Consider the following 144,179-nt stretch of genomic DNA (forward strand, 5'->3'; position numbering starts at 1 on the left):
TAGAATGCTGCAGCACGTGTTCTAACAAAAACTAAGAAAAGGGATCATATTACGCCTGTATTAGCTTCTCTGCACTGGCTCCCTGTTAAATCAAGAATAGAATTTAAAATTCTTCTCCTCACCTACAAAGCTCTAATTGGCCAGGCACCGTCTTATCTAAAGGAACATATAGTTCCATATTACCCAACTAGAGAGCTGTGCTCCCTCAATGCAGGGTTACTTGTGGTTCCTAGAGTATCTAAAAGTAGGATGAGAGCCAGAGCCTTCACTTATCAAGCTCCTCTTCTGTGGAAGCAGCTTCCAGTTTAGTCCGGGGGGCAGACAAACTCACCACTTTGAAGACCTTCCTTTTTGTTAGCGTTTATAGTTAGGGCTTGCTCAGGTTTGCCTTGGTTCAGCCCCTAGATATGCTGCTATAGGCCTAGACTGCCGTGGGACTACCTAGACTGCCGGGGGACTACTTAGGATACACTGAGCTCCTCACTCCTCTTCTCTCCCTCCATCTTTATGTATTCATGTCCTATCTATGCACATTACTGACTTTGCTTCTTCCGCGGAGTCCTTGTGCTTTCTCGCCTCGCAGGTTTCAATGAATCGTGGGTAAATCTGGACCGTGGCCGTGCCTCCTGCTGTGGCCCTGCTGACACCAATGGCTACTACCATTATTATTATTAGTCACATTACTATTACTATTCCCTATATCATTATTATAATTCTACTATATCCATTGCAGCTGTTAGTATAAGTGGTCTTAATTGTTTCCTTCCTTACTCTGCTTAATACTCTTATTATATGAATCATTTACGTCATATACATTGAATGTGTTGTAACTCTGTTATGTTCATTCTGTACACATGACATCTATTGCATTTCTGTCCATCCTGGGAGAAGGATCCGTCCTCTGTCGCTCTCCAGAGTTTTTCCTGTGCCAATGTAAGGGTTCCGGGACAGAGGATGTCGCATGTGTACAGATTGTAAAGCCCTCTGAGACAATTTGTAATTTGTGACTTTGGGCTATAGAAAATAAATTTAATTGAAAAAATAAGTGATTTCTATCTAGTCACAGACGCTAATCAGCAGATTTACCAATTTCAGATACTTTTTATGAATACCTGTAATTGAAAGTGGCTTGAAATTGGAAATACTGCTGTTTAGAGCTAGTATCTTCATCTGAATCCTATGAACTATATATTTTTTCAAATAATCTAGATTTGGGTCTCTGTCCTGCAGAAATGTGTTTTGGGAGCTTTAAAGTGAGAATCAGAAGCTTTTGGGGGTATAGTGGTGATCAATACAGTTTTGCATGCTAGTGACTTGAAATTGGAAATACTTGTATTTAGAACTAATATCTTGATCTGAACCATAGGAACTGTGAATTAATTCACATTATCCAGATATGAGTCTCTATCCTGCAGAAATGTGTTTTGGGAGCTTAAAAGTGAGAATCAGCAGCTTTTGTCACATAGTGGTGTTAACTACAGTTTTATATGAAAGTGACTTGAGATATATAAAATATTGCTTTGTAGAGCTGGTATCTTGATCTGAATAATATGAACTGTGAATTCTTTCACATTATCGGAATTTGAGTCTCTATCCTGCAGAAATGTGTTTTGGAGCTGAGAAGTGAGAATCAGCAGCTTTTGGCACGACAGAGGTTTTAAAGTGATAAATAGTATTTGGTAGTAATGTGGTGTTGACTACAGTTTCACATGAAAATGAACTGTAATTGCAAATACGAGCCAGTTTCTTCATGGAAATCGTGTAAACTATGTATTATTGAACATTATACAAATTTCAGTCACTATGCTGCAGAAATGTGTTTTGGGACCTTTAAATTGATAAATAGCAGCTTTTGGCCGTAATGTGGCGTCAACTACAGTTTTACATGAAAATGACCTGAAATTGCAAATACTGCTGTTTCGAGCCGTTTCTTCATGGAAATCATCTAAACTATGTATTATTGAACATTATCCAAATTTCAGTCACATTATCCAAACTTCAGTCACTATGCTGCAGAAATGTGTTTTGGGAGCTTTAAAGTGATAAATGGCAGCTTTTGGCAGTAATGTGGGGTTGACTACAGTTTTACATGAAAATGACCTGAAATTGCAAATACTGCTGTTTAGAGCCTGTTTCTGTTGTTTTCCATCCATGCTTTGCGCATTTGAGTGGTTTAATGTTGGAAAAAAAGTGCAACCAATCAGATATTTTTCTCTACGTGTCTCTGGGTAGAATATCATCCATCCAGGGTGTTCTATTTCCTCGATAGAATGCCCTGACAATGGAACGTAATGAGAGCGTACGTTTGGATTGACAATTTGATCAACCAATCATATTTGGATTTCTAGCCAATGGGCGTATTCTCTCAGAATGTTCCCGGCTCCAGGGTATTCTAGAACACCTGCTCACAAAACCTAGCTTAGTGCTAATTAGCGATTGATAGCCGACTCTGAAAGTGGCAACTGGTTGCATTTTCTTTCCACACACTTGAATGATTGTTGTTCATAAAGTGACTGCCGTCGTGACGTCCGACAGCGCGCGTGTGCATAACTAGAACAACATCTTTTGAAGATGGAGCAGTAACATTATGTTTTGCATATAACATAAAAGCGGCCAGGGACGACCATATTTCTAGTTAGTATTTTTTTTATTTGTAGGGAGGTATAGAAGGGCCCGTTCTGATGGTTACGATTCGCCACTGGGGGAAAGAAGGATGGATCAACTGGACAATAAAAAGGGAAGACTCGGAGCATCGGGAGGGGATTTTGCTTGGGACAATGACTGGCACACAGCTGAGGACATCGACCGGGACAAGCATCAGAGGACTTCAGCTCTGCTCAAGAGTACACCGATTGCAAGCGGGAATTGGCTGACGGAGATTTCTCACTTCCCCCCTGCATGAACAGGAGAAGAAAGACACTGTTTTCTGTGACTTTGTAAGGAGTCAAGAGGATCGCAGTTTAAAGGAACTTCTTCATCCTGGCAGGAGCCGTCGGGCGCTTCGCCATGCATGCGAATCACCCCCTTCTACACCGCAAAGGATTAATTCATCAAAAGAGGACTTCCACCTAGCCTCGTCTCAGTAGGAAATTAAACGGAATGATTGGACTGTAATGAAATTAAGTAAATAAGTATTTGAGCTGTTGCTTCGCCCCTGCTAAAATATCCTGCAATAAATATCTAATCTGCAATTTAAAGTACAATGTCTTGAGAGTTCATTGAAGAGTACTTGTGGTAGTAAAAAGTTAAGTATTGTGTGCCTGACAACAATAGAGTTCTTAATGGTTATTTTGGTTCCAAGTCCACTAAAACAGACCCTCAGGGCTAATTCCTAGCCTTTAAAGACTATACTGGCACCTACCAAGAGCCTAGGTCCATTAGAGGAAAGCTGCCATTAACTGACGTGACTGATAGCTGAGCACGGCCAAAGGGGCCTCTCTGCTGTGTGCAGTTGTCGGTGGAAGCAGGGTAGACGTCAGGAGCGACGGCAGTTATTAGCCAGGCGAGTTTCCTCGAACACCAGCTTAAACAAGTCTCCAAGTGTCCTTAATACGGGCTTGGAGCTTCGGACCCTTTAAACGGAGAGCTGGTTCAGTATATTGTCCTGTATTGGGCTTTATCACCCGGATCTAACACGTGGTGTCCAACGTGGGGCTCGACAGAAAAGGAGTAGCCCAAGAAGAACCGTTACCCTGTGTGTAACGATTGTACTTAGGACCCACGACCAGTTTGACAGACACGAGGAATTGTTGGGAAGAGGTTTTAATTCAGGATTGAACAAACAGAAGGAAACCGGGCATGAGCAGACTCACAGGTAACTCCAGCCGGTAATACAGGTAGAACTCAAGGTCGGGGGACAGAAGGCTGATGCGTTTACCGGGGCAGAGACGAGGCAGAGGGTCCGAGGCAGGCGAGGCTGGTACCAGGGGATCAGTCCGAAGATGACTGCGTGAAAGTCTGGCATAGTGCGGAGAACGATCTGGCAACAAGTGAGTGAGTGACTGGGGTTTAACTACTGAGGTGAGTAGGTGCAGCAGAGTGGGCAGGTGAGAGTGATTGAGTTGATGAGGTGGGTGTGGCTGACAGGTGCACTGATTAGGTGAGTGAGAGATAGAGGGTACATCCCAAGTTTCTTAAATTGCCTCCTCCCGATTCTCTCTTGCGTCGTTTCCTTGTGTCTTAGTCCCGCCCACCAGGGATGCATGGAGAGATGCAAGGAAACCATCCGAGGAGAGATGAAACAAATAAATGTGTTTTAAGAGACATGCGACGTCCTTTCCTCTGAAGCGTCACTTGAAGCGACGTCTGTTTCTGATGAACGTCTGTTTTTTTCTGAACGGCGGCCGCTGATCACAGCTGGATCAGCTGTCAGTCGGCTTTAACAGCTGGAGAGACTTTTGATTTTGTGTCTGCACACATGATCACTGTACTAATATTAATGACACAAAGTAATCATCATTGTACTAATATTAATAATGAAACAAAGTAATCATCACTGTACTAATATTAATAATGACACAAAGTAATCGTCACTGCCAGAGTAGAAATGTATTTCTCTCTGTAGCCTGTTACCTGTTTAACAAACTGCACTGAGTATTTATACTGTGTTCTGTGTCCTGCTCATAAGCGCAGGACCGATTTCTACCGGTGGAATGCGTTTGTCTTGTTTATTAATTATTAACGTCTGTATGTTTTGAAATTCGGATTGTGATTTCATTATTAAACAATCCAGAATATGATTATGGTTTCTCCTAAACACTGGAATTAATTTATTAGGCTCAATGTTTCGGGGTGAATTGGAATTACATAACTCATCAAACCTACACTCAGGAATTATCAGCCTCACAGGACTGAATGGAAATGACAAGAAATTATGTATAAAGTGTTTCTACTAACAAACAGACTCCAACTGCAACTCTTTATCTCTCTCTGACTTTTCAATCTGTTCGATCTGTGATCTGTCATCACTCTGGTATAAAAACTCCAGTGATGATGAGCTATATCAGATCAATACGATCGGCTGAAGTGTCCAATCAAATAACTGATGAACGATGAGGGGACGTGTCGGCCCTCACAACACTTCCTGGAAGGATGATCTCGTGCCTCCTTGCTCATCGATGCCGAAATAAGAGCTTTGGGACGTCAATATGGCGGCGCAGAACAACTTCCGGTTCAAGCGAGGACAAATAAGAGACTTGGGCCGTTTCTCAATATGTGAACTTCTCTGTACTTGTGTCCTCCTGAACTTGTGAAACGTCATCTAGCGCGGCCCAAGTACTGTTCCAATACACAAGTTCGCATTCAGCCAAGTACGGTCCAAATACCCGGAAGTGTCCTTGCTCCGCCCGTTATATCGGGGATGCATCGGAGGAGACTTGTGTGGACTTTGGACAGCCAAGTCTCCCAGAATGCATTTCACCAGCAAACAAGAGACGACAATGTCAGTTATCATTGTCTAAATACTGCTGTTGTTGTGTAACGGAATTTAGTTTTAAGATGTTTTTAAGCGAGAATGTAGTTGTTAAGACTTAAAATATGCGGTCAATTTATCAAGATAGAGCCTGTTTGAAAAAAGCGCCGACGTTTGTCGGAGATGAGAGGACCAGAGAGGAGACCGGGCGGTGATGCTCATGTAGCCCGCTGACAGCAGCCTGATCTCGGCAAGGCCTCTCCAGATGTGCCGCTGGCTCCGGTGTCTCTGTGGTTGTGGTTGCAGATGTAACACAAAATATATACATATTAATATTTTAATATTTTCTAAATGAAAACGAAAAAAGGCAGGGTTGTGTTTTATATCATATTTCGTTTTATTGTCAATATATATGACTGAAGATAACCGGAGTAGGCGGGACCGACGAGTTGAGTTGGTGACGTCGGTGACGTCATCAAGTTCGCTGCTGTTCCAATTGCAAAATGACCGTACTGCGTCCTCCCATCCTCGGGAGTTTGTACTCCCGAGTCGAACTATCCAAGTCTTAACTTGCAAGTTTGCAAGTCCACACTTGACCATACTTGGTATTGAGAAACGGCCTTGGGATGTACCCAGAGTGGCAGGGGAGAAGGGGCAGAGCTGTGACAGGCTGGTGAGGTGGGAGTGGCTGAGAGGTGAGTGTGAGGCAGGATGACAGAGAGTGGCTTCAAAAAGTTTCTCTCTTTTTAGTCATGCACTGTCCAAAAGTCTGGACATCACCAATCAGCATTACTCCCTCCAGCTGCTGTTAGAAAGAATGACATCACTCACCGTTTGACTCATGTACAGTTTTATTGTTCTGCCATGTACACACTGCAGCTGCTATGCCTTGTTAGCGTTTCAGGTTTGTTTTTTTAGTCATAATTTGATAAAGTCATACATGCCCGCATAGATATTTGCACTGTTAATATGTATATATTCTTATTACCATGGAAACAAGATGCTAATTTATCAAATCAGTGGTCTCTTTTTATTCTTCCATCGGATCACACACAAAGTAAAAGGGCAATGTGAGGATCGTATTGTCACATAGATAAAGTCTCGACTGTAGATGAACATACTTCATCAGCCTGTACACAATTCAACCAGCGTTCAAATCCAATCCTCTTTATCTTTGATCGCAAACAAAAAATCTTTATTTGTTTTTACGTTTAGCTTCAGAACACATTCAAACACACACCCAAACATACACACCACTCTCAACTTCATCTACTGGATCTAGACTGGACTATACAGGGATCACAAATGGACGTCAATAAATAAATAAGGAAGTAGAAGTAGGCTATGTGAAGACTGATGTCAGTGGAAGTCAGACTTTACTTTGATTTTAAGTAGATGTGTGAATCCTTTGATAGCAGTGATAACAAGAAAAAGTCAAAGCAACAACAGCAATTAAAGCAAAGCATCTCCATGTTATGCGTCTCGTGTATTCCATATTTTATTATTGTCAACAAACCCCATTAAAAGATCAAAACCAACAATGTGTTAGTCTGTGTCTCAGTACTCAGTACTATCAGTGCCTCTCAGCCCCAAACCCATTGGCTTACAAATATATAGTTTTATTATTTTAAAGGAATCAGTAATATCCTGCTGGTCACTGTATTTACTCAAACAGGAGGAAATAGGGCATTTGTTAGGGACTATTTTCAGCCTGCTGATTTCAGACCACATTTGGTGCTCTGGACAGCAGGATGGTGTCTATGGATTGACTTGTATTGAATGACAGCACTCATGCTAGCTCCTTTAATTGCATTCATTACTAAATACCAAAGAAACAGTTTTGTGAAACAGGATGTCCTCCCTCCCTAGCGTGGTTCCTTGGTTCATTGTAGAAAAATATGATTACGATGAGAAAGCATCATAATTTGCAGACTTAATTAAGTAGCCCAAATGGATAAAGGGGGAAACTTTAAATTATGTAATTTAAGCACATGGTGATTTATTTGCAGCATCACACATGATAACAGATACATTTAAATAGATAAATAATTAAAATGTGGTAATTGTTGAAAAACAACAGGCAGAAAGACAAGCTAGAATCTTGTAAATAAAGACTCTTATTCTCTCTTATAACCTCCAAAACACTGCTACATCTCCCATAATGCATTATTTCATTAGACCCTGCCTGATGAGCACCAACATTGTTCAAACACATATCCATCTTGTAACGCAGGCTTTCAGTTAAAGATTTTTGTAGCCTCTAAGGAGACCACCCTGATGACATCACTATGACATCATTGGGGTTACAATCTCAGACTGGACAGAACTCCTCTAGAGCCACAAAGGACATTATACAACTGTTTTAAAGGCTGAGTAGCACTTACAGGTAACATTATAGTCTGACTTTGTCATGGAATGTTCACCTAAAACATGTCCACTAATTTCAACTGTACTGCAAGGAACATCTGATCCTGTGCAAGGATCACTGATGTGTTTTTGAACAATGGAGCTCTATGGCACAGAGGAAGAAGATATATCAAGCTTTGGTTCAAACACAATTGCTGTTAGTATGCCAATTCATTGTTGGTCTGGCTCTGCACGTGGGATTTGTTGACAAGAAGAAAATCAAAGCCGGCCGTTTTCTTTAAAAGGCTTGATGGACGACAGTTACATGAGCACCGCTGCAGTATGAAGTGAGGAGAATGTGAAGGTGGCGGGTGACACACGGGCGACAGGAGCTACGTGCATCAAAACATCACTCATCTCTACTTTCTTTCTCAGTAGACACACACACTGTATATACACACACACATACAGAGAAGGGGCAGCTCTGTGACGGATAAATGTGAATGCACAACACACATTAGAAAGACAAAAACAAAAGAAAGGTCAGAGGGAAGACAAAAGGTGTGATCACAGAGCCTTTGTAAACAGATCAGCAGGGTGATGTTTGGCTGTATGAAGAGTCCATGGTGATACACACATTTACTCCTCCCAAATGATTCTCTCTGTAACATTAATGTCGTCTGTACGGTGGCCATTCTCCAGCTGAATCGGTGCATGTACAGCAGGTTTAGGTAGGCGAATCTATTAAATGCTTTGAATTTCTTGACTTTTTTTTACCCAGTCCAAGCATGATTTTTTCATCTCCTCTATGTACAAATGTTTCTTCAAGAAGAGGCCTGTGCGTGGGGCCAAACGTCCAAGATGCCCCCTTTTTACTTTGATCCACCTTTGGTGTGCAAACCATTATCACACCACAGCAGCCAAAAAGGTAAAAACAAAAAATGATCATCCGACAAAAATGCAGGGTTCCATCTTTGGTCACAAAAAGAGCAAATGAAACACAATGTGAACGAAAGAAGGAAGAGTGTCACAGCACAAAAAAGACTTCCATTTTTAAACAACAAACATCGTAGGGCATCTTGATCAGAGGAAGCGTGCGTCACCAAGGGCTTCAGGGGAAGATCTAGAAGGAAGGTCAGTGGAAGCAGCAGCTTAGTCAAAGCTCTTCTCCTCCTCCTCCTCCTCCTCCTCCTCCTCCTCCTCCTCCTCCTGGTCGTCCTCACAGTAGCGTTGGAGTAGGTGGTGCAGGTGCTGCTGCAGTGCGTCGGGCTGCAGGGCGTCTGGGTTGTCGTCCAGTCGCTCCAGGTGCACGTGCTTCCCCTGGCCATCCCTCACCACAGTCCTCTTCTGGGTTCGCGACTTACGCATCTGGCTTCTGCAAGAACAAGAAAGAAAAGTCACGCCACATCCAAGCTAACTCTGATGGACATGTTTACAGACATGGACGGACCAGATACTGTTCAAATCAAAACTTCAGGGTTAAATGGGCCACATTTCAGTAGTCACTATCTCTGACTGTAGAAACACAGGGCGGCCAATATAAAATTATATTATTAAATACAATTACCATTACATTTTCCTTTCCTGTCCACTAAAATGTAAATAGATTGTCGAATTACATGGTTATATAAGATAATTACAGCTGGAGTGAAAGTGATCCTTACCACTCCGGGAAAATTAGCCTAAAACGCCTATCCGAGGCATACCCAAAGTAAATTGAAAGCTGTTCTTGAACCATTTGGAGTACATGCATGGTTTTGGTCTCTTTTGAAAGGTAACACTCTGAAGTTTTTCAGAATCACTCTAAGTGCTACTGGCATTGAGTAATAGAAGTTTGAACACACTGAAGTAGAAGGTTTTTATTTCCGCCAGAAAAATAGACTGTAGCTGAGACTTATGAGCTGGAAAACACAATGGGACCACAGCATGAAGCCTTACCTAGTCCCAGTTCAAATTTGATAACAATACCACAGAAAATGAATATTTTACACATGTTTTTCTAAGGGTATGTCTAGGCGTTCCCAAAAAAGGCCATTTGTAGACTCCAAAGGACCCTTGGTAACCATGGTCACTTACCTAGGCTAAAAAGGCTACTAGTATCATCATTTTGGGCTCTAATGAAAGGTGACACAGAGGTATCCTATCCCATATCCAGATTCACTATCAGTATTGCTGACACAGAGTAACTGAAGCATAAACAGATTATAGTACTTTACGCCTTTTACGCACGGACACACACAGAGCTGGCAGCAGCTGTTGGCGTTTACGCACGGGCTTCCTCGTTGTGGCTTTAAAATATACCACTGAAGCGGCACATCGTTGTTTTCGAAATTTCATTGGCTATACGAAGCGTCAATCATCAGAGCAATCGGTTGCCATTGGCTCGGTCTTTACACGCAAGAAGAGGGGCTGGCCCTTTCCTTCAACTCGTTGGCTATTGTCGGCTGTAGATTGGACATGGAAGCTCGTAATGGGTCAAATGAGGTGTCAATCGAAAGGTCAGAGTGCAGCGGCCATCTTGATAGTGAGATTTCTGCAATGTTTACATGCGAACGAGCGTTATTACGGAAACTACATAAACAATTAGGCATATCTGCCGGCTAATTTGAAATGATGCAACAGCAGTCCGTGGGTATTTATTGATGTAATAATGTGTTTTGAACTAAATACTTTACTGGATTGGATCGTCTGGACCTTTGCCAATGTAACAAGGATTATTTTGAGGGATTTATTTTCAAAGTTCTGGCCAGTTATTAGTAATGAGAAGATTGCATTTGCCAAGTTTTTGATAAAGACATTGTGAAGCAGCAACATTCATCCAGATCTCAGCAAAAATCTGGTGAGTTAAATTAAAACTAAGTATAATGGCCAAAACAATAATACCCTGGTTGTAAAAAGGACTTCTTATTGCCACTTACTCTGCTATGTATAAGTCAAAATCAAAGTTTGGTCTGTAAAGTTAAAGGTGAGTAGATAGAGTGCAATCACACCATGCTTCCAAAGTTAAGCTCTCTAATTGCACACCAGTCTCTTTTTGGTTATTCTACACATTCCCATGCTGCTGTCCGACCTTTTAACCACAGAACCGTCGTCCTGCACAACCTCTTTCTCTACTACATGAGGCAGGAGCACTTTCCCAAAGCCTCCAGCATAAGTCAAAGCCTGGCGGGGAAAAAACGAGGAAGATGAGAGGGAATAAAGAGGAGAGACACTCGAAATCTGGCATAAAGATCGGCTCAACAGTAATTACTGACAAGCTATTAGAAAACTTAGTAGCACTATCTTTGCAAGTAATCACTTGCAAAGATACTGTGATTCTGGTATCATGAACAGCTGCACCTCCACATTTTTTTTTATCTCCTGTCATGGCCATTAGATAATCTCCAAAACACCTGGTAAGTGTTTTATATCAACTCTTCATAGAAATCATATTTTTTTAATTTGAGACACACTGACCTTCTCAAAGTCCTGTCTGGCTGAGGGGAGATCTGCAGCCAGTGAGGGGTCTCCCGTCTGCTTCTCCATCCTCTCGCCTCTCACCACTGTTGTCTTGACAACCTTGCTGACCTTTCGACCTTGCACTGGCTCCACCTCAAACTCTGATGCTGTGGCGGCTCCCAGGGCCAGGGGCTCCGAGAAGGTCAACTAGAGAGAAGACAAAAGAGAAGATGTCAAAGCACCAAGGGCTATGTATAAGTACTTTTATGTTTAATCAAGTGTTGTCATTTGGGCAATACTACAATCTACTTTTATGGCTAGATACCAGCAATACTATTTCTATTTCAATCAGCCACAAGTGTGCTTTGTAATAGCACTCATTAGCTAATGTTAGCATACTAACACTGGGGTGACTGTGGCTCAGTGGTAGAGCAGGGTCGTCATTCAATCAGAGAATCAGCGGTTCAGTACCCAGCTCCGCTAGTCCATGTCTATGTGCCCTTGAGCAAGACACTTAACCCAAAATTGCTGCTGTAGGCTGTGCCATCGTAGTATAAATGGCTTTGAATGATTAGTTAGAGTCCTGATGGGCAGCTGAATGGGTGTGAATTGGTGAATGATGACATGAAGCGTTAAAGCGCTTTGAGTGCTCGGAAGACAAGAAAAGCGCTATTCAAGTACAGTCCATTTAACACACCGATTATGATGTTGACATATTAACCTGATAAATATCTGCATGTAAGCATTGCAATTGAGAGGATTTTAACATTCTGATGTAAGCATTTAGCTCAAAGCACCGTTGTGTCAACAGTGCAACCTCACAAATTATATATGTTTGCAATCCTAGTCTCTTTAAATTATACACAGACTCAAGTACCTGAATAAAGATGGGAAATTCATTTATTTGCAGCATTTCAGTTAAATATAGAAATGTTAGCTACTATTTTGTGAGGAAGAGAGCATCAAATGTTCTCAAAGCAATGTTACTATTTACCTTTATGTAATACTTACCAGACGCAGGTATTTCTAAACTTCATGCAACTCTTTAATACAGAAAGAGATGTAAAAATACTAGATGCAGTCTCAAAGATGCAGGATGAGATTACTACCACACTTTCAAGGATTATTAGCAATAAATGAATTTCATAGACTACATTTAAATATTTTTTACTAATGGTAACCATGTAGTTATGATTAAAGTGGTGCTGATATGAAACCATATGAAAGTAGATGCAAGTAGAAAGAAGATGAGCCTAACCTCTTTTTGATCTCCCTCACTGTGAAGCACGGTTCTTTTCACCACCCTGGAGACAGTGTCTCCTTCCTCAATCTGCACTGTCTCCTGGTGTGAGCCCTCAATGGTCACTTCCTGTGTCTCCATGCCATCTGCTGACACATATTTACGAATCACCTTCCGTGTGATCTGGTAGACGAAACAGGGAGAGAATAACTTTGCTGTAAAATCTGTAAACTGTTTAATATCTTTCATCATGCAAGCCAAGGAATAGCACTGTGATTTTAAGTGTGAATGCTGGATATAATGCTGGATATCTTTGGATGAAACCTTACCTTCTTAACTACCATGTTGCCATGCTCATCTGTGTACTTCTCCTCTGTAACAGTGTGTGGTGGGATATCAGGTAGGTTATCTGCCTGTAACGAGACAAAACATATACCATCAGTTTACATGTTAGTGTGCAGAGGGGCAGAGACAGCAACATGTTACTTGCCTCAGAAAAAGTATTTTTAAACAATATGTGATATAATGCAGGCATACACGACCAACACCACAAGATCTGTATAACTTTGATGCAACTATAAAGTCGGTCAAATCATTCTGATGGCATAATTTCCTTTTCGTTTTTTTGGTTAAAGAAAATATTGAAAAAATGTTTTTGCAGAATTTTTGCGGCAAGCAAGTAAGGCAAATTCTGCATAATATGATTATTCCGGTAAATCAAGGAAAGAAAAAAAAAAAAACAAGGAGCACTAAACCGCTGCTACCCACAAACCCTGCACCGATCCATAATGCACTGGGCTGCATAGCTACTGCAGCTTGTTTACCTGGATGATAACTCTGCGTCGGACCACCCTGGTGGTCAGCACCTCCTCCTCTGAGCTATCAGAAGACAGCAAACCTAGCTCCTCCGCTATCTCCTGGGAGAGCGCACACAACCAGCATGGGTCAATGTATCAGGTCTAAACAGTGTTCCAACAGCACACTCCAGCCGACAGCAGCTGTTCCTTCTTTTCTCTGAACCTCACTTTTTATGATTCGCTTGCCAAAAAGGTTCATGTACAGATAAATGGAATGAAAAAATGTATGGCTGTACACAATAGTGATGTGAGAGGAAGAGAAGGCACAGTTTTACAAAAAACTTTCAACTGACATAAACGTGCAAGGATGGGAACCAGTGTGCGAAATACAGGAGGCCTCAGACCCCTTGAGAAACACATAACCCCCCCGAAAATGTCTAAATTAAATTGGGTGATAATTATTTCATCTTGATCTATACTGTGAAGGTTGTTTGCATTTTAAAACATTAACAAGATGCACATCTTGATTGTGTCATTTCAAATCCATTGTGGTTGTGTACAGACCCAAAATGATGAAAATTGTGTCAATGTCCAAATATTTATGGACCTGACTGTATATAGTATATCTGATTGTGGGTCAGGTCGCAAGTTTAAATTTATTGTTTTTTATTTATAAGATAATTGAGGGTAACGGATTGGTTCCAGCTCTCTCCAACTATCTCTACAATGGAGTTGGCAAGTGCAAAGCTAGCATGACCTATAGAGTCACAGCTCTAAAATGTATGGGAAATAACCAGGTACATATATACTGTTATTTTCCTTTCCTTTATACTTTTAATTATGTGTGGCTGAAGTACACCCGCCCTGCCTTCGCCCATTGACTGCTAAGATCGGCTCCAGCACCCCTGCAACCCTTAACTGGATAAGCATGTTACGGAAAATGAATGAATGAATGAATGCATGAAGTACACCTCCTCTATTTTTCAAATATCACCGCACTGGATCCTCCAAATTGTCAAATAGTATTTTTGCACACTGATGGGACAACGACAAGCAGAAATCATAGGATGCAAACAGGTGCAAGTGTGAACAAACATTTATATATTAGAAAATAAGTTCTGAACAGAAGCTTGTAAATATCTAACTTAAAAATCAGGAACTGCAAATACATCACACCAACAATGGCAACAGCTTTTTCACCCAATGATGACACAGCAAATCATCACAATGTTAATTCTTTGTTATTTCCTTGAAAGTTTAGGCACTCATGCACACAAAAGCACCCATCTACCTAAATAAGGTTACGTAGTTTATCTTTTGAGTCTTGAGTGCACTACCATGGCAACATCTCTGGCCAGGCTAAAGAAAAAACAGTGCAGCACTCTGCTCATGCTCCAACCCAAGGCCTTACCCTTCCCAGGAAGTCATCATCATCATCATAATACTCGGCCTGATCTCTGGAAGGCAGTTCCTCACACAAAGGGAGGTTGCCCTCTGTTTGACACTCCAGTGAACCCTCTGAATCACAAGCAAAATCACTGAGACTTCCACTGCCAGAAGAGAAGCGCTTGTAATCTTCCACTTGGAGAAAAGGGTGAGCAATGTACTGAAAGCTCCCTTTCAGGAAGCCACCATCAGGGCTATTCCCAGGCATTGGGGACAGGGGTTCAGAAACATGATAGGCAATATCATGTTCCAGTTTGACTTCTTCTGGTTCAGAGAAGTCAGAGAAGGTCTGTCTGCACTCGAAGAATTCCACATCTGAGTCAGAGTGCTGTGAAGATTCCAATCCTTTACTTAATTCCTTTGGTAGGACAGTTGGATACTCAAATTCAGAGACCGTTTTCTCAAATTCTGAGAGGACTCTGTTAAAGTCTGGTGAAAATTCTATGTCTTCAGCATTTTCAGACTCTTTCTTGTCGGTGACATCAGTCACAACTTGAGCTGAAATTGAGTCACTGAACACTGGAGACACTGGACTCAAATCATTCAAAGAGGCTTGGCTGCAATGAGAAACTCTCAGGGTTTGGTGTCCTGAAAATACAGCCTCATAATCTGGTGGTACCAAAAAATGAGTTGACATGGGTGAAAAAAGCTCACTGGACTGTGACTTGTCAGGGGAGAACTCCAACTCTGGGTGTTCCTGTGATAAGCCGAACTTTAAACATGTTGTATTCTCATATGCAGGTAGAATTGGAGTAACAGTTCTGTGAGTTGTATATGAATGAAACTGTGTTTCCCCTGGTGTCTGAAGAGGAGCCTGTAAGTGAATATCAACATGATCTAAATAAGATTACAAACATAAAAATCAGTGTACAGGTTGGTATGTACTATTAAAATTACCGGATCATTTAACCAGGTTAGCATCACTTTGCAATGATTATTTTCCATACAGCAAGTGTCTCATTTAGGTTTAGAACAATATTGTAATGCCATGACATGCAACTTTATAAGAAGATTAGGGTTAGACGAATCAATAAGAACTGAAGGAAAAGCAACACAAATTCCTATTTTCCTGAAACATTTCGTCCGAATTCCAGACACATTTGATGCAGCTGCACTCCATTTTGTTATTAGTTCATCAAGGCAGTTATTTGCTCCATCCAAGTGACATGTTAAAGTCCAAAACAAAAGTGAGTGTTTGCTTGCTTGCCATGCTCTGATCTTACCCTTTGTGAGGCTCTCTTCTTCTTTAATTCTCTAGAACTGATGGTCTGGATCTTTGTCTCCTTTCTTTTTGCATCTTGAACTGGAGATGGTTTCCCAAGAAAGTCTTTCTGGAAGTCTTCCTCACAAACAGTGGTTTGTAAAGTAGCAATACTTTCAGCTTCGTATCCATGCTGCATCCATTTGTATGACAAAACTTCTGATTGTAGTTCTGTCATTTTTTGACAGTCAAGATTGACATGTCCTTTCTTAGACTTTGTTTCACAAGTTTGAATTAGTAATGATGACTCAGCCAATGGCCCTTTGTTAGGTAATGACGAAGACTGACCAGGTAATAAAGGAGGCGTCACATGACTCAAAAGTTCAGTACCCTCACAACAAAAGCCTAAGTCCTCCTCTGACTCCACAGTTTGAGGGCTCAGTGCCCTTGGGCTATCATCAATCCAACAATCAATAGGTAGAGCAACAAACTCAGAGTCTGATGACAGAGACACTGGTGAAGATGATCTATCAACATGGCTAGCATCCATGAAATAAGAAGACAATACTCTCATAAAATCAGGAACTGTTGAGTCCGGCAATAGTTGTCTGAACTCATTGACAGATGAAATAGATTCACATGAAGATGGTCTGTCAGTCTCAGCATCTCTTGATGATGTGACCATAAGTTCGCACTCTGAACCTGAATCCAGTGATTCTGGTGACGATGATCTATTTGTAGGCTTGTACTCCAAATATACTGTAAACTGAGGGATGGGAGAGTCTGGGGAAAGTGACCTGTTCTCATTGAACTCAGGCATTGATTCTGGAGATGATGCTCTATTGTCAGCCATATCCATGGCTGATTTAAGCAACACGGGGTTGTATTCAGGCGGTAAATAAAAAAGTAATTCTTCCTTATCTGATTCAAAAGACTCTGGTGATGATGACCTTTCTTCTGCACCAAACAGGTCTAAAGAATGTGACAAATCATCTGAACCTGAAAATTCAGTGGGTGACATGTCTCTTACAGTCATTATATTTTTTACAAATGTCTTTGTAAAATCAGGTATTGGCGAGTCAGATGGCAGGGGTTTACATTCATCATCTGAGCTCTCTGAAAGAGGTGACACTGGTCTCATTTCAGTGACTTCTGACCCGTATGAAGTCAAGGCATATTCCAAATCTGACAATATTGAATCTAGGGACGAACGCCTAGTGTGTGTTACTTCTGATGTAGTCTCGAGAACATTTTGTGTAAACCAAGGAAGAGGTGAGTCTGGAGACAACCTCTTGTGTTCATCAAGTGATTGGGTAAATTCTGGAGACACTGATCGTATGTTTCCGAGTACCGTCAATGCCACACAAGACAAAGGTGTGTATTCTGGTATGGATTCCACTGATAGTGCCCTCTCTTCTATTTTTGATCCGACTGATTTGGGAGAATCTGGTCTATCATCTACACCATAAGCCATAGACATTAAAACCTCACTTAAAGTGTACTCAGTATCTGAATCAGAGGATTCAGGGGAGGATGATCTATAGCCAGCACTCCCAATAACATGGTCAGGCACTACCGGCCTGTATTCAGGTATGGGTGAGTCTGGTGGCAGAGCGTGGTATTCATCTCCAGAGGCCCCTGAGTCAGGTGAAGAGGGTCTCTTGTCATAAACTAATGATCCAATGCTTAAAACAATGTATTCTACATCTGAACAGGTAGATTTTGGGGATGTTGACCGATGTCCACAAATAGTTTCAGTTAATCCAAACATTGGTTGAATAAAGTCAGGTAGAGGGGAATCAGGTGAAAGCCTGATTGATGCTCGAGATTCAATAGAAGCAGGTCTGTTTTCCAAGAAAGTCGGGAAACATAATTCTATATCCAAATCTGACAATAATGATTCAGGTGAACAAGAGTTCAAGTCCGTATGTGATATGGCGTACTCTTGTGGTGCCTGTGTAAACTCAGGAATGGGTGAGTCTGGCGAAAGAGGTCGAAATTCATCGTTGGATGCAGGTGAACCAGGAGATGCTGCTCTGTCCTCAAAAAGCCAAGGGATAAACAAATCTTTTTCTAAATCCTCATCTGAATATACTGATTCAGGTGACGTGGATCTGTAGCTTATTGCCAACATATTGGATGCACTCAGGGTGTACTGGGGTAGGGGAGAGTCAGGAGACAAACATCTGAGATCAGAGTCAGACACTCCTGATTGACAGGATTCTGCTCTGTCCTCAAAATCAAACATCTGTGAAATTAAAGGAGAATATTCTACTCCTGAAGCCTCTGATTCAGGTGACCATGTCCTGTAAGCATTAAACTCTGTCTCAGTCTCTAGCAAAGCCTGACTAAAGTCAGGTACTGGGGAATCAGGAGAAAGTCGTCTGTGTTTACTCAGAGATGCCAAGGACTCAGGAGAAGATCGGTCATCTAGGACAATTGGGAGCAATAACTCAATTTCCTCATCCAAGTCGGACAACACTGATTCAGGTGAACAAGACCTTAAGTCCGTATGTGATATGGCGTACTCTTGTGGTGCCTGTGTAAACTCAGGAATGGGTGAGTCTGGCGAAAGAGGTCGAAATTCATCGTTGGATGCAGGTGAACCAGGAGATGCTGCTCTGTCCTCGAAAAGCCAAGGGATAGACAAATCTTTTTCTAAATCCTCATCTGAATATACTGATTCAGGTGACGTGGATCTGTAGCTTATTGCCAACATATTGGATGCACTCAGGGTATACTGGGGTAGGGGAGAGTCAGGAGACAAACATCTGAGATCAGAGTCAGACACTCCTGATTGACAGGATTCTGCTCTGTCCTCAAAATCAAACATCTGTGAAATTAAAGGAGAATATTCTAGTTCTGAAGCCTCTGATTCAGGTGACCATGTCCTGTAAGCATTAAACTCTGTCTCAGTCTCTAGCAAAGCCTGACTAAAGTCAGGTACAGGGGAATCAGGAGAAAGTCGTCTGTGTTTACTCAGAGATGCCAAGGACTCAGGAGAAGATCGGTCATCTAGGACAATTGGGAGCAATAACTCAATTTCCTCATCCAAGTCGGACAACACTGATTCAGGTGAACAAGACCTTAAGTCCGTATGTGATATGGCGTACTCTTGTGGTGCCTGTGTAAACTCAGGAATGGGTGAGTCTGGCGAAAGAGGTCGAAATTCATCGTTGGATGCAGGTGAACCAGGAGATGCTGCTCTGTCCTCGAAAAGCCAAGGGATAGACAAATCTTTTTCTAAATCCTCATCTGAATATACTGATTCAGGTGACGTGGATCTGTAGCTTATTGCCAACATATTGGATGCACTCAGGGTGTACTGGGGTAGGGGAGAGTCAGGAGACAAACATCTGAGATCAGAGTCAGACACTCCTGATTGACAGGATTCTGCTCTGTCCTCAAAATCAAACATCTGTGAAATTAAAGGAGAATATTCTACTCCTGAAGCCTCTGATTCAGGTGACCATGTCCTGTAAGCATTAAACTCTGTCTCAGTCTCTAGCAAAGCCTGACTAAAGTCAGGTACAGGGGAATCAGGAGAAAGTCTTCTGTGTTTACTCAGAGATGCCAAGGACTCAGGAGAAGATCGGTCATCTAGGACAATTGGGAGCAATAACTCAATTTCCTCATCCAAGTCGGACAACACTGATTCAGGTGAACAAGACCTTAAGTCCGTATGTGATATGGCGTACTCTTGTGGTGCCTGTGTAAACTCAGGAATGGGTGAGTCTGGCGAAAGAGGTCGAAATTCATCGTTGGATGCAGGTGAACCAGGAGATGCTGCTCTGTCCTCGAAAAGCCAAGGGATAGACAAATCTTTTTCTAAATCCTCATCTGAATATACTGATTCAGGTGACGTGGATCTGTAGCTTATTGCCAACATATTGGATGCACTCAGGGTGTACTGGGGTAGGGGAGAGTCAGGAGACAAACATCTGAGATCAGAGTCAGACACTCCTGATTGACAGGATTCTGCTCTGTCCTCAAAATCAAACATCTGTGAAATTAAAGGAGAATATTCTAGTTCTGAAGCCTCTGATTCAGGTGACCATGTCCTGTAAGCATTAAACTCTGTCTCAGTCTCTAGCAAAGCCTGACTAAAGTCAGGTACAGGGGAATCAGGAGAAAGTCGTCTGTGTTTACTCAGAGATGCCAAGGACTCAGGAGAAGATCGGTCATCTAGGACAATTGGGAGCAATAACTCAATTTCCTCATCCAAGTCGGACAACACTGATTCAGGTGAACAAGACCTTAAGTCCGTATGTGATATGGCGTACTCTTGTGGTGCCTGTGTAAACTCAGGAATGGGTGAGTCTGGCGAAAGAGGTCGAAATTCATCGTTGGATGCAGGTGAACCAGGAGATGCTGCTCTGTCCTCGAAAAGCCAAGGGATAGACAAATCTTTTTCTAAATCCTCATCTGAATATACTGATTCAGGTGACGTGGATCTGTAGCTTATTGCCAACATATTGGATGCACTCAGGGTGTACTGGGGTAGGGGAGAGTCAGGAGACAAACATCTGAGATCAGAGTCAGACACTCCTGATTGACAGGATTCTGCTCTGTCCTCAAAATCAAACATCTGTGAAATTAAAGGAGAATATTCTACTCCTGAAGCCTCTGATTCAGGTGACCATGTCCTGTAAGCATTAAACTCTGTCTCAGTCTCTAGCAAAGCCTGACTAAAGTCAGGTACAGGGGAATCAGGAGAAAGTCTTCTGTGTTTACTCAGAGATGCCAAGGACTCAGGAGAAGATCGGTCATCTAGGACAATTGGGAGCAATAACTCAATTTCCTCATCCAAGTCGGACAACACTGATTCAGGTGAACAAGACCTTAAGTCCGTATGTGATATGGCGTACTCTTGTGGTGCCTGTGTAAACTCAGGAATGGGTGAGTCTGGCGAAAGAGGTCGAAATTCATCGTTGGATGCAGGTGAACCAGGAGATGCTGCTCTGTCCTCGAAAAGCCAAGGGATAGACAAATCTTTTTCTAAATCCTCATCTGAATATACTGATTCAGGTGACGTGGATCTGTAGCTTATTGCCAACATATTGGATGCACTCAGGGTGTACTGGGGTAGGGGAGAGTCAGGAGACAAACATCTGAGATCAGAGTCAGACACTCCTGATTGACAGGATTCTGCTCTGTCCTCAAAATCAAACATCTGTGAAATTAAAGGAGAATATTCTAGTTCTGAAGCCTCTGATTCAGGTGACCATGTCCTGTAAGCATTGAACTCTGTCTCAGTCTCTAGCAAAGCCTGACTAAAGTCAGGTACAGGGGAATCAGGAGAAAGTCTTCTGTGTTTACTCAGAGATGCCAAGGACTCAGGAGAAGATCGGTCATCTAGGACAATTGGGAGCAATAACTCAATTTCCTCATCCAAGTCGGACAACACTGATTCAGGTGAACAAGACCTTAAGTCCGTATGTGATATGGCGTACTCTTGTGGTGCCTGTGTAAACTCAGGAATGGGTGAGTCTGGCGAAAGAGGTCGAAATTCATCGTTGGATGCAGGTGAACCAGGAGATGCTGCTCTGTCCTCGAAAAGCCAAGGGATAGACAAATCTTTTTCTAAATCCTCATCTGAATATACTGATTCAGGTGACGTGGATCTGTAGCTTATTGCCAACATATTGGATGCACTCAGGGTGTACTGGGGTAGGGGAGAGTCAGGAGACAAACATCTGAGATCAGAGTCAGACACTCCTGATTGACAGGATTCTGCTCTGTCCTCAAAATCAAACATCTGTGAAATTAAAGGAGAATATTCTAGTTCTGAAGCCTCTGATTCAGGTGACCATGTCCTGTAAGCATTGAACTCTGTCTCAGTCTCTAGCAAAGCCTGACTAAAGTCAGGTACAGGGGAATCAGGAGAAAGTCGTCTGTGTTTACTCAGAGATGCCAAGGACTCAGGAGAAGATCGGTCATCTAGGACAATTGGGAGCAATAACTCAATTTCCTCATCCAAGTCGGACAACACTGATTCAGGTGAACAAGACCTTAAGTCCGTATGTGATATGGCGTACTCTTGTGGTGCCTGTGTAAACTCAGGAATGGGTGAGTCTGGCGAAAGAGGTCGAAATTCATCGTTGGATGCAGGTGAACCAGGAGATGCTGCTCTGTCCTCGAAAAGCCAAGGGATAGACAAATCTTTTTCTAAATCCTCATCTGAATATACTGATTCAGGTGACGTGGATCTGTAGCTTATTGCCAACATATTGGATGCACTCAGGGTATACTGGGGTAGGGGAGAGTCAGGAGACAAACATCTGAGATCAGAGTCAGACACCCCTGATTGACAGGATTCTGCTCTGTCCTCAAAATCAAACATCTGTGAAATTAAAGGAGAATATTCTAGTTCTGAAGCCTCTGATTCAGGTGACCATGTCCTGTAAGCATTAAACTCTGTCTCAGTCTCTAGCAAAGCCTGACTAAAGTCAGGTACTGGTGAGTCAGGTGAGAGAGGCCTTTGTTTGCTCAGTAATCGTTTGGATTTAGGAGATGATGACCTAAACTCAGTAGTTAAAGCATCAACATCACATTTCTTATGTTCTGAATCTGACATAGGTTTGGTAGACGGTACCCCGTGATTTTTCACTGGAGAATCAAGAAGTGAGACAGAAAGTTTGGGAATCAGTGAATCTGGACACAAAAGTCTGTGCTCATCCACAGAGGTTACTCTCCCCTGCAAATCTGAGCTCAGAACAGTCGGTAACTTCAGGGCCTCAGGGGAAGGAGATCTATATTCTGCCCCAGGATCAGATGACATTAGCCAACATGTCTCTCCTGTATGTAAATCAAGGTGAATGCAATCTTTACTTGTCTCCTCATATACAAACACTCTACTTGCAAAGGCTTCTCCTACATAATGGGGGTCATACAGTTGACATATCAGCTGGTTTGCTCTAATTGTTACACCAGCCTTTGCCGATTGCTTTTTTTCAAGCATGGAAACAGTTGATTCAGTTATCAGTGACCCAGGTGATAAAGGCCTGTAGTCTGACACTGGGCTCCCTTCCCTCTCATTCTTTGTTTGCATTGCTTGTAGAACATCTGCATCAGATGAATCTGCAATGTCCAACTTATTATCACCCTCTAACCCGCCCTCTTTCACACCTGAATCATCCAGTACATACTCAATTCTTTTTCCAGCATACTCAAAAACACCGGTTTTACTGCAAAAAGTCTCCCCAACATAGTGAGGATCATGTATTTGAGAAATAAGCTTCCAAAGTTCAGCATCATGAACAAGTCTATACACTGGTACCTTTATTGCCTTAAGAGGTAAGGTGTGACGACTACCACCCAATGGTCTCTCTGTGGTCTCCAATACTTGTGATGCCGGTGAGTCAGGTCTCTGCTCGCATACACTTATGTCAATCCCTGATTGTGTATATTCAACTTCTGTAATGACTGACTCAGGAGAAGATGATCTATGATCAATGACTGAAATGGATTCTGTTTTGATTTCTGGTATTGACGAGTCAACTCTATAGTCATCTCCAGAAACTACTGGATCAGGTGATGATTGTCTAATTTCAGAGCACAGTTGTGACAGATACATAGCCCCATACTCTAAATCTGAACAAACTGAAAAAGGTGATGAGGATCTTGCCAGTGGGGTCCCACTAACAAATCCTGGTAAACCCTGTGTAAGCACAGGAACTGGTGACTCAGGCGATAGCGCCCTGTATATGTTAACAGCATGATGCACAGACGGCGTACATTGTGGTATGGGACAATCTGGGGACATACACTCATTGAATGTCTCTGATTCAGTAGATGATGCTGTAATGTGTAACATTGCTGAGCGTGGAGACATTGGTCTGTTGCCTGGCACTGACTCAGATGAAATTGGTTTTCCCTCAATATCAGACATAGATAACATGACCCAATCATCATCATCCTTAAATACTGATTCCACCAGTGTTGGTGGTTTGTTCTGGGTATCCGATACCAATGTTTCAGGTGAGTTTCTTTCAGCGATCTCTGCAAATTTAATTAATTCAGAGAGTGACCTATGACTAACAACAGGCAAAACAGATTCAGATTCATCTTCACATGCAGCTGCAGAAGCTGATGAAGCTCTATCTTCATCATAAACTAAGACTGGAGACATGGAGCCATGTTCTATATCCGGGTCCGACCAGTTGAGACTGAATCCAGGTATGGGTAAATCAGGTGACAATGCTTTATATTCATTTAAAGATCCTACAGATTCTGGGGATGATGGCCTCCTTTCAAAAGGCTTTGTTAAAAAATGTGTTGTTTCAAATTCCAAATCTGATGACACCAACTCAGGTGATGATGATCTACAGTTACATGTGGTAAAAGACTCTGAGACTTCCGCTGGAAGCCAACAATGTCGATTGATACACCCACTAGATTCAGGAGATGATGGTCTCATTTCATGGATATAAGGAAACGATGTCACATGCTCAGAGGATTTAAAAAAACACGGCATTGTTTCCAAAATGACTGACTCAGGTGAAGTTGCTCTGTCATCTATGTCAAAAATTAATGATTGAGGTGAGATGGATCTCTCACCACTACAATCGCTGCCTAGTGATACTGGCCTTCCAAATGGTCTTTTGTTTGAAACCATTGGTGTCAAAGGCCTTTCCTCTGCTTCTGATGTAAAGAGCATATAAGTATTTGGCAGACTCAGTAATGGTTGCACTGGGGCAGAAGCCCCAAAATCACCACTTTCCCATGGACAAATAGGCGGCGGTAGGGGAGACAAGGGCCTAAACTGAGGTATTAGAGAATCGGGTGCAAAAATATTCAGCTCATTTACTGACAATGCTGATTCAGGTGATGTGTTCCTACTCTCTGTCAGTAATGTTGCTGCATCAGTCACACATTCAGGTGAAGGCGATCTATTATAAACCAAGCTATGAATCTCACAAATGGTCTCACATGTGACTTCTGGTAAACAGGATCTGGATTCTTTAATCTCAGGTGAAGACTTTACGGAGAACACAAACTCATTTTCATTCCGTCTGAACGATAGTATTTCCTCAAAGCTGTATTTTGCTCCTGGCATAGCATTATCTACTGAATGAACATCTATCTGTTCAAAATTTGAGTCATGTGACACCTGAATAAAGCCAGTTGAGCTTAAGAGCTCTGGTTTTTGTGACATTAAATCTGGAATGGTACAACTTACATCAGAGGGACCTGCTAATGCCTGAGTGGCAGTGTCAATTTGATTCATGCCATTAAGGGATCTGACATTAAGGTTGCGTGAAATTGAGACTTGGGAAACATCAATCTCAAGCAAAGTGTTTGAAACATCTTCATCAATATTTGTGTGTTTAGCAGCCCCCTCAACCCCATCTTTGCTGTCTCCAGTCTGAATTGCTTCTTCAGAGGATGTATCCATAGGCACCACAGACACATCCTCACTATTTGAATCCATCAATTCAAAATCATATCCATACAGGACTTTATAGAGTCGATGTGAAACTTCATCCATGTGTCTTCTGGACATTTGTTTGGTCATCATGGATTCTTCCATAGCATTAGTGGAACCAGAAGGAGGCAGATCAGTTGGCTGAGTAGGCAGTTGTTCACTTGTAGGATGTTGTGTTAAGCAAATCTTCTCATGGACCTCATCGCTTCCCGTAAGCTCCATAGACAGTTTCCTGAAGTCTTGCTCAGCTTGATCACACTCAACCAAGCTATCCCCAAAATCCGTCATAGACAATGGTCGACTCTCACATACACTTGTTCGGGAACTATTGGATGACTCTCGCCGCGGTGACAAATAATGAGCATTGTGTTCAGAATGGGTGGTCTGTAGACACTCCAAGCTCCACTCCTCTCCCCCCTCTGCCCCCTCATATCCAGCAGCCCCCTTATCATCACATGGTTCAATAGTGGGGTAAGGCGGTGGGATAATCTGGGCGCCTAAAATGGGTCCCCCTTTGAACACAGGGTCTAGGACATGGGAACTGTGGTCGTATGGAGAGGTGCGGGACAATGTGAAGAAAGGACTTACTTGTGTAAAACTGCCTGTGTGTACCGTGTCTGTCAATTCCTCATATACTCTATGTGATGAGCTGTGAAAAAAAATGCAATATTCATTCACAAGATAGCTGATCAATTGATAAATGATAAATCTAGTCAGTATTATTTATATTGTCATAATGTATAAATACATATTCCACCAAATAGCAACTTAAGTCACATAACGCCTAACTGAATCTAACAACTCAGCCCTTTTTTCAAATTATCATAAATGTTAATTAATTGCAAGGAAGAAAAACGGTCTTTTGAGAAAAAACAGAAATACTTCTTTTGAATAAGAACCACAGTATCCAGATTATCCAAACTGACACATGCTAGTAGGTTTTTGAGCTGCAGTATGTGTTACAGTGGATTAACAGAATAGCTATAGCCTGCAAACTGAAGTCAGCACTTTTCTCTTGTGGATGTTTGTTTGGTAGCTCATTCAATATAGCTGTGGTCACATGAATTAAACTGTCCGGGTAACTTACTATGTTGTATCCATCTCCTTTTGTAGTTTCTCTTTCTGGGCATTTCTTAGGAGGCCAGTTGATGTGGAATCAGTTTCTGGTCGTCCCATTGTCTCGTGAAGTGATGACAAACTGAAGGACAGGTCCTCTGCTGACACCATGGGTACCTCTTGTCCTGAGCCTGGACTCCTACGTGCAGCCTCTGTACGCCTGCCTGGCCTGGGGCTGTCAAAGTCTTCATGAAGGGCAGAGAAACCTGACAAAGGATACAGTGCAGGAATACATAAACAGTTGATTGAACTGTTTGGTAAAAAAATTCATGAAGAATGTTCTACATAGACTAAATCACAACCTAATCATCAGTCTGCTTTAAGTTAACATTGGCTTGTGTACCTTCACTATGATCCAATGCTATGGTCCGCTCTATTTCTGCATATGTGTGTGATGATGTCTCCTCCTGAGTTGACTTCATTATCTTGGTTTCAATGAGGTGAACAATGTCCATTCGGTTGATCTTTGTCAGTCTTTTGATTAGTGTTGCTTCTGTTGAAACAGAAAACAGACTTCAAAGTTTCACTGTAAATTCTATCAAGACTTTCTATTTTGTTCAATAGTTATATGAAAATATTAACCGAAACCTGTCACTAACCTGTTGAATGCCTTCCCTCTCTCTCTGCCCAGATTTTCAAAAGTGCATGGCTTTGGTCTTGCAGTGAGTTCGGGTTTTCAATCCTTATCAGGTTGATCCTCTCCTCACTGAAGTCCAGTTCTCGTGCCAACTCTGTCAAGAAAAACATTATAATAGTGATAATGATGGAAATGTTTAAAATTATGTTTCTTTTGGCCTGCAAAAAGTGCACCAATACTGTATATCTGATGTATGTTTGATCGCTTGATCACTGCTACTAAGGTGTGACTCACCAGTCCAGCTGAAGCCCAGGTGGTCGGCTATAATGGCCAACCGTTGCTCTTTTCTCTCTGCCTCATCCTGTGGATCTACTGCAAATACCACCAGACAGCCATGAGCGGTCAGAGCCGCAAGATATACCAAATCAAGTCACATTCACAAATGGTATCCGAAAAAATCTTTTCTGGCTTTCTTGATCTTGTAGACCTTACAGTTTGTTTAACCTTGAACAATTACATTATATGGCTGTAAAGAATGTTTTTTGATATATCTTGTAGTAGGACTACGATTAAGAAACATTAATTTCAATCATTAGAAAATAAATGACATTACATGTGATTGTTTAAATAATTAATTACTCTTTAATGTTTTAAAACGTTTTAGTCACTAAGTTGTTTTCACAAGTTCCATAAAGCCTTTAAGTCAATCTTGAGATTTTCAGCACACATAGAGGGAAAGAGAGACACCACAACGCACGCAAACACAGCTCAAAAGACACAGCCACATGAATTCTTCAACTACAATGGGACTTAACTACAAGAGACAGAGATGCAGCACCTTTACAGCTACAGTGGACTAATAAGGCACAAGAGATAGATAATAGCCCCTTAAACTGGGGAGATACCTTGACTTTGGACTTTATCATCTGGGATTCGCTGGATCTGTGTCTCAACAGGGTCGTCCCACAGTGGTCTAATGGGAAAGACGTCTCCTGAGGGTGGGAACTGCATCTCAGGGAAAGGTTCTCTTTCTATGATTGATGGATCGATGAGACTGCTTTCATCATCTGAGTTGGCGGCTGCAACCTCATGTTCTTTCTCTATCTCTGCCTGTGCCAATCTTGCCACAAGTTTTGCTGCTTCATCGCTTATCTCTTCGAAGAACTCAATGGACTGTTTGTTTGGCTCACTTTTCTCTTTAGGGAGTGTTGATGAATGAGATGACTGACCACTTTTACCCCGGACTGGCAATCTGGACTGGAAGCCTTTAGATTTTGCTGATTCAGCACTCAATGGGCGACCTTTTTCTTTTTTAGCAGATGGCCTGGTAGACTCCTCCTCACAGAAGCTCTTGGCTTTGGAAGATGGTGTCTTTGATTTGATATCCACAGAGGGACCTGTGTCTGTCTCAGATTTTCTCCTTGAATCCTTTTTCACAGGTACCTTGAGCTTTTTGTCTAAGGTAGATTCAGCATGTTTGACAATAGTTTGGTGCTTAGGAGTGCTAGCCTTGATTGGAATTCTAGATTTAGATTCAGAAATGAAGGATGCCTCTTTTTTAAGAGTGGTTGAGGAGGAAGTTGCTTGAGATTGAGAGGGAATTGTGTATTTGCCCCGACCTTGTTGAGCAGACTTAGCTTGTGTTTTGACTGGAGTTTTTTTCACACTAGTGGGAGCACTTTCTTTGGACTTGCCTGTTGGTGTGGGTGCTTCTATCACTGACTGTGGTTCTTCTGGAGATGAATCAGAGGACTCCTGGCCCTGCTCAGAGTAAACAGATCTAGTGACTGTAGTTTCGGCTGTTTGTACAGTTGTAATCATTTGGTCAGGGTCATTTTTATCTAAATCTAAGCATCCTTCGTTCACATTTTTGTCTAGACCTTCAGGGGATGTCTGATCTTTCTTTGTAGGCTTGGCTGAAGCGGAAATGCCCATTTTAGGAATTTTAGATTTGGAGGCATCAGCTTTAGAGGTTTGCTGATCACCTTCGGTTGGGGAGTGAAGCCGAGAATCAGTTGCTTCTTTTGATTTCTCAGTCTCCTCAGTCTTAACCTCTAGTGTTAGATTGAGGCCAACTTCAGGTTCCGCTGCGAATCTCCTACTTTCTTGCCTGGCCTCTTCTAAGAGAGGCTCATCTAAAGGCTGTTCACCTATCTGGAAAAAGGCAAATCCACCCCCCTCTTCCTCATAGCTCCTCTTAGTCATGTCAATAGCACCGCTTCGGGTCATCTCAAAAAGCTTCCCTTCTTGGAATAGAAAAGGGTTGGGCTCACTGGTAGGAGTGCTCTCTTCTGTTGGTGTTCTACCAGGTGTTGTGTCCGGAGTTGCTTGCAGAGACTGGCGATCCACCACCAGATTCAGTATCTTCTGTTCCTCCTCTTTTACACGAGCTGCAAAAGCGGCATCATCCTCCCTCATGGCAGACCATGAGTCAGTGTCTACCCTTGCAGTGACACCTTTTGACTCAGTTCTGGGGAGCTCCGGTGCCTCATCATCCTCCTCTGTGTCATCATATATGCAGACCTCCTGTTTGAATATTTCCCTTGTTTGACCAGTGGCATTAGCTGCACTGCACCCAGCCTCTGGTGCTCTTGTAGGCTCTTTTTGATCACCTTTCACTTCATCTGTTACATTGCTACTTTGCTTTAGCCTAACACTTAATTCTTGAGCATCCTTATCATCTCCTCTGTTGTCTTTTGAGTTCCTTAAACTCTCCTCCTTTTGCTCATCAGTCCTGTTTTCAGTGTATGTTGTTACAAGAGCCTTTTTGGCAGTACTGTCTTCATCAGTTTTTACAGATGGCGGGACTCTTTGATCCTGTGTAGTTTCCGGTTTGGATTGTGAATGATGATGGGCTGAGACAGAGTGAGGCCCCTCTGAACTGACAGTGGCTGTTCTTGTTGTGCTCTTGACCTCTTTGCTGTGGGGTCCATCATGCAAACCTGCTGAAAAAGGAGAGGGAGGTTGTACTTTAATAAGGGGATCAACAAAAAGAGCTAACTCTGAATCTTCAGTGGGTCCATCGAGCCCACATTCACTTTTCAAAAGCTTCTCACTTGAGTTCTCTATAGTTTCATAGCTGTCATCCCCTAGTTTGGCATTTGCTGTGGGAAACGAATCTTTTCTAGAGTTCTTTTTGCTTCTCGCGTCTTGTTCCATTTCATCAAATGTTTTTATTTTGGCTGCCATCTTAAACATCTCCTCCTCTGGAGTAATTTTTCTTTTAGCTTCATAGCTGTCTGATGTATCCTCTTCTTGGTCTTCAGGGATGACAGCCGGTTTGGAAGGAACAGAAGGGAATGTATAGTCAGGGGGTTTGGGGTTTACCTCATAACTTACCTCGTCCGAACTGGGAGTATCAGGGGAGAGGGGACTCTTACCAGAACTTGTCATCTGAGATGTCTGCTCACAACTGTCATCATCAGCACTAGCCTCATGGTCTCGTAGCAGCCTACCACGCAAAGCATCTTGGGGGAAGTCTGTAGCTTTGGAGGGATCTGGATGGCTTGAGGATTTACTAGATGGACCTAGAGTTGATTGGAAGGATGGGTGGCTTTTTTGCTCTACGGGACTGCTCTCTAAAGAGTCATGAGGGGGTGATTCCTCAGTTGGGCTAGGTTCAATGGAATCTGGGGACTTATGGGAGGAGTTTTCTTCCATTAGAGGACTACCCTCTAGAGAGTCTCTGTGGCTTATTGTCAAAGACTCATCAGCTAATGGACTGAGAGCATCTGAGTCTTGTTTTAAAGGCAGCTCTAAGCTTTCATGATCCCGAGAAGAGGATCTAGAGGCTGGAGACCCAACAAAAGACAATTCTTGCTGATGAGCAGGGCTCTCGTCATCGCTAAGAAAAGTTTCTACAGTTTCTGAAATTTTCTTTGTTAGCTTTTGAGGTTTAGATGGCTTACACTCACTCTCCCTAACATATATGAACTCACTTGTAGTGCGATCATCTGCAGCCTCGCTGGAAGAAACAGGGAGAGTCAATTCTGTATACTGTTGGTCACCAGTGGTCCCTACACCAGAGTCTCCAGACTTCTCTGTATCTATAAATTCTTTTTTGACTGTTGTGCCAGTTGCTACCAAAGTTGTAGAGGTCTGCTGTCCAGTTTGGGGAGAAAGACTCTCTGGGCTTGTGCCCGGAGTGGCAAGACCCTCATGTTTGTCACTGTCCTCAGAGCTCAAATGTGGGGTACCATCTCCAGAGCTGCCACTTGGAGATTCTGCCACACCCTCATGTTTTAAGCTGTCAGAGCTATCATCAAGACCACCATTTCCAAAGTCTGCAGTTTCAGTTATCTCTGAATGAGCGGAAGCATCTGACTTTCTTTCTATCTCTATGTCTTGCTGAGTGGTCTCTTTCATGCAAGGTCTGGAATCCAAAGATACTTCTCGTTCTGGAGAGACACGTGAGGTGTTTGCTTTGGTCATGGACTTTGGCTGGATGGTGTCTGATCTTGTGGTTTTCTCTGATCTTGACATAGAGGATGTTTTGAGCTCAAATAGCCCAGACTTTCTCTTTGAGGGGTCCTGTCCTGTTTGGAATGCTTGCATCAGCTCTTTAACTGACATAGTCTCCTCAAGTTTCTCAGATTCAGTTTTGGGGGATTTCGGGGGAACCCGTTTAGAGTTAGGGCTTTCTTTGTCTTTTGGAGAGGATTTGCTTATAACAGGCAATTGTGAGGCCTTGTGTCCAGTGACCGTTTTGCTCTTTTGCTCTGCCTCTACTTTCTGTTGTAAGGCTTTGACTTTGTCCTTTATTGACCCAATGGGAGTTTCTTCAACAACTGGGGATACAGGTGAAGCTGGGGCAAGAGCTGTAGGCAAACTTAGAAGAGCACCCGTCTCTGTTGTTTCCTCTGCCTGCCCCTGGTCTTTCCCCTTCCTTTTGACTGGCTTAGCAGCAGTTTTGTCATGCACCTTGGTTGGGGTAGTTGGCTTTGCACTTTTACGTAGTACAACATCTGTGAACTTTTCTTGGACAGCTGGCTCTTTTTTCACTTTAATTTTGGAGCTTACTGGTGCATCCAGGAGGTACTCTTTAAGGTCACCACTGTCTTTTATTGCTTTAGGTCTGGGAGCCCTGTTAGCTCTGCTTTCACGTAACACAGGCTCTTGAGTTTCTAAGGCTGCCATCTTTTTGGCCACCTCTATCTCATTGTCCGAGAGGAGAACCCACTCCTCGACCATTCTAGCTGCTTTTGGTGCCTCCTCTGCTGCCTCATCCTCATATGTTCCACTCCTCAGTATCTCACTGACTTTCTCTAGGTCCTCTTTTACTTTCTCTAAGTCCTTCTCCATTATTTCTAATGGCTCTCCAGAAACATCCTCAGTTCCTTTCTCTAGACCAGACCTTCCTAAGGAAGGGGATTTCTCTGTTGAGTCTGCAGTCAAGATGGCAGTCATTTTGATCAAATCTTGTTTCATCTCTGACACGTCGGACAGAAGGTCTGGTTCTCGAATCAGCTCTGATTTCAGCACTGATGTAGACGTCTCTTCATCTTCCATATGGAAGAACAAGTAAGGAATAAAGAAAATCAAAAATTCAAATGAAAGGAGACAGACATTGGAGAATGTGATCAGGACAAGATTGGAGCACACTGCAGGGATCATAGGACAACAAATTCACAAAGGGTTCTACATCAGGGTATCAGAGGAATTTGGCTTATACTTTCATATGTCTTTTGGGAACTGTGGAAAAGCAAGGGCTAAATATTTCCGATGGAAAAGGATATGAGCAGGAAATAACTTGCATATACACTCAGCAAACCCACACTCACAAGACAAAACTATGGCAAAAAACAAAAATACATAAAAAAAAAACGTTAACAACCATGAAACCAAGAAACTAACCAATCCAATGGAAAAAGGGACAACAAAGGAAACAAAGAAAAAACACCAAGTCATCTCAAGATTGCTCGGATGTATGACAAATGTCAATTTGATATGAGGCAAAACGACTTGAAAACAACTTAGACTTCTAGTGTCGGTCTATCAAAGAAAGCCAGTTATACAAAATATGATGCTTTGCCATGCTTTTCATTGTACGCAAAGCAGGATCTCTGGAATACTTGAACAATCTTGGCTAGAGAGGGATATTATTTTAATTTAATTTGCCCTCCATTCAGTCTTATGTTTAGCTAAACATTTGAAATAACTATAATGCTTTATCATAGAAACTGAAAAATAACTGCACAAAACCATATACAAATTGTGTTGTAAGGTAACATTCCAAAATCAGCATACCAGCAAAAGATGAAATTAACTCTCAGAAACACGACAAAGAATACATACATAGAATCATACAGACATACAAGCGCACACATACACATTTATGTAAGGCAAGTTATTTCCATGCAAAGCAAAGGGAAGTGCTGATGGAAAGGTCTTGATGAAGAGTAAATGGAGTAAGTGTATGTTCAGTGTACTGATTGAATTAGTAGATGAGAGGCGCTCATGATCAAGGGCTGCTTGGTAATATGTCTTCATTAAGTAATGTGGTGAGATATTGTGTATCCATATCATCTATATAAAATAATTATAATGCCTATATTACACATATATACAAGGAATTTTAATCAGTAGCATGTTATCCATGTATGTTCAGTATGTTATATTTATAACACCGGTGGTTTTATTATAACATTAATTTAAATGCTCAAGTATATAGTATTTGCCTGTTTCTATTTTAGTATTTTTCTCATTACTATATGAACAAGGCAAGCAGGGTAGAAGGGGAAGATTCAAAATGGGTTTAGAGGTTTACTGCTCTTATCTTAACTACAGGACTACAACTAGAGCAATACTAGTAGTCTGGCCTCTAATCTCCTGGAACTTGGTGCTGTCGCTATCACTAGCACCCGGTTTCAGGAACTCAGAGCCCAAGCGCACATGTGAATGAGCAATTCATTTTTGGAATTTGGATGACCAGAGGTACTAGCACAACCCTGACACAGCATGGCGCAAGAGAGGTAGCAGCGTTATGGACCCATTAGGAGGAGGAGGAAGGCTGTATCAGCAACTGGAGTTCAGGGGTCTGTACTATGAAGCAGGATTTGGGGTTAGAGCGGTTACTTCAGGGTATACAGACTGGATATACAGTCCTACAAAGGTGGTTAAATTCTTAATAGGGAAGATCTCCATGGTAATGAATGCTGCACACCTAATATGCTCTGGAGCAGGTTATGTTTGAAATAAGAGATCAACTCTTATTAAGTCTTATAAAGGGTTATGATATCACTGACCCATCTAGAGCACACAAAAATAGTATTATTACAGGGGTCTATTCCAATTTATTGATCTGTTGCAGATGTATTCTTATAGCGTGTATGACAATATTTTAGCCTTATTCTTTCAGCTACAACCCCGGTGGTTTAAAACAGGCTTGGTTTAAAATAGGCTATAATTATTTTGTATTACTTTATTCATAACATGAGCATTCCAATTTGATAACAAATCAGGCTACACTAATATTTTTAGGATTATACTATTATAAAATTAGATCACAATGGTGGCTGTGTATAGGGTCACATGTTTTTTTCAATAACTCCATATTTTTGTTAAGTTCAAAGGTCAACATTTATGAAAAAAGATAGATGTATCAAATTTCCAAAATTCCCAATTGAATTTTATCTGATGGAATATATTGCTTCAGTCCAGAATTCATGATGCTTATCTCTCATAACCAACAACACTTTACTGTGTTGCTACAGCACAAAAAAATATTGTCATACGCACCCTAAATGCCTAAAGGGAAATGGGGTGTGTATGTGAATAAGGTATCTTCTATGCCATAATAATACACCTAAGTAACACATTAACTAATTAAGGGAATACACAAACCTAATTATGATCAGATCAACTCGTGCTCTAGATTGGACAGTTATATGTCCGTTATTCACAGTCTGTGAATTTTTTTGTCAACTGTCTTTCCTGCATTTGGCAGCTACAACTGTGTTGCGCTGGCTTGGATTATGTGTTTAACTTATTTGTATTTATCTAATTTTATACTTTCCTTTGTTTGTATGTTACATTACTGACAGCAGAGTTGACCATGTTTGTGATTGGTCCTATGCCTCAAACAACGCCCCATTTATAGACAGTTTTAGAAACCCTGAGATGCTAACCACCATCGCGTGACTGTTTAGGGGGATTGTTGGGCTTAGTTAAACCTGATAACCAAAATATATCCTAGGTGTGTTGAACTCGCTTCTTAGTACAGTCCCCCGGTGTGCTTCAGTTGATGACCAATCACCCTCCACTCAACTCTTTAAAAAGCTGCTATCATTCCCTTCTTGCTGTCTTAACCAACTGCAACCGATTGGAAGTCACACATCCCGTTGATTTGTATATTTACTGTGCATTCACTGTTGCCATTAATAATCTTCTACGGGTTGTTTTTTTGGAGAGGTCTGATTTCGTATTTAACTACAAAAAAAATTGTTTCTTGTGGTCTGTGCAGGTAAAAATGACAAAACAATCAGCCAAATAGGATTGCTCTCCCTGAGCGGCATAAACACAACCCAAGTTGTGTCAATCCACCAACCTCCAGACAAGCTTGTTTGCTTGGAGCCATTAAAGACCAAACAGGCGCAATAAACAGAACATTGGCACAACAAAAATGTCATTGTGACTGCGTTAGCCAGCAAAACATTAGAGGCCATTGTCAAATAAACTTCACCACAGTATGAAAGCATTTAATTTTCATGTACATAGATGGCACTAAGTAAAGAGTTAAAATGAGTTAAATTGAAGACAATCAGGCAGGTGTAAAACTTAAAAGAAAATGAAAATAAAGAGTGAAGTTAAGCCTCAGGAGAAACATAACTCTGTCATGGAAAGTTTGTGTGACAAGAGAAAAATACATGAAGCTTAAAGGGTTTAGAAAAGATATATATGGTGAGCTAAGGGCTACGCTGGGGGTCAGTGTATCAGTTTGGTTATTCTACACACTACTTCTGTCCAATCACCTACACAATATCAGTATTATTGTCATATTAGTTTGATAAATAAAGGCATGCAGTATTATTATAGATATCACCTATTTTATTACACATTATAGAATACAATGAAATGAGAAAAAATATCTTACATTTCTGTAGCGTTTTGCTGGTCTGGAAAATAACATGGAAAATTGACCACAGTTAGTCTTGTTTCATACACTCATATGCGCCAAATATTCTCAAAACTACTACTTCTATTACAACTTCTACTTTAGAAAAAGAACACAAAGGACACACAAAACACAACAGCAAAAATGAGCTATGCCACTGAAAAATCACAATCTAATATACTACAATGAACACAATAGATCTAAAATATAATATTTGACTACTTGTGAACATGTCCACTGTCCTGATAACAATACTGTGAACAGGATAGCTCAGCAGAGCTAGTTAGTAGAAGAGGGAGGGGGAAGCAGTGGCTGCTTTTACCTCTTCCTCTTGCTCTTGGTCTGAATCGGACTCCTTTTTAGAGCAAGAAGCAGCGTGAAGCAGAAAGATGTGCACATAGAAACAACAGCCACATTAAAAGGGAGAAAAAAGACAGTGGGCAATGTATGGTTACCAAAGCGACAGCGACAACCGGTCAGTGTGATTTCAGGGAAAGCTAGAGAGGCCTTTAAAGCTGGATTACAGAAATATGTTAGATGTAAAAACAGAATAATCTAGTAAACCTAAATTACACTTTGATCGTTTTTTTGTCTCTTGGCGCTTCAGCATGAAGCATCTATGACTTGCCATCACATTGCATAACATCTGGGATTTAAGGTAAATTTATTTCGTTTTCTTCTTATCTGATTATGTTATGTTGCCTAGTACAGCCTTGAAAATGGTTCACTGGGTAGCTCTTAGAATTAGCAGTTAACTACATGTGATATCAAACATTTATAAATTAAATAAGAAAGTGTAGTTAGGAATATTGAATTGGAAAATAATTGCAGTTGTGTTTTTGAATAATGTAGTAATTGATAAGGTGGAAATTAGTTTGTATTACAGTGTAACAGGGAAAATAGGATCAAGATAACAGTATAATCCAGTTTACAAACAAATAGAGTATGAAACTAAAGTGCTTTTTGTGAATTTACAAGATATGCAACACAAAGCATCTTCTTTTGAGTCAAACATCTGTGTAGTGCCCTTACCTTGCAGTATGATGGGAGGGTGATGTTGAGGTTGCATATGGCATTTTGGGTGAGTGACCTGTAGTTCCTGGGTTCTTTCATAAAGGACAGACGGCCACACGGCTCCTGAGTGTTGTCTCTGATCTGCAACATCCAAGCAGTCCACCATTACTCAGTCAACTAGTCATTAAATCTTCTCTGATTACAGTGTTATATGCAATTAGAAAAAAAAATCTATATCATTGTACTATTATTAACACTTGCTTAAAACCTTGGTGGTTGTTTCTATGTTTCAAAAACATAATAGCGCTCACTTTGATGAAGAGTGCTAGTCGGTTCTCCTTAAACGCAAAGAAGCTGAAGAGATGGTGCTGGCCACTTTTGGTGAGTGGAACAAGGTTTCCAAAGCAGTCTGCATAGATAGGTTTGCCTTCAAGGACCTGAGAAATATAACAACTAGACGTATTAACAGCATACAACAATTTTCCTCCATGCAGTAGGGTACCCATTTCGCGAGAAAACCATTGAACATAGCCTTTAAGAACATTTTTATTTTAAAAGTCAAAGTTTCCCAAAAAGTATTTTTCTGAAGGTTGATATCTTTTATGAATAACCATGATATATAGGGAAAGAGGTTTCTATTCATTTCATGGCACTAAAGCTGGACAATCTTAGCCTAGCATTTGATACTGCTGATCATGCACATTTGGTTAAAATGTGTTACTTCATATTGGTTTAAATCACATTAATTAAACAAAACTTTTTTAGTAGTGGTCTGAGGTCCCTTCATTCTTGTGTCCCATGATCTGAGGGGTTCCCCAAGGCATCATGTCCGGCCCCTTTTTGTTCACAGTATACATGCATCCACAAGGACAACTATCCACAAGCACAACTACCAATGTAATGCAGATGACACACAGATCGTTGCCCTGGTTAAAATCAGTTAAGAAGGCAACTGTCATCTTTTTTTTTTTTTAGAAATCAAAAATTTGATGTTGCAAAACCTTATCACAATTCAAGCAAATCAGATCATTGTTTTTGGTCCTTCCCGAAGCTAATTTCCATTCTACAGAACAGTGTGTGTTCATATACCAAACCTACAGACATTTTAAACATAATCTTTGACAGTAATCTCTTGATTGCCAAACAGGTCACAAGAGTCGTCCAATAATGTTTCTTCCAACTGTCAACTGTCATCAATCATTTTTTGGGGGGTTTTAATACTGGTATTTAGCTGGTACAAAATGCAGCGGAGTGAACTACACCTCCATCAGCTGCCATTGGGGAGATATTCCTCCCCCACTCTCCTTTCTCACCTCGACATCTCGGCTTCGGGCCACCTCGGTGAAGTTTTCCTGCTGCTCCAGGGTTTTGTCAATCTTGTCGTCTGTCATACAGAAGCACCGCAGTCGGGCCTCAATGGGATCGTGGGTCTTGGCAAAGATGACAAACTTGGCCATGTAAGGGACACAGATAATGTCTCGGTAGATTTGAGTGGAGAAATTGACAGATTCCTGGACTTGCCGACAGTCTATCAGCCAGAATCTAGAAAGCAGAAGGCGATCGGAAAGAAACAGTGAAGTTAGATCTGCAGCTCTTTTAATCAGTAATATAGTATTTAGAACAAATATTGTTTTGTGTAACCTTGCAGACACGTTGGTGGTGAAGGAGACACAGTCATTGATAAATGTTAACGGAGTGGTTCCTGTTATGTCCTCCCATTGAGCAGGCGTCGTTCCACCTGCACATGGACACAAACCCAAGATTTGCATAATTGAATGTGAGCGTTTGAACGGTTGGTCTATTCACAGCTTTGTGTTTGTATTTGCGCGTTTTCTCTAACCTGTGATACTACAGAGCAGTCGTAGGGTGGGGGTGTCTCCTCCAAAGCCATTGAGGACCAGGTCTGAGTTGCTCTTGGGGACAGGGATGGTCATGGTTATGGGTTTATGGAACTTCCTCCTGCGAGGCTCCAGGGTGACGATGGGGCTAAACGTGGCCTTGTTCCCCAAGATCTTCCTCACTACATCCACACTCACTGGCTGGGACTAGGATAGAAGACAGAGTATACAATGACCTTACATTTTGTTGTCAATAAACCCTACAAATGGGTAATACTTGAGCTAAGGCCAAGTACTAAGGGTTATCTCTTGACTGAAATGTTTGCTGCAGGGAAATATGAACTAGGGTTGTCAAGTGACTGAATACAAGCTATGACATTCAACACCCATCCATCTTACCTTTTGAGCAAGGGCATTTTCATACACATGGTATGTCATACAATAGTATGGATCATCTCCACCTTGACAAACAGAAATCTTCCTATGGTTCTCAGACACTAGCCGTGTGGCTATAGGGATAATAATGTTGCTTGGTTGTCAGCTGGTTGATCCACAACCATGGTCAAGATCGACATTTTCTACAAATCTCCATCATCCTAAGAGTATGAATCCCAAGGATTTTGCTGATCTTTTGACTTTTTATCTAATGCCGATATTTGACCTGTTCAACTTTTGTTTTTCATCTACTTTTTTATATTGGGATGTTTGACATCTAAGCTTGTTTGACATCTAAGCTTGTATCCTCTGCTATGATTAGACAAATACAACAAAACAATTTTACAGTTAATATCAAAGGGGTCCATAGACTTTACTGATGCTTTGTCAATTACCTGTAGTCCGACCCTGATACGCTTGGTTAGGGCGCCCTCAGGAAAAACTGCCTGTACTTGGGGCACAACAGTGCTGCTCAGTACGCCTCCTTCAGGACCAATCAGATTATTATCTTGCTTGATGCGGGACACCACTGCAAAGTATTGTGGGAAATCTCTTGTGATTATTCGGCAAACGCGCTTCCTCTCCAGCTCCTCTGGTGTGTCCAGTTCTGGAGGAGGGGTCAGAGTGGGACATGTGTCAGGGACAATAAAGTAAGTAGATTTTTAAATCTGCTTTTCCAAAGTCATGGTGTAGTCTACTGTTTAATCATCAGAGACTGACCTTCGTCCATGCCGTTGAGTATCTGGTTGAGTTCCTCTTGGGTGTGTTCACAGTGATGCTCCTTCCAGCTTTCTCCGGTCTCACTCCTCAGAATCACCAGCTCCCTCTCTTTCCCCCGGAGGGCAGCAAAGTGGGGGATCTCCACAATCACAGGACTGGAGAGGTGGAGGCCAGGTAGTGTGAGTAAGTATAGAATGTCATGGATGTTAACAGTGTGTACAAGTGCCACTGGGAATGGTCCAATTTACTTTTTAATTTACTTAATTTAAAATTCTTAGTCAAGATCTTAGACCTTAGACTGATAAGTCCTACAATGGTTAGCTTTGTTTCTATTTCCTTCAGTACTACACACAATAGTTTGGATGTAATTACAGTTCTATGAAGTTTGGATTTCCATCGTCAACATAGTCACAGGTGTAACTATGTAAGCAACTTGATAGGAGCCTGACATCCAGCACTCTTTATCGTCATGCCTTTCTGTGCAATTTATGATACAGCAAGATTTAACTTTTTGCTGCTTATGTCAATAGCCTCGTAACAAATTGCTTGGAGCAACATGTCAATTCCCCAGAGGCTACAAGGCTGGTGTTCACTTTAGAACACCTTTCATAACTCATTTGATCTTTAATAAAACAAGATAAACAAGACTGTGTATTGACTATTTGGTCTGACTTCAGCATTGCTTAAGTGCTCGTGTTGCATCAGCCATGCAAGTGAACTATCCAGGTGGATTAATTTGTTCACCTTGTAGAATTAGCTAATTCTACTGATTACTAGTCTACTTCTAGGCAACTTTCCAGACTTCTACTGCTGCACAGTGAGCTGCTTTTCTTGGTTGCTTACCACAATGTAAAATGCTAGTTGTGAGTAACAAATTAAAACGGGTAACAAACAACTACAAACAAGAAGTGCATTTGGTCATATGTGAGTGAGTGTTTTAAACTTATCCTACTCGACAACAGAAAAGTGGATTATGCTGCGGCAGTAGTTTGAGAAGGTGGTGATTATCTGCTTTAAAAACGATATTAACGATTGTAACCACAACCCACAAGGGATGAGAAAAATGTTTTTGTAGATTGACTTTATTCAATATTTAAGTATTGAACTTTAATACTTACCTGATATGCATAATCACGACAAACTAGCTACAACACATATCTATAACAGGCATGCTACAAGTACAATCCAACATTAGACGAACACAGCTATAAAGCCTAACTGCTGATATTTTCATGTGATATTTTGAGGGTTCTTTGGCCTGACAGTAGATGATCTGATGTTTTCAAATGTTGCCGTTTGTATGCTAATTTAAAGCTAGCACTTGCCAGCTTTGCACTTTGGTTGCCCCAAGTGGTGGCAGGACATAACTTCTTTATTTATTTAAAGTTCTGGCTCAAATGGTGAAAAGGTAGCTAAGCATTCAACTTATTTAAGCTTTGTGGTTGGCTTTTAAGATTTGTAATTTCGTGCTAAAAAGGAAAATGCTTAAAGGAAAAAGGCCAAAAAACATTAGCATGCTATCTAAGTTACACTAATATTTGGGAAATTAGCCTGTTGGTTAACTTAACATTTACATGAAAAACGTAAAAAAAACAGAGCCAATCACATCATATTGTCAAATTTCACCATGTGCCATAGCTACTCACAGGCCACACAACCATTTAAATTTCACAAAAAAATAATAACCAAAAAAATCTTCTAACCCACATTTGTTAAGAAAAAAGGAAGAAAGAACACATTAAAACAAAAATGGAGAAGGCTAAGCAAAGATGCTGATTAAAAAAATAAAAACAGCAAGGTAAGGTCGCAGCTATGACATATATGGAGGGTCATAAGTAGCAGATGAGGTGGGTACAAGACCAGCGCAAAAACAACAACACAATAACTTATGGACAGAATTACATCAAATGGAAGGGTTTGAAGGTAAAACACTGAGACTGGCATCCATAGATTGTTTCATATGCAAAAATGTTTCTTCCACCATACCCAAGGAATTTTGTCCCCGGCGGACCAAGCTGGAGGATTCTGCTAACCAAACTCTCTCCCTCATTAAGAGGTGGAGGGGCAGTAGGGAGGTGGAGTTTACTGTGTGATCGACCAAGCGTCCATACGCAGCAGTGAGGAAGAAAGAGCACACAATGTTTTGGTTGGGTGCAAAATAGAAACCTTGGGGACTGATTTTCAACACTTTTTAACACTGTGGTAATTTTTAACTGTATGTCTAATTAAACACTTTTTAGCCTATTTTTCTCCTGCTTTATTTCATTATTACAGTCAGTTTTATTGAGTTCCAGCTGTTTTTATTTCAAAATAACAATAAACTAATCCGCAATAATCTTTTTCATAATGCCACTTTTAATCGCAAAGTCTGTCAATCAAGACAAACAGGCAGTGACAAGTCCATAACAATTTTATTTTTATTTTTTTAATAAAACAGCTGGAATCTAATTTAAGATATTTTTGCAGTTTCAAATGTTAAACAAAACTTGATTATTCACATTCATAATGGGATGAATCACCTTAGGGTAGAGGGAGGCAGGTTTTACTGCAGAGCGCAATACTCACACATTTAAATATATTCATTTAAACAAATAAGAAAAACCTATTTCAGTAGTTTTAGTTTCAGGCAGAACCTTCATCATGTGAGCAGTGGATAGTTAATGGATCATTTATATAATTATTTTATTCTAATTATTACTTCACTTATACTATTATTATTATTAATACACGGTCATAATCATATAATAAATGCTTCTATGTATTTTTTCAAACATTACCAGCTGAGGGCAGTATTTGAGGCCACATATCAAACCAATCATGGTGCAATATATTGGAGGTGGGGTTAATAAGAAAGGCTTTATCATTAAGGGTTAAGGGGAAAGTTAAAACGAGTTGGACTGCAGCTGTTATGAAAGAAATCAGGGCATGCTGAAGAGCAAGGATTAAGATTTCCCTGGTGCTGGGAGAAAGCAAGAGCAGATACAGAAACAGCTTTAGTAATGCAGAGGCAGAGGTTAAATAAATTTGAAATAAAAACGCAGTGTTGTGAGATTGCAATTAAAAAGGATACAAATCAGTGCCATTAGCCTGAATGTAGAGACAGTTTACTACAGGTCTGACCTATTCTTCCTGTTTTACATGATTTTGTTCATCCCACTCATCTTCCCTCTTACATTAGAGATGCATGCATGAGATAAACACTTTGTAAATTCTATTATCCTAATTCATTTCAAAAGGTCATTGACATAGAACATCAAAACCTGTGTTAAAATAATGTAAAAACTGTAAAAGTACACTGATTTTTCAATGCTACCACTTACTAGAAATGAAAAAATACTACATCGTATCAATTCATTGAACTGCTGATTACTGCTACCTCTCTATCTTCCTTCTCTCTTAATCCTGCACATTCAACAATTCCATCATCCATCCCTGCGGCCTTACCCAAGGAACTGGGCTCCAGAGGGCCCCACCTCGATGAGCCTGCTGGCCAGGCCCTCGCCCTCAACCATCGGGGGCATGGTGGCCAGACGGTGCCTCTTCACCAGACGGCACGTCACCCGCGTGGGCGCACTGCACTTCCTCGGCGGGATGATGATGCGTAGGCCGTTGTGCCGGCAACCACGCATGGCCCCGCCCCTGGCGTCCACCATGAAGCTGACCAAGAAGCTGTGGCAGAACAGGAGATAATTCCATAAATTAAAGACATATCTCATTGAACCCATTAAATGAGGAGAATATAGACACCAAAGCTACGTGGTAGATTGTTTGCCCAAGTGATAATACTAGCAGTACCTGAAAGGTAGAGAATCAAGAAGTAGTTGCTACCTAAAGTGGCTACTTATCCAAAAATAAAGATCACATACTGCTAATGTGGATGTCACGAGTTGTCAAGTTGGAAGACAGTTGTCCCTTTGCCTGCTTGTTCTGGAGCTTTTGACCAAATAATACAGTCTTCATTAAACAGCGGCTGAGCAGGGATTGTTTTGTCAACTGCTTCTTTTAAAACAGGGTCTCAGTAAACAGCAGCCACTGTGAGCACAAGTTTACAGAATAATAGTAAGCACTAATTGGTGTTTTTTTTCTTTCAAAAGATTTAATGTAAAAAAGATGTAATTTTCTCTTGCATATTAACAGGTATATTGACAAACAAAACTTGTTGTAAAAAGTCTCTGCTCACTGTATCATATATTTGTAAGAGCAGTCATGCAGACTGCGGGGTCATTTCGCTCACTTTGGTGTCTCTTTTCTCAACACTGAATGGTCACCACGATCAACTGCTCCATCTCTGTGACTCCTGTCAAGTTGTAACAAACAGTTTGACTTCATAGCTTAAGACTCCTTGACCTCGCTCCTCATGCAAAGTGTCAAATACTGAATGCACATGGATCACACATCACCTGGAAAATGTATGGGTGTAATGAAGTGACGTTAAAATTCTATTTTTTCCACGGTCATTACCCAAACAGACAACACAAGTGTTTAACAAGAGCACAAAGACATAAAAACATCCATTTTAAAAAAATTCCAATTTACGACCAGAATAGAGAAGACGAAGGTTTATGTCCTTCATTGCTGGAAAGTACCTCAGTGGTATAGTTCAATGTGTCAGAAAATAAGGCTTTTCTGATTAACAGACAGTATATGAAAGTATTATTCTGCTTAAGGAGACCGAAGCTCAAAATAATACTTGTTTTATATAATAAGACTTGTGCCAATGTATTTGTGAGGTTGATAGGTGTGTTAGTAGAAATTCACAATAAACGAGACATTGTATGAAATCCACAAACATGTCCTCAACTTTCACCGTCTCTTTTTGTCCAGATATCACAATTAAAGATTAATTTTTTTCTATCACACAATCTCTCCATGTGGAGTCATCAAATCTGGGATTTAGAGTGTGGAAATTTAAATCAGATTAAAATGATTGGACACGTTGTAAACCCACAACCAGGTCTGTGAGGCAATGTCTGTTGAGGACAGTGACACATACACCTCTCCACCAGGAGAGCACACTGTGAGGGGAGGAAGAGCATGATGATGAGGAGGAGAATGATTTAACCAAGGTGCAGAAGGTCACCTGCTGTGGTCTCCATGATCAGGGCACGGAGAGGAATGGCTGAAAACAATTACCACATCAGACAGAAAGGAATCAAAAGTCAAGCAGAAACAATTCAGAGAAACCCAGAGAGAAAAAGCAGAGCGGACACGAGACAGTCAAAATAAGGAAAAAGAGACAGAGTAGTTACATAGATCTTTTAAAACACATTCAACAAGTGCTGACATAATCACTTACATCTCAATACTGCCTATGTACTGTAGGAGAGTAGTGACGATTCAAATAAGTATTTACAGTACTTTCACCAAATATGTATAGCAAGAAAAAAAACATAATTGCAAAATGTGTCATTGATGTCGCTTTTATAATGTCAATTTCTTTAACATGGACAATATACTACGCTTCCCTTTGTTGCATGAAGGAATAGTTCAACACTTATGTCCGTGTGTTAAGTACATAGCTGTAGTCAGGACATTGCTAGCCTAGCTTAGCTCAGAGACGGGAAACAGTTAGCCTGGCTTTGTCTAAAGTAAAAAAATAAACAGTCTAATTTATATATTTTACAAGCCATTTCTTAAAAAAACATTCATCCACATTTACCACACCTATGTTCAATATGTAAAAGTTTAAAATGTGTATTATTTTGCCCTAGTCTGACAGAACCTACCCAGAGTGAATGGGGCTAGAGGATAAAGCCACATTGTCGAGGTTCTCGGTGCCCCAACTCAGACGATACGAATCCCTCTCACACTCCCTGGCAAGTGACGAAACCTGGATTCAAACAAAGAACCTCTTATCAGACAAATACCAGCAATTACTTTATTTAGCATTATGAACTGAAGATAATACATATATTATTATACTTTGCTTGCCATTCATCAAAGTTCAATACTAAATCACCAAAGTTAACCTTAACTGTAATCAATATAGAGTAGTTAACATCGCCAGGAGGATCAAGAGAACAGTTGTGTGTGTTAGCGTGTGTGTGTGGGTGAGTGAATGAGTCAAGTCGCGGTTGAACCTACTCCAATAATCCATTACCAGAAATAAATTGGTAAGGTACTGCACTATTTGCAACCAATATGCTCAAATGCTCAAAACTAAAAAAACATTATGTAGTATGGCCCCTATCAGTGTTATTAGTTCATATTTTGATATTATTGCATCATAAATGATGCACTAACATGTAGTAGAACTTCATATACTGTTTAGTAGTTAGATCTAAAATAGTAGATGGTATTTATTTGTTTTTAAATAAAAATCCTAATCTCCAGACTATTGCAGTCAAATAAATGAAGTATATTATAAAGTATATAGTTCCCGCTGAACTGTAGTGGAGTAGAAGTATAAAGTAATTTGAATTACTGTACTTGTGTTAATGTACTTTCCATTGCTTATACAAACAACATCATATCAGAGATGACTGTTAAAGCTAGAGGTGTATTTCACCTGTGATGACTGTGACTATAATTGACCATGTACTTTACCTGATGACCGGTGAGCATCTCGTCCATGATGCCTTCATGCTTAGGGGAGTAGTAACTGTGGTGGGTTGGTGTGAAGGACCTGTCTGAGCTATAGCAGAGAAGAAGAAAATCATTGAAGCCAGTGAAGCTCAGTGGTCAGGACAATTGCATAGAGCACAATGGGTGGGAAATTAATGAGAACTACAGGAAATACACTTTCGTTTCAATTCCACAAACAGGGATACCTGTTCATAGGAGAATCTGTCAAAATCTGTTGATGTGGTAATTTAATACCCTGTAGCTCATAACTTGTATGAATGTCATTCAGGGAAAATACTCCTATTAAATCAATAGACAACTATGTTTTGCATCATTGTTGTCTTACCAAAAACAATTAAAAAAATAAGAATATTAACAGCATCTAGGCTAGCATTGTCTCACACACTTTTACCATTTGACTAGCTTAAAAGGAAGAATAACATTGAATAACTGCTTTAAGGTTGTACAGTAGTGCTTCAAACAAAACTAAACACAAGCATGCTAACATGCTCACACTGGCAATGCTAACAGCTTATTGTAGGCATAATGTTGACCATTTAAGTGTGTTAGCATGCTCATGTTTGCAAATTAGCAGTAAACATAAACTTTAGCTGAAGCTGATGGGAATGCTATCAATTTTGCAGGTTTTGGTCGTAAACGAAAGTCAAGAAGTTTCAATGTAGCAGATAGAAAACAAACATGGGGACCACCAAAGTAATCAGTATTCATCCTCTGGGGACCATGGATGTCTGGGCCAAAGTGGTGGACAGAATACCAACCAACACTTAGAAAAACACAAAGTCTAAATTCACTCAGACTCACTTTCTCAAAAAACAACAAAAGTGCAATACCCAGCTAAAGGGAGACAGTTAAACAGGTTATGTCAGCAGTGATGAAGATGTAAAAGACCAGCGTCAGCACATACCTTTGCATTCGACTATGTAGGCATGATAAGGAGGACCAACGATGAAGTATGAGCAGGGGAGGTTGACACACACACACACACACACACACACACACACACACACACACACACACACACACACACACACACAGTTAGTGAGTTTTTTATCCTCAAGAGGAATGGTGATAATAAAGTTAGAACAACCATACACAGCAACATCAATAGTTAGGTTAGATTAGGGTGAGATTCACATTTCATAAAATGGATGTTAACATGGGAACAACCACTTCATTTGCTGCTTTTAAAAGTGTTTATGGATGCCATGGAACAAATGTTTGCTCCATGGAGCAGATAAGCATTAGTTGGTGCATGAAGCAGATGAGGGTAAACATTTGCTTCATTTGGTCAGATGAAACCCATGCAAAAAAAAAAAAAATCCTAATTTCCAGGAATAGTTTTAGTCAGTTGGTTCACGAAAGCGACTGAGCCCTAATCAAATCTTTTCAGCTACTTGATCAGTAAACATGTAATAGAGTTTGATTTACCTGTCAGTGCGCCCCCCCTCCAAGCTGAAGCGGAGGTAGTTCATTCCGTCCAGGTACTGTCCTGGCAGGGAGTCGTCTCCCAGCTCCCTGAGGTCCTCGGCCCTCAGATACTCCCCTCCGTCACCAGTCATAGTGTCATCACCTTGGGAGAGAAAAAAGAAGGTGGATGTGAATAAAAACAAAACAAACAGATTTAAGCAACACCCCAGTTTTTTGAGTCAGGTTATCATTGAGTGCCATGAACATAGACATTAAAATGAGAGCTTATAGGCAATTAGTGTGAACAAAAATAGAGGAAAAATATGTTTTATTTTTGGCCTGTGCAGTTACAGATTAAAAAAAATATTAAATAAACATATGTATTGTACTGTATATTCTGTAGGGTGCTCATCACTTTAGGCATAAACACATTTGCTTCCTCTGGAAACTCGCAGAACAAAGCATGTAAGTTAATTTTTAACCTAAAAAGCAGCTAAAGCTGAAAGCCAACTAATGTTTCCGAGGTCAAGATGGAACTTTAGAAAATTTGATAAAGATGTTGTACTTCCTTCAATTCATCTCTCTCTTTCAAAATCTACTCATCTTTCCTACAGCCTCGTTTTTTTTGAGAATATATATTCCATAATTATGCCCTTCATTTGGGCATACAACACCCACCGTATTTCAAACTTTCACCAACAAAAACTCAGAGAGGGGGGCGGCCTGGGGCTCACAGTATTTCGTTATTATTAGTCAATGATTGTATGGCAACTGGGCTCCTTGTTAGAACTAGACGTGAGTGCTGTATTCCCAAATTGGCTTGTGATTGAGGACAAAAGTCTGTAGATTTTATAAATTCATCCTTGTCTGCTATCATCTTTTCAAAACCTGACTTGGCACAAAAATGTAAGATGAATGATTTTGTCCTGAATAACTCACTTAGAAATCTCAGGCAAAGGAAGAGGGTGCTGGATTCGCAGGTTTCCATAAATCGTTGTGGTACCTGGACCGTGGCCGTGCCTCCTGCTGTGACCCGGCTGACACCCACTGCTACTTCAATTATTATTATTAATCACATTACTATTACTATTCCCTATATCATTATTATAATTCTACTATATAATTTTTTCCTTCGTTACTCGGCTTACTACTGTGATTATATGATCATTTATGTCATATACATAGAATGTGTTGAATGTTGTTCATTCTGTACACATGACATCTATTGCATTCTGTCCATCCTGGGAGGAGGATCCCTCCTCTGTTGCTCTTCCAGAGGTTACTTCCTTTTTTCTCCCTGTTAAAGGTTTTTTTAGGGGAGTTTTTCCTGTGAGGGTTCCGGGACAGAGGATGTCGCATGTGTTCATATTGTAAAGCCCTCTGAGGCAGATTTGTAATTTGTGATTTTGGGCTATACAAAATAAATTTAATTGGATGTCATAGATACATCGATACACATGCAAATTTTGCAATAATCAAAATTTCATAACCAGTCAATCCGTTCATTTCCATAGGTGGAGAGAGAAGGACCTGTCGAAAATTAAAGGTGTTTATGATGACAATAATCGTACCTGTTTTAGCCAGATAAAAGATAAAGTCAGTCTCTCTCATAGTCACTTTTTTACACTACAGGCAAGACATTTTGTAAGTAAGGGTTAAATCCAGTCAGACACCCAAATGGCAGGTAACACACTTTGGCCCTGGTCTAGCAGAGAGCATCATACTTGGCCATAACAAGTTAAAAACATACTGTAGTTAGACAGAGATGTTCTCGTGACATTATTATACTGGCTACATGGAGTGGGTAGAGTGTAAGAAGGAGATAAAGCCATTTTCAAATGAAAAATATATCTACATTTTCACCAGTCCTGATATGCATGTCAAATTTGGTGAGTTTTTGAGCATGATAAAGCCCTCAAAAAGGCAATTAATTTGGCAAAAGAATAATAATAATAATAAACATTACAGTTTCAAGAGGGCCTTCGCCGCCCAACGTTGTCGGCGCTCGGGCCCTAATAAGAAACATTTGAAGAACAATAGGTCCTACGCTCTGACTACGTCAGTGCTAACCTATTATAATAATAATAATAATAATAATAATAATAATAATAATTTGAAGAACAAATGACTATGTCAATAATAATAATAATAATAAACATTTGAAGAACAATAGGTCCTATGCTCTGACTACGTCAGTGCTCGGGCCCTAATAATAATAATAATAATAATAATAATAATAATTTGAAGAACAATAGGTCCTACGCTCTGACTATGTCAGTGCTCGGGCCCTAGTAATAATAATAATAATAAACATTTGAAGAACAATAGGTCCTACACTCTGACTACGTCAGTGCTCGGCCCTAATAATAATAATAATAATAATAATAATAATAATAATAAAATAAGAAGAAGAAGAAGAAGAAGAAGAAGAAGAAGAAGAAGAAGAAACATTACAGTTTCAAAAGGGCGTTCGCAAACCGACGATGTCGGTGCTCGGGCCTTAATTACATCAACTGAATATTAATACCACTTGAGAAGCTAATAGAACAAAGCCTGCGTTGAGATGGGGATTGTTATAGCAGCATTCCAGGGAGTCAGTATTTGTTAATGTATCATTGTGGGGTTGGATATAAGCTTTGAGGGAAAGTATTTTCAGTCTCTTTGCTATGAACTTCCATTACTTCTCTAGAGGACAAACATTTTCAGCCCAATTCTGAAAAGGAACATATTGGGAAATAAAGTTGATTGGCTTTCCTCTAGAAAGGGAGGCAAAAAATAGATACCACTTTCATAATTGTACATCATGTGCTGCGCAGGAGTTAAAAAGCAATTAGTCTAGCTTAGCATTAGGACCGGCGAATACAGACAGCCTGGCTCTCTTCATGTAGTGTAACTCCCCTTAAAACCACAAATTGCTGTGTTTTTACATTTCTGTTTATACATATAGTCAGCACGGTTGTGCAGTTGTTAGCACTGTCTCCCTGCGTTGGTTTGGGGGTATTTCTCTGGGTGCTCCGGTCACCTCCCACAGTCCAAACACATGCAGGTTAAGAAGTGGCCCTAAAAAGGAACTGGCTGTTGGTGTGAATGTTTTTCTGACAACCTATCAACCCTCTGTGTTTGTTAGAATTAGTGTTAAGAATATCAGAGTCAGCCAATCAGAGGCAGAGTTGGGCCTCAGTCTCACTGGTATCCATCCAGGTACCACACTAGAGTTAGTGTTGTAGGATTTAACCAGACAGCAGGTGGTTCAGGCTCATTCACCGTGCATTGCACACTACCCCACTCCTCACACAAAGAACCGTGCTGAGTACCTTCCTCTTCCATGGGGTCGTCTGACATAACATCATCATCAATGGTTTTCAATGCTGTGGGTTGACAGCACAGTCACTCACTACTTCCTAAAACCTAAAACCTGACCTCTGAACTGAAATGAACAACGCAATGTCTCAAAAATAATTGAGCTAAGATTTCTGTGACTTTTTAAGTCTGATACCAATGCCAATAGCAAATATTCAGTCTTGACTATTTTCCTGCTAAAATCATATGAAATTAAGGGTTTGAAGATGGAAATGAGAACGGTTAAAGGTCTTGTTTCTCAGTCTACATTATGAGCTAAGCTGTGAACACACTAGGTGATACATGTACACTGTTTAAAGGCCACCTGCATATCCAATATTTACTGGGAAAGGTTCAGACTGGGAAATTTGACCAATGAACCAATGAAAAGAAGCAATTGGTAATTTTACAGATGTTTAAAGTTCCCTACTGACAGTAACAGAAACGTATTCAATAGCAGGAAAACCAAGCACTAACCAGTAAGCTCATTTGGGTTCAAGCACAAAGTCAAGCACAAACAAAACGTTGTTGTGGAACAAACAGTAGATGTAGTTCACTGACTAATCCACAGTCGGACTACCACTGAGGGATCTCTATCCTTTAGAGGGCTCCACTGTGGGTTGATGTTGACAGGCTCTAATGTACAACATGACTCACCCTCTTCATCTGAGACATCCAGCACTTCAGTCATGGTCTCTGGCACGTTCAGCTTGTGTTTCTCCGTCACCGTCTGGCAGCATGGGAGGAAGGGGATCCCATTAACTCTATTTCACACCATACACACAGTTGCCTGTTTGCTTGGAAGTATCCCTAGCTAAAACCAGTGTAGTGAATCACAACAGCCCTGCAATCAATCCTCCCTTTGTTGACGGTTTCAATATTCAGCATTTGTTGAAACTGTTTCAGAGACGTGTTGATTCAACTGATTTGTCATAAGGCAGGCTGTATTCTGTGCTGGTGAGGCATAACACTGAAAAGTGTTTCTAATACCTACCCTCATTGATATAGACAGAGTGGACAAAGCTATTTCAAGCTTACTCTCTTTAAGATTTGATATGGCATTGTAAAGTAATTCTCATGAAGTAACTTCAAATATAAGTTCTGAGTTTTAATACATAAGGAAATGGAAAGCAAAAATCAGTAATAAGCCCTTAGAAATGTATTTGTCAGACACATCAGATCCAGGAGCATTCAGGACCAGTGTTCCAAGCATTATTATAAAAAGGTCAAAATACTTCTACATTTCTACATTAAACCTGGGCTGAATTTAGTTTGAAAAATGAACTCTTTTGGGAGTCAAACTGTATTCCAATGTGTAGTTGGACCTGCTTCACATACAATGTAGTCATTTATATTCTGTTGGAACAATGAATATAGACTTAGATGTGAAACTAGACGTCTAAAAAAAAATTGACAATTTGACACAAATTATATCCTAATAATATCCCCTGGGGATGGAATTAGACCACAAACAGGAAACAACAAACATACTACTATGTCTACTTTTGTGAAGTTTGCTAACATTAGCTAACATTTGCCACACATTAGCTACTGGTCAAACCAACGAAGGCTGTAGCAACCGCATATATATTGAGTCAGGGTGTGTTTTATAGCTTATGAATTATACTTTTCATTTGTAAGTGGATTTACTACTCTTCTTTCAAAGCATATATAGTATTGCTTTAAAATAGATGGACATGTGTTTTATTTTGCAACAGTGATCACTGGGCTCCAATTATTATGTGTTGTAACCTAGGTGCAATAATAAACTATTTAATGGTTCACTATATTTAAAATGACTAACTCAGGGTTTTGTTTTCCACCAATGCTTATTCCCATTCCAGCACAGATTCCTGCCTCTATAAGAGAACCTTGAACTTCAGATTATAATGCTGTGTGACGTACCGTTGTGGTGGTAATGATCTCCTCAGTGACGACTCTCAGCGTATCCACCACAGAGATGTAGCCCAGCCTCCGAGCAATACCCAGAGCAGTGTTACCATTCTGGACAAGAAAGCATAGTGGATGGGTTGTGTGTCTGTGCACTGTAAACTGTGTGTTTGTGTGTGTGTGTTTTGTGGCTGTTCACATACCAGTGTGATAGCGTTGGGCTTGGCGCCGTTTTGCAGAAGTACGTTAATGATGTGTGTGTTTCCTTGCTGGGCTGCCTGGTGAAGGGGAGTGTATCCGTTCTGAAAGGAAAGAAAACCGTTAAATAAATTGATTATTCATAGTTTGTTTTGAATCTAAAATATCTTGAACATTCAGGCAGTTGATATGAAATTGGTTGTTGAAATAAAATGAACCTGATAGTTGAAAAGTTGTGTTTTATCTGATATTGAAATTATAATTAAAATAACATTTTTAGTAAGAACATTAAAAAGTGTGTTACAATGAATCAATTAGTGAGTAGGAATGTATACCATAAAATGACCTTGCTATAATGTTTAAAAGATCTTGTTCTAATGAGAAAACTTTCTCATTGACCTAAAGAAATGAAAATAAATAATATCAGAGCATAAATACTAAATAATGAAAGTTAAAAATTGTCTCAGAGCTTTACTTTAGTTTCAGTACCTTGGTCTTGGCATTGACACTGGCTCCATTCTGCAGCAGGAAGTTGACCATCTTGCCGTTACCATAGTGACATGCTACAATTAGCGGGGTGTATCCCAACTGCAAAACAGGACACATTGTAAGAATGCTGTTATTGAGGATGGAGATTTTAGCAGAATGGGAGATGACTCAAAATAAAATCATCCTATAACCAGAAAGGAGGTGTAAAGATAAATACAGAAAATGAAAAAAAGCATGTTCATACTTTGGTCTGCTGGTCGAGGTTGGCTCCGTGTTTGGAAAGAATCTCGCCAACAGCCACTTTATCCTCCTGGGCTGCCAGATGGAGGGCAGTCAGGCCGCTCTGCGTGAGGAACACATACAGAACACTCACTATGTTGCAACAGACACATTTAGACCACAATCTGTCCAGTCAAACAAGCTAATGTGGCTATTTTGAAACTGTGAAGAAGATGGACTTTGTCATAAAAACAGTTTTCATTTGATAAAAGAAAGAAGTTAGCTGACATTGGCTTCTCTCAAAAAACTAAGATTCCAGAAATCCCCACCCACCACTGAAGTGACTGGTCAAATCACAAATGGTCCAGTAGTTACAGATAGAACACTTTATTGCTGAGTTTTGGCTTGACAGGGTGTACAGAAATACCTTTGCAGTATTTGTAAATATGTGAGCATGGTTTCTGAAATAAAAACAATAAACAAACAGACACTATTAAGCTCAAGCATTATAAGGAACAACATGTCATGTACCGATATGCTTAGCACGGCCACAAGGTGGAACTATGAGGCCACAATGGTGACAGCTACCTACTCTAAATGCTAACAGTAAGCATTAACTATCAAGACATTTATACACATTTACTAATATACTGAGTTTACACAGGAGCAATGACCAAACAAAGGCGCATTGAATGTAGTAACTTTAGCACACTCTCTAAACAGGTGGAAGCTAACACAGCAGACAGCGAATGGCTCAAGTTAGCCTAATTAGCATGACCAGTATTAACAGAAATGAAACTAAACAAGAATCACCAAAACAGGGATGAATACTGTACATACACCATGGCAATATGTAACTTAATTACTTACAGTTCAATGGACGCACGCCAAACAAAGGTAGTAACACCCGTTTTGGGCTTTGTTGGCCTAACTACAGCGACTCGGAAAAAACTCTTGTGGCCTTCGTGAACGAAACAGAGGAGACCTACCACTCTAAGAGGGGAGGCGGAATAGTCCAAATGGTGTGGCCTTTGTAACAGCCGCCCCCAGATTTCTGTTGGAAATCTGCACAATAACAAAGGCTGGTAGCCAATACTTGAGTCCTTAACCGCCTGGCAGTTCAGGAAGGTAGACGATGCGGAATACTGGCCGGGTGTAAGAGCGATCTCCTACTTTAACTTCCACAGTCCTTATTCTGCCATCAGATGCAGAAACAGTCCGAGAGATTAATCCTACGGGCCATGAGGCTCGTGGTAGCTGGGGGTCGATGACCATCACTGTGTCACCTGTTTGAAGGTTGGTGGAGTCAGAATGCCACTTCTGTCGCGACTGAAGACCAGGCAGGTAGAATCTGATGAAACTCCTCCAAAAGTGGTCCGGGAGGTGAGAAATAACAGGAGACTTGTTGCTTGCCCACTGTCTTAGTTCGAAGCCCCCGCTGGCCAGTGTGTCCTGCAGTTTATCTACGAGGGCTTTGGCCTCGTCCTCTGATGTCAGACTTCGTAAGCAGTTGTCAACATAGAATGACCTCAGTGCTGCCTCTCTGATGTCTTCTCTCTCGCAGCTGTGATCAATTGCATGTTTCTGGAGAGCAAACGTGGCACAGCAGGGGGAGCTTGTGGTGCCAAACGGAAGCACTCTCCATTCGTATATGTTGGGCGGCTCCTCACGTTTCAAGTCCCTCCACAAGAATCTGAGGAGGGGCTGGTCGTCAGGGAGCAGTCTTACTTGGTGAAACATGCTGCGTATATCACTACTGATGGCCACAGCGTGTTCCCGAAATCTCAGCAGCACAGCCAGCAGGGAAGGATCCAGGGTTGGACCAGGGAGCTGGAGCCTGTTGAGGTTCTCACCTCTGAACTCGAAGGAGCAGTTGAAGACCACCCAGTTCTTCCCATTGTGGGTCACCATATGATGTGGGATATACCAGCTGGTGGGTGTGTCTTCCTCACCGGGAGCCAACTTCTTGACATAGCCAGCAGTGACCAGTTTCTGAATCTCACCATTAAAAGCTGCTGCTTTCTCTGGGTCTCTACTAAGCCTCTTCTCTGTGGCTCGGAGAAAAGGGAGGACTGCTTCCTTTGGCGCCTTGAGAGGGGGCATGTTCTGCACATGTAAGAGAGGGGTAGCGTATCGGTGGACACCTTCTATCTCAACTCTTACAGTTTCGCTCTCCAGAAGAGCCACAGCATCTTTGTCATGGCGTGAGCGGGTGCAGGCCTTTTCACTGCTCCATGGCAGAATGTCCATTTGCCACAGCTTCTCAACTTGGCTGTAGATGTCTGCTGGTGGTGACAGGATGGACATGAACAGAAACTGCTGCTCTGACAGATGATGCCTCAGTCCCTGTGCTGGGCCTTGGAGACGCCACCCAAGGCGGGTCTTCACAGGTGCAGGGCCTCCGGGGGGCCCCAGGCGTACTGGCGTGATCAAATGGGGATGATCAGAGCCAATGAGTAGAACTGGGCTGACAAGGTCAAATGGACACAGGGGTAAATCAGGTGCCATTACTTCTTCTGGAGGGCCTCCACTGGATGTGTGTTCAGCTAGTCCAAGGCGTTTTGCAGTAAATTCTCTGTTGATAGAGAAAACGAGGTGTGGATCGGCTGCTGGGGATATAGTGAAAGAGACCATGGCGCCATGTGGAATCTGCAGCTCCTATCTGACTGTTCTTAAAGAGAGGTCTTCTGATTCCCCCTTGAGGTGTCCATGGATCTGTCTCCATTTCTTATCACCACTTTACTGACTTTGAGGAGAACCTTACGTCTAGCGGACGATCGATTTATAGGACCTCTTCTGTGGGGCTGTGGAAAGGGGCTTTAATGCGCTCTGGCTTCCCTCCTGCCTGATCTCTGCCATCAGTAGCCCGCTCGTTGATGTCGTGCAGTGCAAGGAGATGTCTGTTGCCATAGGTCTTGCAACGCACCTTTAAGTTACATTCTGCAGCTCGATGACCTCGGCCACAGCGCAAGCAGCAGTTGTTTTCCTTAATCCATGTCTGCTTCTGGGTGGAGCTGAAAATCTGAAGATTGGCACAATTATTAAGTGAATGTTTACTATTGTCGCAGTAGGCGCAGTACTTCTTACTGATCTCTGTTGAGGGTAGTGGTGATACTGCCTCCTTCTGAGACATGGCGGTTGTGCTCATCAGAACTGCTGAGGGCCCCATTATAGGCCTGGAGGTTTTCTTTTGCCGTTTGACATTTATTTCCTTCTCCCTCTTTGAGCTGCTGCTGAACCGGATGTTGTCTTCTTGCATTTGGAGCTCGTACTCTAGCCAGTCAACCAAGTCAAGTAGAGTTGGTACGGGCACCCTGAGGGGATGAATATAGCGACGGAAACTGGAGCGCAGGTCGTGGGGGAGCTTTCCTAACAGCCGGGAAACATGTGAGCCACACTCTAATTTGGCTTTGCAATTCTCAAGCGGTTGATTTCTCTGGAGTTTGGGTGGCTCATATTAGGTATTGTGAGCGTTGGGCCCCTGTAGAACTGCTCCTGTCCACCTACTTGGCTTGGCGTTCAGTTACGGGAGTGACGGTGCTGGTGGGTTTTGTGCCGTCCCCTGTATGAATCATCAACCTCAAGTGACTGAGAAGATTTATGTTTGTGTAATGCTGACCTGTAATGACGCACTGCGGAATCCTCACTATCAGATGAGCTAGTGTGGGACAGCTCAGATGATTCCCTGCTGGTTTGGTTCCTCCTGTGACTGGTAAGGGGGGTAACTCCATCCTCTTCGTTGAGGAGAGAGGCTTGACTTAACATGAGTGGGGTTGTGCTTCAGTAGTGGAGATTTAAGCTCAGTCTTGGGAAGAGTGGTTGTGTGGATGAGCTAGGCGTTTGCAGCTGCTGGACTAAAATTCCTAAATGTTCTACTTGCCTGCGGAGCTGGTGAGTATCAAATGAACTCTGATGACTGAACTGTTCCAGCTTATACTGACTGCATTCACTCTTATAACGAAGTCTATCATTCTGCATCTTTAACTCTTCCATCTCTTTGAGCAGTGCTTCTTTCTCCACATCTGCTTTCTGATTCTCACTCCGATGAGACTCTCTCTTAGGGGGCCATTGATCCTTTATCATCCGCTGCGGAGAGATGACATCATCCTGACAGATGGGTGATGCTGAGCGCTCGCCGCCGAGTGCACCATCCTCTTCCTCGCCTTCCTCTTCATTTTGCTGAACTGGCTTGGAAGATGTATGTGGAAAGTTGCTCTTCTTATGAAAGCCTGAGAGGTCGTAGTCTTGAAAGTGTGCGGGGAGGAATAGTTATCCCTCCTGACACGCACTCTGTGCTGTTCTTCTGGTAACTTGGACATCCTTGTTAGCGGTGAAATGGGAATTCAGCTCGAAGGACCATAAAAGACAGCGGTTCGCTGACATTGGCTTCTCTCAAAAAACTAAGGTTCCGGAAATCACCACCCACCACTGACGTGACTGGTCAAATCACAAATGGTCCAGTAGTTACAGATAGAACACTTTATTGCTGAGTTTTGGGCTTTGTTGGCCTAACTACAGTGACTCAGAAAAAACTCTTGTGGCCTTCGTGAACGAAACGGAGGAGACGGACTACTCTAAGAGGGGGGACGGAATATACCACTCTAAGAGGGGAGGCGGAACAGTCCAAGTGGTGTGGCCTTTGTAACATTTGATAATTTTATTAGAGTGATTCAGAATTAACCTAGATGGTAGTATGGACTGTCAATTACCCACCCGACGTTCTGAATCCTCAAAAGATTCAACAGTGTACTGTAACTTTAAGTGTAACGAGGCACAAAGCACAGGAGGTTTATAGCCTCTCAAACCGTGTGATACAAGAGTGATTAATGGGTTTACTCAAATTATTAAATACCTCACAAAAAGACAGTCCATCATATTTCTACTTGTGATCTTGTTGTTTGTTGAGGATTTATTGCCATATTACTCCACAGTACCTTAGTTTGAATGTTGACCTGGGCTCCCTTGCTCATGAGCAGGGCAGCCATGTCAGCGTGGCCCTCCTGGGAAGCCAGATGGAGCGGAGTGACACCCTGCTTGGTCAGGATGTTGGTCTCGGCTCCGTACTGCAGCACAACCGTGGCAATCTCCATCTGGTTCTTCTTTGCCGCGATGTGGAGCGGAGTGTAGCCATTCTGGTTCATGAAAGAAACTGGTGTCACTGCGGAGCGATAACTGAGACTGCTGAAAACCTCACATACCAAAATGCTTCTTGGAAATTAACATTAACATCGTTGGTGTCACTTTAGGTTATCCAATAGTGTTGTAAAATAATCTAATAAACTTACATAAAGCTCCTTTGCTGTTAAAAACACATATATGAGCCACACTGTTGGACTGGGTAACATGTTGCTTCATCATCATGAACACACACACACACACACACACATACACACACACACTGTAGTTTAAATTGGATTAAATCCCATAAACACCCACCTGCTGCCCCAAATACTCACTACAGCACCAAATGTGTGTTAATCCTCCGATCAAAATAGTCCCCAACAAATGCCACATTTCCTCCGGTTTGAATAGCATTCGTTTAAAACTATAGTGAGCAGCTGTTTCAGGAAATAAGCCTTATGGAAATTTAAACTACAGTATATTTGTAAGGCAATAAACTAAAAATAATTGATTTTTTTAGGGCCTCCAACCACATCTCATGGTCTCTCATCTATCTCAGTTGTCATCACTTGCGCTAAACGTGGAGCTTTAGCCAAAAGATAACAGGCGAGTGACAATGAGGCGATAACATGTTGCCTCATTGTCCAAACATAGTTGGTTTGAGGTGTCTCCATTAAAAAATATAGACAATTGTTGACTAAAAATATCAAATGGCTGTTTTGCATGTAGATCCTAACTTCAGCTCGACATTGTCCTGTCTCACAAAACACAGAGCTTCAATATCATGAGGTAAAACATCAGTTAAGCTTTTTTTATTTAACAATGGCCTTAAGGTTAGAAACCTCTTCTTAGTGGATTAAATATTTTCGACTACTACCACTGGACAGTTTTCTGCTAGTCCCAGCGCCAAAGCTTGTGTGATCCCATCCCAGTTTTTTACCTTTAGGCTAAACTGTCACTATTTGAATCATCTTACACTTTTCAATTAGCTTTTCACTCAGCCATTCCCGTGTCAACTCATTACTGTGGAGTCTCACCTTGGCCATGGTGTGGGGGGACGCTCCTTTGTCCAAAAGCAGGAGCGCCACCTTCTGGTTATCGTAATGCGCTGCGACATGGAGCGGGGTAAGGCCATTCTATGAGGGAGGGACGGTGAGCACACAAGGTTAAGACAGCAGTTAGTGCCGCTCAAAGCCATTAGCACCACACACACAGTTAATAGGACTTGTTAAAGGGGTTAGACTGCAGGTTGAGATGAATAAGAGTTATATTGGACAGCTAAATCTAGAAGAATTATGACGTAAAGATGCAACATATTCAAAGGAAAAAATATTGAATTTTGATGTAAACAGGCTTCTGTAATCTGTTTTATGTATTCTCGAATTAAACACAGTTAATCCAAATTAAGAAATGGCTTTATTGAAACTAATCTTACTGCTGCTCTTGTAGTCTACTTAAACTCATTACAGAAAAATTGCAGCACACGTTTTAGATTTTAAAAAAGAGTGGACATGATTTTCATTAAATTGTACATCATAAACAACATCCCATAGATTGTTCACTAAAAACTATAAAAGTTAAGAGGGTTTTTTATTTTGAATGCTTACCTTTCCAGCAGAATCAGGCAGAGCGTGACGCTGCAGCAGAAGCTTGGCTACATCTAGGCTTCCATACTTGGAGGCCACATGCAGGGGAGTAAAACCTTTCTGTGGAGGGAGAGAGCCAGTGAAGGGAGCTCAATAAATGTGTTTAAAGACAGTTAATACAGTATATTAACTCAGTTCGACTTAAATCCGAGGCAGACATACAATACTGTTATTAGTGCCTGTGATCTACATAAATATTCGTATTATTTAAATACATAGGCACATCACTCTTTTTTCAGACCACACTGAGTCATTTGAATTTATATTATCTTATTATCATTTCCCCTCCTTTTAATATTTATTTTCATTTACATATAACCATTAGTCTGATCATTGTATATGTCATGGGGCCCTGAAGGACACCAAGAGTTGTTCAGCATTATGGGAAATAGTTCAATAGACTAGAATGTTTTTCATAAATATTTTGACGTACAAAATAAAACTCAAATCTCATCAGATATGATTCCCTGAAGGACTAAGGATCTCTGTTTAGTTGGTGACATAAAACAACAAAAAAGAACTCCCAGCTGACTGACATGCTGATGCAACTCTTGGTAACTTTCAACCAAAAATATTAAAGATAATCATTTCACAATAAATCCAGCAGAGGGGGCCATCTACCTATATATTATGACTAGTCTGGAGCTGACAGAAACCACATGATCAGTGTGTTTATGACCAAGCCCTGCCCATGGATGAAACAATCCTTTGTTTGTCAAACCGGGATTATATCTGATGTAATAGGTGATTGGACAGAACAGAGAAAAAAGAATGGAGAGGAGATGGATGAAGGAGAGAGGAGAGGGCTTCCTTAGACTGAGGCAGGGAAAAACAGGAAGCAAATCAAGGATAAGAACTATTATCAACATGCTTGGATGGATGAAGAGTGTTACCCTTGCATGACAACAACCTTTTCTGATTTGGTTTCCGTAGCGACAGCCACACCCTTTCTCCCCAGAGGGAAACCAAGGAGAGAGACATCAAGGGTGGGAGAGAGAACCACTGAACCCTGACGAACACACTGCATTACAGAGAGCTTTGTCTCACCCTCAAGCATATGAATACATTAAAAGGACTAATCTGTCCTGGACTGGATGCAAAGTGCCTGAGCAGCCTCCTCTGGTGAACACCTCCACAGTGATGAGGATAAATCACTTGACTGCGTTCAGGCTTCAGAGGAAAGATTCACAGCCTTGTACATTATTCTTCAAAAGTGGGTCAAACAGACAGAGACCTGTACATACAGTGATACTGTACCCTCTTCACTATCTGATACCCTAACAATCTATTCCTCCATCTGTACATCTGATTTAATGAGTAGCAGGAGTTGCACATTGGTTCCAACCTGCTAAGATATTAAGATGTATCCTAAGTGGATTTGTGTATCATTTTTATGAAACATAACCCTTCATTTTTTATACTCTCATCTGCTACAGTATAGGAAATATATACTATTCGTGGTAACCAGATTATTTCACAGCGAAAATTTCTATTTCAACTTGAGTGATAAATCACCACACTAAGAAGCAGCACGGGAAAAAATGGCAGATGTTGAAGTGAATGCAACGCTCCCTAAAACCACAACTTGTTGTTTGTACATGTCTGTTTATGTGGTGATTAAACAAATTAAATACAACATATTAATCAGTGAGATTAAGATGTGTTTGAAAGCCTTCCGTTTTTTTTTTTTTTAAGTTGACAGAGCCATGATAGCCGTTTCCCCTTCTGTATGCTACGCTAGGCTAATAATGTCCCAACTGCAGCTAGATTGATATTCATTTTCTCATCATAAGTGTATTCAAAACAAGGGCTGGGTGGCATTTGGTCTTTGACGTCATTCAATTAAATAATGAAATCCTCAATCAGGGCTCGACAGTATAGGTTGCCAGTTTGCCATTGGCAAGCATTTTGAGAAATTGGCAACTAATCCTTGTCCTTTGGCTGCCATCAATGCCAACCACTTTTTAACATGTTAAAATAGGAATAGCAAACAGCAAAACCTGCACCCCAAAATAAATAAATCTTTAACATTTGTTGTATTAGTGACTTAAGCATGGATGTTACAGTCAGAAACAGAGCTAGACATTGCTGCACACGCTGATTTGTTTACTCACCTGCACAAAGGCATCTGTTTTAAAGACAATGGCAAAGCAAATAATTCTGTTTTAAAGAAGGTGACTTTAAATTGCATCATATTTTAGTTCCGGCAAACCAAAAGCTGATGTGACAAACCAACCCACTATCATGGAAGTTTGTGAAATAGGGACGAAATTGAATCTATTGGTTCGAGACACAATTTAAATGCTTCTACGTGACAAAGCTAAACCTAACGGTTCGTGGATTTGTTGCCTAAACCTAACGGTTCGTGGATTTGTTGCATAGATCCAACGGTTTGTGGATTTGTTGCCTAAACCTAAGCCCAACCATGATGTTTTTCCTTAACTTAACAAAGTGGTTTTGTTGCCTTAACCGCCCCGATAAAGACAGTTGTGCCGAGTGACACAAAGAAAAACGCAATTCGTGTCCCTGAACAAAAAACTACAATTTATTTCGTGAATATTTCACGAATTGCCATGAGACTGTGTTGGACAACCACTTTTAGAGTGTGTTTTTCAGTGTTGAGCCCTTCTGACCAATCTTGGAATGGCTCTAGGAGTAAGTTGGAGAGAATATAGTCACATTTAAAGACAAAACATGTCTCCTCAACACACCTTGGTGGCCAGTGAGTGTGAAGCTCCAGCCTCTAGTAGGACCGAGGCTGTCTCCACCTGACCCTCCCTTGCTGAGATGTGGAGGGGGGTGTAGCCATTGTTTGTGGCAGCATCCGGATGGGCCATGTGTTGCAGTAGCAGCTGCACAATCTCTGTTTTTCCCAGACGGGAAGCAATGTGGAGGGGAGTCTGGTCCTCCTGAAGACGGCAGAGCGGAATAAGTATGAACACTTAATGTTAAAAAAAGGAACTTTTCTGCATTGTATCAAAACGCTAAAGTACAAAGTGTTCCCTGGTGTGCTGCTATAGATAACAGCAGTCTCACCCGTGCCCTGGCGTCCACCATTGCTCCGTTCCTCAGCAGACATCTGACCACCTCCACCTGACCCGCCCTGGCTGCCATGTGTAACGCCGTTTCTCCACGCTGTACAGACAACATACGGGTCAATTCACACATACAGGTGCATCTCAACAAATTAGAATATCATGAAAAAGTTTGTTTATTTCGATAATTCAATTTAAAAAGTGAAACTCATATATTATATAGATTCATTATACACAGAGTGAAATCTTTCAAGCGTTAATTTTGATGATTATGGCTTACAGCTAATGAAAACCCAAAATTCAGTATCTCAGAAAATTAGAATATTTTTAATACAGAAATGTCAGCCTACTGAAAAGTGTGAAGGACTTTTCCTTATGGTATGTTAAACTTCCCTCTTGTAGGTTAAAGGTAACTGTCTGTAGGTCAGGTCAACTGTCTGTCTCTCTAAGCCAGTCTCACTCTATGTGCCTGAAATGGCCGAGCTGGCTAGGGCAGCTGGTAGCCCAAGGTTAGCTAGAAACCTTGTGTATTCGGTTAAGACTCAACAGGCTGGCGCCTGGTTGGAGGGACTGGATAAGAGAGACGGTACAGAGGCTATTTTGTTGCTAGCACAACAACGGTAGATGTATTTCCTTGTTTAGATCCTATATCCAATAGAATCTTCTCACATGCCAGGCTGATGTAGAACTAACCCTATTTGGAAATAGCGGAACTTAGCTGGTCTGGGGAAGCTTAAATACTGTGCTCAAGGACACCATCTTCAGAATTGGGTAGCAGTACACTGTGATTCACATGTAGTGTTTCCCTGTTCTCCTCGATTGAGAAACAATAAACGTTACTGCTTAAGACATCCGGGTCTGCCGAAACTTCTTCTGTCTCGAAGGAACTAGGTGTAAGGTTGCCATCACAAAAAGTATATATATATATATATATATATATATATATGCGGGGGCTCCTTTTGCATGAATTACTGCATCAATGTGGCGTGGCATGGAGGCGATCAGCCTGCGGCACTGCTGAGGTGTTATGGAAGCCCAGGTTGCTTTGATAGCGGCCTTCAGCTCGTCTGCATTGTTGGGTCTGGTGTCTCTTATCTTCCTCTTGACAATACCCCATAGATTCTCTATTGGGTTCAGGTCAGGCGAGTTTGCTGGCCAATCAAGCACAGTGATACCATGGTCATTAAACCAGGTATTGGTACTTTTGGCAGTGTGGGCAGGTGCCAAGTCCTGCTGGAAAATGAAATCAGCATCTCCATAAAGCTTGTCAACGGAAGGAAGCATGAAGTGCCTGGTAGACGGCTGCGTTGACTTTGGACTTGATAAAACACAGTGGACCAACACCAGCAGATGACATGGCTCCCCAAATCATCACTGACTGGAAACTTCACACTGGACTTCAAGCAACTTGGATTCTCTGCCTCTCCACTCTTCCTCCAGACTCTGGGACCTTGATTTCCAAATGAAATGCAAAATTTACTTTCATCTGAAAAGAGGACTTTGGACCACTGAGCAACAGTCCAGTCCTTTTTCTCCTTAGCCCCAGGTAAGACGCTTCTGTCGTTGTCTCTGGTTCAGGAGTGGCTTGACACGAGGAACGCGACAGTATACGTCTGTGCGCGGTGGCTCTTGATGCACTGACTCCAGCCTCAGTCCACTCCTTGTGAATCTCCCCCAAATTCTTGAATGGCCGTTGCTTCACAATCCTCTCAAGGCTGCAGTTATCCCTGTTGCTTGTGTACCTTTTTCTACCACACTTTTTCCTTCCACTCAACTTTCTATGAATATGCTTGGATACAGCACTCTGTGAACAGCCAGCGTCTTAGCAATGACCTTTTGTGGCTTACCCTCCTTGTGGAGGGTGTCAATGACTTTTCCATGATATTCAAATTTATTGAGATGCACCTGTATTTAAACATAATAAAACCAGCTGAATGGTCACTGTAATATTTCTAGACACTATTCTAACTTAAAATTAACTAAATCAGAGATCACTTTCACTCACAATATTGCTGACGTCGGGCGAGGCTCCGTTCTGCAGCAGCAGCAGGACAATGTTCAGGTGACCCATGAAGGCTGCTACGTGGATGGGAGTCAAACCAGACTGGACACAGGAAGGGAAGCAAAAGAGGAACAATAGGACAAGTCAGTCATGTTGAATATACATTTGTAACTCAAGAAGAGTTTCTCAAACAAAGTGGTGATCTTTGGTGATTTCTGACCAACCAATAGCTACTTTGGCAACACTATTGTTAGGAAACAGTGTTCCACTACTAACATACAAAATAAAGGAACTGAATGACATTTTGGCTGCAACGTTATCAGGGAGAACCTATATTTACCTCGAAATATAAATGAAAATGCATTTCTGTTATAGGGAATTACATTTTTAGGAGACAAGGCCGCTTTTTAGATTTATTATTTTATGCAAGATTGCACAAATGTTTCAATTTGCTGTGCTTTTCTTTCATTCTTGCTATATTATAAATATTTTCGCATTACAAAAGTGAAAACTAAAATAATACATGGAAAAACTTTTAAATAAATTGTACTAAGTATGCTTAAGTATTACCAAAAACAAGAGAGAACTTTGTTAAACATATGTACATTTAAATGAATGGAATGAAAACCTGATGTAGATAGCATAATATTAATTACTAAATCCATATTAATCACAGAAAAAAATCACTATTTTTAAACCTAAAGTTTGTTGACCCACTTTCAACAGCACTACTATCTAGAAATCCTCTTTGTTATGACGTAATGCAAAGCAAGACATATGATTCTAACCAGATCCTGACACATCAGGTAGTCCAAGTTGGTTCAAAGAAACTTCAGTTTCACTTAGGTGAGTGATTTACCTCTGTAATGGCCTGGATAGAGGCTCCGTATTTGACCAGCAGCTCCATCACTTTCACCCGGTTCTTCTTACAGGCTATGTGCAGCGGAGTGAAGCCGTTCTGTCACATAAACACAGTAAAGGATGAACCCAGTTATATATATATATATATATATATATATATATATATATATATATATATATATATATATATATATATATATATATATATATATATATATATATATATATATATATATATATATATATATATATATATATATATATGTGTATATATATATATATATATGTATATATATATATAGATCTTTCCACAGGAGAATTGTTACAGTTCCATAATATGTTTGTTTCATACCAGAGCCCTGGCATTGGGGTTGGCCCTCTTGTCCAGCAGCAGTTTGGTGACTCTGTAGTGACCGCAGTGAGCTGCAACATGTAACGCTGTCAGGTAGTCCAGCGTGACATCGTCAACGGGAGCCTTGTACTGCAGAAGGTGTTTGACGCATTCGACATGGTCGCCCTGTGCCGCCATGTGAAGTGGAGACAGCCCATTCTAAAATGTGAAAGAGAGCTTGTTTGGTTCGATGGAGATACATGGTAGGAGGGGATATAAGAGGAATGACTGTCTTTGTAGTGTAAATGAAAAACTGCTTCATTGATCATTGGCATACATGACCATGATTGGTGAAAGGCCATAATATGTTAAATGTGTCTGTGATGTTCACATTGGATTATTGCATATTTCAAGTGTTTTGTTATCATTCTAATACTGTTGGACTGAATTATACACATTAAATGTAGTCGTAGCCAGAATCAGATGTGAACATTGATAATAATACAGATACAATAGGTATTATATATTTTTAGCCTAACCCTCTACATAGACTTGAAGCAGGGAAACGAAGAGGGAGAGAACTTTGTTAGCTTTGTCAAAGGTGCAAAAATATACCTGTCAACAAATCCAAAGTTGTCCTATTTATATGTTGTATCCTGTTAGCTAGCACCATACTTACACTAATCAAAACTGCCAGGAGTTCACAGTAAAGTTCCAACCTCAACCTTACTTTTGTATATGAACAGGATGCTGTTGTGGGTCTAGAGCAAACTAAATTACAAAGCACAGTCTTATAGTTACACCTGTATTTCTACATCTGTTTAATAAACAAGAATAATTTAGAGATGAGACTGCTATCAATCTTTTCATCTGACAACTCAAAAATTATATTTTCCCAAATGGTCAAATTGTTCCTTAAAATAGTTCTTAAATGCACCAAAAAGAGGTTTAAAGCCTAAATAACCACATTCTGACAATGTGTACTGGACTACATAATGTAGAGAACCTCATGTCAGGAAATGTAATTTAGAGGAAGCTGATGCCTGTATATACTCACTACCTTTAATCTGTTAACCAGCAAATACGACACAGTTTGGAAAATAAGTAAGAAACATGCTTCTGTCCCTTTGAGTGTATAAAAGGTCAATGGACAGCTAACACACCTTGGTCCTGGCCAGCAAGGGTGCTCCTCTTTCCAGAAGCAGCTCCACAGCTGTATCATGTCCACTCCGGGCCGCACAGTGTAAGGGAGTCAATCCATCCTACAGAACACACAAACACACAATCGTATCAATAGCCATTAAATGTATACTTACACTGACTTCGCTGGAGTCTAAGGAACAACCGTCATTTAAAATTTACCAATGTAATTTCTCCTTTTTTAACCAAGTTGGTCTGGTCAGTTGTGGCTTTTTACCATACTCACCCTTGTTTTAGCATCAATCTGAGAGCCACGGTCCAGTAACAGGCCAACCATGTTAGTGTTGCCACGCTTGGACGCCACGTGTAGAGGAGTAATCCCATTCTACAGAGAGAAAAATGACTTTTAGTGACATGCATTTTGTTTTAGAAAGAAACATTATAAATATTTGCTAAAGGTTACTAAAATTGAATCCACACTAATTTAGTTGTATGGGTGAATGTTATTGTTGTTATTTTGGAGAATACCAATTATAGGTATAAAAAAACAATTGAAATTTAGATCTCAGAATTAACTAAAATCACCTTTAAAATCAAATAACAAATGCATTGTTGAAATGTAATTAAAAATTGGCAAAACTGAATTGATAATTTAGCATCTAATTTAAAGGTAAAGTCAGTATTACTTGACTCTTTTATTTAATTTTTTATCTGAAAATAAAATATATTTGCATTCAAATGTTATCTTGTGCTTTTCAATTCAATGTTTAGTTGGTACACACTGTTTGCTTGTTTCCTTGAAATGATGACCAACACTGTGAAATACTTTTGCTCAGCAAGACGTAAGACCTGAAAGTGTCTCAACTGGAGGCTGTTATGCCTCATACAGACAGAGGATGAGTGCAGTTTCAAATCTCTGCAGCCTCCGTGTTAGCCACACAAGCAATCCCATGAGGCTAAGTAGAGTGCAAGGTGAAAAAAAAAAAAAGCTATTTTTATCCACCCTGCTCACATTGCTGAAAATAGCACATCTGAATTTGTTTTCTGGATGATATTAAAGGGACAAAAACACAACTGAAAGCCCAGAAATTAAAATTAACAATGTTTACTGCTGACATAATCTGGAGATGAGGCAAGATGGGGAAGTTACACCATGTCCTCACAGGAAGTATAGTGTGAGCAGGACACATTGCTTTGGGACGTGTTTATGGGCGTATGGATCAAGTTATATTGTATCGAGACAGCTGAATCGATTGAAATAGAGGCGTAACTGTTCCGTCAGAAGACTGAAAATGTGGCTGAAATGCCTCCTGTGCAGACAAGCTTTTAAAAAAGCAGAAATTTGTAAAGTCAAATTTAGAAATTTACTAGAAATTCAACCAAAAACTAAGCAAACAGTCCTGAGATTCAGTAGCCAACAATACTTTGCAGAAGTGTACCAGTGGAATTATACTGTATTTCCATGCCTTTATCAGACCTTAATAACAATGCTTATTAGCGTGCCAACCTACCCTTGCCGTGAAGTCCACTGCTGCCCCTCGATTCAGCAGGAGTGTGGCCACATTTACATTGCCATAGTGGGCAGCGATATGCAGGGGGGTGAATCCGCTCTGGAAGACAGACGGGAAAGAGACAGAGACACAGAGAGGAAGACAGGGGTCAGACATTAGCCTTTACTTCATTTCCTTGAACTTTGAATCTTGACTCTTAATCTTTAGTCCTCCCAGCATGCAGCAGTCGCATCAAGCATCACAGGTGAACAAAAAACTAAACTGAGAGCAAAGAAAATAAAATAAAAAGTCACATGAAAAAATACAAATAAATTGTGTTGAAAATGATGAAGTCAGAGTCTCTAGCACCCATACACACAACCCCAAAACACACTCAGATGTCACTTCCATGCAGGTTATCAAACACAGAAAGTAAAGTAAAAGAAGGCCTATACTAGGCTTCAAAAAACAATTTGAAATGAAAACAACAAAAACTGAAGCAGAATAGATGTACAGTATACATAGATAGTCATCAAGTTTGACGTGAAGATGTACAAACAATGTAAGCTACCCAAACAACCCCAAATTATAGTAAAATCATGAATAGGGAACATTTCTGATCAACACCAAAGTGCACTATGTCAACTGTACGAGATAGAAGTAATAGAGTTAGCAATGAGAAATATATGAGAAAAGTTAGAGATTGCAGAGCAGGTTGGAGTAGTTGTGAGATTCTTGCCTTACCTTTCCATTCTGTAAGTGTGGTCCGATTTAATGTGAAAAAGTTGTTTACAAAAGTGTGAAGAATACAGTGACTAACGTGATGGTTTAAAAACTTTACACAGTTAAAAGCTTCGAATGGTGCAAATTAAGGTAGCGTGGATGCAACATGCTATTCAGTGCCAAGTCTTTGGCCAAGCAGGTAAGACCTTTAAAGCTTTATTAGCTTCCTATGTCATTATTCTTGAGTATTGTTGTAGCAGTAAAAAGAGACAAAGTCATACGTCAGTAAATTGAAGATCTACATAAAAACATGCATTTGAAATAAAGTTTAATGTTCAGAGGACCAGGATTGCCAATATTAAAATAAAATAATTTCATCAATTACATTTTTTTAATTTGTGTGCATTAAGGATTTCTGAAGAAATTAAATGTGCATTTTAATTAACATGTCCCGAAATGCAAAATTGCTTCCAAATGGATATTAGAATGAAAATTCTATTGACAGGTAAGTGTCTGTTTATTTCAAAGCCAAACACTGCCCTGTTTTCAAAATGGCAGACAATGTGCAATGTAAACGTTAAGTTTAAAATTAATTAATTCCTGTTTGTAGCTTATATTGTTATAATGGAAAGATACTCTCTGGGGTCCTTTATAGTATTTTTCAAAGTGAGGAAATGGACATTTCAATTATAGACTTTTTAACAAAATGTTTGCATTTCCAGGATTTATATAGAATGCACTTTGTCGGCCCATTTAAAATGAAAACGAAGATCAATTTACTTTTAATATTAATATCATCTTAGTAATGATATGCTATTAGTACACTGAAAATGACTGATCAATAAAGTTGTTACTTCGACAGGTGCATATTTATGCATTTAGAACATGAAAAAACAAATCAGATTTTAAGCATTTTTAGGGGCACACAAATGGAAAATGAAATTTAAAATTGATTAAATTATTTCATTTTTATTTTGTCAGCACTGGACTTCCTTACTAGGTAGTATATTGTATTCTAAAATTGAACCAATACTGTTTTAAACTAAGCAGCTCATAGTGCATCCCTAGAAATCATGCAACACAACATGAACAGACAAAGTTACAAGACAGACTTGGGGACAATATACATTCATAGCTGTTCACAAAATGCATAAACATAGTAGTCATCAAATTAAAACCTTGAAGGAGAGAAATGTGATCATTAAAAATAAATCAATAAACCTTACATCTTAATAATAGTGTTGTTTAGAGGTATTTCTAATGTATTGAGAGTCAGATATGACAGAAACAAAGGGTCATCCTGAGCTAGTGACAAAATAAGTTAATACTGGGGATAAAACAATGAAAATGCATACAGATAGAGAATGAAACAAAAAGATCTAAACCAGAAAAGTAAAGGACAGTGCAAGACACACGGCAGTAGCTTGCTCGTCAGCCGTGCATGTTGACCTCTTATTATAACAAACCAACAGAAACTGTAAATGAACCAAATTATCTTTATTAACACCATGCAGTGCTGTGGAATTGAAATAAATAAATGGTGAAGTGAAAAGTGAAATCAGAAAATGGGACGTTAAAGTGAATCTGTGGAGAGTCAAAGGAGCGTGTGTATACCTCAGTAGTCCTATTGACCATCATCTGAAGCAGCAGGAATGAGGGAGGGAAAGATCAGTTCAGTTAGGATGGTTGAAAACATTACTGCACTGCAGTCAGAAGCACAGCAGCACAGCTGTGCTGAAACTACACTGGCAAGCGACGTGGCTGGTGGTGCTTACTTTGCTTTAGTGTGCTCACTCATATCTAGTCTACACATAGGTGATATGTCTAAGCTCAGGTTGTTATGGAGATGCAGCTCATGACTGTTAACATTATCAATTATTTGCTTATGTCTGTTTGGTCCAACACTTTTTAAGAATAGTGAAAAAAGCTGATTGCAAACACCCAGACTCCAAAGTGATGTCTTCAAACAACTTTTGTTTCGCAAACAAACAATCTAAAACCCAAGGTTATAAAGTTATAATATAGTAAATCATAACACCTAAGAAGCTGGAACCAGCAAAATGTCACATTCTATGTGGAATGACCAGTTTGAACTTGGCTCCTATTTTTTGTAGCTTTCGCTTGAGATAACATTTCATTCAAACAAGATTTCAAAATCCCAGATTGTGATGGCATAAATACAGTTTAGTTAATCCAAGAAACAAAGACGATCAAACAATTGGTAAACAAGCTAACAGTTTGGCTAGATTATCTAAAAACAGTAACACAGTGTATGCTCTAAACTACAACACGTATATCAAAGGTGAATGGTAAAAATTCAATTTTTAACCTTGTTTTCTCTTCTAAGAAATGTTTGGCTAACCTGGGGAAGTGGTTTCACCTGTCTGATTTTGTTTTGGACTGTGACTGCAGGACTCTCGTTAATTAACATGGCGAGTACAATCTTTTTATTCTCAATATATCACTGGACTGGTTTGCCGTGTGTGACTGCAATATGTGTTCCATGTTCACATATGTGTTTGAATGTGACTGTACATGCTGCTGTTTATAGCCATTCTCCTCTAGGCTTTTCCTAATGAGTCATATTGAGCATGGCGGCATTGCAACATCTGAACTACATATTGCACAATACTAAACGCATGCATGTTCCCTGAGTGGCTTACTCAGAGTTTTGTTATATAACAACATAATTGGTGCCTTGTTAAAATATATGGTAGCTCCTGTATTAGCATCTTTAACATTCAGGAAGATGCATAAACAACTGTGTAGTGCAGTATATCATCTCCACTCTAGCCACGTCACTTAAAGCCACTATCAGGGGAACAGTTTGTTCCTACATCCACAGGTAACTGTGAAGTCACACCAATACCGGATTGCCCCTCCCCCCATCCCCACCCATTGGTTGCATGCAGCCTTGAATAACACCACCATACAACCTGCAGACAGTGGCACACTCCATGCAGTGGACAGTGCTACACTTAGACACCGGTGCAGCGAGGTAGGAGAGGGGTGATGGGGGGGGGAGTGTGTGAGAGGTGGCATTTAAAGACAAAAAGGGAAAAGACGGAGAGACCGAGTTAGTGGCAGGACCAGGAGGGACGTGGCAGGCACAGAGACACTGAGCGAGAGAGAGGAAGAGAGAAATAGAGAAATGCACAGACAGACAGATGGCAACACGAACACTCACAGGAGTACAGCCTCATGGAAAAAGTACATCAGGACAAGTTAGTGGTCTTCTAACTTACACTAAATCATGATCATAAATTTGGAGGATATTGTTATCTGGATATTTCATCTGGATAAGAAAAATCTTTAATTAACTGACACTAAAACAAAGTAATACTATGACACCCAAATCTGCCGTACCACCTCCAAGTCGATAGAATTGGCCAGTTTATTTAAGCATTTCACGATCTGGCACCTCTATGGTTCATGTTTTTGCTGCACTAAATCTACTTGTCTAAGGTTCAGTAGTGATCAGGGTAACAATTAAAGGAAACAACAATGACTAATGTAGAAGTTTACTTTGCTGAATCAAATGGTTTTGTTCAGTTTGATTTTAGGATTCATAGTCACCGACTAAGGTGTCATTTTTTTACGCTCATGTATCAGATTACTCTTTAATTTTATGTCAATGCTGTGATGTTTGGCGCTGCTTCACATCATCTGCAGCTGAATTGTAATATTGATACTAGCATGGGAAATGCCTCCGGTACAACCTTAAATGCTGGATTGGGTAATGGCACAATTCTATGCACCAATACGAAAATTGTTACCAAGATATCGGATCAAATTGTTATTTATCAGCTTTACGCTACAAAGGAACAACAAAAGCATGTGTCACTCGCTGCTAGATCTGTTCATTCTGATTGATCGCTACTGCGCATGTACAACTCTAAACAGAGATGAGAAAGAAGCAAGATCGTTAGATACTTCCATCATCATCATCAGCTCTGGAAAAAATGTTTGCTGGTATCGGCTGATACACAAGTTCAGTATTTGATTACGAGAAGGTAAAAATGGTATGAGTACATCTTTAGTAGTAAGGAGAGTCTGTTGCTGGCCTTTAAAAGACCATTAATGCCATCAATTAGCTTTTAACCAGGAACTATGATCATAGCTGACAGTAGTAGTCCTGGTCACCAGTAAAGGGAGGTGCACCTCTAAAGGCTACTGATCCGTTCAGTAACATGATTGAGTTCAGTCAGATCGGCATTAAGTTTCTGTGTTAAAGACGTGTTCGTACATGTACTGAACACCCCTGACTGTTAGATGACAGTTGTAGTTTAGTCTCACGCCTGTGTTTACCTTCACCTCAGACTCCTCCCTGGGTACAACAACATCCAGCTACATCTGCCTTTGCTCTTTATGGTCATTATCAATTACAAAAGGTAATTCTCTCTGCTCTCATGTATCCTCTCTCATGGCTCAGAAATGAGAGCTTCGAGATCGCCCTCAAGATGGCAGACGAGGAGCAAGGAGTAAGGACATCTCCAATAAGAGACTTGGAATGAACCCAATGTTGAGTATTACTGACATTCTTGTCACTTCTAAGTCTTGGTTTTCCTGTTAAATCTCAAGGTTGATGCCACATTGGGACCCATAGGATTCCCATTCAGATGTCTAGCGCTAACTGGGTAAAACAGAACTGTGAATTATTGTCATCTTTGGAGACAGAAATATCATAACACAAGTGGAAATCTTAACATTTCGGATATACATCTTTGTTGTGGGTTTAAATATCATCAGTGGACATAAACATCCTCCCTGTAGCCAGAACAGCTTTGACTTACATAGAAATACCCCCCCTGTATTTACAATTATTATAAAAACAGGTAGAAACACCCATCACATATGTGTATAGAAATGCAAAGACCCCAGGTAGGTATGAATGTCATCGCTATGGGCTAAGAATCATTGACTTTTTAAAATAAAGAGAGACTGATGTTCCTTCTACATCCTGTACCTCAAATATCACCAGATCCTATTCAGCCAAATCCACTACAGCCTCATATTTCATAAAAAATTCATAAAAGTCCTCATGACCACAGAACGGACACATTGGCAAGAACAAATAGCACCACATTAGCTTGACTTCCACACATGCCAACCTCCCCAACTCAAACAGCGTTATAGGCTTACCTTCGACTGGACATCAGCATTGTGGTCGTTCTGGAGGAGCAGGGCGGCTGACTTGGTGTCGTCCTTGCGCGCAGCAATGTGCAAGGCAGGCAGGCGGACCTTGCCTTTAGTATCATTCTCCAGTAGGACAGAAACCACCTGGTTGTGGCCCTGCTGGAGGGCGATGGCCAGAGGGGTGAAGCCATCCTGGGTAAGAGAAGGCAAGTTAAAAAGGATAAGCTCCATCTTGTTTTCAAGAAGTAGGGTCTCTAAAGTATATTCTTCAGAATTCTGACTAAAATAACAGTAAGAACAAATAAAATCACTCATCAAGGCTGGGTAAAGAATAATAAAGCAGTTGTAATAACATGTCTTGGACTTTAATATGTTAAATTTGGAATAATCCCCATTTCCCAGTATTGAGTCCATCAGACCATCTTAGCTATGTCAAATTCCCCACCCTGCTGCTCTAACTTGATATTTCTATCAGAAAATACCGTTTCCATTCACTAATTATTCCCATTTGCTTTTACTTGGCCGGTTGTCATATTGCTGCTAAGCTTCCATCAATAAAACTCAACACTTCCTGCATAGGCTTCAAACTGCAAGCCTACCAGGACAAGGAGGGACTATACTGGTTGAGACCTTGTTCGAAATAAGAAACCTCTGTGCAGGAAGATTCACTCATGGTACTGTAAGTAAACAGTGATCACACCAGCAGCGGGGCTATAGGAATGTCAATGTTCGGCAGTCAGTGAGTCCACCACTACTAAATGGTTTGCCATGACATCTCCTGATGATGCTGGTGATTCGGCATACCACTTTTTGGTCATGTGCTATGACATGTTGTCATTCTTCATGATTCCCAGAAGATGTGTCCTAATGACTTGGTAGTCCCATAACCTTTCCACTAGCGCTAATGTTGACATTTTTCAGAGTGGAATGTCTTGACATCTCCAAGATGGATGCAATGAAATTTAAAATTGTCCAATACTTTGATTCATCACCAAATATCTGCAAAATAAGGGCATTGGCATCAGCCTTGTATCTGCTTTGTGTTCAATACTAATGCATTTATTATTTGCTATTGTAGCAGAGTACTGAATGTGGGAAGCCATAGTCTGATGTAGTCATCTTAAAGGAACACACTCCTCTCACCTCAGTCGCAGTGCTCTGGTTGCCTCCATTCTCAAGCAGGTATCGCACCACATCCATGTGATTCTCCTGGGCAGCCATGTACAGAGGAGTGAATCCATTCTACAGCACACAGGCGAATACAAGAGATTCCCAATAAACTACAGGTCATGAACATGCACTGTATTTACTCAACCAGACACAGCCAAAAATAAAAACACTGCTCTCTAGCCTGCTATTATTGTTTAGTAATACAGGAGATGATATTGCCATTGCCTCTCAAGTGGATAGCAGCATTAAACAAGTTCAGCAGCAGAGTACAGAGGCTCACCTGAGACTGTGAATTTATGTCAGCTCCTCGTTTGACCAGGATCTTTACTACTTCAGCCTGACCAGCTAGGGAGGAGATGTGAAGTGCTGTGTTTCCTTTCTGGATTAACAAAAAATATAAAAAGGACAATGAGAAGAAGCATTTCTTAGAAAAAGTAGAAAAGTGCAGATCTTCGCCAGGTGTATCTCCTTCTCCCCTTCCAAAAAACAAAGAGTTGAGTCTAACAAAGTAGCTTCCTTACAGTATTGTGCCTTGCTTTAGCGGAACACAACATATTGGGTATGGAATTAAACTGCAGATACTCATACTGTTCAAATTGAGACAATTTCTTATCCATCCATCCATCCATCCATCCATCTCCTTCCGCTTATCCGGGGGCCGGGTCGCGGGGGCAGCAAGCTAAGGAGGGTCCTCCAGACGTCCTTCTCCCCAGCAACACTTTCCAGCTCCTCCTGGGGAACCCCGAAGGCGTTCCCAGGCCAGACGAGATATATAATCTCTCCAGCGTGTTCTGGGTCTACCCCGGGGCCTCTTACCAGTTGGACGTGCCTGGAAAACCTCTAAAGGGAGGCGTCCAGGAGGCATCCTGATCAGATGCCCGAGCCACCTCAGCTGGCCTCTTTCGACGCGAAGGAGCAGCGGCTCTACTCCGAGCTCCCTCCGGATGTCTGAGCTCCTCACCCTATCTCTAAGGCTGAGCCCAGCCACCCTACGAAGGAAGCTCATTTCGGCCGCTTGTATTCGCGATCTCATTCTTTCGGTCACTACCCAAAGCTCATGACCATAGGTGAGGGTTGACACAACTACAAAGTCGATCATAGACCTTTGGCCTAGGTGTTCTGGTACCAAGTACAATTTATGAACTCCCTATGTGCACAGAAGTCCAACAACAAAACCATGGTGCTCCTCCCAATCACACTTCCAGAACGTAGATGGACTGGTAAATCGAGAGCTTTGCCTTTCGGCTCAGCTCCTTCTTCACCAAAACGGTCCGGTACAACGCCCGCATCACTGCTGACGCTGCACCGAACCGCCTGTCCATCTCCCGCTCCATTTTACCCTCACTCGTGAATAAGATCCCGAGATACTTGAACTCCCTCGCTTGGGGCAGTGACTCACTCCCAACCCAGAGGGTGCAATCCACCTGGATACATCCTGCTTTTCAAGAACTGAAGTCTGCTCAGTTTGAAGCTGAGATGACCTACCTTTGTGGCCGAGTCCACTGCGGCACCTCGATCCAAAAGCTCCTGGACCAGATCCACATGGCCCTCCTTGGCGGCCAGGTGTAGTGCATTGAGACCATTCTGAAAAAAGACGAGAGAGGAAAGTCAGGCCCAATATCCTCTTTGTTGTGTTTTTTGATGGTGCTCTATGGTTTTAGGATTTTTCATTTTTAATGGAAATGTTCAAAAGCTTTACAACTGTGTTCTGTGGCCTTGTTTTATTTAAATATTTTTTTGCAGCCATGTTTCCCAAAGAATTAAGTTGAAATTTGACGATTATTCACCTCATGATTTACGTCCAATGCCATCGCTCCGTGCTATCCTATGTTTCAATGTCCTTGCTTGGCCTTGGAACTTGATAACAATGTTCAGTGGTCCAATCAGAGCTTTGATTAATGAAAAATATCCAAACAATAAAGCATCAAAGTAACTTAATAAAAAAAGCACTTAAGAAAATGCAGGACAACTGTGGGTCACCAGGGGAGACCATAACTTCCAACCCCAACTCCATGGTTTCTGTTCAGTTCTTCATCCTTGAACAATCATTCAACAGTCTGTTTGAAGAAGCACCTGTCACTGTTCTGCCATAAAAAAAACAGACAGCTATTTTTCAGCTGTGACTACTGCAGAGATGATGTTCCTGTGTCTTTTGTCCCAAAGGACAACAACAGTCTGAGTGATTTGGATAAAAAAAGGTTCACCCGCATGTAGAATATCTATAAATTTATCCCATGTCTAATGTACTTCATGTCTATAACTAAATTACTAACTAATCGATGGATAATGGATCTGTATGCAGAAACATTATATCTTTCTGTTTTTCTTTCTTTAGTATGGTACATGGGCGGCTGCCCCTTATAAACGAACAACCTCCAGTTCTGCCATAACTCTCAGGGGCCTTATTCATCATTGTACGGCCCCTCCCCCATGCCCTCCATTCACCTCCAGGAAGCCACTCACCCTTTATCATTCTCAGTGCCCTGTACGCCCACTCTTCCATCCATAAAAAAATGTTACCCCATTCTGTCAGCCTACATGACACAATCAGTTAGGAGACGTTTCCCAATTATCTGTTTGATCTATTACACAAGCATTTTTAAAGCAATGCAAATGTGATGTGGTGAAAATCTAATTTATCAGTGCTGGAGTTGTCTCAGGGGAGGGAGGAGCTTATGATCAGAGTAAATACCACCTCATCAGTGCAGTATGTTATTGAGCTATAATCAGCTTCAGAGAACACTAAAACACTAATGCCCATTAGTCACTCCTGGGGTTATTTCAGGGAAATGGTAGAGATTTTCAACAATTAGCATGGTGATGAATAATATTTTCTGCTTAAAACTACTCTATTTTTAGAACAACATGATATCAAAATAATTCTCAGCTTCTTTGCAATTTTATGTGGTCTTTACTCAGTCCTCACTAACTCATCAGAGGATGGAAAATGCGTCCATGATAAATGCAGTGATATTATTCCTCTGGGCTAGTTGGCTAAACCATTGACGCAATAGATGTCTGTACACATGACATCTATTGCATTCTGTCCATCCTGGGAGAAGGATCCCTCCTCTGTCGTTCTCCCATAGGTTTCTTCCTTTTTTCTCCCTGTTAAAGGGGTTTTTTAGGGGAGTTTTTCCTGTGCCGATGTGAGGGAAGGACAGAGGATGTCGCATGTGCACAGATTGTAAAGCCCTCTGAGGCAAATTTGTAATTTGTGATTCTGGGCTATACAAAATAAACTGAATTGAATTGAATTAACATTGGATGTATGATCAACTTAAATAAAACTGTTATAGCTAACATGGTAGCCACAGCTAAAATATTTTCATTTGTCCAGCAGTTCATTGTTTTTATGTCCACCTGATATATGTAAGTTCAATAATCACTCTCTTTTTAGCCCTGCTTTGGTCTCCACCAACCCCTGAGAAAATAAATATGTTTTCTTTAGCTGCTTAATGCTCCACTATGTTCACTACATAGTTGCTAACTTTGCCTGGTGGTTTGGTGTTGAGCTGGGTACAGTGGGTACAGTTAAGACCAGAATATATGGGCCAGGAAACCAAAACATTGTATATAACATAATAATATGATAGTTAATAGGAAATATATATTTTAATGTGAAAGTTCATCCTTGACCACAGTAATAGCACAAAGCAAGCTTTTATCAGGGTCCATTTGCCACTTTTGTAAAAGTTTTCACACGCATCTCATAGGCAAGGAATTGCTCTGGCAGTTGTCATCAAGTAACCTAAGTATGGAACTTCTGTCATGTAATGACAAGTGGTCATACACTGCAAATAGCATATCCAGCAAAAGCACAAGAAAAACGCTATTAAGTGGGCATTGTGTAAAAAAATTAAATATTTTTTATTTTATTTATTATGAAGGGGGGATTTACCCAATACTTAAAAGACCTACAACAACACCGGTAATGATCAGTGATCACTGAAGTCCATTCTAAAATCCTGTATATGGTAGCATTTTGTAAATTTGATCAAGTAATGCACATCTATTACCCTAAATGACCATGTTAATGCAAAGTAGATTGAGAGCTCAGGAATTCATTCCAAATGTATTGACTGTATATACTACATTGGGTGTCTGTGCTTTAGCTCATGTGCAGTTGGCATACTTCGAGGTTAATACAGTTTGTGTATACATACTTTAAGAGTGGCATGCATCTGTACCAAAATGATCTATGTGAGCCTTGCAGACATGAGCAGATGATAAAATGTACATCGCAAAGACACGTTGACCCTCATTGTTATAAGTAAACAAGATTTTGGTCCATGTAGGTTTATCAAGTCAAGTGATGACATTTTAACTGTTGATGAAGTTGTCAAAAGCTTGTGAATGCTCTGGAGAAAAAGTTAAATGAACCTTTTGTTACAATTCTGAGTTAGGAAAAGATGCAACCCAGCTTTTGATACTCACCTCAGACAAAATCTTGAGAGAGGATTAAATATGCATGGCATGTTAATTCACAAAATTTGAATTGATAGCCAAAACATCTGCTATTAGAAGGTTTATGAAATGTATAGATATTGGTGTCCAAAGCACATTTTCACACAAATAATCATTCATGGGCTCTGGTCTTTTGATGCAAGTATCTGTACCATAATGATATAAGGAAGTGAAGTTAATGCTAATATTAAATAATTCAAGCTTCTAAATGTGACACTTACTTTGTTTTTTAAACCTGATTTTGCTCTTGCAATCAAATACAATTACAGGAGCTCAAAAAATCGTGATGGTGTGAACATTGGTTGGAAACAAGATATGTCTTCACATACCACAGAGGCACCAGCAAATCTTAAATTTCCACTCCATGTGACTTTTGTTTACTGGGCTTGTCATCATGGCTGTTGCCAGGACAGGACTGTTTCCCTCCTATCAGGTTTCATTGCCCCCCTCCTCAATGGCTGGAATGCTAATGGGCTTAGAGGAAACTAGATAATGACTAGGCCTATATAAAGACACTCTCCCAGATCAGACACAGTCCGCTCTGCTACTGGAATGGAGAGCCATTTCAATATGATAATAATGCAAAGATTAGTGGTGGACAGCAAGAGCTCATTAGCTCTTAGAATAATACGTTCTGTGGATTGCATGATAAGAACCAGTGGACTCACTTTACAGGCAAAAATGTATTAAATTACTATGTAATGTTTAAGGTGTCACTTGTAGCAACAAACCCAAATATTATCATCAATTCTGCAGTTTCCCTCAGCTCTAACTCTGAGCCTTTTAGCCTCTTTCAGCTCAATGTTTTGGCATATAAGCCTGTAAATACTCTCAACAGCCTGGTTTCCAGAAGCTGTTTTAGTTATTAAGCTCTGATAAACTCACTGTTCACCACCTGCTGAGCAGAAAACAGCAAATACACATTTAGAGACAAGCTGGTGAACACAGTGGAGCAGCTAAAGGGATAGATATTTATCTCAGGAGTTGGTGGAGACCAAAACAGAGCTAAAAGGATAGTGGACATTCATCGGGTTGACACGAACACTACTCAAAATGAATTATAATTTTGCTCTGTGTCTGCTGAATGTGTACAAGCAACATTTTTTTCTATTATGTTAACCATAACAACTTAACAAGTGATAAGTGGCCAAAAATCACTTACTGAAGCTACAGTAAGTGATTTAATAACAACCGCCTCAACCAAACTGAGCTGAAAAAGTTTTAATTTCAGTAATTGAAGTTGGCAGCTTAAGCTATTTCACCTGTGCACTTTGTCTCTTGATAGTATAACAATGCTGTTGTTTATCCAGGATACATTTTTTAATTCTAACAGTCTATTACCGTCTATAACAATCAATTTAAGTAGCCCTGTAAATAATGCCTATGAAGAAGCATTTATGTGAGAACTTCTAAATGAAATGCCATGAACAATAATATTTACACCTGTGTTTGTGTTGTTATAAGTCATGTCCTGTGATCTGTCTCCTACCTGGTTGCAGGTGCTGATGTCCACTCCCCCTTTCAGATATTCCAAAACCTTGTCAATGTTCCCTGCTCTTGCTGCTCGCAGGAAACTGGTGTTGCTGTCCGACTGGAAGAGACACAGGAGAAATACATTTCATGATATCATCCAAAATATAAAGCACAAATACATTTCGTTCTATGGCTGTCAATGACGAATAATTATAACATAATTCAGCCTTTTCATCTTAATAAGTCACATTCTTTCTAAAGTAATGGATTAAACAACCCAACTCACAATCTAGCACAGCAAACCTCTTCAGGTGTTAACGGTTAACTGGAGCCTCCCCTAGAGTGGACTGAATTCCGGAGAGATGGTGAAGTTCTTTACAACTGAGTATCAGAGAGAGTGCACTAAAATAATTAGGTGAAAGGTCCTCAGAATATTGATGTTTCTTTTCAGTGCAATGTTTTAAATCATTTGTTTTACTTTGTCAACCTGCACATCATCAAACACTGGTGGCCCGTGTCCAGGGACTGCAGGGGGAAAGTAGCTTTAAAGTGGCCCTATTACGCTTTTCCACTTTTTCCCTCTTCTTTAGTGTGTTATATATATTTTTGTACATGTAAAAGGTCCGTAGAGTGTAAAACCTGAAGTCCACGCCTAAAAGGAGTTACCCTCCCCCTCAGAAACACTGCTCCTGAGCTGCCTGAAACTTTATGTGGTCATAATGTTACGGAAGTGACGTAAAACTACTTCCGGCAAGTTTGGCCCTCAAACAACAAAAGAGAGAGACAGAGCTTAAGCTCCGGAGGAAGAGTGAAATGTGAAACGTTGACCAATCATTTTTTCCTTCGTTACTCTGCTTACTAATCTTATTTTATGAATCATTTATTTTATATACATTGAATGTGTTGTAACTCTGTTATGTCGTTCATTCTGTACACATGACATCTATTGCATTTCTGTCCATCCTGGGAGAAGAATCCCACCTCTGTTGCTCTCCCAGAGGTTTCTTCACTTTTTCTCCCTATACAGAATAAATTGAATTGAATTGAATTGAACTTTGCTTTCTGGAGGGAAGAGCAAGCACTGCAACGGAGCATTTCAGACAGAGGGTGAGAAGAGGTGCTGCAGGACAGCCAGGATGAGGAAAATAAGGTGGATTATGAGCATTAAGGCATGTGAACATGTTGTAACTGTAACTTTAGATAAAAATATGCATCCGGAAAATAGCATGATAGGACCTGTTTAAGCTAGGTGCAATAAATATGTTGAACTCTAATGTTAAAACAGATTGGAGAAAATACACTCTATTTATGATCATCATTTAAGGGATTACCACTGATGCCAAAATGATGTTGGCCATCGCATTTTATCAAACAAGCTTGAGAGCTGGGTAGGTCAATCTGACTCTGCACTAGAGTGTTTTAGACTTGTCTTCAACACTTAATTTCACAGTTTTTCTTGAAAATGTTAGCTGAAATTAGTATGACATGCTCTATGGCGTCCAACAAGTGTCCATTCTTGGACCTCATCTGGTTAATCTGTTTGTTTCTTCTTGACTCTATCGTCTGAAAACATAGAATCAGGCATTATAGCTATACAGACGATACATTGCTCTACATTTCACATTTCATATTTTTTAAATTGCGGTTTCAATAAATCATTTTCTTTGGGGTTTTTTAAATACATAACTACATACACTAGTGTACTGGCTAGATGCAGTTGTGCAGATGACAGGTTGAAATTCACAGTCCTGTCACATTGTCCCACTGATCCACAGGTGTCAATATCAAGTAGAAATGCAGCAAAGAAGACATGTTTTCATTTGCTGTAAAGGACTAAAGTCTAAATTGGCAAGAATCCCACAATAAATCGTTATCAACAATAAATGTGCAGCCATATTTAGACATATATGGTTTCCTTATTGGACAATAATCTGTTTGAGGTTTGGGAAGGACATGTCCCCTGTTTGTTTTTGGATGCTGAGTCAGCTGCAGTTGGAAACAGACCAGGGCTGTAAGGAGGCAGAATGATTCAGCATTTTCCTTTTGGTGCCTTCACTAAAGCTAAATTCTGGCTCACATACATCTTGTTCAAAGCTCCCAGCTCTCTGTTCCTTCTGTGGAAAAACACTCTGTGTTGCTTATTTTTACTGCATTCCAATTGCGCTACTGAGGAGGTCAGAAGTCAGTTTCAGAAATACTGTAGCACCACACTGGAGGTATGGGGACTCACTGTGCTGCTCATGGACACTTCAGGGGATGTTCTGTTTGTTTCTTTTGCTCAGGAATGTTGGCTGAGGTCAAAGTTTGCCTGACATTTTCATTAGCAGGCTCTTTCAGTATTGACAGTTATCACAGTCAGAGTTTTATTCGTCCTTCATCACAGTCTGTCACTCAGTCACCTACAGCAGTCACCCTGTGCACATTTTCACATGTAGAATGCAGAGATCAGATGAAAGAATGCAGCTCTGATTATGTATAAAATGAGCAGTGACACTGCTACTCCACACACATACAAATAATACTGGTCTTATGGTTCTGCCTGACCTGCAGTCAGCTGTTGTCTGGCTGCTGCAGAGAACTGCATTGCATCACTCAGACTCACGACTGCTGGAGCGTTATGCAGCACCGTCGTTATCACCTTAAAGGACCATACTAATGCTTCCCCATGTTTCAGTCCACCGTCTACACACAACACACATAACATTAAAGAGTGCTTCAAAGAAAAAGTAAAAAGTCAACTTGCGTAGACTTGAAGCCAGTTCAAGATAGATGGTGCAGTTTTATACATATGTGTGAGGAGGGGGGAATAAAATGGGCATCATCTGCATATGGTAGGGCACAAGCACCAGCATATAGGGAACTGAAAGGGCACCCTAGAGGTCCATGTATCACTAGTTCATCATGTTTTCTCCATTGGAAGAGCACCCTAGAGGTCCCTGTACCACTAAGTCTTAGAGTTTTCTCCACCGAAAGTGAATCAACAGGTCCATGTATCACTTATTCATCAGGTTTTTTCCATTGGAAGGGCACCCTAGAAGTCCCTGCCTTACCTATTCGTCATGTCTTCTCCATTGAAAGGGCACCTTAGAGTTCCCTGCATCACATTTTCATCATGTTTTATCCACTTGTAGGCACCCTATGTAGAGCACTTTATCATGTTTTATCTACCCGGCATCCAAGACATTGGAGCCAATGTGATTGCTACCCTGGGTGTATACAAGAACTGTCCTAAAGCCTGGAAAGACTTATTCATACAGCCTCATACATGTTACAAATATGACAGGGTCAGCATTGTTTTCTGACAGCAATGCACAAAGCAGCCATCTTTACAATAAAGCCTGTCTGATAGTATCCTCACATTCCCTCCAGAGCTGCAGAGTCACATTATGCAAGACCTTGCTCTAATCATCGTTCTGCAACTGCTGGTTGCTATAGTAACACTTAGACCAACAGGACTCTCAGACAAGTGGCGCTCTTGCATGGATGTCACTTAACATTGGAGAGAAAAGGAGAATTGTGGCAGCTTCCTATAGAAATAGTTTAAAAACTCCTGGTTTTAAGGAGCTTAGTCACTTTGTCACTCTCTTTGATGGGGAAACAAATGAATCAATTTGCTGTGCATATCAGACAAAAAAAAAAATCTGCTTTGAAAGGACTACAGTTACATGTAGGTCATGTTTGGGGTGAGTCTGCAATAAATAGGAACTGGAAAGTCAATTAAGAAACCTTAGCCAGGAATGTAGGTCATTGCTTCTCTGCTTTCTTTCACCACAATTAGTTTTTTAGCGTGGAGATAGGTAGTTGATTAAACAAAAAATATAACAAATAACACCAACTGTATAATATGTATCTTTTAGTATTTTTGTGTCCCTTACACAACATGTTCCTGCTTATTTTCCAGCTGGTGTCTAGACAACTACTTCATGACTTAATCAAACCTCCCAAGGATGACAAAGCCCAGCCCTAAAGCTCCTGCTCCATCACATTACATCAAACATTCATTTAAAAAAATATTTGATGTAACATTGCTCTCCTTTATCTGAGCAGGGAGCTTTATCAATAATGCAAACAATCTCCGACACCCCTGCACACACACTGTGAGAGACCAGTGCCCATGCTGGGAGCATCATTGCCCCTCCCAGTTTCCACGGTGACAAGCACTGCCCTCTCTGAAGGTAACCATGACAACAAGGCACTGTCTGTGAGCAAAGCTAGCAAGGTGAGCACAGATACATGAAGGATATTGCTTCCTTTAGAACTGTCTATCATCACAGCCTTATGCAGGGCATCATTCACATGAGAGACATACTAGATCTGTACTTGAGTGTGTGCATGTTTGAGTGACCCAGTGTGGACAAATACAGAGCAAAACACACTCTCCCACACGCACCCACACGCACACACACACACACACACACACACACACACACACACACACACACACACACACACACACACACACACACACACACACACACACATACTATCATGTTGAGTGATAGTAGCTCCCATCCAAACACTTCAACTTCTCACTCGTGGAAGCCTATCACGTAACATCTTGTATGCTTAAGTCTTACCATGCATCCAACTACCACCTATGTTGTTGACACAGATAGATGATGTCATCACTGGCATGTTTAACATATTTTTGTCACAGCAGAGATTTTCCACCTTCTTCAAGACAGACATCATCATCCCTGTACTTTAATAGTCTGCAGAGTCCAGACTAAATGACTAATGCCCTGTGACACTCAGCCCCTTTCTGATGTGAAGTGCTTTGAAAAACTCATTATCCAGCACATAAAAAAGTACATCATTGTTACACATCTACGAGCATCAGTGATATTTGGGACAAGAGGTGCCTGCAAAGAGCCCAAAAGATAATTAAAGACAATAACCACCCAACTAAGAGACACAGTAGAAGCTTTAGCTGTCGTGCACCAGACTGCAGAGTAACTTTTTTACTCTTTACCTTTGTACTTCATCATGTTTTGCTTTTCTTATGTAGCATACAACAGGGACTGCAACTCTATTTCAGTGTGCAACCCTTTGACAAATTCACCTTGAACCTTGACTATATATATCTCCATTAAGCATAGTTGTATTTTGTAATTGAATCAATTGCCATTGGCAGCAACTACAAGCACACAAGCTAAAACCATCGAATGATTTAACTCAAGGTCCACTAACTGTCTAATAGACTGCTGGAGCTATGCATAAGTGTAAGCATGAATCACTGCAGCCATGCTAAAGTGTTAGCATGGACTACTGGAGCTGTGCTACAGAGTGAAACAGCTACCTCAGCTAAAGAGATAAATATGTTTCAGATAATCTGTGTGTGTTTCTGATAACATCCTTTGGGTTGCCTTGCACACATTTGTCCATGAACACACCCAGCGTTTATGAGATGACAATAGCACGTCAGCTTTTTAATTTGCACGTAGCAAATAAAAAGCTGTTTTTTCTTTTATACTTGGAGTTGTTAAAGAACAATCCTGATACATACGCCACATTCATCTTCCCTGTTTCTATTCCCTTCATTTCTATTATGATAAACAGCAGTACAGAGCTTTGGAATACAACTTGTAAATGGCCCAGTCAATCAGAGCAAACAGTGCAACACTGTCGGACCTGGATGGTTATTTGTTTCAGATAAATTTAGATGCAAATGCATAAGGCTGACGGAGCCTCAATGTAGTGGGTCTACAAAACGTAAACAGTTTTATTATATTAGAGAATGTAAACCTTGGATGCAAACGCTGTGCATTATGTGAGAAATGTTCTGTAAGGAACCTTCTCATTTATTCTATATTATTTCACTTTTCAAATTATTCTGACATAAACAAATGTTTGCTTTTATGAGAAGTTAAGTTTGGGGCATAGGATCACCACATTTGTCAACAATTTTAAATGATATATGCGAAATTGCTGATGAATAAATGAATTCCTTTTTCCAACACATGCTTGATGATTACCTCCCTTCGTAATGCTTGAATAAAATAACACTACAGCTGCAGGACTTTCTTTTATTAGTCCTGCAGCATTACATGTATAAATTTCCCACTAAAAATACACATATTTGTTACAACTCATAGGAGGATATGACTTTAAAGATGCACACAACTACAGTGTAAAGACCGATGGCAAATGGTCAGAGAGACAGCCTTTGTTCTGTCACACCGCTTTGCTGTTTCACTGACTTTTCTCCTTCTCATCTTCTCTCTTTTATACTTTGCCATAAAAGAGGCTCAGCTGGAACTTATGCTGCCAGCGGTCACTGCAGGCTGTCAGGTCAACATCTCCTGCTACACAAAGGCCAATTACAGCCGTCTGGACCCTCCTGTGCCAGTCGCTGAGTTATATCAGGTAAAATCAACACTACAACTTTTTAGGTAGCCTTCTCAACCCGTTCTCACTCCAACTCATCAAATACTGAAGCTTGGTCAGGACCCTTGCCATTGCTTTCTAGCGCATTGGGTAGCCCAGCACATGATGCTCCACTATGGTCCCAGTAAACACGTGGATAACTCTGTGAATTTAAACAGTTTAGGTTTAGGCCATAAAACCACTTAGTTAGTTTAGAAAAAAATGCATAATTTGGGCTTGAAATAAGTACATAACCTAAGTCAAATGTAAAAAAAAAAGGAACATAAGGATGGAAAACACGTCGCAAACATCACCTAACTTCAAAATAGCGGTTCCTGGTTGAAAGTCCTGTGTTTATACAAAACATCCGACTCACAACCAATCTGCCCTGTGAGGATTTTTTCACTCTTCTACTACATCATCACACTCCTCGAGCATTTTCTCTGAGCATGTAATAATGACGCAGATGGGCTTACGTTGTTGTTACTTAAAAGTGTGTCTCATACAGATGCTAAATGGTTCCTTATGCGCAGGTATCGGAGGCCGAGGGGCTTGAAAAAGTGTCTGTATTTGACGCCCTGGGAATAAGAACAGGTAGGTTTGCATGTTTTAGCTGATTAATTATGAATCATATAAAATGTCCATTGTGCTGACCATTTTAAAATGCATACCAAGTGTGTACATTGATTTCTAAACTTCCAGGCTTAAATTGGCTAGAAAACAGGTAATTTAACACACAAACTTTTTCATTTGAATATTAACACATCCAGACACAACATTAGCATTCATTTGGAGTCATGTCTGTGTCCTACAATCACTCTCCTGTTAGTTCTGGCTTGGTTTACACCAACTCCTGGGAAAAAATATATGTCTCTTTAGCTGCTTAATGCTCCAAAAATGAGCTGACAAAAACTAAACAGCTCTGCAGAGTTGGTTATTATTCTCTGTGGGTCAGTCCCCATACCAGAAACACTTTTGTCATTACTTAGTCTTTTGACCTATTGGTGCAGCTTGACATTTATTTTTTTTTGCCAAGATTGCATTATTATAAATGGTGGCAGCTACGTTAAAGAATCTCTCTCCATATCCAAAATCCATATATCGCACTGATAATAAGCAGGTCTTAATGTGTAGTGTGTTCGTACCGGAACAGTGACATAAACAAGTCTAGAAACACAAAGGATATGAGGGAGCATCTCACAGTTGGAAAAATAAAATACAAAATAAAGTGTAGGTGGTGGGGAAACTACAAATAAGTATTAAATCTTAAGAAAACCAATTGAGAAGTTTAATTTTCAGTTGCTTTCCTTAGTTGCAGTTTGATTCACAGCCGATGTCACACGTGTTGTATAATTTCCTGTTAATATAAAATGGTGAAATATGCTGATATAAAACAAAAAAACATATTCATTTGTATATAACATATGAAATGAGCGTGTGGTAGGGTCACAGCTCAAATATTTTGGTGGTTGTTGAAACCTCTGACATCCAAGGTACCAAAATCTTTAACATGCTTTGCTTTTGGAAAGGTAATCTCACAAGAGCACTTGAATGCACCAGCACTGACAACTTGCAAAGGAGATTCTACTGATACCTGCATTGATACAACAATGTTACATTTTTAATTTCTTGAGATTTTCTTGCTAATTTCTATGTTAACTGGCATGTATCAAATCAATATAAAAACTTGTTTTGCTGTAGTCAAAAGTTTGATGACTTTAAACACTCAAAGTCACCAGTATGACATTTGAATGAAGCCCTGTATGTATTTGTATTTGTCACGGTCACCCCGGCACTATTTCAAAGACAATATATCCAAACTGCTGATGCCCTTTAATGCACTGAAATGTGTTTAGAACCTAAATTTAGAGTTCATACATTAGCTGACCAAGCTTTGTGTTTAACGGAAAACATAGCTATCTATGAAAAGGTTTGAAACACTCATAGTTTGAAATACAGCTTTGAGACTCGGGGTAATAATAAGAAAAAGTGCTACCACATTAAAATTGCAGGTGGAAAAACTGCCACAAAAAAAGTCACTGAACTCAAGAAACCTCTTTTAGAAACAAACAAAATGTTGTTTGCCCACTGAGATATGTTCTTACAGACTAAATGAAAGATACTCAAATTAGCCACAAGAGTCCACACGCTGCTGTGCAGGATAACTTTAGGAGCAGAAATGTCACACTGGCCTTTAAAGGGTGAGCACCACATACACAACTTACCCTACATACACAACTCACCCCACATACACTCAAACACTACTGCACACACAAGCTCCACGAACACATCAAACCCTGAACACCTAAATCATGTATCTCCTGCTGCTAAAACGTTTTGCAAGACACCAATCAGTACTGGTTCTAAAGTCAGAACAATAAGTCCAAAAGCAGTTTACACATGCTTTAATTAAAAACAGAAAAATGTATCAGCTGCATGCAAGTTGAGCAGTGTGTCAGTGACAGAAGAAAAAAACATTCCTGTCATCAAGATTATGCCCAAAATAAAAATACCTGGCGCTTTAAAAGTGAGAGCTGACACTGACTTCCAAGTTTCTGCTTTAAAAATGGTGAAACAAAACCCTTTTGTATGTAAAAAATCTCCAAAAAAGGGTACTTAATGGGCACCCTAGTTGCCTGCTGCACCTGCCAGTGTGGGCTCTTACCAGCATCAGTGGAGGCAGCTCAGGAAAGTGCTCCACACAGTAGTAGTCTGGCAAAGCATTCTTGTCCAGGTAAGACAGGCTCCCTGTAGTCCTCAGGCCCTTGTCCGAGCCACACACTTTACACATGGCAGCGTTGCCCATACTGCAAGGTTTACAAGTCTATCCCATCAGAAAGTAAGGAAATCCAAGTGAGTGCATTTAATCACTCTGATAATCCACTCCCTGCTCCCCTCCCCCTAAAAACCTACAGGCTACCATCCAGGGGGGGCGACCCCCTCGGCCCCGTACGAACCTTCCCCTTTGGCCTCAGCGGCACTCCTGTTCCTGTTGCACCACCACCTCCAGCAGAGTGCTAGCTCTTACTCATTGCTAATTCCAACTCTCTGACCATTGACCAACACACCCCCCCTAACCCGGCTATTTTTACACCCACCAGCAGAGCTATGCATGTAGAGAGAAAGAGAGCAGAGAGAGGGTGGTCGGCCTGCCAACACAAGAGGGGGCATCACAGACACATTGAGCATGGAATGACATGTGGCCTATATGTGACAATGATTTGGGGCGATATGCAGTCTTTGTCAAATGAAGCACTTTATATTCCAAAAGAGACACTAAGACGTAGTGTCTTTGTGGTCTGGCAAACAGAGGTACAGTTATGCTGCTAAATGTTTTATATATATATATATATTATATCCAGACACTTCAGATTTACCGAATTTAAATGGTCAACAAACTGTAGATTTCCACAGGGTCAAATTAGAGCAAAGATAATGGGGCTTCCCTGTCATTTATGAGAATGTAAAGTAGGTAAAGTGACTATTACTGACTGAGCTGAAAATAGTATTAGTAAAGAGAATCAGTCTAACCCTTGTACATATACACAAACTGCTTAATAATACTGTGTTTATTGCTTCTGCTGACTGCCATGTAGGTGTGAGGCTCCTTTAAGGTTACATATATCACCAGTGTAACCTGCCTCCATGTGACCTTTTCCTAAATGCCTTCACCCAGACTGAAAGCCAAGCCACGCTTTTTACTGCATGCTTGATGAACACCTGCTGAAGTGCATCTGTTAAGGGACTGTTGAAACAATAGGAATTGATTTGTTTTTTACCAAGAAAATTACTAGAGGACACATTGAATACTTGTCACTATCTGGCATTAAAGTCATGGATTTTAGACGAACATATTGGCTTTATTAAATCCAAAACCAAGCATGAGTAGGCCTACTAGGGGTCATCATAAGACTTGATCCCCAATGGGGACTGGTGTACAACATTAGCAGCAAACTAGGCTTCCCACACTGGTCCAGACTCTCCTTTGGCATTATGATTTCCCCTCATGTCCTGGACTGTTTAATGGAAGCAGGCATGGTGATTTGCTAATGCAGATGTGTGTCAGACTGTGGCCCAGAGCAAAGCTGTATTGATTCAGCCGGACTGAATGCAAATTACATTCACACAGACCTTTTCATGCCAATAGTTCACAACATTAATAGTATGCTGTTTAATATGAGCTTCAGACATCAGGTCTGCTGTCTCTACATTTCAGTGAATGTCTTGTCCACAGTCAATTGCATGTTTGTATTCACCCCGTGTGTATGTGTCCTCGTCTGATGACATCAGTGAGGTAAATGTCCCCATTCTCTTTGCATTCTTCAAGGACATGACTAGCACAATACTCTTACTGTTGAAAATATCACCCAAACAATTCTCATTCACTGAATATGTTTGGCTGTGGAGAAAGACTATTCATTGTTGAGAACCACAGAAACCACACAAGAAGGCAGCTTTGGAGTTTTCTATGAATGAATGAATATAAATTGGATAGGAAAGCACATGGTCACATTAAACATAGTAACAAAATAACAGGTTTTTGGGGTTGGTTTTTTTTAACGAGGACAACAGAAAACCATTTAATTATATACAATCAAAGGAAACAAAATCATATTTGCATTTGGAGGAGTAAAGCAATAGTCAAGAGAAGAGAAAACAAATGCAAGAATCATTATTTATTTGCATCATAATGATTTAGCCTGCTGACCAGAGTCAATAGGCTAAATCCACTTAAGTCCCCTTAAATTCTTATCTAACTTAGAAGGAGCCTTGATAACTTTGATTTTTAATTCCAAAGAGTTGCCATACATCCAAATTGTTATACTTTCTAAGAAGTCCGTTTACAATTTAGTTGGGGTCTTGGCGGTCATTGGGTGCTTGAAAAATAAGTTGTATGTCATCTGCATAGCTATGAACAATTACACTGTGTTGTTTATTATTTGGCTGAGCAGAAGTATGAGTATGGTTGGGTTATGAGAGCTGGTGCTATATTGGTAAAATACTAGCACCCAGTCTAATAAATCTCCAATCAAATCTTTTAGCTCCTTCTGTATAAGCAAAAAGTAGAAGAAACACTTTTCAGGAGCATTTTAGCTAATAAGTATATTTGTTAAAGAACTATAAAAAAAAAAAAAGGAAAATAAAATTTAAAAAAATTAGTTGATTGTATATATTTGAGTTTTAGCAATTGAATATTAGGTCAGCTATGAATTTTGTTGCTTAAAGTTTTGGGAAATTTAACCTTGAATGATATGATATTAATTCATATATGATAAGAACATTCAGTGCTGGATTCATGTAAAAGAAAAGTGTTACTAAACTACAAACCTAAGCGCAAGTATGTGTAATGGAAAAAAGTATAGAACCTTATAGAACATGCTAACAAATACTTAAAAAACTGTTTTGCTGTTGGACAGATAATGGATTAAAGCTGAAAGCTAGTTTTAAATGTCTATCCAATCAGATCTAACTATAATTATCCTTAACGTTGGGAATGCAGTCGAGTTGCATTAACTGAATTTACTAAATGCTGAAGGCATTAATAGATAATTCCAAATGGAACCCATCATATTGCTATTACACAAATGTACTGGTGATGTAACATGGTTATTAGTTTTGACTTCACAAAATAAGATAAAAATGTAACAAAATGGGATAATGGTCAAACAAAAACATTATTTGAATGAGAGGACAGACTATACGTCTTCAGAACAAAATTCAGATATAACTCTGGTATCAAGAAAAAAATCAAACGATTTGCTTTGATGTCAATTTGCAGTGAGCGCTCAAACATTCCTGCTAGATGCAAGCACAGTCGCAATTTTGCAAATTCCCCAATACAAACGAATACCGATTTAGTTCAGTTTAGCTCCATAAAATGCAAACAATTAGGCATAGCCTTCCACTGCTTTGTCACCTGACGGTGCCTTTTTAGTTTCATTAACCTTCTCCTGGATGTAATTTACTTAATGTCTCCTTCCATCTACTCTCTAAACAGCCATCATCTGCCAAAACACTCATTCAATTAGTGTAGCAAACGAATGAGGCCAAGGGTGTTTGTGTGTGTGATTTAACTGGACAAAGGTCAAACCTGGCCTTGGACTATTAGGCAATATCATTTATTTAACTCTTCAAAAGTTTAAACAATGTCTCCGCCAAGACCACAGAAATCACCCCCTCCCTCCTCTCCCCTCCCATCCCACCCCCACCCCACGCTCCCTCTGTGGATCGGTAATCCACTGGGCAGGGCAGGCCGAGCCAAAAGACCCTTTTAATCTGTGATGGACCATATGGCTCACTGGCTGTGGGAGGGACGAGGAGCACTGGGTAAAGCCACTTGTATTGCTGTATGTTCCCGCTGTGGGGGGAAATTGAGTGATGTGTGTGTGTACAGTAGTTGTATGGAAGGGTTTAGTGGCAGGGGAAAGGGAGGAGAGAAGTTTTAGTATGAAAAATATAGGGGGTTGTATTGAAGCGGCTAAAGGCTAACAAAGGGTTTAACACATCCGGTTTTCAATTGTGTTCCGTGTCCTATGTTCTCATAATGTTAGTAACAAATCCCAAAATAAATCACTTCTTTACCATTTAATTTAGATCTAGTATAGTTAAACTTAGTAGGCTACATAATTCAATGGAGACAATGGGCCTTTTTTATGCTAAGATGTGACTACTAGCTAAAGCTAACACTAGCTTGAAGCTAAACTACTGCACAGATCAGTTATAGGGGATAGAAAGGCAGCCCATGTAACAGACTTGTGATGAAGTGCAGTCAGTTATCCAGGCAAACACTTATCTGAGATTAAATATTTAACATACTGTATAAAGCATGTTACTGCTATATTAATACAATACTTATATGTATTGATGAGTTTTAAACACATAAGTACACTCAGCAGCCTATCCAGAATAAACAGGTTACAGAATAGCATGCTGTAATATGAATAAAGAAAAGAAAACTTGAATTATAGAAGTTGGAGGCCAGGTTGCTATGGAAACACAGATTCGGTAAGATTTAGGCATGGATTGTTCTTTTGCTACAATATAAGATGCCTGCAAAAAATGTCTTCTCCAGTGTCAAACCACATTGAGACTGACATATTTGACAGTGAGAATCAGAACAGTGACAAGAGAGTGACATGTTGGAGGTCTCTATTTTCCCAAAGATAGGGCTGACAGGTTAAATTGAGAACAGACGAGGTTTAGACTACAGAGCTGGTCACAGACGTCCCAGGTCAAGGGAAGGTATGTGGGATATTTACTCCACAATTAATGCTAGCCAACAAAACTCCTCTCAGAATGCCGTGAATATCTGAAGCATTTCTAACTGATGGCCATAACTTGACCTCTCATGTTAGAGGAATCTTCTGAGAGTCTGACACAGTCTCACAGTAGTTTGTCTATATATTGGTTTTGTATAAAGGGACACCCTTAATTTCTTCTGTCAGTCGGGCCACCATTACAAAAGAGAGTTAGTTGGGTTTAGGAAAAACATAATTGTTTGGCTTGAAATATCTTGCAGTTAGGTTAAGGTAACAAAATGTATGTTGCTCATTGTTTTTATGCTGAGCACATGAAAAAATGGACATTTCATTTCCATAAACACAAAACCAACAGATTTCATTGTGTGACTATTTCAGAAACTGCCTTGAGATTTGGCTTGGAAAACACCAATAACTCTGCAGTTGAGGGCAATAGTCAACCAAATGAAGCTCTAGCGTAAGTTCAGTCAGGAAGTAAATACTCTCGTATGCTTAGTCTTGTAGTTTATTTCTCATACATCTGCCATTCTCTCCTCAAGCATGCTCACTCATGATTTCCTCGCTGTCATTGTTCGGGGGTGTCAATCATGATATCAGCTGTTTAGATCAGCTGGTCTCCTCAATCCAATAGCACAGCGACATAATTACATCATTAGCCTATCATCTTGCTGCTATCTCTTTTTGAATGTCTCTCTACCTTCAGTACGATCATGCTGCTGCTACGCGCCCCTCCATCTCCCCATCTCCGACTAAACTTCTCAGATTCATCAGCTTCATCAACTCATCATTCTATCAGCCTCATCAGCCAACACCACCAGTGTCTGGACTCCACGGGGGATTTATCTTGCTGCTGCTCAGGGCAGACACCCCTCGATAACCAATCTCCCCATAGAGTCTAAGCAACAAAGACTCTCCTGATTGAATACTCAGTCTCAGAACCCATCGTTATTGATCTTACGGTCTTATTTCTAGGGTTCTGGTATAACTTGTGGATATCTTGGCCAAGACTTACTTTTCCGTGAGATGCTCATTGTTTACAGTCTGATTGGCAACTTGAGATGCGATACTGGAGTTGGAGTTGAGAAACAATTTTATACTGGCAGTAACTGTCTATAGAGATCAAAGACACTAGACTGGTGTGATACTGGCTACACTACACTGGTACTAGAAGGGCCAAATGTTGTGGAATTAAGTAGTAGATGTACTCCTGCAGCCTCCGTAAAGTCTGTTTTATGTTATCAGAAATGAGTGATGGAGACTCCCTGTTGAGGAACAATCAGCTGCTCGACTCAAACACTGACAAAATTTCCAGCTGACTCTGACCAACAAAGACTGTAGAGACATAATCCGTACTGGTTCATAGACACATACTGTTATATAGATTAGTATAATGACCCCGAGATTGAGATCATTCACCTCCCCAAGCTGCTCTCATACACTGTTCTTAGCTATACCTACAAAAAGAAAAGCAATATCAATCTTATTTAACCATCTTGATAAACTCGTATGTAATTGAACGGTTCAATTTGACTCTCAATTTAAGGTCAGGTTGTGATTTTTGATAAAAAAGTTCAGCACTAAAGGCTATGGAGTCTTGATTCGTAAAGATCTACAGATCATTGCTTTTATGCCCTGACAACTGTTATTTACATAATCCAATTTTTCTTTAAAAAAGATACATGTTGTCAAGCGTGATATATATATATTTTTAATGAGTTTACAAGGTGCACCTTAATCCACCAGGAAGTCCCTGTGGGCTGTCACAAGTTTACCGATCAAGTTCATGTAGACAATCGATATTATATGAAAAAAGCGCGTGTCTGGCTCTGCAAGTTCCGATTTAGAAATCGCAATGGTGACAACCCTAATAAAGTCTCTTGTCGGAGGTCTGGGTGAGTCAAAAAACACCAGACTTTAACCCAGGAGACATTCATCGTTGGTAGAATGTACTTCTGTACTTAAGTAACTTCCATAGTTATTTTAACCAAAATCATGATCTTTCCTTAATGTAACCAGGTAGCTTTTTGCCACTTTCAAATATTACAAATATAAGTTAAAATATCTCTAAACAAAACAAAAAAAACATAACATCTCCCTGCAACAAACTAAACTTATAAAACTAATTAAAAAAACTATTGAAGTGCTGAAAAGGGAAGTAATTTATGCTTTTATTTGATAGCAGGCAGTAGACAGATGACAGGGAATTAGAGGGAGCGGGAGAATGGGGATGACATGCGACAAAAGTCAGGATCTTTTTTATTAATTATAAGATGAAGATATTAAATGTAATCTTCAATCATTTACAAAATATACATTTAAAAACTGGGCATATGTTCAGACAAACCACATCTTAAAAAGTTTGAAATACATACAAAATAAAAGAATATGACTAGAATATTGTCTACTGAAAAAACTGTGGATATTAAAATGCAAAAGTTACAACAAATGATGAATAAGTCTTTTCTAAATTTCTCAAGTGCATTGCCTCTAAATGTCTCCACTTGTAATTCTGGTATTTAAGACTCTGATACCGTGATGGACAAACAGAGTGTAATCAGAAAACACTCACACACTTGAAGGAAGCAATGTTGGTTCCTGGACTGGATCCAGTGGGGGCAAATTAATCTCAGTGAGCTCTGTTTAATTTAATACATGTGGCTATAGCATTTTTACAACGCTCGCAACCTTAAGCATAGCATCTTAAAAACACACTAGGGGAAGAAACTGTTGTGTGGAGGGATGATGAACCTGCCAAAAATAGCCGACCAGACACCCACAGAGCTGAATGAGAGATGAGATGAGGAACGACTTGGATTGGAGAAGACAGAAGACAAAAAGACAGAGGGGAGCCAAGAAAAGCATAATGAGGACAGAAAGGAGAAAAGCTCCACACAGGAATGATGGGAATGGAAAATATAAAAAACACAACACAAATATTATACTCTTAGAACCACCTCGCTCTGCCTGGAGTTCAGACACCATGCTATTCTGTCTTGACATTGAATCCAAATAATTGCTGCCTTTACTTCACTTAACTCCCTCGCTCCATCCATTCTGTGATACTACTGAGCAACCTGCTTTACTGACATCAGGGTCCACATTGTGGCCTTCACAGTACAATTCCATAACTGTTGGGAAGCTTTCTATAATTAAAGCTGAACTAACCATTGGTCAAATGACAATGTGTATTGTGAAAGCGGTCATCAAAGTAATCAAACCTCATAATTATCATTCAACTCTGTGTTTCCTCTGACCTCTTTGGTTCTTATCTTAGATATCTTGGCCTCTTTCAGCTCTTTGGTGGTTTTACAGCCCACACCTTTACTGTTTAGTTTAATCCATGGACTGAATATAAGAAGTACACGCTGTTTTTGGCCTTCTTGGGCTTGTTATTTTGGAACCAGAAGTGACACAAGAGGGTGGAGCTAAGAACAATATAAATAGGACATTTTAATTTGCATACAGCATGAAGTAAATACATGCTGCATTATATATTAGCTTGCACTATCTGGCAGCTGGGTTAGGACCGTATTTGTTAAGACATGGGGACAAGTTGGCAGCCATTAACTCTAGCGTTTTGCCAGAGAACAGTAGGTATTCATTCATACTTCATTTTTTTGACTGGGACAGTGTTGTTGCATTTCTTTTCATCTGTTGTTCCTGGACAGATGTTATAAACGCACCCCAAAAAATACAATAAAAAAAATAAATATATATATATATATATATATATATAAACTTCCTTATGAACAAAAACAAACCTTTATGCAACTGTAGGGCTCCTCACATCCCAATTTTATTCACCTCCATTATAACGGGATGGAGCATAAATCTCAGAAAGAAACAAATAAGATCTTAACCTTTCTGCTATCTGGTAAGAGAGAAAATTAGTTTTTTCATACCAGCAAACTGTCACTGTTCTATAGCCAGAGTTTTGATGCCACTTCTTGAGGGCCAAATTCCCCAAAAAGAGAGTGTCGTCCATTAAGACCTAAAGTAGCTAAATCTTTACTTCTCCGAAAAGACGTTGAGACAGATAGCTCCCAAGCTAAGCTCCTTTGGGGGATCTTTCTCCTTGCATAACTAAGCCACACCATCATCTGCTACAATGCACTGCACATCCAACCTTGGACCACATCACTGTGGCGATAGGGTCTGACACAGCCGCTGGTCATATGTGCATTTATTTCACATTGAGAATTAATCAGATCCACAGATTGACAAGTCCAAACTAAATATGTCAAGATCCCATGGAGACCTGGATGTCTTACAACCATAGGCTCCACTGATAACCTGAAAAGCATAGGAAAAAGTAAAGATTGCTTTAAATTCACAGTAGAACGCCCAAGTTGCAGACCCGTCTACTATATTACCATGATACAGTACTATTAACCGGTGTGTCTGTGCACTTCAAGGGGAGACCATGCTGTTACTCTCCGTAGTGGATTCACCCTCTTTTGGTTGCCATGGCGACAGGATTGGTACCTCTCCTGAGCCGTAGTGTCCCATAGTGCCACATCAACCAGATTATAAATGCTCTAATCCAGGATTTTGCCAATCCCAGTTTAGCATCAAACAGTGGTGCATGCTCAACATCCACGTTCCATCAGTGGGGGTTAGCGTGGGGGTGGGCTTTGTGGTTGGGGGCATCATAAAGCCACAATGAGTAAAGAGGACATTTGCTAGTTCAGAATACGAGCAGTTGTGTGTTTGGAAACCCGCAATTTTTTTAAATCGAGACGATATACTTTATTGTCAACATAGGGTTATTTGTTCCAAAACAAAATGTTGCCTGTTCTGTTTTCTGCACCACCAAACTGAGAGCAAACATTTCATATACAGTGAAATAAATGTCTCTGGGACAAGGAAACGATTTTAGGTTTTTGCCTTCACTCAGTGGAAGTTTCCCTTAAAGCAGTCCAAGGGAAAGGCTGTAGTAACTAAATAAAACCATAATCGGCAAAGATTACTGTAGAAGAATGATTGAAAATCAGAAACACACTGTGAACATAGACTTAGAGTGTACAAACATTCTGTCTAAATATCCTGCAGATCAGAAGTAAGATCCATATATAGATGGAAAAGAGGTGAGTGGGGGTGGTGTAGCCAGTGATTAACATCTCCGTCACAAACATTTCCCACTAAATTGCATCTGTTGAGCACCCAGCTGTGGCCTGAGATTAGATATAAAAACAGACAGGAAAGTGACTTTGCCAGCAGGACAGCTAAATAATGTAATGCTCTGGGGGGTCAGAGAAGCATCTTAATCAACCATGATGGAAGAAGAAAGCATCATTTTTGAATGCATTTATATAGTACATTTTGAAACCTCCGAAACTAATTCTAATTCTAATGGTTCAGCCTTCAGGAGCAAATTGGTGTTCAGTATGTTTCCCAAGAACACTGGGCTGTGGGAGCCAGGGATCGAATCACCGATCTTCCGATTCGTGGAAAACCATCTCTATCTCCTGAGCAACAGTTGCCCCATACACACTATAATGGGAGTCCATAGGAAGCCATTAACCAAAGCCCACTCTTCAGATTCAATGAAAGTCCATTATCTCATGGAGAGTGTGGCTATGCGAGCTTCAGCTGCGATCCATTCCATGATTTTCTGCTAGGCTTTGTGGCCAAAGTACAACTGATTTGAGCTTTGAGCTCCATACCTCACGTCTAAGGGCGATCTGTCATTGGAATGAGGCTGAAGTTATGACTGTACTGTATGGAGGCGGCTGTGGCGTAGTGGAGAGCAAGGTAGTTCTCCAATCAGAGGGTCGGTGGTTCGATACCCGGCTTCGGCAGTCGATGTGTCCTTGGGCAAGACACTTAACCCCAAGTTGCTCCCGAAGGCTTGCCATCGGTGTGGACTGGATGTTGCATGAATGTTAGTTAGAGTCTGATGGTGGCACCTTACATGGTAGCCTGTCATCAGTGTGTGAATGGGTGAATGATATGTAATATACTACTGATTGTAAGTCGCTTTGGATAAAAGCGTCTGCTAAATGACTGTAATGTAATGTACAGTCATTTAGAAAATAAGTTAATTCTATCCATCTCTTTGTTCCTGCAGTGATGTGACTTTAAGGCCTCAATATGCTTCACATTAACTTTGGTTTTACAATATGATCAGGAAGCTAAGCATTGGAAGCAAACATTTCAATGCAAAGATTAACAACTTAATGGGGATGATTCCGTTTTTTTCATTTCTAAAGGCAAAAGTGATCCAACTTAGTTTTACTCAAAGCTGGGTCAAGAAAAAAGCCTGCTGTCGTATCCCACTGCTTACCAAACCTCTCTTGAAGAATTATTTCTCATTTGGCCCAGATCACCTTCGAAATCAATTATCTAACGATATAGTTTCTCTAGATGGCATTGCTCTGGCATCCAGCACTACCATTAAGAACCTCGGAGTTATCTTTGATCAGGATCTGTCTTAACTCTTATATAAAACAGATCTCAAGGACAGCCTTTTTTCATTTATGTAACATTTTGAAAATTGGGCAAATCCTGTCTCAAAGTGATGCAGAAAAACTAGTTCTTGCATTTGTTACCTCTAGACTAGATTACTGTAACTCCTTATTATCAGGCTGCTCTAATAAGACTCTTAAATCTCTACAGTTAATCCAGAATGCTGCAGCACGTGTTCTAACAAAAACTAAGAAAAGAGATAATAATAATAATAATAATGGATTTTATTTATATAGCACACTTTAAAATACAAAGAAATCTCAAGGTGCTGCACAGGGTAGAACAATCACAATAATCAAATATAATAATAAAGCGCTAAAAAACAAACAAAAAAATAAAATAAGAATTTAAATAAATGAATTAATTTAATCATAATGAAATCTAAGAATATCTATTAAAACTGAACAACCACCCAAACACAAGCTCATATTACTTCAGTATTAGCTTCTCTGCACTGACTCCCTGTTAAATCAAGAATATAATTTATAATTCTTCTACTCACCTACAAAGCTCTAACTGGCCAGGCACCGTCTTATCTTAAGGAATTTATAGTTCCATATTACCCAACTAGAGAGCTGCGCTCAATCAATGCAGGGTTACTTGTGGTTCCTAGAGTATATAAAAGTAGGATGGGAGCCAGAGCCTTCAGTTATCAGGCTCCTCTTCTGTGGAACCAGGTTCCAGTTTCAGGTTTTGAGCTCCTCTCTCCTCTTCTCTCCCTCCATCTTTATAATCTCCTATTTATGCACATTACTGATTTTTCTTCTTCCCCGGAGTCCTTGTGCTTTCTCGCGTCGCAGGTTCCCGTGAATCAGGGTTATATCTGGACTGTCATTGTGCCACCTACTGAGGCCCTGCTGACACCCACTACTACTACCACTATCATTATTAGTCACATTACTATTATTATTCCCTGTACTATTACGCTTATTGACTTTGCTTCTACCCTGGAGTCTTTGTGCTTTCACGCCTCGCAGGTTTCCATAAATCGTGGCTGTACCTGGACTGTGGTCATCCCTCCTGCTGTGGCCCTGCTGACACCGACTGCTACTACCATTATTATTATTGGTCACATTACTAATACTATTCCCTATATCGTTATTTTAATTCTACTATAGTCATTGCTGCTTTTATAAGTAGTCTTAATTTTTTCCTTCGTTACTCGGCTTACTACTATGATTATATGAATCATTTATGTCATATACATTAAATGTGTTGTAACTCTGTTATGTTCATTCTGTACACATGACATCTATTGCATTCTGTCCATCCTGGGAGAAGGATCCCTCCTCTGTCGCTCTCCAATAGGTTTCTTCCTTTTTTCTCCCTGTTAAAGGTTTTTTTTAGGGATGTTTTTCCTGTGCCGATGTGAGGGTTCCGGGACAGAGGATGTCGCATGTGTAGAGATTGTAAAGCCCTCTGAGGCAGATTTGTAATTTGTGATTTTGGGCTATACAAAATAAACTGAATTGAATTGAATCTGCATGTCCCTGTTGTCTTGAAATGATGACTCATACAAATGTTGCACTCAGCTGTACTCATAAAAAGTGAGTTGTGTGAAGAGCTTGAGAGAGAAGTTCATACCTCCACATATAAGGCCAATCATTTTGGAAAGTTGCAAAAATTGTCGGGCTGACACTGTTAGACAATCAAATAAGCTCTTGGTTTGACGGATACAGAGGCCTTTACTCTTGGTAAACCATGACATTAATTCTATTCAAGGTTTTAGTTGCGTTATTTAAGACAAAAATTCTCAGATTCCAAAATTAGGAACATCTTCCTCAAATATTGGCAGTCAAATCAAACGATCAGTATTTTTAATGGTTGTAGTTGGGTAGCTAGGTGCCTATGTAGAATGATGACCCATTGTCAATCCCACCTAGTTTTGTTGGCTTGTGTTTTTCAAACCGGGGGGTTAACAGCCCTCACTAAGCACAACGCCAGATTTATTTCAATCTTACTTAATTGGAGATATAGGCATTCATTTAAAGGTTTGGAACAAGCTTTTCACGTTTTTGCCTGGGTTTTCTTCCAGATGCTGCACTGTTGGTCAAAAGACCAAATGTGGTCACAGACTGATAAAAACAAAGTTGGACGTGGATTGGCTACCTTGACAGAAATGTCTATCTAAAAGATGTCTGCTTTTTGTTATTGCTTCCACTTTTGGAGATCCATTCATCCATACATATGTGAGAACATATTTACATCCAACACTCCAGGCTACGGGAAGTGATTGACAACAGTGATACAAAACTTAACAATTTTGCGTGAAACACTTTAGTCAGTCGATGTTTCATGCGTTTGTTCTTCACAATGATGCCCACATACTAGAAAGTACTAGAAAAGTGTTGAGACAGAGTACCTACTTGGTAAATCACAGGTGTTCCAATGAGTCACATATACAGTATGATGCTACACCTGGCAAGCCTTTCAATAGGATTATTGGTTCATTTCTGTGTCTCTTCATGTTTTTCCCCACAACTTTGAAGTAGTGGTAGTGAGTGTCTGAACTAAATATTGTGTAAAAAAGAATGAGTCACATATACAGTATGATGCTACACCTGGCAAGCCTTTCAATAGGATTATTGGTTCATTTCTGTCTCTCTTCATGTTTTTCCACACAGCTTTGAAGTAGTGGTAGTGAGTGTCTGAACTAAATATTGTGTAAAAAAGAATCACTCTTCAATTTCACAATTTGCATCAAGTCTGCAAATAGTATATTAGGCAAGTTAACCAAAAATAAGCAAAATGATGTTCCAGCTGAAGTCTATTTACTCAGAAACTAACCACTAATACTTTGAAAAGGTTAAGACTAAAATGCATTATGTCCACACAAATGGCCATAAAAACAACCGTGGTGAAGATGGCAGGTGGATTACTACAGGGCTGGGGCCCTACAGCGGATTAGTATTTCACCATCAATCTCCTGTTATATTTGAGAGACAGAAACGAAAAAGAAAGAGCCAGAGAACAGAATGACTATGCAGGGGAAGATTAAGGGGTTATTATGTAATTGTTCAATTCATTTCCATTAGGCTCTGGAAGGAGCTTCCATACAACTCCTCTGGGTGAGTCGATCAAGTAATTAAGTATGAAATTTGAGCGCCAAACAAGTTTGTAAGATAAGTTTTCAGCTGGCACTGTAGTCAAGGCAACTGCCTCTGAGAGGTCTCTGCAGTCATACTGATGTAGAAATTATTTCTGATCACACACAAAAGTAAGCTGTAGGATTTTGCACTGAAGATACTGGAATAATCGTATTACTGTCTTGCAAAATACATATTGTAGATGTCACCATTATGTTTTCTCCCATTTATGTCATACAGTATTAGATCTGCTAGTCATAAAACTGATATGCCTTCATAATCCATGTTTTACAACTAAGATATACTAAGTAATGGTTGAGGATAGGTGACAAAAAACCCAAAGTGAATGTATAGGAAAGATGGTGATCATGGTTATGTAGTAAAAATATTATTACCAACTTGTCAGTGTTTAAGGTAAAAACCTATATGGAACAACTGCATTATATAAAGGAAACATCACAATTTCCAGATATTGGACCAGGTGCATTGGCAAGACAGAAAATCAATGCTCTTCCCATTGGTTCAATAATTATATCTACCTTAGTAAAGGTATACAGTAGTATTACAAAACTGTATTTGAAACCAACTAAAAGCATTACTTATATTGACGTATATTCACAGTCTAGTGACAAGATTTTTTCTACAGGCAGTGTGGACAAACCACTGAAATAACCTTCACAACATCATGGGATACAAACTCTAAAAGAAGATGGTAGGCAGTCTGGTTGAGTAAGCATCGGGATACATACTCACAATTAAAGTGGCAATTACAGGACGATGACGCACTGAATTTCCTTTCATTTCCCAAAATTGTTCTGAGTCAGTTACCTTAGAGACATAATAACCAGGGCATCCTGAGAGCTGTTTTTCCTTTTACAATGAAGCCATTGAAATGTTAATGTCACGCCATGTTTAAACACAGTGTAAGAGTTGCACATAAAGTCAGCAAACTCACTCAGGAAAGACCATTACCTAACATTAGCTACTATTACCTAAATAAAACAGATGATTGCATTTTTGCAGGTTTGTAGCTGGCGTCCCTATGGAGACAAAATCTTTGGTAGATGAAACGAGACTGGCCGATAACTGCTACATGTATGTCTACTTTACATGAGTACAGGGAAAGGGGCAGACATGCTGGGATACATTTGCTTTGGTCAACTTCAGGATAGATCAAACGTGAATGCGCATTTCACAAGTGAGCAGCATCCTGCTGTACTGCCGATGTAGACAGCAGATTTAGAAAACAAGAGGGAAGACGTAGACTAAACATACTGAAGGAGGAAGTGTGACGGGGAAGATGACCGAGAGAAAGAGATAACAGGGTGAAGGCGAGGGTTTGCCTCCTTGCAGCTTTCCTGGGTGTTTTATACCTGCAGAGGAGACGCAGTTATCAGAATTGCACTGCAGTGCTAGAGCAAGTGCAATGGGAGACAAAGCAGTGTGTCAAAGAGCAAACTGAATAAAAAGTGCGTTAAGATGTAATTGAAATGCCCGAAGAGTCTTACTTTAGATTTGTTAGAAGTGCAAGGTGAATAATAATCAAATGAGAGACAGACGGTTTGGACAAACTATGAGATACAATGGGTACACCATCTCAATCTGCAGTAACTGTGTATACGAAAGATATACACCGGGCTTAAAAGGCCTGTTAACTGTACCCCTAATGTATCCTCCATCACATGTCAGCATGGACATAATTTAAGAAGTCTACTGCAGTATGGAGTACCAGCTGTTCCAAGCTGTCCTGTGGTCCTATGAGCTACCCCTCCCAAACGAAAACACACAGATGGAGACGAGAAGCTGTTCCGTGAATCATTCTCTCTATTGATTACGTAATCAATGTTGAGTCTTGCTGCCAGAAGAGTAATGGCTACAGGAATCTTTACAAAAAAATTCACAGGAAAAAAATGTGTCACAAGGAATACTACTATAGGGTAAGATTATACAGTAGCCTGTAGGGTAAGTGTGTGAGGATACCCTGACATCTGTGCTACATTGTTAGCTAATGAAACTAAAAATATCTGAAAAAGCTAGTTGTGGATTTGCTGCTTTAAAGGTCAATTGATTAACACTGTTAAACTTAGTTAAACTACTGGTTGTTAAGGTTAAGTCATTCAAAAATATGACATAGCTTAGCTCGTACTTAGCCATAATAAAACACATTAGCTGGAGCTTGAGAAGTTGTCTCATTTATTTGACCCAAACAACTGTAAGCTATTTATCAAACAAGCAGCATCATAACAAAAAAGCAGCTAAGTAATTACACTAGTTAGCTAGAGCTGAAATCACCAAACGACAAGTTTAAGTTAGCAGAAACACCAAATGAGGATCAGAATCAGATATAGTTGATCCAAAACGACGCAGTAGAGCGAGAACACCAACACTGGTAGCAGCATGATGTGCCACCAATTAAAAGTTTCACCATTATAAAGCCAATAATATCAAACAGGGTGGAATTACCCTAAGAGTTTCTCTTTTTAAACTAAAATACTTCTACTTTGCTTCTTCTTTGTCATTTTGTTTTTGAGTGTTATTAAATGGAATGCATTAACACTTCAGTGAGTCTTTCAAACTAAATAAGTATCAGGAACGGGGCTATTCTCTTTGAGCTGCTGAAAGGCTTTTAATGAGAATGATGATCTGTTCAGGACATGTTCAGATTTATTGAGGGTACTTCAACAGCAATACAAACCAAACATATAAATAAGAAGTGGCTTTGAATAATAAGTGAATGAAAGCAGCATTTATGTTGATAGAAACCCAGAGCAGCAGAGTGCTGTTCTGGGTTTTCATCAACAATAAACATCATAACCAGTGAACAGGAGGAGACAACAACACAAGAAGGCTTGTCGAGAAAAATATAATGAAATACTCCTATGAAACCATACATACTATGAATAAGTAATAAATTGAAAACTGGTATTGCAGATGAAGCGGTTAAAGACTGGGCCTGGGTATCCAGTATTACGCCACAATGTGTTTCAGCATTTCATAACAACATGCTTTAGGCATGCCAAGCCCTCTAATACCCACTAAGCACCATTTACACGGGGTTAAGCGACCCCAGCAGGACCTGACCGACTGGTGTTAAAACTGACGTTTGATAAGTGTGCGTGCTGCTGTGAGGTAAATGTCTTCCCTCTGGCGCATGGTGGACAATCCACCAAATTGTTTCTATTAATCACTTTTAGACTTTTGTGTGTGTGTGTGTGTGTGTGTGTGTGTGTGTGTGTGTGTGTGTGTGTGTGTGTGTGTGTGTGTGTGTGTGTGTGTGTGTGTGTGTGTGTTGAGACAGAGTGAGAGACAGGCAGAGAGAGAGGGCACATCAATAATCCCATGTTATAATCTGCCAGAGCAGTGAAGGGGAAAGAGACAGAGCAAACAACACAACAACACAGCAGCTCTTTATCCAAACATGAACAAAGGTCCTGACTGGGCTTCAGTTTTAAAATATTTTATTTTGATGCCAAGTGATCTCCATCAGAACCATTAGCTATCAGTAGGAGGAAAAGCTACCTGGGGGTCTGGTGAAAAGGAAGCCAACGGAGGTGCCTTAAACCTGCATTCTCTCTACTGTCCATCAGGGGGCCACTCCTCTGGTTGTATAGAAGTCTATGAGCAAATGACTCTCTTTTGATTTATTCCCTCAGTAAACATTGTAAACATGAGTTTATGGTCTCAATCTCTAGTTTCAAGTCTTCTTCAATACAGCATGATGTTCATTTAGTAAACTATGGTCCATTTAGAGTCAAATAGATCATAAAGCAGGATATGATTTAGAGCAGGCTTACTGTTATTGGCAGGGCCTTACCACGGCGACTTACAACTTCACTGTGTTTTTCCAGATAGTTAATTGTAATATTTTTAATCCCTTTAAAATGTCTTATTCAGCGTTTGGTTGTTCTAACCTCACCCTGACACTCCTTCACAGATCTGTCTGTTTATTTTTGTATATACAGATGGCCAGTGGATATTCTACATTTTGACTGGTTGAAAGGTGAGGATGACCTTTTTGTAACCAGGCATTTTAACCAGACCTATGAAGTACGTATTAGTTTGCGGTTGCAGTATTGACCTGTAGGTATTGTCATTAACAGCAAGGCTTGGCTAAAGAGGCAAACCACCTTCGGCTTTGCACCAGGTGGTTCCCAGCCAAGACGTCCATTAAAATGTAAAAGTGTACAACTTCACAAGTTGGAATATAACAGGGTTGCCCATTCACGCAAATTCTACAGCCCCGATCAGAGTTCCTTATTCCATCCTTCATTTCCATTTCATTCAACAGTAGTATGCATTGATCCAAGCTAACACCTCCAAATGGTTAACTACTAGATGTGTCTTTTTTTTTTAAACATCACACAATATGACAGGGATGCCCATTCCCTCCATACCAAATTTACTCACATCAAAATAAATTGTGCATTTCACACAACTTTCCTAACAGTGCTGACTGTAACTGGTGCCTGTATGCTTGAATGACTTGTGCTGTGCTGCCAGAAAAAAAATGACAGTAATCCTGCACAAAACCATGTGCAAATACACTCCATGATATGACACCATAAAGATACAGCATATCTCAGCATCACACCTTACAAATAAAACCAGAGCAGTAGGATGTTCTGTTTGCATGAGTGGATGCACGAGCAAACAGAATGAACATACACTGCGCAGTCTAGCAATGCGCCAGAGACTGATCTGCGTAGGTGCATGTACAGGGAGACGAGCGGAGGTATTTGTAGGAATTTGACTGTGGGAGTGTGTAGGAATGGTGCCCACCCTAAGAAGGTTGGAGCCGGGGAAACGGCAACACTGATTGAGGGATTGATGACTTGTGCAGAGGTCATTTGATGATGACGGAATGAGGAATGGAATGAAGGATGGATTGAAGAGGATCCTTTAGCAGTGCACAAGATGACATGAGGACAAGCGCTGACAGCAGCAGCGATCAAGCAGAGTGCAATCATTCTGGCCATGTCCTGCTGGAATCACAGCTTAGTGTGATTCTTGTTTCTTCTGGTGACAATGGACTGATGGCAAGGATCACGGAACACAGTTCAACGCTTTAGATCTTCAGTCTTGTGTAACAGATTTTCGTTTCTTCGTTTTCTTTCCATCTAAATAAGAGTGTTTCCACAAAGAGTCCCTTTCCTGCACACTCTATGTCCCTTGATGATGCTACTGAATGCCACAAGATAATAACGCAGGTGGAGGTGGAAATAGTAAAGATTAAGACATGGTTAGTCTTCCACTGTCTTTGACAATGGACTCTGAGAAAGTCCTCTTTATTCGGTAAAGGTGAAGTGACACTGACGATGACAAGGTGAAGGGATGACTGGTAGATGGATGAAGTTACCAGTAAAACACTGATCGGTCACATAAAGCAGGAGGGGATAAATAGCTTGGTCGTTCCAGTGAGTCTGCTCAGTACCTTGCGCTTGCGTTCTGCCCGTTCCCGGGAACGCCTCCTCCTCTCTCTGGCTTTCTCCAGAGCCTTCAGGTCCGGAGGTTGATCCATCTCGGACCTGGCCTTCTTAATGTGAGCCGCGGCGTGAGCCATGGCCGCCCTCTGGTTGTTCCCGCACAAAGAAAACTCGCTTTTTTAAATCACTTTCGGGAGTCCCCCAAAAATGCTTGTCTCATTGGCAAAGCCAGTCCACGGTTACAAGCCCCCACCTCACTAGCTGACTTTCTTTTTATGCCAAAGGACAAATCACCACAAGTAGACAAAAGTAGGAAGATCGAGGTAGACCTTATATCATCTAGTCCTCTAACCCACCAGCTCTTCTCACGCATGCAGAGAGTGTCTGTAAAGCTCCCTCCCTGCTGCCCGGGTAACTGCATCTGAGACAGGAATAGAGAGAGAGGAGGGCTGGGCCGGTACCACTGAGAGGTAAGCTAGGACACCAATAGAAAGGCAGAGAAGCAAGAAAGAGACAGAGAGGCAAGGAGAGAGCTCCTCCCCCTCCTTTTTCCGCTCAGGCTGCAGAGGTAGCAGCAGATGCTATGGAACCTGGGAAGCCTCTGATTTGGACAAACCAAATGACTTCCCCACTCATGATGTACCAGAGTGGGAGACAGGGGGAGGGGTGTGTGGGGATTATAGTGAGGGAGGATTTAGGGTAAACCGTATGTGAGAGGGGACACGGGACAAGGAAGCGTCAGTGACTGTCCTTTGAAAAAAACAGAAAGGCAGGTACTACTTTTACTGGGGGGCGGACTTGGACTCCAGTCAGGGACTTCAGTGTTCCCTATCAGCAGGACTGGAATGGTACAGTCTGCGTCAGTGACTGGGAGACAGAGCAAGCACACACAGAGAAATACACACAGAAAATCATTGCAGTAGTTTCTTTCTCGATTACACAGTTTTTTTAAGTGTGAAGGCATGAAAATGGGTAAAATGCTTGAAACCTGAAATTTAGGGGGAAAAGGAATTGAGACATCGAATTTTTATCTGATTGAAGCAAAAACATGATGTTTAAACATGCTGTTTGCATGTATATTTTATATCTGTATGATCATCAGCTATATTGTGTCTAGAGGGCATAAACCCGGAGCATGAAATCAAATGTACCGTGACCTCCAGCACTTGTTCATAATACAGTATGTCCTGTACTACAAGGCAGGGACAGAAGCAATGACAGCTCACATCAGCAGAACTGACTTAAAAACGCAGATAGTGCATCATCCCACACAATCCCTGTCCATGGTGCTGAAATTAAAATGCTGCCTGTGTATTTAGCACCACTGAAGACAGCAGAGGAAACCCATCCAGTGCTACAACCAGTATTTCTGGAGCTACCATCATACTCGGTTAGGAAGCACAACAGAGGAATGAAGTGGAAATGCTTTCACTGGCGTGATCAAAGCCAATGTCTCAGTTCAGGCAGCCTTTAATACAAATCAATCTCCGACCATGATTTTACAAGAATCACACATAAATATCCACACTACATGCTACCATCAATTTCCAGCTCCACCTCAGGTTTGCCAAATACTACGAAGACATCGACTGAAATGCTGATCTTTTCCAAGGCCTCACCCTTTTTGCTTTTTGATACCATGGCGCCACCTCATGGGCTGGGCCAACATTACAACTTAGAAAAAGGTGGATAGTGAGATTATCCAACACTAGCTGGGTACAAGTTCAGGACAAAGGACCAGGAGAAGTACTGAATATATATATATATTTTATTTAGATATTTTTTAAATCAAAAAAATGTAAAACCCTGTTTCCCTTCATTACAGTTTGTGGCATGAGTATCGGATACGAGTTGTAAGCTGCTCAACAAATAATTGCTTCATGGTCTCTAGAGTTTTTCCTCTCAGACTGTTTCATTAGAAGGTTTGCATTTCCTGAAGAGGTAGTAGTAGACAGTATTTCCCTGAATACTGTGCTACCCCATTGGTATTTACTGTTTTTCTTGTGTATAATCACAACATTCAACATAGTTTCCCACTATTAAAAAAAAAGTGTATTGTAAAAATGTGTATTTAAAATAATCCTGTATGGCTAGAATTTAGGACAGTATGTATTTTAATGGACATACTAAATTATTTTGGTATGAAATGTTGTTTTGTAAAATGTATCCTTTGTTACTTTTTTGTTTAATAATCTGCTTCTCTGCTCAGATGGATACTTTCATAATAAATGACAAAAGGTCAGTCAAGTTATTGTGAGCTTGCCATAAACCTCACTATTCAACATATCTTCCTCCTAACACAAATTAATTCCTTATGTAGGAATGTGTAAATACGGACGGTTTACATGTCCTGAGTTTCTCTCAATTAGTGTGCAGTCGTTGGCACATAGGGATTACCATCAGTAGTTTGCATATGAGAGTGTTTACAATTAAGCTGTTGTGCAGTTTGCCTGGCTTTGCATCTCACACCATGTTTTCTACATTAGAACCATTTCTCTTTCGACCCATTGAGAGTCACTAGGTGGACAAACAGCGGCAATAAAACAGTGATTTACAGCAGGCACTGCTGAAGTAGTGAGGCCCAACATGCTGCATGAATGAGAATGAGGTGCTATCAACCACAAAAGAAGATTGGTTCCTGAGGAGCTCACAGGTTTATGTAGAGAACAACCAAGTAAGGAATGGAAGGGATTCTTTTTATAAATAAAAGCTTGTCAGAAATAAAACCCATCTTATTTAGTAATTTTTTTCAAACAATGATATGAATCACTTGCAATCCCAAATTGAACCATAAGTGCACATCTCTTAACTGGGTCTTTAGAGAGCAAAGCTTCAGTTTAAAACCTTTGGAATTTATTGAAACTCTTCGGTTTCGATGGAAAGTAAATGTCAGTGCAAGTCCTGGTTGAACCTGCCATAGAAGTAGAAAAGCAGTCTGCCTGGTTCCTAATCTGGTCCAGACCTTTACTAAAAGAGAGGCTGTTTTGTATCAGTAATCTGCTGAGGGTCCCAGAGATTAAAAGACCTCCAGCTGCTTCCACCTTCCTATAGCAGTCCTCAATACTGGGGATTACAACCTGCACAGAATGCAAACACTCCTCAAGTCTGCTGGAGGGTGACCCACAGAGCCGTGAGCTCGGAGTCCTGCGGGCTAAGGGGTAGTTAACTGAGGTAATTGGTTAAGAGAACACTGGAGCCGGATAGCTAATTAGCAGCCCATGTTAGCATGTCGTTTGTACTGCAGCTTCAACAAGATAATTCAAAACACAAAGCGAAAAAGATATAGTAAAAATGTTTGTTCTGTGCTCAGATTGTGTTTTTTTATTGGTGGATTTCTTTAGAGTGTGTGTCAGAATCTGTGCTATACATAAGTGTTAACACTTAAGTGAGAATACACTAGGTGACAGGTGTGAGTGTGTGTTTATGATGACAGCAGGAATGGTTTAGCCCTGGGGGGGGGGGAGAGCAGGTGCATCTGCGTCCTGAAGCAGAGATGCTGACGGAGCAGCTCAACAACACGTAGAACTACGCCCCTCCCCTTCCATTATGACTTACCTAGAAGAAAAGACAGACAAAAAGGAAGAGTTTCAGCCAGATGATCTGTGATAAACATACAATGTCAATTGAAAAAAGTTGATGATAGCCAAAACACATGCATTTCTAAACATGTATAACATTACTGTTATACAAAGGGCTGAAAGATTTAGAAAAAAATAATATCTAATTGCAATTATTTTGACATCAGATATGCTTTGCGATATTAGCAGGAGTGATCTTTTTTTGGGGGGAGTTAATCATTTTAATTTTCATTGAAAATTTTAATAAAATGATTTTGGTGTAATTTTTGCATGGATCTGTTCCAAAAAATTATGTTTTTCTTAAGTCATTAGAATATGACCTATAGGCCATGACAAAAAAAATCGATAAGATCTACAGCCGTAGTTATAAAATAATTTACGCCCCAGATATCAGACGGCTGTTTAATAACTGCATTTTCCAGACGAAAAATGTTACTGAACATGAAGAGTATAAGTTTCTTGAAAATTGGCTTCACGTGCAGCCTTGGGACTCTCTGATCATTGTCTGGCCCATCTTCTCCCGACTTACAGGCAGAAATTTAAATCTGCAAAGCCTGTGGTAAAGAATGTGAGGAGATGGACCAACAAGGCAAATAAATGTTTTTTTAACACAATTGTATACAAACTTATGCCCCTTAAATCATATAGTTACAGAAAGCACGGACATTCTAAGATCCTCTACACCCACTGAGTGAGCACCAGACGACCAGAAACAGACACCATCAGCCGTCTGTGACCAAAACGCTGCACAACCTAAATTTTATTCAAAGAGTTTTAAGATCTGCAATTAAGAGGTTCTTAACATTTTCACTTTATTATTCGGAGTTCTTTCTGGCAAAAATCACAGTCCCAGTGATGTTGTTTTCAGCTGTAATTCTGCTTTAGTGTTGCAAAGCCATTGCCATAATAGAACATGTTTACACCTTAAGTTGTGTCCTCTTCTTCACACCTCCGATGAACTCATGCACCAGACAGAGAGACGACACAAGCACCACAAACATCCCTCCAACCTCCCAGAGGGCCTTGCTCTCCAAGAAATGAGTGTCCTTTTGGGGGGACGTCCCAAGGCTGCAGAGCAGTCAAAGAGGCCGCTAACCTGGCACCGACACACAGCATTATTAACACGTTCATCATCACTGAGCTGAGCTTCTTTCTCCGTCACAATCTGCATTTTAAAGTGATCACAAACATATGTCACATGTGGAGTGTTGCCACTGTGTCTGTGCAATGTATTGCTCCGCAGCGCCATTTAAACACAATCCCTCACCTCTGACAGCCCCGAACCGATGGGGGTTGGTTAAAGTGTGTGTGTGTGTGTGTGTGTGTGTGTGTGTGTGTGTGTGTGTGTGTGTGTGTGTGTGTGTGTGTGTGTGTGTGTGTGTGTGTGTGTGTGTGCGTGTGTGTGTGTTCATTTTTTTATGCATTTGTGGGTGTCGTGAGGCCCTCTTTAATTTATCAGCACTGTCACGAACAGCCAAATGACTGCTGCTGCTGCTCCGATTGAGCTGCGATGTGTGTCAGTGAACTGTTAGTATCAACACACAACAATGGAGCAATTCAGCTCTTTACCACGTTCCAGTTTATCCCAATCATCTGATGCAACCCAAGGGGCGAATGGAGCTCAGTCTGACCAGGCGTCATATTACGGCTCTGACTGACATGTCACTTAATGTGTCAGTGATTACATTATAAAACGATTTCCTCCTATTTTGGTGCTGTTGCCGACACAGATGATGGAAATGGTGACAGTGGGAACTCTACAAATCTGATTTTTGTTCTACTTTAATTTACTAATTAAAACATGGTACATATGTTTACAATCTATCATTATGTTATTTACTTTTGTATGGCTAATGGCCAAAGTTTGCCTGTAGACATTAGCCATTAGTGAACAGCAAAACAATTGCCTGTTCACAAATCCAGTCGACACAGAGAAATGTCAGCATTCATTTAGAGTAATTTAATCCTTGTATGTCCAGAATCACAACAGCATTCACACTCCTTTTGGCTCTGCTCTGAAAAATATGTAGTTTTCACCGTGTCTCTCTGCTTTCTCAGTCATGACTCTACTTCTCTCTTGATTTATTCCCTCAGTAAACATTGTAAACATGAGTTTATGGTCTCAATCTCTGGTTTCAAGTCTTCTTCAATGCAGCTGCATGCTGTTAATTTAGTAAATTACGGTCCATTTAGAGTCAAATAAACCATAAAGAAGGTTATGCTTTAGGGCGGGTCTACACAGTGATTGACAGGTCGCTGCCACGGTGTTATCCTGTCTGATAGTTGTTTGTGTTTCATCTTACAACTTTAAACCTTTCACAATTTGTCTTCAGCTCATGAAAATTATTTGTAACATGTCATGGCCACCCTCTCATGTCACTTCTGCTTGCAAAAAACCAAGATGGCCATGACCAAAAACCAAGATGGCGAGGCTCGAGGCTTCAAACGGCAAACCACAAACCAATGGGTGAAGTCACGCTGACTATGTTAACCTCTTATATAGTGTGTGGTTGAGGCTAAGAGTAAGTCTAGTTAAGTCAACTTTCTCATTGAAAGACAGGGTGATCTTTCTATTAATGATACAAACACATTATCATCCCTGATATAACATATCAGGCCTTTATAGAAGCTGAATTGGATTTTAACTGGAATAATACATATACATATAAAATTCAACTATTTACATTGCATCTTCAATTATTTTGTTGGACTAGCATTAGCATGGAAAGCTTGATAACCATTGTCATCATAATGGGTTTAAAACTAAGCACAGCCTCTACTTTCTCATAGTAACTCTCCGAACACAGCGGCTGCTCTCCATTGCCCATTGCCTAGCAACAAGGGTGTGGGGCGTAGTCAGCGGCAACAGTGAAGCAAAGGCAGATAGAGAAAAGGCTCTCCATGGGGCGAGTGTGTGTGTGTGTTGGATAGCCTTATCCCTTGGGTTTCATTAGTGCAACCTAATGAGCTCACATACTAACACACACACTGAGAAACGTGTGTGTGTGTGTGTGTGTGTGTGTGTGTGTGTGTGTGTGTGTGTGTGTGTGTGTGTGTGTGTGTGTGGGGGTGTTTGTGTGTGTGCGTGTGATGGAGAATGAATTTAATTGAACAATCAAGTGTTCCAATCTCTACTGATAGTGGACACAAAAGGGTGAGGGAGCATATTAGACACAGGGAGAGTGGGGAGAGAGCGGGTGTGGTCGTGGCAGTGTGGTGGTGTGTGTGTGTGTGTGTGTGGGGGGGGGGGTCTATCCATCAGCGCCCCGCCCCACCGGACCAAATGAGCTGTCCCAGAATTCCCACGAGGCCTTGATGACATCATCCAATCACTGCTCCGCTTGCTGCCCCCAAATTATTCATTTTTACACACACACAAATCTTTAGCTTGTCCCAGTTTCCGCTCTAATTTGACATTAGAGGGCTGTGTGCAAAACTTGAATGGAGAACATTAAACACGATGCTACTAAAAAGTGTCATTACAGGCACAGAGGTTGGTCAACCCTCCTGCATGAGCACTATAAATACTGGATGCACTGTAAGCTGCATATAAAAAGATTGCAAAAAACAAAAAATGTCCACATCAATGATGTGTAAGTATGGTTTACAGCAGTGTTTCCCAAACCTTTTGTTTGTAAGAGGACCCACTTTGTAAAATGACAAAGTATTATTATCATAACAATACCAACATCCAGGCTCCCTCATGTGGCTCAGAGGTGAACGGCAAATATAAATCTTAAAAAGAAAGAAGAAAATTGAAGAGATTCTTCTAACAAAATATCCTTTTATTTATTTTATTAGGACTGGTTCCCATTAAGGCCTACCCATCTACCTGTACTGCAAGTAAATTATGTCTAACAATAAAAATATAACTGACACCAACCAGTTATGTGCCAACAGAAAGCAACTGAAAGCAATAAAATCAGAAACAACCGCAGGTTTTGCACTGTCATTAAGTTGGGGACTTGCCAGAGACAGATTTACACAAGAGTGAACAAAGTGAAAGCAGCAGAGGCCAAGATATCCTGACTATTAGCGTCTAATGTGGACCAAAAACACTGGCTACATTTCCTAAGATGCCACATAAAAAAAAGCTAGCTTGTTGTTCCTCCCTGCTTGGTAAACGGAGTGTTGTCTGGGGACGACAACGACGACTCATTACTGCTTCTCTAAGGGATCGCGGCTCAATTATCAGTAATGTTAAAACTTTACACTTTTAACAATCATACATAAAATCCATATTAGACATATAACTAATGTTATAATAATAAAAATATTATCCTTAGAGATCGAAATCGTTCTAGATGCATCTGTTTGGTTTTAAATTAAACTAATGAAATAATGAGTACTGCAGAAATCTGACTGATTCTGACAGACCATATGTGGTCTAGTGTGCAGACATCAGCAGTAATATTTTGCAAATGTCTCATCGGATTATAATAATTACTTTGCAGTCACATTGGGTTTATGATGTCTTGTGAGCGCCACTTTAAGTCAAGTGCTGCACACTGATGCAAAAACCTGCTTAACTAGCTTTTGTCTGGCTAATGAGTGTCTCAGATTTTAATCCAGTGGGAATCCTGGTTATAGGGGGATTAAGGGTTAAAAATGCAGGAAGTACAGAACGGTTTCTCTATGAGAGATGGGGGGCCAGGACATGCTACCAATTAACTGTATTATTTAGGAGGCCAGGACATGCCTCATCGAGAGGAACTTTGAGCTTCATGGGCTGCAAACAAAAGACAGTAACAGCTCTCAGTTACAGTGAAAAGGTCTGCGGAATAAAAGTCGTGTCACATGAACACAGAACCACAATTTCCACCAACCAAGCCATTTGGTTTGACACAAAAGTAGGCTGAATTAGCGTTGGAATTTAGTTTGCATAGTTAACACCAATGCACAATGTATATTGGATTCAAATTAGTTTTACACAAAATTTTACATCAAGTTCAAGTTAGTTTTACATCAAAATTATACAATACATTTAAATAGTTGACCCTACCAGCATTCATTTTTTTCTTTAAAAAAATTACATGTAATTTGAACTCTTTTACAGCTAAATTTACACCAAAACTGCATCAACCACCATTGAATTAACAAGTTATTCATACAAAATGCAAGTTGACTTGCAGTACAGTTTCATGACATGACAGCAGCATAACGGAGCACACGGAGCTCAGAATAGATCCATAGAGCCAGTTGTCTAAAGTGAGGTTGTGACCTGCCAGTCCAAGCTTACCTGGCCTGTTGCTCCAACCACCATGCCTGTGCTCATGGGTGCCCCCAAAAAGGCCACAGCACCCCGGGGTGAAATATATCCAATGTGTGTATGACTTGGCGTGTCTGAGCTAAGATGGAAGCGTAATGTGTGTGTGTGTGTGTGTGTGTGTCCGTGTGTGTTTGTGTGCGAGATGGGTAGAGGAGGGGGGTAGAGGCGCAAGTGCAGGGCAGTCTTTCGGAGTGTGAGTGGATTACTGTGTAACATGCAGGAGGTATTAACACACTGCACACACACACACACACACACACACACACACACACACACACACACACACACACACACACACACACACACACACACACACACACACACACACACACACACACACACACACACACACACACAGAGACATGGATGTGTGCACAATGAGGAATGAGGGGTGTGTGCATTCTTAGAGCGGATTACGTGGACAAAAATAGAGGAGTCTTTTCTACTGACCTAGAATCAGAATGGTTCAATAAAGACACAATGGAGGACAGACGAGCCAGAGTGTACACACGTACACACGTACACACACACACACACTGTTAATGTGTAACACCACCTCCTGTACCTTCTTGCACAGATTTCCTTTCACTTTACTTTACAAACAATGACCATTGTGACTTATAATAACATTACAATTCATTATAACAATTATTCTAATGTAAAAAGATTCTAATATATTACAACAATGGGAATTTTAATACACCATGATCCTTGCAGATCATATTATTGCTTTCCCTTTCTAAGGGGCACTCCCCCCATTTCACACATAGTAATTAAATTAGGGACATGAGGAGTGTTGATAACATTGTTACATAATGTCTTCTGCTTTATCCAGTCTGAGAAATTAACCCTGATGTCATAGTGATGATGTCATCACTATGGCAATCAGGCAATTTTAAAAGAGGGCCAAATGTAAAAAAAAAAAAAAAAACATGGGCTTTGAAGACATAAGTGAGTGACACTGACATCAGACATTAATTGTACTGGATATTATTTACGTTTATTCATATGTACGCATGTGTTCACTGTTCGTTATGTGTATCTTGTAAATACTACAAGATATAAGACTACAAATACCGTGATTACATTATTTTACTTTAATAATTCTCATAAAAGCCATTGTTTTATAGAGGCAGTAAAATAGTCACCTGAGCTCTACTGTAAGTTCCAAGTCTCAGTGAGATCTGTGTGTAAAAACTAAATTATCTTCCATATCTCAGGATCAGATTAGAGTTCGGCCACCCTGTTAATCAAAACCCACCGTCCTGCCTCAGAGGATTTATAGGGTTTATAAGGCTTGTTGCATCATCTGCTTATGGCTGCATCTGGGGCCAGACATGTTTACTTCTTGATAGAGATATCAATTAAGGAGAAGGATATCATGCAGCTTGATTAATGACATATTTATTGATTAAATGTTGCACAAGCAACTTTTGTCTGTTTGATTATTTTCACTTTTCATAAATGTTTTTCCTCTGTGTCAGTAACATACGTTAGAGTCACTAAAGAAAACTTTAGTGCATGTAGTCGTTCATATAACCCTGTAACATTATGCCCGAACACATTAAACAAAGTAAAACCAAATAAAAATGACGATAAAAAATATTGTTTAGTTTTTACAGATATGTCTATAATGAGACATGGAGCTCGAATGGTTTCAGTGGATTTCTGTTATGTAAAACTTATGTTCTCCTCTTATGAAGATAATTGTGTTAACCGTTCCATGAACCAACTTACATCCTCTGTATATCTATGGATCACTGATCTTTTGACCTCGAGTAAAACAGCAAGTAATTACTAAAAAGGTTTAGAAAAAAAGTTCTGTAACAAATCATCATCACTTTCTTTACTTAATAATTATATCCATGCAAAGAAATGCACTGTAATTCATATATAACCCAAATTGTAAGCCAGGAGTTGCAAAGCTACCGCTAAGGTAGTCAGGTGAGGCAGTATAAAGAGCACAACCTCCTCCTTGTGTAGAGGAGGTAGGGGAGGTGGATGGATGGGTCAAACAAACAAAGGACTTTTACCCAGGAGACCACTGTTTGTGTCACAATTTGAAACCAAAAGTCAACATTGACTTATTTTACTTTACTTTTTTTATGTATCTTACATAATAACTAATAACTAATGCAACCTTAGTTATTTAGAAAGATTTCCTTAATATGTTGCCTAGTAACAGTGATGAAGGCTGCAACGGTGAAGCACAGATGCTTTTAAGACACAGGTGAAAACATTTAAGGTAATTAAATTTGCACCTGGAAGGCAATCAGGCAATAAGGCAAAGTATAATGTTCACTCTAACAAACATTCACACAGTCTATCTAATACAAAGTCTGACGCGTGAGGACAGAGGGTTTGTAAAGCTAGACCCTTTTCGGTAGGAGTAAAATACTTTTTGACCATTCTCTTGACTTTGAAAAAATGCAACACCTTCCAATAATATAATAAAATAACAGTAATTGTCCGTCCACAGAAATAGAATCAGCATTGAACAGTTTGTCGGGTCATTTGTGAAGTTCAAAAGAAAATGTTGTTTTGTTTGTTTGTTGTTAGTTGTTATGGTGACAGTGGGCATTGTCATCATCACAACTAGTATGTCACACACTGTTGCTTTGTAGCTAAGCCACCAAGTCAGTTTACACAGAAGTTAGCCCACTACGTTCTTTGCAATGGTAATGGTACAAATTAAAATTGCCGCATTCTGACCTTCCTGCTATGTTGATTTGAAGGTGAATGAACACCTTTTCTAATTCCACTCATTTAACCATAACTAACTAGGAGAGACAAGGCATGAAGAATTTAAGGTGATGTACCCTATTTTCAATTTTAATATATAATTGATGGTATAATGTTCTTGTTTAAAAACAGAAGTTCCATTTAGCAATTGAAATTAGGTTTTAAACTAGTACAATATGTTCAAACAACGTTATCCTTGTTACAGTTTTGCTAACTGTGGATGATCGTGTGAGTCCAGATCATCATGGACATGTGTGGATCAATGAGCTGTTATTGTGATAAGTAAACCGCCATGGTTAACACGTTTTTTTACACTTTCTGTTATGATGCGGTTATGTTCTGTTTGACTGTGTGCTATAGTGACAAGATGACATGCTCTTGTAACATTTAGTCTTTAATACAAAGATCAATGTGTAACCTGTGTCTCCAAACTGACATATAAGCCCTATTTGCAATTTGTGATGATGGGGAAAATAAAACTCTCATACATAGAAATAATTGTTTTCTTTTGCATTTGGTGTCTTTCATTTTAATGTGACTGTTTCAATGAAATGCAATTTTCTTTCTTTTCATTAAATCTCACAAAGTTTCACTGAAATATGGGACAAATAATACTCCCCTGCTCTCCCCAAAAAACTCACCTCCCTTCTTACATCAAAATAAACCCAAACCACAAAGCTCTCCCCTTTCTTTGTAATAATTTCCATTTAGCCCCCAATCCATGAAAACACATCATATATGGGATATTAAAACATTTCAAAAATAATAGGTAGACGCTTAATGGATACTTTTGATCTTCTCTTAATCAAGGGACGCCTCCTGTCCTGTTACTTAAATACATTTTGACTAAGAATTATATTACTATACTATTCCCCTGTTGTCTAGTATCAAATTTGTATTTAGGACTGATGTAGTGAGGAGTCTCTGTCAGCAGGTGCCGCCACAGCTGAAGCCGCATCATTATGAACATCTACAATCCTCATGTTATTGTGCTTGGTGAACTTTTGGGGTGTCTAATCACAAAATCAGTAAAGTTGATCACAAAATAAAACCTTTCACTGTATTTAAAACTTTAAAACTTGATAGAAACTAAAACAATGTCCACGAGCAACAGCTCGACTACTAAGTCCACAGACGGAGGCTGACATTTGCCCGACCATCCCCCTACAGGCTGTAGTCATGTAAGAAACACACACAAATATTGTATGCACACACACTCTCAAAGACACTTTCCCGCGTACAAATGCAACAACATGCATCCAACACATATACATGAAAACAGACAACACGTAAGGCATAAGAAGGTGATGCTCAGGTACATTTACGGACACACGTACACAGCATGCCCTCCATGGGGTATTGAATAATGGATGCAGACTAAGAGGGGTGGGATGTGATTATTCACCACCGCCTAAGGACACTAGAGGTGGGGGTGCAGGCTGCAGGAAGGGATACAGAGGAGCAGGGGCGTATTACACATCTTGAGAACACATTTCCATTTGCTGTATTGAGGGTCTGGATTGTAAAACACACAATCTTCTGTCTTTGGACATCCTGTGAAATGCTGAAGCAGCACTGTAAGCGTTAAAACTACTCACTTGTGTCAATCAGTGTGACCGATGGCAGGTGAAGGATGCATGAGGGAGGCAGGGCACGTGGGTGTGTGTGTCAGACCAGATAAATATGATGGATTTGATATGAGGAGGGGTCAAAGGTGACTTGATAGAGATTCACCAAGGGATCAAAACTCAGAGATTACTTCTTCATTCATTTCCCATTGGCTATTACCTGCCAACCCTTTGTGAATTATTACACCAGAGCAGAACAAGGCCTTGATTAAAGGTTAACGCTGTGACAGTTTATATACTACATGTCATTTGGATAAAGGTGGATCTAAGTATGAATCTAGAATGCTTAACTGTCTCTTATAAAGAAAATATAGGGTTATATTTGTGTTTAAATCATGAATGAGCAATGGGAAATGTACAGAGAAATAAATTTCACACACGCACACACACAAAAATAAGGACATTTTAACAAACAGCACACTATTCAGTGCTTAAATGTTTGCTATTAATCACAGAATTCTGTGTTTGTCTGCATGCTAAATCATTTTTGTATAGAAAGATGGAGATGAACATTTTCTCTGAATGATTTATAGTATAAGTGTTGGATTGTTAAATGTAAAGAATTACATGTGTCATTAAAATTGAGTTTGTATATTTGAAGAAATGAGAATATAGATACAGTGGATTGTAAAATATATTGTTCATTTTTATTATTTCTTCCACTGCAGTGAACAATGAGCAACTGTGGGCTTTCACATGTGTAATGTACAAATGGGTAATGACCTCTATGACTCAGTTTTACCCATCTGCTCTTTTTCAACATCTCTAACAGAGTGCAACTGTGTGCCACAACTTTAGACAATCAAAGAACAGAACACAGTCTTTTCTGTTTAGCTGTTTTGTTTCCAAACCTATTACTAATGGGATTATTGTTAATAGGGAAGCGCTGGGAGATTGGTGATTGGATATGCTAGGCACACCACAGCCACACAAAAGCAGTTAAAAAAATGTTTTGTAAACGTTATGAACTTCCAAGGTTATTATCTTACACTGAGGTGGATAAATTAACAAAGCACAGAAAAGATTTGTTTGCTCAAATTGTTATTTGCATAATGATGTGATGCTGCAACAACCAAATTTCCCTCTAGGGATTTATTAAAGCTTATTTCATTTAATATAACTTAAGCTTAAAATATTCCATTGCACGCTTACAATTTCGGCACAAATATGGATCCATACATTGAACCTAACTACAGTTTACAAGAAAAATATTCCGTGGCAGCTCAGTAAATAAAGTCTGAATATCCAACTCAATTGGGCTAGCTAGGAATATAAATCAGACACTTAATGTAGTAATTGCAGCTGTTAAACCAATTGACAGTGTCAGTCTGACCAATTAAACAGTCTGTATCCTCTGGCTATACAGAAGGCTCCATACCAGAGCTCTTTTCCCCTGACCCCTCTATAGTATTTGATTAAATTCTCATCTGGTTCCTTCAATTGACCACTGACACTGACCAAAACATCAACAAAGATCTCCAAGATACAGACGACAGCATCGCCTTGTCTGACTTTCCACTGTTTCACTTCTGAGAAGCGAAGGTTGGAAGGACGCGAGGTGCAGTGGAAGGTCGAGCGTAACAATGCGATCTTTCTGTGCTGATGAATAGACTGGCCTTTTAGCATTTTGCTCTCGCTGCTCAGTGAGCTGCCATGTCTCCAGTGCTGCTCTCACATGTAAGACGGGCCTTGTCATTTGCAAAAGGGCTTTTATTTATCCTCGGCCAGACGCTTCCTATGAATAATAACCCTGTGACATGCACAAATTCTGGAATGTGAACGCCCAACAACATGAGTCAATACACATACACACACTGCTGCAGACAATATTATTGGGTAGCAGGATGTCAAGTACTTAGATACCCTAGTGATCAACTTAATAACCCAGGGTTAAAGCTGGATGTTTAAAGCCAGAAAGCCATTATATGTTTATCTCTATATTTTCTGTATACATGTATTATTCGAGGAGACTTCCATTGCATGGCATCCGACTTTCATCTGAGTCAAAAATGCTGATTGATGAAAAATTCTTGTGTATTAAAAGGCTTCATGACCTTCAATGGAGGATGTGCGTAAAGGAAAATGCTGTTGATTACAAACTTTTTAGTGATCACAGGAAAACAAGGAAAGAAACAAAACACGTCTGACGATCATTTAGCTTGTAGAAAATGGTTCTGCACGAATGGTCGAACTATTAACTATCAAGTATAAACATTCATCACAGCAGACAGAGACTTCTTGCTTCAATTGTGTTACCTATACTTCGCATAGTTGTACAAACTCATTTTTTTCCTGTGCAAAAGCATATTTTGTGCTATTAGGTGTGCGCTCATTTTTGGTTTTGGTTCCAAATATTGTTGTTACTAATTTTGCAAAATTGTGTTTACAACCTGTATGTTTTTCTGACTGTTCACCTTTCTTTCCCCATTAGACTAATTCATTATTGATGTCATTGATATCTGCAATTAAATTGGTGAGTTACAAAAATTGAACCCAGGCAGTCATAAACTGTAGTTATCCTTTAAGCATGTTAATACTTTTGAGGCACCCTCATACTACATACTGTCCACTGCTCATCCTTTGTAACCCCGCGTCTCTATCTTAGGCCAGTGGTTTTACCTCAGCACATGCTGGGAGATACAAGTAATCTAAATAATAATCACAAGACAGGCTTTGTGGTGTTCCCCTGGGCTCTAATCGAGGTACTCCTCCCTATCAGTGAGTGGTAAAGCATGTTCTGCCATAAATCCCTAAGGGACAGCTCAGCTATTAGCTTCACACTGTCTGTAGAGTTAACATCATGTTTCGAGCCAGGGCAGACCCTGAAGACCAGAAGGAACGGCTTCTTTAAGGGGAGCAGTCTATAACTTGCCTTGGGTAACATATTGTAATAGAAATAAGTCTCACTCTACGCTACATTGCTTAGAAATATATCTTCATCCACCTTGAATCACAATTGCTGTTATATAAAGCAAATCCCTCTGTAGAATACATGATATGTAAGTGACATCATGTATCATTTATGTAGAATGCCTTATCTTCCGATCACAAAAATAGCAATTCTGAGGATTTTTAACTAATCCTTTCATCGAATGGTTAAATTGACAGGCATAGATGATCGCTAAAGAGGTGCAAAGAGCTAAAGTGTTCATCGTTTCACATGACAGCACCAACAAAAGCATTCCTCTTTTGCTTTGCCAACAGTTTGGGCTCAATAGCGTGACTGAAAAAGTTGTGGACGTGCTGGGTGAGAAAAAGCCAAAACATTCTGACATGGCCTTTTGTCAGGACCTTGTGAGGTGTCCCAGATGCTGTTTGGGATGACTTCTGGCATGACACACAACCAGCACCCGTCAACTGCTGGGTCGGGCCATTATCGGGCGGATCCTGGCATTTACAATTCAATGTGTGGCTTGAAACACGGTCTAGCAGTAAGTACTCATGGAAAGCTCAGAAATCATCCAGATGGTAAGTTCCATTTTGGACCTATTTTGAATTTGGTAAGAATACTCAATCTTGAGGTCAATTTTCAGTCCTGACAATTAACAAGAGAAAATCTGCCACAGCACCACCAACATCCACTTATGGATTACACAATACTGCTTTATCAGCAACAGATTTAGTAGGATGTCCTGTCTCACTCTGTGTGTGACTGTTCATCTGTATGAGAAGGGCGAGAATAATATTGAGGTGCATCTGCATAGACGCCTATGTATGCCTGTGTAGCGTGTGGTGAGGCCGTGCCAATGGGATTATCGGAAACAAAAGCTGATTTTGGTGGTGAGGCACAGTGAATGGGACCCGCTACAGAGCCGAGCTAACTGGATTAGCCCAACCACTGTGGGCTAGACTGTCATTAAGGCTTCATGGCTTCATGCCTCCAAACACCCAGATGGACTGCAAGGGGAGGAGGCAGGGGAATGGGAAAGAGCAGAGAGGGATGTTGAAAAGACAGTCTAAGACAAGGCGAGGAGGCAGGGGATGTGAGAGCGAGGCTGACAGATTAATCAAAAGATTAAGGGAAAGAAAGACTGGGCCAGAGAAAGAAACTTCTAGATAAATCATACAAATAAATCAACATGGGTTTCAACATGGCCTCCTCGTTCCTGTCAGTGTAATAGTTCTTTACTGTATTCATCATCTTAGTTCAACAGCAGGTACAAAGCGTAGCACTAAAAACAAGGAAATTGAAATGCCAGTGATAGTCTTCAATATAAATATATAAAGTATATTAGCAACTACAACCAATCATGCATGTTTAACACTGAAATGATGTGGATATGAAACTAACATGAAAGAGCAAAAACATTTTCATCAATAAAATTAGAATATGCTTGTTCACAGCCAATGCCAGCGTCCGTACTTACCATATCTGCAAAATGGGCATTTTATCTAAATTAAATCTAGTAACGGATCTACTTCTCAGACCCAAATCCTTTCGAATCCCTTCATTGGATTTGATTTGGTTTTCTTTAGAGCATTTGCAAGTTACTCTAAAAGGCTCAAATAAAGGCAGCTCACTTGTAATGTTGGCTGAATACAGACACCAGCGGCACAGATCAGACAAACTCTTAATTTCAACTATTAAATCATTTACAGAATGAATGTTGATTTGCTACAGCTAATCTTATCCACCACTGCTAAGGACAGTCAATTAACCAGTCGGCTAAAAAATGAGAAGTCGCTCCCTATTTGTTTCCCTTTGATAATAAAAAGAGAGGATATTGATAACGTTTCAACATGTGCAGAAATCGTCTATCAGAACTATATAACAATATTTGTAAAACAAAATGTTTGTCCAAAAGGAAAAAGAAACTCCCTTATACCAAATATGCATGCCTTAAGGCTGAGGTCTAAAGATTCAAACCAAACCAATATATCAAATCCCTCCCTCCTTTTGTACCGTTGTACATTCCATTTTTATTAAACCTCAAAGGGAGAATTAGGGAAGGAAAACACACATAACCACCTATGTTGTTCATCTCTGCACCTGAGCTCTAGGCCTACAACGCAGTGCATTTGAACCAAGCGACCTAGGCTTTGGTGGGTAAAGAGACACACATGCACACTAGTACACACCATCAAACACACGTAGCTAAAAGGCAACTAAAGCAGAGGAGACAGAAGCCAGCTTTTTTCTGATTCCGATCAAAACACTGCAAAATACAAAGGGTAAAAAAGGATACAGGGCACTATTGAAGCAGAATGGCCCTTTAAAGGCCTCCAACCATATCACCCAGCCTTTCAGTCCAATAAAAAAACTGATCCTAACACCACAGCAAATCTCCCCAAATCCCCAGCAGACCCCTTAGCCTCCACAGAAATGTCAATCTTCAATCAGGCAGTCGGTGGGAGGCGAAGAGCTGCAGAGGTCAGAGCCACAAAATGAAAGTCCTTTGAAGCAGTCTCCATGCCTGCAAACTGTAGAGAGGCCGAGGTCAAACATCAGCATCCATAAGCACGGTCAGAGGCTGATTTGGTGTGAGTGGTTACATCATGTAGCTTTACAGCACAGAGGGCTGCTGGGTAACAATTCTCTTTTATTCTCTGTTCCTATGGATTGTTTTAGAGAGCCTAAGCCTTAGAGTCACCATACGCTGGACTTAAAGGACCATACCCGTTTTTTTGCACAGTCTAAGACCTACACTACAAATTGTAAATATAAACATATCATTTCACTGTGTTTATGTATCCTTGCACTGTCACTAATGGAGAGATTTACTATCTATATATATTTAATATCTTAAATAACAATGTTTTGCATTTATTTTTTTCCCAAGATTGCCTCTTTGCCATTTTGACAGTTAACAGTAGAAACAGAAAGGAAACATGAATTAAGAAAGAAGGAGGATGTGCAACAAATGTCACAGGCCAATATCGTTCCAGGAGCAGGATACGGAAGATCTTTAAACACCAAGCAATTGGAATGACTACACTGAATTAATGAATGATTTCACCCCTAGCAATTACATGACATTACTTCGTCTCTATACCTTCAAACCTTTCTTGAGGTGTAAAATCCCTCTTTAAGTGAATTTAAAATGATCATTTCCTAGATGCAACATTCCGAAATTGTCCGCACTACTCAAACCTCACCTCACCCCAAACCTCACCTAACTCATTTGAGATTTGAGCCTTTCACTTTCTGTAAACAGAGGACAGATGGTTCGTTAGCAGCTTGCCATATGTATAATCTGAGGCATTCTGGACGATTATTCTGATTGGCTGCATTCAGTTTAACAGGCCTTATTAATGTCAAGCCCACTGGAATATGAAAGCATTGATAATTTCTGCACTTTGCTTCCTCTCCTGCTGTAGGTGGTCTGGTGTATTCACAGAGCAGGACGTGGATGACCGAAGGCTCCACGTGAGTGTGAGATTTGATATCTGACACTGTACAAAACTGCTGAGCAGCAGCAGTGACAGTCGCTATCATCAAGATCATCTGTGTGCCAAAGTAAACTGAGACACTCTCTTTTGTTTCTATAACACTGCTGACTGTAACCACACTAATGAGATTTCAGAAAAAATAAGAAGACTGTAGTAGCAACAGACATTTCAGGCTAGATGACCTCCTTCAGTCTGGACTGCTATTTTCAAAAAGGGCATCTGGTCTGACACTACTCTGTGGCAGATAATAGTGCTGTCTAGCTGCAGCCAAACGAAACAGGTTTCCTTTAGAAAAACACAGAAATAAGCACACAGACCAGCCTTACTTCTAACAGTTACTCAAGATCTGATCGGCGTTCGTCATCGACAGCGACTGGCCAGATTCCAAACTACAGCCACCCAATTGTGGTGACCCAGGCATTTACTAGGCAATTTTAGATTTGCCCAGGGCCTCAAGATCAGCAGAAGCCTTGTCCTCACGAGGCCCCCATTGGTCCTGGAACTGGCCTCATTGATCTGGAAGCTAATTCATCATGCTTTAACAAGGCGTGTGCTTCCGTATTTAAGACTTAAATCATAGCAGTCTTGCCATAAGAGACAATTCCCTGCCCTCTACCAGAGTTGCTATTAAATGTTTTAGAGGAAGTCAAAGTCCAGATAAGCCCCAGTCTGTCAGCCAGAGCAAGTATCAAGTTTCTCTGAGTAAGTCTCAACTCATTTGAGACCGGTCAAGGGCAAGTCTAACATCTGACAATGAAAGTCTCTACTTAATAGTGATAATTCCAACTCAAGTCTCAAATCATGTTTCATGTCAAGACAAATCTCAAGTCTGGTCTCGTGGCAATGTGCAAGTCATTCCAGACGGATCTGATGTCAAATCTCAAGTTTAGTTAAAAGATATTCCTGGTCTGTTAACAATTCAAAACTGGCATTATATTATTACGTTTTTATTTCTCCACGACTTAAAAAGTTTAAAAGTTGTGATTTGAATGCTTCCGCTTTGATGACTCAAGTAATTTAACTCAAGATTGAAGCTCAAGTCAAGTCCCAGGTCTGCAGATCTGCTAGACCTTCTAGTCACTGTTGTTAAGGTATTAAGGCGGGTACATCATGTCTTGTCAAGAAGCAAATGTCAAGAATTCTGTCTGTCTAGTGGTCAAGCTTTCACTGCAGCCCTTTTTTTCACTGATTTATTGGATTGTGGACTATTCTATTCCACTCCATCTGTTGTGAAATTAAACCAAGCCACGTAAAACTTTGTAATCTATCTCAAGATAATTTTTGTCCAACATCCAGCTTGTTGCCATATTTTCGTCTATCATCTAGGTAGCATGTATGAACACATGCAAACTTCTCAGGAGAAGAATACAGACTGCTGTAGTGTGTAATTCGTCTATTTCTTCCTCCTTGCCTTTCTCTGCCTGCACCTTCACACTTGGATGAACTGACAACCTTCCCCCAATAACCAATCTTCGTCCAACCATACCCCTACCCCCTTCTTTCTATTGTTGCAGCAGCTATATCAAACCCAAATCACTTCCAGTACAGCCAGTCAAGTCAAGCACACCCATTTTTAGAAAAAGGATCCAATGAACATGATAGCTTCATCTGGGTTAAAATATAAAACTCTGCTCTTATTTCTTGACAGAAGGCAGAATTTTGCTTTCAGAGATTAAGGTTCACAATCTGTGACCTATCTGTAGATTTTGATGCTAGTATAACACTTGGTTGAGGCTAGGGAAATATGGTGGTTTTGCTTAAATATATTGCTTCAAGTCAATATTGACTTTTTCATTTTAAAACAAGACCACACTTATTCCCTAAACCTAAGAAAGTGCTTTGAGTTGCCTAAACGTAACCATAAGAACTGTAATTGTGCTTAAGTTAAGTGCACATATTGAAGAGAAGTAATTTACATTGACAGTGAACAGTTTGAGGAAACGTTCAATGTAACTGTTTACTCTATGTTGATCGAAAACGGAAAAGGCCTAATGGATTTTGGTATAGCAAGTAAAGCCTGACCCACTCGGCTTTTCTTTAATTCTTATACATTAAAAATGGCTTGAACAGTCTTGAAGGCTCCGTCCATGAATTGCATTCCTATTGTAGACCAGGCTGCAAACTCCGCCTTAAACCTGCATTCTCTTTAATAGCCATCAAGGCGCAACTCCTCCAGTTGCAAAAAGAAGTCAGATTGTATAGAAGTCTATGAGAAAATGAACCTACTTCTCATTTGATTTATTCCCTCAGTAAACATTGTAAACATGAGTTCATGGTCTCAATTTCTACTTTCTAAGTTTCAATGGTTTTTTAGTCTTCTTCAACTCAGCATAATGTTCATTTAGTAAAATATGGTGCCATTTAGAGTAAAATAGAGCATAAAGCAGGTATGCTTTAGGGCGGGGTTACCTTGTGATTGACAGGCTGTAACCTGTCTGGCTTGGGAGTTGTCTGTGTGTTCGTTTTACTGCCCTTTCACATTGGGTTTTCAGTCCGTGAAAGTCAATTTTAACATTTTCAGTCACCTGAAAATGTCTTGTTCTGCGTTTGATTGCTCCACTCCTGGTTGTGTCACTTCTGGTTGTAAAACAAAGACGGCAATGGCCAAAACGGCTAACTCAATGCTTCAAAACTGTAGTCCAGAAACCAATAGGTGAAAACTTTCACTTATTTTATACACTCTATTTTGTAGACTCAATACAATTGAGGGTTGTATTGTACAATACAATACAACCCTGTAATAACTGTCAAGCCATAACCAAAAACCTGTGCTCAGTTCAACAACTGCACCTCCCAAATCCACACAGGAAATTCAATCTTTCAACGGAATGTTGGAGCTTGTCATGTAATTCTTTCCAATGTCGTAGTAAATAAGGGATTAGTTGAGGAGGGTTAGAGTGAGGCGAGAATGGGTGATAGAGAGAAAAACAGCACAGATTTTTATAACTTTATCTTCTCCCACTGCTTTCAAGTCATCTTGTGTTGGCTGTTTTCATTCCTCTAATCTCTATGATGTTTTGTTTTGATCCTGACCAACAAGAGTATCAGAATGAGTTTGTTGTATAAGAGCATTTAGAAAGCAGATGGAGAAATTGAATTCATTCTCTCCAGGACTCACATGGAGTCATGGTCTTGAGGCTGCATTGGATGGAGACGAGATAATACTGTAGATCTAATAAGATCTGCTGCAATTCTACAGCATGAGGTGTACATTAGGAAGACATGAGGCTGGGAGATTGATAAACACTTTGACAAGCGCATACATACACACACCCGTCCTTTGGAAGTCAAAGGTTACACAGTATGCTTTTAATCAAGCTGGATCAAGGCCATTTCTGCCACGATGCTCTTTGAAAGGTTTGCTTCGGGTTAAGATCCAGCCCAACATACAGACACACTCTGTTGTTACTTGGTAGCCTTTCCTTGCTAATTACTGTCTCTCTGTACACTTCCCAACAGTGTTACCTACTGGGCCCAGTTTCACCACTTAAGGGATAAGGCCTGGAGAATAAAGCATAATGTTATCAATAGAAAACTAAATATAGATTGATTGATTCAGTAATTTTGTTTCTTTTTTTATTTGATTCTAGAATTCCTACTGAAGCTGATGGATGGTTGAATATGCAGGAAACACACACCAATAGCAGCTATTGGCCTTGTGTCAACAGCCAGAAAAAGGAGCTGAAACACGGTCATCTTTCTCTCTGCACTCAAATACCACATTCAGCATGAACTTTCTCCATTAATAGTCTGTACAGTCAGAAAATCGAAAGTAGAGCAATTAGCCTCCCACACAATTCATATGAGCCAGAGGAAGCAGAATCATAAACTTATGGCACAGTCTTCTTGAGCAATTTGGGGTTAAGTGACTTGCCCAAGGACACTTCGACATGGACTGGAGGTGGTGGGTGGATGACCCGCCACCGCTCTTCCTCTGAGCTACAGCCGCCCTAAAGCACCTTAAATCACTGCCGTCTGAAAAGGTTTTTGCACACATTTTCACTACAGATGTGTCTGAACAAGTCAGGGACATTCGACTCAACCATGAAGCGGCCCAATCTGTCAGGCTGGTAGCGTTTAAACGCATATGGTCAAGGGCTTTTGGAAAAATGGTACTTGTTGAAGGCAGTTAAAGGCAAAAATATTCCAAAAACAACAATATTTCATAAATTAAAAGAAAAATGCTGCCCCCGCCTAGACCAATTGGATGAACTGCTCACAATACCATAAGTAAAGTACCAAGAAAGGTAAAACGTCAACCATTTTTATTAATAGTCGAATTAGATTTTGTATAAGGTGCTCTAACTTCTTTAACAGAACCTGGACGTTCTGGTTTAATTAAAGTCACATGATCATAAATACCAAAAATATAGACATATGCTTTTCTGCTTACTCCCCCCTCTCTTTCATTGTTGTGGAGTTTTCTGAATGAAAATACTGTAATGACTTATCGGGCTTGAATTATCTACACTTAGATCAGTCCCCATCTTAACATGAACACAAGAAACGCAACAAAACAAACCTGCGCGTAGTGTTACAGTGTCAGTTAATGTGCTTGAATGCCCAGTGATCACAACTAATCATTGTCTCCAACCTCACCAGGCTAAAAAAAACTTCCACACTGCAATAATCTATCAGCTGACCCAGATGGAATTGGTCTAGCTTGGTGCTATCAGAGGTAAAAACTAAATAAAACCAAACCAAAATCCTAACCATTATTGGCTATGTGGCTTGCGATGGGAGTAACATCAACCAAATTGAATTGAAATTGACTGAAAGAAATTTATGATGTGCAAGGGTGAAACAATATGTACATTTACTGCTAGTGCGACTTTACATACTAGGTAAACTGTACGTGAACCTATGTAAGTAGCACTCATGCCCACATGCTCTAAAATACCCATTACCCTGGAGTGTTGCTTTTTTTCAAAGCACCTTTTAGGGTAAGGTTTTGAAAAGGCATTTATGGGACACCAGCTGGAATTCTAAATGTCTCAGAATTGCACCCTATTAGACGATCAAGTTATTGCAACTTGCAATGCAAGTCACTATTTGCACTGAAATCGAAGACTTCTGCAGCAAACTGTCTGCAAAGTGAAACCACAAAGAACTACCTATGTGCCCTGATGGTCTCCAACACTGTGACTTGTCGCTGAAGACAAAAACCTCTGACTTGTCTAAACACCTTCAACATCTGAACCAGAGAAGCTCCCTTTATCCACGAGCCAACACTGAGTCCCCAGGCATTACTAATGGATAGATCCTCTCTTCAATAAATAATCCCTGGCCATCCATAAGTGAGATGGGATACTCCTTCTTAGTGTCAAACTGAGCACTCCCACCTCAGCACAGAGTTCACTTTTAAACCTGTTCCTACACATAAATATAGTGCTATAACGTGGGCCTGACTGGGTTTGCAGTTCATCAGGGAAAAGTCACTTTGGTTGACTATGAGAATTAACTATGAGAATTAGAAAAGGACTGTGTAGAAATGATATGCATATTTAAATTTTCTTTATATTAGAAAATGAAAATTATTAACTTAGTATAGTAATTTAAACCAATAGAGCTGGAAATCCTACATGTTGGACAAGGACACTCAAAATACATTGTACAGAGGTAATTACGAAAAACTAGGCAAAATCACTCACTTTAGCAACTCAAAGGACAAAGATGTCCATAATCCAGATTTTCCACTCATGAAGAAACACAGAACTCAGCTACTTGAGTCAACACTACTACTAAGGACTTTGCCTGAGACCTGAAGAACAGCTGTTATCAGTCCAATCTTCAAATCTTCAATGAGCCCGACTTGGCATGCTTGCAATTACAGACCTATCTCCATCATCCCAGTAGTCTCCAAGATACTGGTAAAAAATGTAGCAAGGCAAATCATAATAAGCTGTCGGAGCAGTTTTCTTAGACTTAAAAAGGCTTTCAATACGGTTAACGCAGTGTGTTTATATCCAAACTTCTCAAATTTCAATTTTCTGATTATTTATCATATTGGTTTGATTGGTACCTCAGGGGAAGAGTACAATGCATGTGAGTCAATAGGGATAAAGTCTACCCTTCGTCCCAATAGCATGGGGATACCCCAGGTGATGGTTCTAGGTCCAATGCTATGCATGTACTGTATATCAACAAACAACCTGAGAGTTGTCCTGGGGTAGGCTGCCAGATATATATGCTGATGATAAGGTAATTTATATATTTTTCAGAAAATCAAGCATTGCCGCTGACCAGCTGACTCAGATGACTGAATCCTTACATTTTGTATTGCAATGGTTTGATTTCTCTCACTCAACATTGAATGTAACAAAAAACCTGTTTCAATTTCTTTTTCTATACCTAAAAGATGCAAAAATGAAGGATTGGATATATTTTTTGAATGTATTTGTATATGTATTTTTGTTTATGTATTTGTGGTAATTCTGTTTATATTTTTGTGTGTGTATTTTCAATTCAATTTTCAATTCAATTATCAATTCAATTTTCAGTTCAATTTTCAATTCAATTTTTAATTAAATTTTCAATTCAACTATCTCTATAGCAATGTTTTTGTATATAGAGGGCTTTACAATCTGTACAACGAATTACATCCTCTGTCCTTAAACCCACACCCAACCCATGATTCATAAAGATATATAAATGTTTTTTTAATATTTATGTTTAGTTTTGGATAGCACTTGCTCTCCCTGCCTCCACTTTGTTCACTAAGCATCTGTTATGGCAGCAGGAGTCTGAGCGGAGGGACACTGATTGAAGTTGTTTCCCACTTCGAGCACGTCTACCTCATCGGCTAGCACACCAAACTGAGATTAAATGCACATTAGACCAATTTTTCTAAAATAAGCCCCCACCTTCTCACTCAGCATCTCAATCTCATCTTCTTCTTTTTTTCATGGAGTGAAAGAGGAGAACCAGAAACTTGAGCTCCTTTAAACCCAATTTTCTCTAATGTCGACACACAGCACACAACAACAGCATCATAGCTGTCCAGGGAATAACCACACCCTGACCTAATAATATTAGTGGTTATTCTCTGGACAGCTATGATGCATGTGATAGTACTACACTTCCTCGATATTAGGTTAATATCGAGGAAGTGTATTATCACAGTACTGCAGACTAAAGAATGACAAGAATTGGACATTTGACAATGTTCTGCCAGAGAATGACATGTCACCTCAGATGTTTTCAGCTAAAGGTTTTCTTTTTGGCGCCAAGGTTCTTGGTTGCCATAGCAACGTCTGGGTGTCATCCTCACGGACCATCTGTGTTGTTGTTTGCCTTCCAAGAAAGAGGCAGCATGAAAGGGTCAAACACACACTACCGTATACTTATCAAAGAAGGCTTGAAAAAGTGGACTTCAAAAACACATTATAAGAATAGAAACGAACGCTTATTGATATTCATAATAACATGAACACATGGGTGTTTGCCGGCACAAAGAGTTAAACACACCCAGAAACACACACATTTCCAACTGCTGCACACACACACAAACACACACACACGCACGCACACGCACACACACGCACACACACACACAAATTATGACTACACACAGTAGCTGAAAGTAGCTAAATTTCAACAGCTGGAAGCAACTGATGATGTGGGACATTGGTCTTTTATGTATTCTTTGAATCAACACAGAAGAACACACACACACACACACACACACGCACACACACACACACACACACACACACACACACACACACACACACACACACACACACACACACACACACACACACACACACACACACACACAAACTGCATGCTTAATCCCAAACCAGACTATAACCTGCAGTAAACCTAATCTTTTTTTCCCTTTAACCCTAAGCATTAAAATTGCCAAGCTCAAAATTTGGATGAAGTGTAAGACCACACGACAATAATATTATACGTGTTGATTTTAAACTTGATTATTTTGTCCCGTGTTGAGCTGAGTCACAGTCACTGTATCACCGAGACACTCTGGGTACTTCCTCTTTAACCTCAGAGTTATTTCCAGACAAATCAGACCAGACAACAGAGAAGTAAACCAGTGATTGTGTCACGCCGGTCGATAGCCGACCTCTTTCTGTGTATTGGCCTCCTCTGACCAAGATCTCCTTATTTATACACATCTATCTTTAAATTTAACAAGACTACAAGTTATATCCATTTGTCAAGCCTCGAATGCTTTATTGTTAATAAACATACCTAAGTGCAAACAATTTATTTGTGACTATCCGTAGAGACTAACTTGTATGGGCACATGTAAAAATGTTTCCGAAGGTGGTGCTGGAACAAAGGAATGGTGTCCTTGAAATCAAAAGGGTTCATCCTCTAGGGAGCATGAACATACTCAGTAAATGCCACGTCAAACTGCACACTGCGTTTCTGAGACCTCTCAAAAAAATGTATAGCATTGGTCATTTGTTCAAATGCTTTAAAGTGCCTAGTTCCTGACAACTGACCTCTTGTGGTGATGTGAATAATTACTGTTATCTGAGGAAGCAAAGACGGAAGTAATGTGACCTCATGGGGAGGAGTTAAGGGTAGATGGTTGCATACAAAGTATATGACTTTGACAACATATACTGCTGTTCACATCGCTTCTCCTACCACGAGTCAACATTGGTTTCTTTAACCGTACCATGATCTTTTATCAAACCTTAACCAAGTTTTTTTCAAAATTCAGGAGCTGACAACCTGACAATGCTGCTAGATAAAAGGTCAGGGGTAAACCCAAATCATTGGGATTTATCAGGTGTGAAAGACAAACTATGAGACATTGCCATCCACCGCTAATAGGGCAAAAAAAATGCTCACTGTTTTTATATATAAAAACACAGAAGTGTAAAACTCAGCAGACACAATTAAGAATATCTCTATGTTGTAAATGTGATGTGTGATAACAGCTTTTCTTAATGTATTTTTATTCAAGCAGTCCATCATGAGGTGGTTTTGTAAGGGCTGAGTTTGAATCTGTGCCCATCGTGGTGGGCGGATGGTCTGGTCTACCATGTAGACGGCACAGGAAATTGGCCTCAATCAGCTAACTAATCAGCTATGAGCCATGAGCCATTTATAGAGCTACGTCTGAACGATGACAGTACCTAAGATTAGGTTAAATGCAGCATAAAAGTGTTTTGATATTTAAGAAGTCAGGATGAATTGCCAACATTGAAATGTAGTCGAGGGTTCTTTAAAGCCTGATAGATGGGACTATTTGAGTACCAAAATACTCCAAAATACACCCACCAGAATTGTATTCCTGACTTCTCGTTAAGTCTGGGTATGGAGCCTCAATATTATTTTAGTATCAACCCAAATATGTCACTAGCCCTAGAGTATTAAAAAGTACCCAAAGCCTTATTAAAATCTCTGCACACATTTGTTATCTTATCAACTTATTCTGACCATTTGACAGTATTAAGGCAAGGTTATTGTATGGCTGCTTGTGTTAATTGAACTTGTTAAGTTTGTCTTCTCTTCTTACATCGATTGTACATTTTTTTAAGTAAGGTATCAAAAACAATGCTGATGCCAGAGTGGAACACTGGTATTGGACGATTCTGTAAAACTCTGGATAACGTTCAGTGCAAACATTTTTCTTATACCCATCCCAACTTCAGCTAGGATCAAAATGTCTCAGTATCATTTAAGGTTAAAGGCTTCTCATATACCGCACCATATACTATACAACTGCTTTTTGATATTAATTGATCACATCATAAATAATATGCAAACAAAAGCCTTAAGCATTTCTAATGTTGTCTTTTTATTCATAGATAACTGTGGCTCAAATAAAAAGCCGATATAACAGATGAGCGGGCCAACAAATCCTGATGGTTCTCTGCTATTTTGCTAAATATGAGCAAATAAGCCTTTGTCCAAATAAGAAACTGCTGAGTCACAGAAACAAACGGCTTGAAAAATCCCTGAACTCTCTGTCTGTTGAAATAAAATACCAATCTGACTGTTCCAAACTGTCCTTGCCCTGCAGGTCAGAAAGGACCAAACCGGAACCTTGCTGCGCTCATCAGAAAATGAAACCTGCATCTTCACCATAGCCACGGTCTCCTCACCTTGAAAGAAACTATGAACAAGCATAGACTGTATGGGTAGAGTGCTGTGTGTGTGTGTGTGTGTGTGTGTGTGGGGGGGAAAGAGCCAAGAACAAACTGTATTAAACTGAGGCTTTCTACCAACTGAAAAAAAATCAACTCAAGCTTGTGTTTGTGTCCAAATATGAAGGATTGCAACAGCAGACATAAGCAGAGCTCCTCACTCTGAGTCAATTGCCCTGCACACAGCAGAGATCTGCCCCCATTGGTCCCCAGATGGACGTATTTGTGTGTTCCTGTGTGCCGATCTAAGCATGGGGGAGGGAGCGTATCAATAATTCATCCATTGATTCAGAATGCTCCCCTGCTGCCAAACGCTTTGCCTCTGCTTCCACTGACAATTCACTTTTGTATATTCAGCAATACCGACTTGACACAAGGCCTTCCCTCTCACTCTCTCCTTCCTCTCTATAGAAATGTGTAAGCACGTCTCTGTTTTGTGGTGTAACGTTCGTTTTCGCTGCTCTTTCCCGGTTGTCTCAGTGGGCAACTGCTTCCAAGCATTCATTGTTAATGGACTGACCAATCACAGGAGAGTAGGTAAGATGGAAAGTTGAGAAGTGTGTGAACCTGCTATATTAGAGCTTGCTTTGCCAAATCTAAAATCACATGTAAATTGACACAATTATCATAACTCAGGTCAGTTAACTTTCTTTTTCTGGAGCTTTCAACCTCCTCATCAACAGATGCTATTTGCTGATGAAGACTGCGATGGAGAACAGTTGAAAACATAGTGAGTGGACTGCTAGTTAAAATATTTGAAACTGTTTTCTGCAGTTTTTCTACAAAAAAACGTTAACACCTAAATCACATGAAAAAGTTAACGTTAAAGGAGAAAAATCCATGAAGGAGGCAGAGTTTGAAGACTCAGGGGAACACTCATCCATATGCCTGGCAGAGGTCACTGAGGTAATCAGAAAGCTCCTCGGCGGGAAGGCGCCAGGAGTGGATGAGATTGGACCTGAGATCCTGAAGGCTCTGGACAATGTTGGGCTGTCTTGGTTGACACGTCTCTTCATAGAAGATCGTCCTGAGGAGGCGGAGGAACGGTGACTGATCATCCGGGAGAAACACTCCTGCCTCTACCTTGAGATCTTGAGAGACGAGAGGACCGATCCACCGACGACTCTGGGCCATCTCTACTGAGATCCAAAAGGACCTGATTGAGTCCACGAATCAACGCTCACTTGGTACTCATCTCGGGACTCATCTTGGGACATCGATAGATAGATAGTATTATTTCCACCACAATTTGGTGTTGCGTGTTAGTCTGGGACAGTGCCAGTGGAGTGGCAGACCGGGGTGGTGGTTCCCATTTTCAAAAAGGGGGACCGGAGAGTGTGCTCCACTTATCAGGGTATCACACCTCTAAGCCTCTCCAGGAAAGTCTACTCCAGGGTGCTGGAAAGGAGGCTCCGACCGATTGTCGAACGCGTGAGGGTAAAATGGAGCGTGAGATTCGGTGCAGCGTCAGCAGTGCTTCGGGCGTTGTACCGGACAATTATGGTGAAGAGGGAGCTGATTTGGAACCAGTCCATCTACGTTTGGTCCCGTACCTATGGTCATGAGCTTTGGGTAGTGACCGAAAGAATGAAATTGCGGATACAAGCGGCCGAAATGAGCTTCCTTCGTAGGGTGGCTGGGCTCAGCCTTAGAGATAGGGTGAGGAGCTCAGACATCCGGAGGGAGCTCGGAGTAGAGCCGCTGCTCCTTCGCGTCGAAAGGGGGCAGATGAGGTGTTTCGGGCATCTGATCAGGATGCCCCCTGGACACCTCCCCTTAGAGTTTTTTTTTTGTTGCACTTGATTCTGGCGCTAAAGAAACAGACATGCCCTGAGGGAGCAGACAGTCTGGTCTATGAATGGAGGCGTGGCTACGTGCTAATTGCTGTGCTGTTTTCTACTAGTTTGTAATACAGTCTTTGGGGGTAAGTAGTCATTACTGTGTGTCTGTCAATAAACGTGGTTGTGAAATTGTAGGAGGAGTTTAAGTCGCCAAACACTCTCTAACCAATAGGAGCAAAGTTCTCCAAAGTCAACCTTCCAGAAACATTAAATTCAAGACTGACATAGCCAATGAGCCGTGGAATAACAGGTTGATGCACATCCCTAAAGAAAAGCCTGCGATGAAATCGGTTGAGCCAGTCATTTTCTGTCAGCCTTGATTCCCTCAAACCACAACACACAAAGTTCCCCTCTAATGCAATGAGGTTGGATTCTGTCTTTTTGTGTCCCTCTAGCCTGAGGGGAAAGACTGGGCTGTGATATATAAGAGAAGGGGATGGAGGGAGAAATACAGAGTCAGACAGCAAGACAAAAAATCTGCACACACAGAAATATAGATACAGAAACACTGATGTATGATGGTCAACATTCACAGACGGGATCATGTATTTCAGGAAGAGCAAGAAGCCGATTGTTTGTTACGTCTCTCAAAACCTATTGCCCTTTAGCAGAAAGATGGAGGGTTGGGTAAACAACAGTCAATGTAGATTTCGTATTACAATAATCACTTCCGAATTAAACCAAGTGGTTTGAGCTTCCTCAATGTAACCAACCTTAACTATTAATGTGGCTGATCAGAAAGCGCCCACATTGTTTTTGAAGGCAGTGAGGAACAATTAATTTTGTTGTTTAGTTTTGTTGTAGAAAAGTAAAGAAAGAATAGCTCAAAGCATTTCTTCTTTTTCTGTCAGTTTAGATTAGATATTCTTCTGATCTGGAAACTAGTGAGTGAAATGACACGCAACACAGTCTTAATTACATATTGAAAAGACAAGAAAATCTATGTAATCCTGCTTTTTATTTCAATTGATTTTTTACTTTTAACATCTATGTAAAGGACCTTGGTAAACATGTGTGCTGTTTATATATAAAATTTGTAAAATGATTGACAAAACTCTGAACCAATACTAGATTTCTGAAGCAGATATCAAGATTTATATTTAAGGGTTTAGAATATCAGACAAAATTATTGATTTTTACCTCAACCTGTAATACAAACAAAC

General features: G+C 40.3%; 1 protein-coding gene across 1 annotated transcript; it reads right to left on the reverse strand.

The window, feature by feature from the left end:
- Positions 1-8,908: 8,908 nt before the first annotated feature.
- On the reverse strand, positions 8,909-92,011 carry LOC129093132 (ankyrin-2-like). Its single transcript, XM_054601049.1, has 54 exons — positions 91,871-92,011; positions 82,856-82,957; positions 78,385-78,483; positions 77,180-77,278; positions 76,873-76,971; positions 75,736-75,921; positions 72,208-72,231; positions 70,615-70,623; positions 69,892-69,990; positions 68,667-68,765; positions 68,404-68,502; positions 67,262-67,459; positions 66,908-67,006; positions 66,052-66,150; positions 64,048-64,146; positions 63,723-63,920; positions 60,973-61,071; positions 60,403-60,501; positions 59,179-59,376; positions 54,270-54,368; positions 54,026-54,124; positions 53,542-53,640; positions 53,354-53,452; positions 52,106-52,178; positions 51,424-51,477; positions 48,131-48,272; positions 47,607-47,618; positions 46,664-46,751; positions 45,844-45,947; positions 45,198-45,236; positions 43,562-43,786; positions 42,104-42,202; positions 40,118-40,272; positions 39,793-40,004; positions 38,965-39,169; positions 38,766-38,862; positions 38,438-38,666; positions 37,436-37,561; positions 37,143-37,265; positions 36,433-36,465; positions 36,090-36,111; positions 30,055-32,499; positions 27,904-29,943; positions 27,293-27,370; positions 27,021-27,152; positions 26,765-26,914; positions 26,393-26,627; positions 25,894-25,954; positions 13,259-13,351; positions 12,764-12,847; positions 12,453-12,617; positions 11,213-11,401; positions 10,827-10,918; positions 8,909-9,131 (listed from the first exon to the last, which is right to left on the reverse strand). Exons 1-54 carry the CDS (start codon positions 92,009-92,011, stop codon positions 8,909-8,911), a joined length of 10,566 nt encoding a protein of 3,521 aa, XP_054457024.1.
- Between the last annotated feature and the right edge of the window lie 52,168 nt (positions 92,012-144,179).

Source organism: Anoplopoma fimbria, chromosome 7, assembly GCF_027596085.1.
Source record: "Anoplopoma fimbria isolate UVic2021 breed Golden Eagle Sablefish chromosome 7, Afim_UVic_2022, whole genome shotgun sequence".
Taxonomy (NCBI): domain Eukaryota; kingdom Metazoa; phylum Chordata; class Actinopteri; order Perciformes; family Anoplopomatidae; genus Anoplopoma; species Anoplopoma fimbria.

Excerpts from the sequence above, each read along its gene's own strand:
- LOC129093132 (XM_054601049.1), bottom strand. The coding sequence starts at position 92,011 with ATGGGCAACGCTGCCATGTGTAAAGTGTGTGGCTCGGACAAGGGCCTG. Across the intron at positions 60,502-60,972 it reads TGCCTGATTCTGCTGGAAAG|AATGGCCTTACCCCGCTCCA; the intron begins GTAAGCATTCAA and ends CCTCCCTCATAG. Across the intron at positions 48,273-51,423 it reads CGACCCCATGGAAGAGGAAG|GTGATGACACTATGACTGGT; the intron begins GTACTCAGCACG and ends TTCTCTCCCAAG.